General features: G+C 35.4%; 1 protein-coding gene across 1 annotated transcript; it reads right to left on the minus strand.

Annotated features, from left to right (window-relative positions):
- Positions 1-2,204: 2,204 nt before the first annotated feature.
- Positions 2,205-109,430, minus strand: EMB2813 (DNA primase, large subunit family). The gene is made up of 19 exons (XM_089819415.1): positions 109,116-109,430; positions 82,529-82,590; positions 82,287-82,390; positions 82,096-82,177; positions 81,935-81,994; positions 81,501-81,558; positions 50,130-50,149; positions 49,891-49,974; positions 49,670-49,734; positions 27,668-27,716; positions 27,497-27,544; positions 27,266-27,355; positions 27,051-27,110; positions 25,932-25,991; positions 17,293-17,367; positions 17,115-17,200; positions 16,930-17,023; positions 2,855-2,962; positions 2,205-2,689 (listed from the first exon to the last, which is right to left on the minus strand). The coding sequence occupies exons 1-19, from the start codon at positions 109,285-109,287 to the stop codon at positions 2,636-2,638; spliced, it is 1,431 nt and encodes a 476-aa protein (XP_089675541.1). The 5' UTR covers positions 109,288-109,430; the 3' UTR covers positions 2,205-2,635.
- Positions 109,431-144,179: the final 34,749 nt, after the last annotated feature.

Here is a 144,179-nt window from a genome sequence, read left to right on the forward strand (position 1 = left end):
CAATATCTGATCTGTCATTTTAGTTTCTTCTACAAAATTGATCATACAATTGTATTGCTCTGTACTAGCATCAATTTTGCATCTATATTAATCACATAAAGTGCACACTGAAACATTATATCATTACAATACAATGCCACACTTCACTCAAACTAAGTGTTCTTCCTTTACACGATAAACTCTATTATGTCGGCCTTGTTGCTTGATACTTTGCTAAATCTTTAAATTATCTTTTGCCACGTATGGTTTAACATCTAGGACAACATCCCAACATTGTCAAGTAATTGTTTTGGTAAACCAAACTATTCCTTAACCAAAATATCATTATTCTTCCTTTAACTTTGTTACATCCTAGTAACTTGTACTTGGTAAATCTAACATAATGTCTTTCATACATTAAAAAAAAATTAAGTGCTTTTATCACATTTTGTATAGAGTTCGTACTACCTTCCAGTAAGTGTGCACATTCCCAAGTGCCTCCAATGAACAATGCTAAACAAAATTAGCTAACTATACATTGTTTTTCTTTACCAGACTTAAATAATTTCTAAGTTTCAATACATCAAACTTATCCTTTCATTTTGTTATCTCAAAATAGACTATATGTTGCCGTAAATGACAACCTTGAGATATCATTTTAGCCAAATTACCAACATTATCATACCTTGTACTTACCTTTAATGATTAGATGCTTATTTTGTATGTGCAAAGCATGGTCGTCGAATAAGAATGTCTTGATGTAGTTTCACAATCATGTCTACTCTATTTTCTCCTACCCATGCTTTATTCTTTTGTTGACACTCCTACCTAATGTCATGGATTTCATTTCCTAGTCTCTACTTACTCCAATTATTGTCTTTCTTCCCTTGATTTGGAGTGGTGGAGCTGCGACTAATGTCCATATCATTAAATATTTTATATACCAGCCAAGAAAGTGTCTTACTTTGGCAAGTGGTGTTCCACTCCCATTAATTTTATATCATCTATTGCTAGTTTAAGATCATTGTGGTTCTTTATTGCAAGATAATTTCATGGATTCTTAGGGTTGACAATTTTGAAGAATGGTTCCTAAAATTTATCTTTTCTGACCATGTTTTTTTGGTGATCCTATTGTAGTTGAACAATATCTCAAAATATTCACATGCTCTTAATATTCATTATCATGTATTTTTCACTATAGCATAAGATATGTGTACCTTGTTGACGATAGTGTTCTTACGATGGCCCACTATTTCATTAATTTATTGATATTGTCTCAATCAATGCTCTTGTATTATTGACAGTAGATATTTACTGTTGTTAGTATAGTCGCCTATGAAGACTTCAAATTTTGTAATGACATGTTTCTACATATACAATGGTATAGGAAATCATTCCCATTGAATATATCATGATATAATTTTACATGTTTTCCTTGATTGTCTTTGGATTACCACTGTATAACTAGCTCAATTAGATATATGTCATCTAGTGTGATCCTTCCTTATCGTCCTCTACAACAAGTATACTATCTTATCCTCTGCAACTATATATATATATTCTATTGAGTAAATAAATTATAGAAACTTAAAAATAATATTTTAAAAAAAAATTAAACTAATATAAAATAATTTAAATAATTTAAAAACTAAAATCTAAATCAATTTTAAAAATCATAAATCACAACATGAACTAATGTGGAGATCACAACTAATAAATTTTAAAAAAAATTAATAGTTAAAAGTGAAGATAACTAATAAATATCAAAACAAGAGTTCAAACTGGAGGGAGATTAAAAAAAGGGGAAGGATTTTCAATTTTCCAGAGAACAAAAGTTGTAAGCACGCCAACTTTTTATTGACATTGATGATGTTTTTCCATAATGAAAAAGTGTACATTAATATTGAAAAGAGTTTAAAAAAACTTTCCAGGTGTTGCTTCTGTGGGCGGTATGAATGCCCATGCACAAGAATACAACATAGCTAACTTTAGTTGATAAGTTACATAACTAAGCGCTAGAAGTCAGAAATACAATCGGATATATCTATAAATAAGCCCCTACTGGTGTTCAAATGCATCATATAATACTAAATATTGTTGGCAAATACCTTGTTACAAATAGATCTCTAAAAACTAATTTCAACCAAGATAAGAAGCTGGATAAGATATTCTAGTTGGTTGAATATTAAACTAAGGACAATATTCAATGGGAAAAACATACAAGATTACTGAAAAAGGAGACTTGAATTTGAATAGATAGCATTGAGAGAAATACATTGTGGAACCAACTACACACCTTAATGTACTAGATTAAGATGTTATATAATTACAAAATGTAAGAGGATGTATATGATAACAAGGAACTACCAGAATTGCTGGCCCTGAACGACAAACAATGCCAGCAGCTTGTCCTGATTGAAGAGCTTTGGATGAAAGAAACATGCCTACGCATGTTTGAATAAAACAGGTGTTGATTATTAAACCTATACCATGCACATGAGCCCTGACAAATATCAATTCAAAAATGATAGTACTGCTCTAGGACTGCTCCATTTGCATTGAGGTTTCTCCCAATCTGGTAATCTTTCTAGGAGGAAGCTGTGGTAGTTGAAACGTAATCATCTAACATTTCTTTCACCCTAAAATCAAGGTAGTTTCAACTTTTCTGCTTTGGGGTTGATGGAGAGTCTCCTGATTCAGGCACTGGATTCTGCAGAGATAAAAGAACACATTTATTCACCAATACAATATATTACAACTTTTTTATTCCTTGTACAATGCATTTAATGTATAATCACTAGATTCCACATGGTAAAGCATCGCTTGAAAAAACAAAGGTAACCCACCAAGACAATAAAGCCACAAGATCACAAACCTTTGCTTGTAAAACTTTTTGACTCTCTCTGAAATATTGGTTTGGATGGTTGATCCCTGTGTCGCAAGAACATGCATGAACAGCTTCAAAAGTCATTGTGCATGCCAGCTGCACATCAAAACATTGCAAATACTGTCATAGAATGCTAAATTAGATATCAAGGTATAATTAGACACTTGACTAACTGTTATGTTGCTTCCTGACACCGAGCCTTAAAGATATCTCCTGCCATGGGATGTTACTGTGTGAATATTTGAAGGCAAGAGCTGCAACTAGCCTTACAAACCTACGCTGACAATATCGGTGACTATTATTAAAACAATATCCAATAAGGACACATACTCTCCCCTCTAGAGTTGTCCCAAATGTTTCAGGGTCAGCATCCTTTCATCCACCTTTTTCTGCATTTCTTCCAGTCCTGGGGATGTTTAGGATATTTATGGCATCCCCCTAGGTTTCTTATTTAGTGATGATACTTGGGGACACCCTAACATTTCTCTGCCTCCCTTATCCTTTCCACCTAAATGGTAGCCTATAAACCAAAGAATAAAAAAATGTAAAATTTAAGAAACAAATGGAAAAACATTTCAAACCGCTATTTTCATTATCGCTAATAATACAACATTCAGTTATTCATATTTACAATGTCAAATTCCTATTTTAATCAAAATAGTTTTCTGATTGATGAATCTTAGAAATTTTTAAGCAGGTCCAAGCCAGTTGAGGTTACAATAAATGAGGGCCTTTATCCCCTCCATTAACACCAGTGATCCAAAGATTCCAAACCCACAAGCTCAATCAATATTGAATTTCAAATTTTTAATCCATAGATGCTAACATTAATTCATTTGAATATAGCTCTTTAGAATGTTAATCATGTCAAAACACTATTAAATAATTCTCCATCCCAAGGAAAAAATTGCCAGCATTTTAACACATTTCCATTCAAAACCTACTGTCAACTTCATTCTGAAAACTCCGGAGTTTGAAACATAGCCCTCAGCATTGAAAAAATTAGTTTTTTTATTGAAAATGCTATTGCAATGCTTCTTCAAGATGCACAACCCAAAGCAACCAAAGATATGTTGAAGAGATAAAGGACCGTAGAAGAATGAAGATGATCAAGGAGGATTAAGTCACCAGAACACAGATTTTGCTGCATAAACAAGATTCTTGTCCTAGTCAGGACCTATGTTAATGTTGTAGCTTCAGTCAGATTGATTTCACCATGAGATATATTGATATTTACTTGTTAAGTCATTCTGATCAGTAATCATTAGACAATTACTGTATATATATATATAAAATAATTGTCTAATATGTACTAATCATAAATAAAAATAATAAATCAATGAATAGATATGTCCAATGAAGGAACATGTCTCTTCTTGTCTTAGCCACAATATAAATGTAAGAGATTGCTGTCTTCAAAAAACACATACCGTACAGGCAGTGCTATTACATTTGCAGTGATTCTTTTTTTTCAACATGGTATCAGAGTCAGGTTGCAAATGAAATAGAAAGCAAAGCACAACTCGCAAATGAAATAGAAATGAAAGCACAACAAATGAGGGCACGCATCAAGCTGTGTTTTGCATAGCCATATATATACAGAAGACGGAAGGCATATTTTATCTATGGTCAGTGTACTCATTACAAATAAATTGAACTCCTCCAGATGACCAGCACATATGATTGAATGTGCACAGGGATTCTTCAATGTCACTGGGAATTGGCTAGTCTCCTTACTATTTGTTTCATGTAACAGACCAATCATATAAGATATGGAGAAGTCAAAACAAATTAGATGTGTACACAATCCCTCAAACCTAGCACAAGACATTATGATCAGGCTTTTTCTGGTAGGGGTATGCATATCCTACATCCCTGTTCACGTCCAAGTGTGAAATGTGCTGATCCATTCTTTCAAATATTATAAGAGCTCCCTTGCCAAATCTACGTTGTGAATCCAAAATGGAGCATTGGTCTGCAAATGGAGGAATATATACTCTCTAATATTAGAGAGACAAACATTTTTGGAATACAGAAGGAAGCATATTTGTTGGAACGATGGACCTTGCTGATAGTATGAATCATTTGCCCAAAGTGCTGAGATATTTGTGTTTGATCAAATCATACGAAGTGAGAAAAAATATTTTAGGACTGAGATTATAGCAGAGAGCGATTGAATATCGCATGACCTTCGACTCATACATTGACGGGCAAAAGAATGAAAATATTGTTTCAAAAAGGGCATCGGATAATAGTTTATCCTGAACAAAGAAGACTTTGAAGTCACAAACAGAATGTGGAAAGCAAAAGTAGTGCTAAGTTTCATGACTTTTGCCAATTTTCAGCGTCTCCGACCACGTGGAAAGGAGTTATCGAACAGGTTATTGACATTTATCAAAGTCAAAGCATTTGTGTGGAGAGACCTTTTTCAGCGATCATAGTTGGAGACAAATACAAGGAATGATAGTCATTTAAGAGAGTGCAAATGTGTTATCCCATTGAATGTGAGGAGAAAAATATTTGCATATTATGGGCATAATATTAAAAGGCCAAAAATGGTAGCAAACCTGTTAAATACCTGCCATGGAGATTATCTCCCGCGGATATCTCCAAGTGGACACCGTATAGATATAATGACATGTTTGTAAACCGGCAGCTCATTACCATATGCTATTCTGGTATATTAACTTTAGAAAAGTGACGTCAGCTGACCAAAGGTGTTGAGTGGATTTACACACACACATATTGGAATGAATATTAAAATATAATTAATTAACTCTCTACAAGAATTATTACTTATATTACGAATAATCATTTATAAAGAGTATTCAAAGGGCAGATAATGGATCAATGCAAGAATTCAAAAAGTATGTGTGTATACAAAGAACTTGAGCTTCAAAGGGAGTATTGATATTAGCATGAAGAGGATGTACCAAGAACTATAAAAGATTGCATCATAGATGTCAATGCGTAGATAAGTATTTTCCTTGAGTATAACATTTGTCTATTCATTACAGTCTCTCTCTTATTTGTATTTATATACATACTATAAAAGCTATTTGCATTGATTTTTTCCTTTTCACTCCGGGTTTGTTCTTGCAGAAAGAAGACTGAGATCAGGATTTGGAGGGAGCCTGAGACTTCAGCAGAGGCAACTTTGGATGAGGAGCTCAGAAGATTGATATTCAAAGCAAGTCTGAAAATCCATGTGTGTGACTGCATAATTTTAATGGGCCTTCCCCCTGTGTACATCATGAGAAAGTGACAACTTGCAATTCATTACACTCGTATTTGTAGAAGTTATTGAAAGGTGACGATCTTTCAATAACTCAATGATTTTTCAATAACTTAATCTTCTATTATGATGATGTCTAAGCAAATCATGATAGATTATAACTTGCATGGTGGATTAAGTTCCTTAAACAAACCATGGTGTTCTATTGTGATGGACATCTTATGATGTCTAAACAGATCATGATAGATGATAACTTGCATGGTGGATTAAGTTCCATGACCTTCTATTGTGATGGACATCTTATGATGTTTGAGACAAATCATGATAAATTGTACCTTGCAAGGTGGATTAAGTTCCTTAAACAAACCATGAATGTTTCTATGGTAAGCATTATTGAGGATACATTATCTATGGACATTTTTTGAGTACTTGGTGAGTATCATGTGACTTGATATTTTGAGATCATTACTCTTGATATTATGAGATGATCTAAAAATGTTGGATATCTTCTAATCAAAGATATCCTTAAAACTTGTCATTCCTAATACTGCGTTGAGGTAAGATCTATTCATATGTTTATCCTCCCTAGCTAAAAGGGAGCTTTAATGTTATAGCTTCAGTTGGATTGATTTAACCATGAGATACATTAGTATGATTACTAGTTAAATCATTCTGATTAGTATGTGTGTGTGTGTGTACTAACCATAAATAATAAATCAATGAATAGGCATGTCCATTCTTCTCTTAGCCAAAATATAAATGTAAGAGATTGCTGCCTTTGAAAAACACATACCGTACATGCAGTGCTATTACATTTGCAGCAGTTCTTTTTCAACAACCTATTTTCCAAACAACAAGTGCTAACTCAACTTCCATGTTACTGCAGAACTTCACTTGTTTTCAGTGATTCTGAGCAGTACTGACGGTTGAAGTAGATTAAACATGAAGAATTCAGCCAATGCTTTATCTTCCTCCCGAGAGAGAGAGAGAGAGAGAGAGAGAGAGAGAGCACACATCTGCTCTCATTAATAATGTACAAAACGGGTTATTACAGTTCTAAAGCAGTTGTCAGTTATCTTCTATGTTTTCCTAATTATTTCCTATTACGTGTACTTGAATATCTGCCATGTGCACAATCAGTTTCTACATATAAGATGATTGAATTTCTTTGATTGGGTTAATAAACAAGTTCAACCCTAGACCCAAATCAATGGGATGACAGAAAAATTGCTTCACATCATTTCTGAATGATTGTAGTGGTTTCTGGGACCTCATCTCTATGTGTGTGCCAACACACACAAGGTTTAAATTCAAGAAGAGTGTGGAACTCATAAACTTTCAAGCTATCTTCTTTCACATCCTTATATGGAAGAGAAATCGTTAGCAAAACCAACTCTATAGATGTTCTAAAAAATAATAGGGGTGTGTTGCAAAGAGAGGAAGAAATATTGTAGGAATGTCATGCACATAAAGCCAATATTGTCAATCAATTCTCTCTGTTATTTGAATAGATCTGGAACCCTTCCAATTCACAAGAATTTGGTGCAGACAACATACAAGGTAAAGTCAATCTAGACATCTCTATGTATGAAGGCAAGATAGATTTGGATACCCCATATTATTAGTTTAACCTAAAACATTCATACTGTAGCTCACAAACCCTACGAGTACAAGCAGGTTTCCTAGCTGCACAAGCTTTTCCCTAAGTTGCCGATTCGGGTTCGAGGACGGATTCGGGTTCAGGGTTCGAGTTCGTGGGTTCGGGCAAAAAAAAAATTCCCCATTTGGGTTCGTGGGTGGGTTCGTGAGTATGTATATATATATATACAAAAAAAAAAAAAAAAAAAAAAAACTCACATAGTTGTAAAAGTAAAACTAAGTCATTCCATAGTATGAATATATCAATGTTACTTGATTATTGATCAATGCCAAATGTCAAAGATAAACATTAAATACTCACTCACTAATCTATGCTAATGTTGTAAATAAAATCATACATTGAATTACTAAAATGCAAAATAGAATTTCAAAACATAGACTACTTCATCAAATTGATAGATGATAAATTATGACTTAATAAAGTTTGAAACATGGTGATAAATCATAAATGACTCAATGAGTCAATGACAAATGTTTAAACATAGTTTATCAAAGATGCAAATGCCCTTCAAGGGTCAAATGGGTCATCAAAATATGAGGGATCAATGGCTTCATCCTCATCTATATCATTGACATTTTCCTCATCATTGGAATCCAAACCGGTTCCACTAGCCCCAAATGCAACCACATCCTCCTCCTCATCCTCCTCAACATCTAGCAAGGCAATTCTAGATATATCTTGGGCAGTCATATCCAAGTCAGAAGTCTCAAGTAGTACATCCCACAACTTCTTTGATCCCTTCTTATATCTTGGATCCTTGCGTAATAGGAGGCGCCAATTGTTGTGAATAAATACCAAGTCCTCTACTTTCTTCGAACCCAACCAGTTACGCTTCACTAAGTGGATAAAAGAGTTTGTACTCCAATTCGGCTCAGTAGTAGAAGAGCTCGCAACCAAGAGAGACAACCAACAAATTTTAAAAAATTAGCTAAGTAATTTTACAATACAATAGGAATTTAAGAGTGCTAATTCGACAAGCTAAGTGGCCATAAGAAAAGGAAAATAACTTAAATACATACTTGTGACAAGATCTTAATGGCAAGAGGTTGGAGGTACATGTAACTTTCCCCATGTAAGTACCACCATCCAATGGCATCCAATCTACTTTGGTCATTGATTGCATCAAGTTTTGCATTTTTGCCTGAGACAAAATCAACAAACTCTCTTCTAACATTTGATGCCACATCAGGATCACTAAAGAGCCTGTTAAGTGCCCTCTTATACCCAGCAGCAACTTCAGGATCTCTATATGGTGCCACTCTACCAAGAATAGCAAGTATCTCACTGCTATAATATCTAGGGGAAAGTGCATATGCCAGGAGGTGTAAAGGTGTGGTCATCTTGTTCCAACGATGTAGAACAATTTTCTCCACCTTACTATACAAGGTATCAAGATCCTGCTCTCTCCTCTGAATGACCTGGGATGTCAAATGATGTACATGTAAGTTATCTTGATGTAGTGTTAATAACTTAATTAAAATAAAAAATCAAAATCTCTCAATAAACAAGGATAAAGTATTGTATAAAAATTTAAACTTACTGATTTCATTCTTTCTAGCATGGAGTCCATGGCATCATATATGTTCCCCAAACAAGGCTCATCCATGTCGGCATACCGAAGCATAGACATGATGGGCTTGGTGAGTTCTAATGCATATTCCACCCTATTCCAAAAATCATCACTCAAGATCAAATTCTTTACAGTTTTGGCCTTTTCTGTATCAGCTTGCTTCTATCCACCCCATTTGTTGCTAATAACCATTTGACACAATGCCTCTTTCACCCTCACAAGTTGTCTAAAGACGATTGTGTGTGAAGCAAACCTTGTTTCAGCAACCTATTACCATGTTAATTCAAATTCTAAGTTAATATAATAAGTTGATAACACAAAATTTAAGAATATGTATTAAATTTTGTGAAATATGACACAAAAATTAAAAAGATAAATGAAGCTAAATAAAGTTTAAAATTTACCTTCAATAATTCCAAGAGGGAGAAAGTTCTTAAAATTGCTTGTGACATATGGTGGTTTGTCACAAACATTTGGATCTGCTCACCCTCCTCATACACATTTTTCATCCATTCAATTTGGCTACCCATTGCTTTCATCACCAAGTTCAAAGTGTGGACAATGCATGGCGTCCAAAAGATATGCTCATATCGTGCTTCTACCAAAGCACCTACAGCCTTACAAACTTTAGCATTGTCCGTCATTAGTTGGACAACATTGTCAGCTCCCACGGACTCTATGGATTCAATGAGAAGTTGGGCAATAAAATTTGCATCCTTTACTTGCCCTTCACAATCAACCACCTTCAAAAACATTGCCCCCTTGGGGCAAACAGCAATCACATTTATTAATGGACGGTTTTTGCAATCTTTCCATCCATCAGAGACAATGCTCACCCCCGTTTGGACCTAAGAATCTCTTATTGGTTTGAGGAGGTTTTCTACTTTCTTTCTCTCCTTATGCAATATGGTGGTTCTCAACTTTTCATATCCAAGGGATCAGTAACCATGAGGTGCATCATTTATTGCTTTCACCATCTCTCTCCAATAAAAGGATCTCACTAGATTGAATGAAACACCATTTGTAATGAGGCAACGCCCAATCTTTATGTCAGCAATTTCTCTCTTGTCATTTTCAAATGTCGTATCTAATGGACCTCTCTTGCGGGATGGGGGTGTTTCTATTTCATCTTCATCCACAAATGGGTTAGGTAGGAAGGGATGTGGTCTACTGATTGTTTAAGAGGGTAGTGTTGGTGGTTTTGCTTTGACTTATCTTTTTTTGCCTTTGACACTAACCTATCAGCCTCTTGTTGTTCTTTTAACATGCCTACTATTTGAGGAGCCGGCAACCCTTTTTTACCTCCCTCTAGGGGCCCCTCACACATGGAAATCCCTTGACCTGATGGACCTATCAAATGATGTTTTAACCCAGTAATAGGAGCTTCTATATTGGTTTTGGCAAAAATTGCATTTCCATATATACCCTCCCCCTCCAACACATTGCTCAATTCTTGTTGTATACTTCCACAAAAAAGAGCCTCTATCAATTTTAAATCTTTGGGATCCCACCCCACCCGCTGAACCCTAACTACTCATTCTTGGATTCTTGCAATCTATAAAAACAAATTTCAAAAAATATTTCAAAACTTATACAAAACTTGATAAAAATTTAGAACAATAAATATTTTTAAAAAAACTAAAAACAAACTATGAAAGAAGCAAAAGGAAGGATCAAATGCATACCTGGAACACTCAGCACTGATTATTTGAAGGATTTGAGACTCCACAAACAATCTCTACAACCTTCTCTTCAAACTTGCAAAATGGCCACACCAAAATGAAAGAGCAAAATGACAAAGCAAATGAGAGATTAGATGAATGAAATGCATCTAATAGGCCTTACTTTAAGGTTTGGCAAAAATATATATATATTTTTTTTTTTAATGCTTTTTTGGGCCACTTTTTGGGCCCACCTGTCGCAGGTCCGCCCGGATTCACCTGAGTCCGGGCAAGGTTCGGGTTTTGCCCTACAGGTCCGCCCGGATTAGGACCCGCAGGGAAAAACACGAACCCTACCCAAACCCGTCGCGGACCCGGGCTCGAATCCGGACCCGGACCCGAGCTCCAGCGTCCGAAATCGGCAACTTAGGCTTTTCCCAAAAACCCAACAAGTTATTAAGCTGAGTTTTGAGCAAAAGCCGCAATTTTTTAGCAAATACTTGGCAAGCCCTGTTAGCATGAATGCTGATGGTATTCCTTTGGGGGAGTATCCTAAGCATTGGAGAGTATTGACATGTTGCATTCATGATTGTGTTTGTCATTGATGTCAACATAGCAGTAATTCTATAAAGACTGACAGAATAGCAAACAAAGATAATACTTGTACAGACAAAGTTTTGATGTACAAGTGAAGCGCGGTTAAGGACATGTTCCATTTTGTATCCTAATGACGTGGTTAAATACACAGAGTCTAAGTTGAATATGTACGGAAGCTATAAGTAATTTACAGAGAGCAGTGTAGAGAAAAAGTGCATGGAAAGCAATTTTTGATGATCCTATTATATCTTCTAGCAGAGATATAATCTGGTGATGTGCAGTCAGCCAATGACAGAAGACAATTTGATGATGACGTCAACAAGTGTGCAAGCCCTAGTATCGCACGTTTGAAATTTTATATAGACTATGAGCTGACCATGCTATTGTAATTATGAATTAATTAATTATCTTATTATAATTAATTGGGAAAGCCTCAAGGCCTACTTAAGGAATTATTTTGAAGATAGGGTATAAAGGAAAGATGTTTTCCTTGTTTGTAAGAAAGTGTGTGATCAAGTATTGAATGCGAAGTGCGAAAAGAAACAGAGCATTTGGTGAATGTGAGTAAGCAATCCAAGGGATTATTGGATGCTAAGTTTGTGATCTAGTAACAAGATTAGAAGTATGGTTGACAAGACAGAGAAATAGGAAGGAGTACAGTACAATTCTATTATTCTGCAAGGAATAATACAAAGATCATTTGGACACTGGGTTCATTGTTCTTGCCCCTAAAGTTTTTTGGACAGTGGATCTATCTGCCTTACACAACTCCTAACAGGGTTGGAATCTCCTAACAGGAAATAATATGTACTAAATGTTGTTACAAACTCCTAACAGGGTCCATCCTCAAACAAGGAATATTTATATTAGTACATCATCTTGTGGGTACCATCCCCACGAGAGTTTTCCCTCTGATCAAGGGTTTCCCTAGTTAACATATATGGTGTTATTGTGCATGAGTATCTTGTTGTGGTTTCTAATTATATTGTTCATATGGTTAAGTTTTATTAAGGTTATTCCTTCATTACATGGTCTCTAAAAACCAAAAAGGTCATTCCTTCATTACCAAACACAAGGAAGAGAGAGAAAAGGCTTTAGAGGAGCATTTGGATTTTAAAATATAGATCAGCAAGTCGATTGGCTTTCATATATTGATTGCAAATTATTTGTGCAAGTTTGTAGCTTGCATTTACACATTGAGAGGAGCTTAAAGAAGCATTTAGAAAAGGCCTCTACAAATTTGAAGTGCAGAGCAAATTTGAAAAGGCGAGTTACAATTTTTGTTTTGTCAATTTTTTTACATTCATATTTCCATTTTGTTTACATTTGTTTTCTAGTTTTGTTTCATTTTATGTTAATGAAAATTTTGAAAAGTAAGAAGCCTTAATGTTTGATTTTCTTTATCGTATATGTTTTTTTATTATTTATGACATATTCAGCAGTGGCATAACGTCTAAGTCTGGAAGTGGTTCACCTAGGTCTCAACTCTCAACTCAACTCACATGCAAACCCTACTAGAGTTCAAAGGAATAAGGCTTGGAAACATGCCATCACCAGATCAAAAAAAAGGAGAAGTTATGTGTTGGCAAATAGCAATAAGATGTTGACAATGTTTGTGATCCAAGGTTCAAAGCCCCTAATGATGAGGTGTCAAAAGGTCCTATTCTGACCTAAAAGGTGGTTGATGTCAAATGTCGCAATTAATGAGCAATGTGAGGCACGAAGGGAGAAGGGTTACACCATCATGATTGATGGTTGGACAGATAGAAGATGTAAAACACTGCTGAACTTTCTTGTCTCCTCATCAGATAATTGTAGAGCTTGTACTTACTAGTATAAACCATTGATTTAGTGATTAAGTTTTCAAATTTTGATTGCACTAAATTGATTTTTTCCCTCAGGGACCAAAATGTTTTTGAAATCAATTGATGCTTCAAGGAAAGCAAAAAATGTTGATATCTTTGTAATGTGTCGAAGGAAATGTTAAAGGAGGTGGATGAGGAGTATGTGGTACAGATAGACATGAATAATGCAGCAAATTATTTCTTTAAGGTAAACTTCTAGTGGAGAGGCACCTCAACTTGATTTGGAACCCTTGTGTTGCTCATTGTATTGACCTCATGCAGAAGGATCTTGGCAAACTTCCTTGGATACAAATAATGTGTAGAGCAGGGAACAATTATTTGTAAATTAATGTATAAACATACTTGGGTTTTCAACCTTACGAGGGATTTCACAAATAAAAATGAGTTGGTTTGTCCAAGGGTCACCTAATTTGCAACAAATTTTATCACATTGAAATCCTTGCTTTAGTCCAATGCCAGTTTGAAAAGCATGTTTGTGATTGAGGAGTGGACTACCTCATCATATGCAAAAAGTAGTGCAAGGATTGAAACAACTGACCGGGTTTTTAATGGAGTGACTTTTGGCAACCACCCAAAGAGATTGAGGAGGTAATTTTATCTTTTGTCCTCATTTTTATTTCATTTCATCAATTTTGTCTACACTTGTTTATGTCTTACTTGTCAATTCAAGTTAGGGGTCGAATTTGGGTTCAAGAATTCGATTCATGGATTCGTGATTTTTTTCCCATTATGATTCATAAGGATTCGTGTGTGTGTTATATATAATTATAAATATATATGTGCATTATATGTCACAAATATATATACAAATATATATGCATTATATATAAAACATATCTATATGCATTATGTGTGTGTGTGTGTGTGTTTGTGTGTATTTATTCCAAGTTGGGCATGCAGGCCCTTGGGGATTCATACAAATTCACATTGAATTATCTTGAGTCCACGTAGCTTCGTGACAAATTTTTTGTTGGATTCTCCTTGGTCTGCATAGATTCATGATGGATTTGTGTTGAATTCATGCAGGGTCTTGATTCAACCCTATGGGTTGTTCGAATTTGCAAACTACAAATTTAGACGAATCTACAAGATCAAATCCAAACCCTACGTGAATCCGGCACGGACCGGTTCACAAATCTGGAGCTCGATCTGGTTCGACGGTTAGATGCGCAAATCCGATAAATAAGGTTTATGCTCATTGTTCATTTTTTAAAGTAAAACTTAAAGCTTAACATTTCAACTTTCACAATGATTGTAGTTCATAGAGTCTCTTATTGTTCTCCTACAAATTGTTGATGGAGAGAAGCCTGCAATGGGATACATTTATAAGGGCATGTACAAGGTGAAAGAGGCCATTAGATCTTTTTATACAAGGAATTAGGCTAAATATGGTCCCATATGGGGTGTCAGTGATTGATGACAGCACAATCTGCTTCACATGCCTATGCATGCAGCTACCCACTACCTTAATCAGGTATTCCAATTTAGCCCAAGTTTCAATGCCAATAATGAGGTGCAGAGACGGCTCTGTGATGTTGTACAGAAAATGTCGCCTAAGTCAAAAAGGATTAAAATTTTGATGTTAATTGGTTGGATAATGCATGAGAAAAGTTTTAATCCTTAAAAATCTTTGAATTTCTTAGATTTTTCAGTTTGTTTTGTCCGTGCTAAGATTTTGCTGAGTCTAGACATCGAGCCCAAGTCAAAAATCAGCTTGTCAAGTCCAAGGGAAGTTCGAGTCTTGTAACTATGGTTTTGATTTTAGGTTTAAGAGATAGTGTCATATTTTATCTCTCTTGGGATGTACAGATCGCGCTCCCAAGTTTCCCTGTCACTGCCAAAATGCAGGGACATCTTGGCATTCGCGGAACGGCGAGGGAGATGCACAAGCATCCCTCGACCATTCTAAAGACCTAAGGGCATTCCTAGGAGGCAGCAAATTTTAATAAGGTTTTTAAAAATTGCATCTGTTTATTTAATTTTGGGTTCCATTCAATTTGCAATTGCACACAAAATCATTAAAAATGTTGCATTTCAAAGGGAGTTCAAACACATCAATTTTGGGAGAAAAATGCTTAAAATGAAGAGTCCAAAAGCCACGCAAGAGAAAAAATGGGCTTGGCAGCAGAGGCGTTCTGCCTCATCCCCACCTTATATAACAGGAAGCGCACCGTAGGCGCTGCCCAAAAAACCCTGCATGGGACATTGCCCCTTGACCCCACTAGGCGGTGCTGCCCCAAACCCCTGCTTTCAAATCCAAAAACACAAAATGGCATTAAAATGTTAGAAAACACACAATGTATTTGAAACTTCACTCTCCCATCACCCCTCCTCAAAGGAGAGACGCGTGGGAGCCATCACTGGGTGAAACACTGGCGTCAAAAGAATCGTTAGTTTATGATGAGGAAAACTCTATTCCAAGGTTTTGTGTTGATGAATACAAAACCAGAAAATGTTTTAAAAATGCTCCTCAGTTCTGAAAGCTACGAAGAAAAAGTTAAACAGAATGCTGCTCCAGAATAACCCTCATTTTACAGCTTTGAAAGAGATTAAGCCTTTCCTTTCTTGAAAATATATATACACTGCAAGCCTATTGAGTGGTGTGGTATGGCAGACTCGTCAGTCTTAAAAAGACTTGGTTAAATATTCAAGTGAGCTCTTTAAATGATCATAAGATTTGTGCCTTGGGAGTACAAGTAGAGCCATGAGACTAAGTTAAAAGACAATAAAATCTTGAAATGTCTCCCAAATACATTTTGATATAAAGCTATTACACGGAAGTAAAGATCTTGGCACTCATACCCAAACCATGTATTTCCTGTGTCAAAAACCTTCAGAGTATGTGTTATACCTCTGTCATGTCACATGCTAATAGAGCTCAGCCTCACTTTCTCATAACTAAAATATCAATTTGAAGTTTTAAACTTATTATCAGAAGAAAGAAAATAAAACCATGATATCATGGTTGTTAAGGATTTAATCTTTAAGGGGTAATCAGAAACTATGTCACCATAGCATGAATATTTGCAGAAAACATAGAACTCGAGCTGATAACATGTAACGCTCACAAAACTCTATAGCACTATTGACATAAGACTATTGTATTAAAAAATCCAAAATGTTGTCTTGCCACAACATGGCTCAAAGTCTATTAAAGAAAAGGATAATCAGAAACTATGTCACCATAGCATGAATATTTGCAGAAAATATAGAACTCAAACCCATAACATGTAACGCTCACAAAACTCCATAGTACTACTTACATAAGACTATTGTGTTAAAAAAATCCAAAATATTGTCTTGCCACAACATGGCTCAAACTCTATAATTAATCAACAGAGTCACGTCATCTGTTTATTTGTACGCATGATTTTATATTAAACATCTAATTATTTGGAGGGATAATTTCTTGACAGTTGACTAAAAATGCATTAAATATTTCTCTGCATTTCAATTTGACAACAAATTCATATACCTGGTAATGACGTTCGCGAGCTTTGTGGATGATATCATCAACTGCCCTAGCACTGATCCCAACTTTCCCAAGCATTGCTCGCAAATTCTCCTCACTTTATTTCGAAATAAGCAACAGTTTTGAGATCAATAGCATGAAATTTCAGTTGAGATTAATTATTTAAGTATTTTAACATTGATGAATACCTGAAATGTCGATAAGGGCAACCATGATGGTCTCCTACTCCAGGTGTGGACATAATTATCTTTTGACAGGAATAAGGGCTGTAATCCTGCACCATTGAGGATAAAGATGGACTTAGCTACATAAGGTTGAGTTGCAATTGAAAATATCTGCATTAAAGATATAAAGCTCAACTCTTACCGTTCTCTTCCCCTCTTTTCCATAGTTGTGCCGAATTGAATATGCATATTCCTTATCAAATTTCTCCACACCTACCTGTTTTAAGTGAGAATTAAATGGGTATATTTATTAACATGGTAGGGTACAAATGAGCTTACTAATAGAATATGATAGAAATGAGAAGACAGAGTATGATAGAATTGCAAGCATAAAATTGCTTCTGAACAAACCTGATTAGAGTACAAATTCAGAAAACAGACAACAATACACAGGCAAGTAGCCAAGGAAAAATATGCTTACAACATGAGTATTGTAATACAAGATATGCCAAAATTATGTATGAATCATTGGTGATGTTTGGGAAACAATATCAGCTCTGAAACAAACTTCATGAATCATGATAAGACATGAAAACAAAATTTGATTTTTTCCACGCTTTACTTCTCTTGTATGAATACAAAAGCAGCTTACTGAACCAGTTCCATCCCACATAATGAAGACTCTTCAGGACTCTGCAAACTCCCGAGTCCCTGAGCTAGCTGAGTTGAATAAACTAGACTCCCATGCCAAGTCTTGGAGAGTGCTCAAACAAGTCCTCCAAGACTCTACGAGCGTAGGACTCAAAACTCTCCTGAGCTCAGACTCTTTTGTTTGGCACATAGACATAACAATCATGCTTTTTTAAGTGAAATTTCAAATTTTCATTTGTCATTTATTGTTCTCATTCAAACATTGCACCTAGTGAAGAATCAACATAGCAAGAAGACAATTTGAAAAGAGATTTTTAAGCATTCAAAGCTGATAAAATCATCAATAAAAAATAGTAAAGTACAATGAAACAGAGGAAAACTACGAAAAATTAAGTTACACTAAGAGAGGAAAGACATACAGATTGTATGTGGTTGTATTTTCATGTTAACATATCATCAAATTTAAATAGTTACAATGTTTTTATTACAATTTTGTTGTATTACGGTGTATTATTAGACTTTGAATTTGTTTAAAACTATTGAATTTTGAGAGTTTGGGGATAATACATGTAATGTTTGAAGTTTGAATTATGAATAATTGATAGTCAAATAACATTTTTATGTTATCTCGAAGCATTTTTTGTATAATTATGAGGCTAGTTTTTGTCAAGTATATTTCAAGCATTTTGTTGAAACTATGCCAAGTCCCAAGTCAAAGTCAAAATTTTGAGAGCTGCTGAGCCAAGTCCGCATCAGAGTCTTCAAACTATGATTTGTATTTCCATACAGTATGAAAATAATTTTAAAGTAGAGATCATTATCTAGTTAAAAAATCCTAATAATTGAATGCTACTTGAAAGGAGGAAGAAGAATGCAGGAGGGCAATTCTTGGTCTACTGCTAGGGCCTGCATGCCCTAGCCCGCATCCTCTCTTGCTCCCTGTGGCGTCTTGTTTGTTGTTTCATGGTTCGTGGCTTGCTACAGACTAGGTGTGTGGTGGTGTTCTGGGAGCTTGTGTCTCTTTTGGCAGTGAGTGATTGCCTACAGCTCTTTTTTTGTTATCATTGCTAAATCTTTGGTGGGAGTCCGCGGTAGTGTGGGGCTGAGGGGCTTCTGCCTCGTTTTTTCCTTGTCTGCTTGCTAAATCCAAGCTCGGGGTGAATGGGAGACCTTGGTGTCGCCTCTCCCTGACCTTCTAGTGAAGATTTGGAGATGGGTGAGCCGACTTCGAAGGTGCATGCCAGTAGTAGGGCTCTGAATGGTAAATCCCAATCGGGGGAAGGAGAATCCTCTTCAAGTGGGAAGCTCCAATTACAAAAAATTAATGGATGTTTGCAGAAAGCCAAGGTCCGGCCAATTCTGGTCATTCAACCTGAACAGGTTTCGAAGGATGTTGAGTACCGGAGTAATCATGCTCTTATCTGCAAATTTTTGGGTCTTCGTCTTTCATTGCTTGTGTTCGATTCCTGGGCCCGTCAAGTGTGGAACCCTGAAGGAGATATGGAGATTTTGTTAGCAGCTAATAATTATTTTATGGTCATCTTCTCATGCATGTCGAATAGGAATAAGACCTTTGAAGGTGGCCCTTATTTCTTTAACCAGGTGGGGCTATTCATCAAGCCTTGGCACACGGGCTTTAACTCTGCTGAGGAAATCCCCTCTCGAGTTCCAGTGTGGGTTCGCTTGTCGAGACTTCCTTTGGAATTCTAGAGGGAAGATATTCTTCATTCAATCTCTATGCTTCTGGGAAAACTTGTGGGATCGACTACACAAACTCAAGATCGAAAGGTAATTTCTTTTGCTCGTATTTGTGTTGAAGTTGATTTAAATAATCCATTGCCAAATTCTATGGAGATTTGTATGGGCTTTGTTTCCTAAATTCAGCAATTGGATTACGAGACCCTACCATTTAGATGCAGAATCTGCCATGAATATGGGCATCTTCCTCACAAATGTCCCAAGTATAAGAAACCTTCCTTAGATGTTCCAGGTCCCCTTAGGGAAGACAAGGGAAAGGCAACGGTATCTAATGGACCTGTTGCCAGTGAGGGATTTACTCAAGTTAAATCTTGTAATAAGGGCAAAGGTAAGAAGAGAACTTGGATGGATAGGTGGACTGACAACACCTTTAACAGGTTTGAGGCTCTTGGAGACATGGTCCAAGAGAAAGGCATCTCGGTCGAGCTCTCTTCTGAGGCCAAAAGTCAACATGAGATTCAAGAAGGAGATATGCAAAGAGAGGATCAAATTCTAGTTGCAGGGGACCTACAAGGCAGGCAGTTGGATATTGATTTGTCCCCTCCTATTCAGGATATCAAGGATCTTTGTGGATCACAGGGTTCGCAGGGCCCAGTCTTGGTGGCCATTGACCCTCTTAGGTCTAAGGGGACATCTGATTCTACAAAAAGTAATAAGGCTCCTCTTGTTTTAGGCATTCAACAGAAACCCTTCAAAAAGGAGCCTTTAGATAAACGGTCAAAAATTGGTAGGAAGACTGATCAGGAGAGAGTGAAGATAATGGGTGAAAATTTGGTTGAGTTTGGGTCTGTGAAACCCATTGATTCTCATTTCTCTCACCCCCATAAATGATTGTGCCATCATGGAATGTAAGGGGGTTGAATAGCATCCCCAGACAAAAGGTTGTTCGCAAATTAATTGAGTCCCAGTCTCCTGATATGGTCTTTATTCAGGAAACTAAACTTTCATTGGATGGATTGGCTAATTGTGCTGCGTATATCTGGCCCCAAGGCTCTTGGCAGGTGCTAGGTGCCTTGAATAGTTTAGGAGGGGTGGCTTGCTTCTAGGACCCAAGGAAAGTCTCCCCATTATGGTGGATCTCCAGTCGGTCATTTATTTCTTTGATTGCCACTAGCTTTGAGAATGGAGAAAGGTGCTTCTTATCCAATATTTATGCTCCTACAAACTTTCCAAGTAAATCCCAGTTATGGACCCATATTAGATTCATCCGATCCCTGGAACCTTATCTCCCATGGATAATGGTGAGAGATTTTAATGTAGTTATTAGCCTGGAGGAAAAAAGAGGAGGGTTAGCAAGGCTGGACCAATCCTCAACTCTGCTCAGAGATATGATTGGCTCATTGTTTCTCATTGATGTGAAGCCGACTAATGGTGTCTTTACTTGGAATAATTGAAGATGTGGTGGTGAGGCTATCTCGGAAAAGCTTGAAAGATTTTTGGTTTCTTGTTATTGGATGGACAACAAGTGGATCACCAGTTCTGAAATTCTTGACTGGAGGGCATCAGATCACTGGCCCGTTAAGCTTTCCATCACTTCATACAGAGTCATCAAGAATCCCTCTTTCAAATTCTAGTTGATGTGGCTCAGAGACTTGTCTTTACCTGATCTTATGATGGATTGGTGGTATGAGGGGATGCCTGATCATGGTACGGCCATATATACTTTCAGTAAAAGGCTTCAACATGTGAAATACAAGCTTAAGAGATGGAATAAACAGTGCTTCAGGTATCTACATGTTCAGAAGACTGCTGCTCAAACCAAGCTAGATAATATTACCCGCTAGATTCGAGACCATGGGTTGAACTCTGAGATGAGTGAAGCTGAGTCCCTAGCTCTTAAGGAGCTGGAAGAATGGGAGCTTCAGGAGGAGATTTTTTGGAAGCAGAAATCCTGTATTGAGTGGCTTCAGGAGGGGGATAGGAACACTGCCTTTTTTCACAACTCTGTTAAGGCACGAAGGCATGGGAACTCTCTCTCCTCTCTTGTCTTAACGGATGGAATTTAGATCTTTTCTTGTGCAAATATTTCTAGGGAAGCAGTCAATTACTTCTCTAATCTCTTTTATAGGGAGGATCCTTGTGCTGGGCCTGAAGAGCGAGATATATTGGATTGTATCCCTCACCTAGTCTCTGCAGAGATAAATGTCGCCCTCTTAAGCCCTATCTTGCTTCCAAAATTGGAGAAAATTATGTTTAATATTAAGGAAGGTAAGGCCCCTAGTCCAAACGAGTTTTCGATTGAGTTTTTCTAAGAATTTTGGGAGATAATAAAGTATGATCTCCTAGATGTGGTCCAGGAATCATACAGGAATAAACAGATGCTACAGTCTTTAAATTCTACCTTCTTGGCTCTCATACCTAAGAAGGAAGGGGCTAATCGGCTAGTTCAATTCAGGCCTATAGCATTATGTAATGTTGTCTACAAGATCATCACCAAATTGATTGCTGAGAGGCTCAAGCCATTCCTTGGTTTTTTGATCTCTGCTGAACAAGGTGGCTTTGTTGACGGAAGACAAATTTTGGATGGAATTGTGATAGCAACGGAGGCAGTCCACTATATGGCTACTTCTAAGGAGAAAGCTATGTTCATTAAACTAGACATGGCCAAGGCTTATGATCAAGTGAGTTGGGAGTTCTTACAGAAAATTCTTTTGACTTTTGGGTTTGTTGTGGAGTGGGTCGAATGGGTTCTTAGTTGTGTGACATTGCCCTCCTTAGTTCTTATTAATGGAGAACCATCAGAGTTGTTTGGTGCCTCTCAGGGACTTCGGCAAGGTGACCCTCTTTCTCCCTACTTGTTCATTATCATGGCAGAGGGTCTTGGCAGATTTTTAAAAGCTCAGCTGCGGAAGGTTTTATCCAAGGTTGGAGCTGGAATAATAACCTTCCTTTGTATTCTCATCTTCAAGTTGTGGATGATACCGGATTGATGGGCATGGCTAGAATCAGTGAGGCAATGAATATCAAGAAAGCTTTGAATATCTATTTGAAAGCCTCAGGACAGAGAATTAATGATGACAAGTCTTTTATTTATTTCTTTAACACTCCTCGGCTTATTCAGAACAAGATTGCTAGAATTCTTTGATTCCAAATTGGCTCCCTTCCTCTGATGTATCTTGGGGTCCCTTTGTTCTTGGGTGCTCAGCGAAAGGATTACTGGCAAGGGATTTTGGATAAATTCAGGAGTAAGGTTAGTCACTGGACCTACAGATGGTTATCTTCTGCTGGGAGAGTGGTTATGCTAAAGACTGTGGTGCAGTCTCTTCCCATTTATAGGTGTTGTGTTCAGGTTCCCCCATCTAATTTTGTGAGGGACTTTGATGCTTTATCTCAGCAATTCCTTTGGTCTGGTAGTCTTCTATCCTCGAAGTGAAGCCTGGTCAAGTAGGAGTATGTGTGTAGGCTGAAACATGCGGGTGGCCTTAGGCTTTGCTCGATGGCTCTTGTTGTACTGGCAACAATGCAACAATCAAGATCAAGAGTGGGCTAAGATTCTTACTCATAAGTACTTTCCTGGTGTGGATTGCTCTAAGGTGCCACGTCTTCCTTTGGTGGGTAAAGGCTCTTGTATTTGGGATACTCTTAAGAAGGGAGCCCAACTAGTTAAGGAGGGGCTCTTCTAGATTTGTAACATAGGCTTGGATACTTTGCTTTGGCAGGACTTGTGGGATGGTCATCCTCCCATTCTTTCTAGTTATCCCCAGCTTCTTCCCCTTTCCCAAACTTTCACTAATGCAAGTTGGCTTAAGGTGGAGCATTTTAAGACCGTCAAGTGCCTAGGGCAAGTTGAGATGACTTGCTAGAAGGATTCTCAAGAGTGGTCGATGGGTGGCTCTGATGAGGATCGAGCCCTTCTCTCTAGAGTTCTAGAGGATAGGTTTTGCAACTCTCTCAACGGGAGGGACAGCTTGACTTGGAGTCCTAGTCCAAAAGGTAAATTCACAGTGGCTCAAGGCTATGCTATTCTTGACAGGAACTTACACGATCTGGCTGAAGTGAACTAGTGAAAGAAGGTTTGGAGCAGCTTTTCGTGGCCCAAGTGTAACTTTTTCTTATGCCTGTTGGCTCAGAAGAAATGCCTCACTTAGGAGAATCTACGCAAAAGAGGTTTTCAAGGACCTTCTATTTGTGTTCTTTGTTTGCACAATGAGGAGTGTGTCCCCCACTGGTTTTTTCTCTGCCCTTTTTCGAGAGAGATATGGCATAGATGGTGGGAGGCTTGGTGTCATGGTTGTATTCATGCTACTTCTATTATTGATTTCTGGGAAAGCTTGGGCAGACCTCCAACGAAGACTTCTTTCTTACAAACCGCTTGGATGGTTGGTTTGATCTTCATTCTTTGGAACCTTTGGCTGGAAAGGAATCGCAGAATCTTTTATGATTCCAAATTAGGAAGCTCCCAATTGTGGAAGTTGATTCTTAATAGGCTCCAAGAGACAATCTATGCAAAGTGTTATATGTCTGTTAATATAGATCCTGGGGATCAGGTTATTGTGAGGAATCTGAACCTGAGAGATAATTGTCGGGGATGCATTCCCAGTAAAAGACCGAGCCATGGTAAGCAACGGGTGTGTCTGGATGGGAGGTGGTCTCGTCCCCCAATTGGGTTCTTGAAGATCAATACAGATGGGTCTTCTCGGGGGAACCCTGGTCATGCTGGTATTGGGGCTATTGGTAGGGGAAATGATGGTGATGTGGTTTTTCTCCTCTCTGTTTACAAGGGTTGGCATTCTAATAATTTGAAGGAGGCCCTGGCTATTAAAGTTGCTATTGAGCGTGGCTGTTCGTTAGGGTGGCGGAAGATCATCTGTGAGTCTGACTCTCAAATTGTTGTGGATATGCTGAATAACCAGAGGTTGGAAGATGTTAGTTGGCAACTTTCCTCTTTGGCCAAACAAATTCTTAGTCTCTATAGTTCCTTAGACTCTGTCTCCTTTTGTCATATCCCTCGCAAATGGAACAGAGTGGCGGATTGTCTGGCAAAGTGGGCTTCAGAGAATGTGGATAGATGGGTTATTAATGGTAGGGATGAGTTACCTTCTGAGTATTGTGAGATCATTGATCAGATGTTACTAGAGGACAGGAGTATGTAATGTTGTTTTGGGCCTTCGGACTTTGCTCTGTAACTTGGATTTGAGTGAATAAATTTTTACCCGTCTTTTTTCTCATAAAAAAAAAAAATTTAAAAAAATCCTAATAATTCTGTTGGCAGAAGTCTTTTAATGGAACAATTCTGCAATAAGATAGTATACCAGCACCCCAAAGTTCATGCTTGCAAAGCTTTTTGAAGCTTTCCCTGCACAACAAGAGTTTCTATGCATGTACATGCTTTCAAATATAGCATAATACTACTCAATTGTGAAAAATACTTTTGAGGCAGCTTTTGCAAATTCTAAGTTTGCAGGAAATTATCACTGTTGCTGTAGCAGAAATACCATCCACCTATGAAGCAAAATATTTCAGCCTCAAAAATTCACCATTTTGACCAAGACCAAAAATGTAATATCCAAATTCAAATTGTATCATTTCATTGCTTTTATTCAGTTTATCCTTTTCCTGTTCTTTTTAATCTTGTTTTCTCCCTTAAATGTACATATAAAACCAGTGTTTCTTCAAGTTTCCAGCATGGTGGGAAATGAGTACATGGCGATGGGTTTCCATAGCAAATTAGATCCAAAATTTTGGTATGGCAAGGGGATAAAATCAACAGAGAAATTCAAAATTGAACCAAAAAAAATTATTGAAAGATCTACAACTTCAAAAACTAGAATCAAAGATAAGTAGAAGTGAAATGGAGTCACTTTGATGTTGATAGTGTTACATGAGAAAAGAAGAAATACATTTGTAATCAATATCTTCACTTATTGATTAAGTTTTTTTGAACTGTGATGCAGATGCACCTTGTGTACTGACGGCAACAGCTAATTACAAAGAGATGAAGATGATTCAACTGTTTCCCCAAGTAAAAAATAAAGATTACAACGTCCATTCGGTTAAAAGGGATTATTTCTTTGGTTAAAATGGAAATATATTAAAGTTGAAAATAAGAATATTAGTTATATGCAATGAATCTAAGTCAAAAATAAAGGTGAAGGGGAAATGTTTAACAACCTCTGCAAAAGGTTTGGAAAGTAAATGATTTGTAGGTGAAAACTAAACAGTGATTAACTTCTAAAAGAAAATTTAATGTAAAATTGAACACTTCAAAAAGATTTGGTTGTATCGCATGGGGATGTCTCACAAAAATGGTGATTTGGTGGGTTATCAAAATAGCAGAAGGGACATGCAGTACTTGAAGATTCATATATTGTTTTAAATTCAAAGAATAAGCACTCCGAGATATATCAATGAGAATTGTAATCAATTAAAAGGAAAGGAGCAAAATTGAGCAACAAGAAGTAAGAAAAGCAAATAGGAGAAAATCTTACAAACCTTTTTAGAAAACTCTGCCCTCCAAAATGCAAGAGCATCCTCTAATTTCAACCCAACACCCTGCATCAAGAGACCAACTAATAAATTTGCTTTGAAAAAACTTTCTGGAGTTTGATGGATTTGGGTTAATTGAGAATTTTTAAGAGAAAATGATTCCTAAATCAATGTGAATGCAAGAAACAATGTGTATAGCACTTTGTCAACTAGATATCTAACTTAAAAGGGGATAAAACAACAAAGATTCACTTGAATTAATTGAGAATTGTTTGGGATATGATGTTTCCCAACTCAATCTGCATGCGAGTAACCATGTACATAACACTTCACCACCTAGAAATATAACTTTAAAAAGGACAATGAGCAACAAAAAATCACTTGAATTAATTGAGAATCTTTAGTAGAGAACACTCAATAATTCCACTGAATGCGCATAACAATATGCCTAGCACCTCATCAACTAGACATCTAACTTCAAAAAGAACAGGCAACATAGAACCATTTTGTATATTAATAATTCGTTATTATAATTCTAGGATACAGTAGAAATTATATATTATGCTATAATTCATCACAAGCAATTCTCTTCGGCAAGATGTAGTGTTTTTTTATGAAGAACGCATATGACACTTAGGGTGCATACAAACATCAAACAAAAAACATTTGAAAAAGCCTGCTGTAGGGTTCGATGAATGAACATAAATGTACAATATTATTTATTATTAAAAATAAAAATGTAACTTAACAAAACAAAGACTATCTAGGCTAATTGATTAAAAGCATGTGTTTCTTGTCAATCAATTTTTTTATATAGAGATGTCATGCGACTTGTAAAGGGAAATCAATAGTCAAAACAACAGAAATAAATACAGAAATTATCATCCATTTGGTGACTAATGTAGTCTTCAATGGGCATGGTCAAACTACTCAAATTAACAAAAGTTAAGAGAAAATAGGTTTACAAAGAGATCATAAACCACCAAGAAACATGATGAGATTGATAGATTGAACTTATTAGACAATATAAAACATGGAATGATTTATGCCTATGGGGCATCATTTGCTATAAAAGGAAGCTCAACCTATAAGCTAATATTTTATATATTCTATCAATGGGTGTACCTTAAGAAAAAGTCCTAATTGCATTCTTCCCCCATGCTTCAAATGATGATCCTCTTTAACCTGCCCAAGCACAAAAAAGGCACCTTAATAGTCTAGTTATTAAAATAACTACCCAGCAGCTTTAGGCAAGATATAACAAGATGAAGCTCTTACTTCCCTTAAGAAAATGAAATATTAAAAAAATTCAGCTCCCAAAAAGAGCAGATGAAAATCACCTTGAGATATAAGTGACGCATACAAAGTGGAAAGGAGTTATTGGCCAGGTTGTCCAAGTCCTTGAGCGAAATTTCAGCGTTGTCATTTGACTGCAATGAAAAAATTTGTTGTAATTATATCTAGGCTTTTAGCAAATGGAATAAATTTGACTATTACAGATCTTTATTTTGGAGCTTATTACAGTTACTCTGAAAAGCTATAAATATGAAATCTGATTTCTGGTCACCAACATGAGAATAGTCAGGTCCTAGATAGCATGTAGTTAATGTCTCTACAATCTGCATCAAAATATTCTAGCATTAGAATATACCATAAAATGATTCCAATACCATAACAGAAGAGAAACACAAAGGCCTTCAGAAAATCACAATAATAACAGGAAAACAGCAAGCTTAACGCACAGGAGTCAAGCGATGTTTCTCTTGTTCAGCAATTGATGAAGTCCACTTTCTGCACCATGGAATTTAACATTAAACACTAGAACAAAGATCAACTATATTATCAAGAAAAAAAATTCAAAATCTTAAAAGAAAGTTTAATTTATTTTAAAAAGATAACTCTGAGATTTATAACCATTAAAGTAATATTTAAATATTTTGCTTGCATGGTAATTTAAGTATTTCAGTTAGTTTTCAGTAACATTCTATTCTATAAGACAGACAGTCAGTTTTTAGTAACTTCAATTTCTGTCTTTGGTTCTCGATCATTTCCGACATGGAAAGATCTCCTGCAATTGCATATATAAGGAGCACTCCTCTCCTTTGTTTAATACAGCAATCGTCATTTCATGGTATCAGAGCATAGGTTCCTTTTTGGCGGAGTTTTTAATAGAATTCCACGGTCTTTTTAGCTAGAAATTTTGGGAAAATTTTTGAAGCCTTTAGCCCATGTTTTCAAAACAAACATTGTAGGACATTTTGGCAGATTTTTTTATATAATAAAATTTGTGGTTTCTCCTAAACATTTATGAGGAAATTTTCAGAAGATCTTTTAGGGTTTTTATTTTTAATGATCAAATTTTTGCTTCAACAAAAAATGAGATTGTTTTTGCAGTAGGTTTTCTGATCAGCTTTTGCTCCAACAAAAATTGAACTATTCTTTAGAGCAGAGGTTTTCAAGCATGAGTTTTTTCCTGAAGTACTGTGGCTACTTTATGAGCATCACATCTGCTTTCCAGGGTTTTGGACACAGCTGAAGGGGTTTACTGTCGCCATTTAACTGGATTGCGTCCTTTTAACAAGGGTCGGCATTTTCTTCTGTGGTTTTTGTGACTTCTCTGATCTAAAGTCCACACGATGGCCAAGGCTGTGGGCACCATTTTTTACAACAAAGAAAGTTTCTAGATTTTACACATGACCTGGGTTTTCTTCTTGGTTCTGTTTTCCTGAATTGCAATGACTGAAGACACAAGCTGACTGCTACATGACCCTTTGCTTGGTCCTGTCTGCAGTTCACAACATATTTTTTTCTCAAAGATACCGGATAATCCAATTTAACCCCATATCCTGATTCCGATGCAAGTCTAATTTTGATTCCTTCTGGATGCCTATCCACAATCCAGGCAGAATCTGGAGGAATCCACAGGCACCCAAAAACAGAATCCACATGCCATTGTTTTTTTTTTTTTAAATCTAAAAAGCATCTAATTCTGACCATAAGGCATGCATTTGGTCATTTGATGATCATCCATTAATCTCTCAAGTATTTTTCACCATTTTTGCTTTGATCTACAGATGTAGCATTTTTTCTATGAATAAGACATGACCAATTGATGAATTAAACAATTATATGTTTGAAGTTTAGAATCAACTATTGAAATTGTAGCATCAGTCGGATATATATTATTGGACTATGACTCAAGATGTGTTTAACAGACTAATATATGAAAGCATACATATATATGTAGATCTACATGTGTGTGTGTGTGTGTATCTATATATATATGCAAACATACATTACTCTGATCGACTGTCATATTGATTCGATCTGATTTGATCAATACTAATGTGCTGATAATCCATTACATATTTCAGATTGCATGATGTCTGAATATCCATAACGCTGATCATGTTGATGTTCAGACCACCATCATCATCGGCAGACAGATGTAATTTGGGATCAACGATTGTGATCAATATTGCATGTCTTGGTATCACCGATCAGGGCAAATGAACATGTTAATGTTGTATTGGTTAAGACACGATTAGTTAAGGGTCATTCATTGTATAGACATGACCCTACGAGCCCAAAGGGCATGTAGAGTCATGTCTATACAATCAGACATGACTCCTTCAAATACTATATATATTGAAAGAGAAGATTGATGGAAAAGCACCAAGTCAACACATATTATTACCTTCGGTCTGATATATATGCATTCACCTGATACATATAATAGAAATCAGTATTATTGCTTGAAGTTTCAGAGCGATATTGTTTGGTTGAATACTCAGAATCAAAGCCAAACATTGAAATCGGAAAAACATTACATATATATAGTGTAACACGGCGACACGTCCCCCCCTCAAAACTGGGCTGTCTCGGAGATGGGGACATCCTCGAGACGAGGGGACCACATCACCACGTTTCGGGCGGTGTCATTTAGAGTGTCGCTGCCACTGGAAACGGCAAGACATCTCCAAGACTGTGAGACATCTCCGATTGTGGGGGTGCACGGGGACGCAAAGGAATCTCTTTCATTGCAGGGGGACGCTAGGACGTCTCCCACGACAAGCAAAAGAGGCACTTTAAAATTTAAAAATTAAAGGCATTTTTATAATGTTTTAATGTTTCTATTTTTATGCTATTGGGTTGTGGGGCCCATTCCTTCCTCCTCCTTTGTTCAAAAGCCTTTTATTCTTCATTTTTATTCACATTTGCATTTCTCATTGTTTGCAACAGCAAGAAGAAGAAGAGTGAAGAGCTGAGATAAGGGTTTGTGCAAGAGTGAAGAAAGTGTTTGCAAGTGAAAAAGGAGAGACTAGGAGCAAGAAGAAAAAGATGAGGGTTTACCATCTTGTCGAAGAAGTTTTTCAAGCAAAAAGTAGGGTTTTTAACTTGTTTTCCTAATTTTCAAATGCATGTTTATAAATTATTGTCCAATACTTTTAGTTCTAAATGTGTGTTGTTTCATTTTGTTATGGTTATGATTATCATTCATTCATTGAATCATTTATAACTATTAAATAATAGATTAAGATTCTTAATGTTTCATTTTGCAAATTCTTATTTTTTACTATTTAGTTTTAAATTTTCAGGATAAAAGTTTGTAAATTCAAATTGTTAACTTTATTAAATTTCTTTTTCCATTTTGTGAAATGCAGTGTCAAAATGAGCTCCCACATTAATACTCATAGTGATGATGAGATGGAATTTCATTCAGATTGTGGCAATTAATCTGAATATGAACCTGAGCTTGAGGTTGGGGTTGAGCATGATGATGACACCGTTGAGATGGGTGAGCATAAGAGTGACATTGGGCTGGGCCAAATCAGCAATGGACCCAAACTAGTTTCACTTCCATGGGTACTGATTTTGTACTATCTGGCACTCCATCTATTGATTGCCCCTCCCCATCTTTGGCAAAGTGGGCTAGGGGTAAGTTTGATCCAAAATATTCTTCAAAACAATTTGCCACTAGAATAACAAGCGGATTAGGAACAGGAACAGGGGGCACAAGAAAGTGGAGATGCAATATTTGTGGTGATGTATGGTATGGTAGCATCACTCGAGTGAAAATGCTTTTAATTCAAATAGTTTTAATCTTGAACCCTCGGAAGCCAAGAAGTCACATCTTCTCATATATTAATGGAAGTTGTTAGTGAGAGGGGTGATCTATTTTGTAACTCCCGACTTTTTTTAAGAATCGGTTTTCTTTATCTAACCCCGACTTCTTCTTTTCTATGCACAATGTGTGTGCGGAATATATATATAACTCAGATGAAATTGCATTATGAACAGGGAGAAAGGCGGATGCATTATGTATTTCTCTGCAATATATCTATGGTTTTCATTTGTATAGACTCACGTGTAGACTGTCGCCGTGGTCTAGATTGACTACCAATTTGACTACACATCTCCTTGGGTTGCAGGCTTAACTACATACAAGTCATGCTACTGTGTTTTCCTTTATCATTTTACTTCCGATTCTAAGTCGACCCCGACTTCTATTCAGCGATTCATTCTGAGAGAAATTTAGTGTATGTTTGCTTACGTGGTACTTCAACTATTAATTGCATAGCTGAATACAGCGCAATCTTTGGCAACACATAATAGGAACGAATCATTATCATCTCATCAAGTTGATATTACTAATATAAATACTTTTTTTAAAAGCCTTTGAACCACAACTTCAATATAATCAAGCATCTGTGTTTGTTGTAGAAGTTAACTAACTACTGGCCTCTAAGTGCAGCATGATTATCCTGGTAGAATCACAGACTTCAACAAGGAATATAAGTCAAACATACGTTGTGGGTAATTTGTGATTGTAAATGAACTTTTTACATAGCAAGGTATATGTTGTCCCAGCCATTATTAAAAATATGAACACAATGTGTATGTACATTTATCGCTACGTTGATGAATTGTTGATACTATAGATTTGATTTTCTTTCTAATTTTGCCTTGCTCAAGGTAAGTGATAGCCAGGTAATCATAGTACAGATCCATAGATCATTATGCCGAAGGCTATTAGAGTTAAACATTCAATTTTGGAATTCTAAAAAAAATAATCATGTAATCACAAAATGTGAAATAATGATTGTACGTAATCTTCTTGAATAATTGATAGAGTCGTCTACTTTGAGAATTTCGAATACCTGGGACTCACCCGGCTGTGTAGCCAAGAAGATGGGTGATGAGGTGTGATAAAGGAATCATCAATAATATGAACCAGTATTAGTTATGACATTTCAATATTTATCATTTAATATGAATTAATTAATAGCTCATGCATATTCCTATTATTGTGATCTCTTGCTACCAAGTCGTATGGCGTGTTATATACCATGATGCCCAGTGGATGGTAAGATGTCTCCTGTCAATTCCAAGTAGGGAGGGCCTTTCTCATTAGAGATCATGTGGGGACAAGTTGTGGTCCGAGGTTGGGTGGTAAAGCCCCTGACAATGTTTTCACCTCTTCTTAAGAGCCAGAGGTGCATCGAACAAAGATAAGCTATGCATTGAATTGTTTAACGGAAATTGGTAAGATCACTTTTATTTATGAGGTAAGAATAAATTGAGTTATTTCATTGTTACCGTCATTTTACTTTCATTTATATGAATAACGAATATAAGTATATTTTCTAATCTTGAGTTACTGTCATAGTTAAGTAATCAGAAGGAAAGGAATCTAAATCCCTAATTGATTGAGTGACAGCTAGAACCCTACATGATACAACAATATCGGAAGCCCTAATTGAATCCGTGGTATTGGAAGCCCTAATTGAGTCCATTGTAGCGAAAGCCCTAAGTGATATAGCAGTATCAAAAGCCCTAAATGAACCGATGGCAAACGATTCCCTAATTGTTATAGTGGTATGCGATGCCCTAATTTTAAATATAGTGGTATTTGATTGTGATCATCATTTCATTTTCAGATAGCGGTTTTTAAATGATAGTCGTCATGTGAAATTGTTATAGTGTATTTGTGGACTAACCCGAGTGGTTGCAGAAGTATCCCTAATTTGATTTCGATCTCGTTTTCCCGAGGTATGTAGTTTTCAATTTCTATAGTAATTTCAATTGATGGTTTTTCAAGTTTTTAAGTTAAGAAATTTTGTCTAACTGATTTTAACGGTAAATCTTATTCACATGAACATGAATGATATAACTGTCTTCCTATGAAACGAAGTAATAACTGTATTTCTTTGAGTATGGTATTTGTTAATTAAGACCCCGAAAAACCGGATGTTACACGGTCAAGAATTTAAAAAAATGACAAACCCGTAAGAAGAGTGGCCACAAACACCATGGCCATCTGGATATATAGGCACTCGGCCTAAAAATTCAAGAGATAAGGCATGGCGGTATGCCTATGAAGCTCCAAATGATGTTGGGAAGGTTATATGCATTCCATGTGAGAGACTTATTTCAAGAGGCATAAACCGCTTCAAATACCACATTGCAGGCATAAAGAAAGATGATTCAAATCCTTGTCTCAAGGTAAGTGAAGAAGAAAAAAGATTCATCAATTCCCTACTTACAGCTGCTAAAGAAAAAAAAATTGAATAGGGAGAGGAAAAAATTAGCTATGAGGACAGCCATAGTTGAATCTCAAAGAGCTCCTTTTGATATGCAAGAACAAGAAGCACTTGAGAACATACCGAGATCTCTTTGTAGCCCATGGATCCACAAACAAAATGACTCTTTTGTCGGTTCCACTTCTTCTACATTTCCTAGTTCTTCATCACCATTTGCATCAAGGATAGGGAGTTATTTTGTGCCCAAGAACACAACTGGATCACAGCCATCATTAGAGGGCATTGGATGGTTCAAGGAGGTGCACGAGCAAACCGATATTGCAATAGCTAATTTTTGGTTTTACAACTATATCTCAATGTATGTGGTTGATAGTCCCTATTGGTTGAATTTGGTGAATGCAATTTCAATATCAGGCAAAGGATACAAGCTGCCTACTCGCAAGGATATGAGTGGAAGGTTAGTATTTTACTATTTAGTAATTGTAAATAATTGTGATTCACTTCAATTTATTGTTATATTTTAAATCTTAATTGTTATTTCCTATTTTTTACTAAAACTTTATTACACCTAAATTTTGTAGGTTGCTTGACCATGCAGTTGGTAGGGCAAGAGTATTGATAAAAGACCAAAAGAAAGAGTGGAAGAAGTATGGCTACCATTTTATCTAATGGGTGGACAGATGGAAGAAGTAGGACCATCGTTAATTTCTTGGTTGCTTGCAAAGATGATGTGGTGTTTTCGAAATCTATTGACGCCTCTAACAAAGTGAAAAATGCACACACATTGGCTTTGATTTTGGAGATTGTTGTCATAGAGGTGAGAGTAGAGGATGTGGTGCAAATAATCACAAATAATGCAGCAGCATATGTGGCAGCAGGTAAATTTAATTTTTTATGTTCAATATGAATCATGAATGTTTATGGTATTATTCAATTTAGATTTGATGTAAATATGGAAAGTTTGTAACTAATTATTGATTTTTTATTAATCTTTTAGGTAGAATTCTCCAAGAGAGGCATCCCACACTTTTTTGGTCACCTTGTGCAGCACATGTCCTTGACCTTCTTTCAGAGGACATAGGAAAACTTGATTGGGTGAGTCCAGTTGTGGAAGATGCTAAGCGAGTCACCAAATATATCTATAATCACCCATGGGTTCTCAATTTGATGAGAAAGACCACTAAAGGCAAAAATTTGGTGAGACCCACTATGACAAGGTTTGCAATGGTGTTCTTGACATTGCAAAGTATTCTTGACCACATATTGGCTCTGAAACAAATGTTTGTGTGTGTTGATTGGGTTTCTTCATCTTACTCAAAGAAGCCCGAAGGAGAGCTATGGCACAAATAGTCTTTGATGATAGTTTTTTTGCAAAGGCTAAGGAGATTGTGGAGGTAACTTCAAGAATCAAAACAATTATATTTTTAGTTGATTCAAGTTTCATTATTAATAAATAACTTACTATGTTATTAACTAATTTATATTTTTCAAATTTCAAATGTAGATGTCTATGCCCCTGGTTAGAGTCTTGCGCATATGTGATGGGCAACAATCCCCAATGCGAGGTCTTTATGAGGCCATGGATACAGCCAAAAAGGCTGTTAGAAAAATTATTATCATGCGGACAAACTCAAATTTGACCCCATTTGGGAAATAAATGATAGGAGGTCGAACAATATGCTCCACCAACCCCTTCATGCAACGGGCTACTTCCTCAACCCCAAATTTAGGTACTAAGATTGTCCTTGAAGTTGAGATTTTACTAAGACTTTATTTTACTTTACTTTTAAGATTGTGTAGTAAGACTTGATATCATTTTCTATTTGTTTTAGGGTTGATGATTCCAACTCAGATCCTAACGGAGAGGTCATGGAAGGTCTCTCTAAATGCATTGAGAGAATGATATCCAATGAAGTGGAGAGAGACCTTGTTGTGACCGAACAACAAGTCTATGTGGAATCGAGGGGTAATTTGTTCTCTTCTATGCTAGCAAAAAGACCAAGATCTACTCAAGCACAAGGTAAAGCGTCAAACTTTAAAACTTTTGCAAATTAATAAGTTGTGTTTTTTATTATCTTTCTTCATTGCTTTATAAATTTTTATATTTTTTTTTGCAAATGCTTGGTGGGCAAGTTGGGGTGACAATACCCCCAATTTAAAGAATTTTGCTCTCAGAGTCCTATGCCAACCTTGTAGCTCATCCAATTGTGAGCGCAATTAGATATCATTCTCCAATTGTACCATATGTATAGTATATACACCCCTGCTCCCTCGGCCACCTCCCTTGTCCCCCACCATCCCCCCACCATACCCAAATCAAGGCCCCTCTATCCCCCATCTCGGAAACTTGTCCCCCAATCCCCCCGTCTCCCAAGGCGGTGTAACTATGGCCATAGGGCTAGTAGGTGTTCCCTTTTCGGCTATTGATCTAGGAGACACTAATAGTTCCAACAGAGATGAGTTTCAACTTCTAGGGGATGATCATTGATCATTGTTAGGCATTTTGATTTGGACTCTTGGAGACTTGTAGTTTTTGTTTGCATTATTTACTTATTTTGCTATCATGATTCATGTCACATGATATTTATTGTAATTATCTTTATGTCATGACTCATATGATCACTGATTACCATTAGATTGTAGAATTTAGATACTCATACAATTTGATCCGAAGACTGATATGTAGAATAATATTTATTATTTGTTGATGTTCAATGTTCATTATTTGTTTGTCATTTGATCATGAATCATGATGTTCCAGTTGAACACTTCAATGCAATGTTCAATGTTTAAGTTTTTTACATCTTTGTATCTTATTTTGTATAATTATAGTACATCTTTTCATACGAGCATTTTAAGTACCATATGTATAGTATATACACCCCTGCTCCCTCTACCACCCCCCCCCTTCTCCCAGGGCGGTGTGTGTGTGTGTGTGTATATGTATGTATCTGCAACTGATTATAAAAGAAGATTTCATAAGCATCTGAATTCACAGTAAATAAATTATAAGAGCTAAAATAAAACTCTACCTCAGATCCAAGTTCCTTAACATCAATGACAAATGAACATTGAACATGTTACAAGTATGAATCTATCAATATACATATGCATACATACTAAGTTACTAATGTGGCCTCCTGGAACCTAGAAGCAAAGGTAGATGCAGACGGATGCAGGATGCATTTGAAAGCGCGTTGGATGTCGGCAAGATGCATTTGTTGAGTCCTAACTTCTGTAATATATATAGAGAGACAATTACTGCTGTCCACAACTTTACAGACTAAATCACTGCCTAGAACTCTATGACAAACATAGTAGCTGCCCCAAAATCAGCTACAGGCCTGGTATGGGCCTCAATCAGCTTGTACGACACCCTTAATGGAGTATTTCAAACTTATATGGAACTGCTTTAGCAGTACGACCCTCCAACAGGTATGAATATAGCAAAAGAAGCCTTTGAATGTGTAAAGCCCTACTCCAACCTTGGATGGCTCTCAAAAAACTGCCAACATTGCCCAAATTGCTACGCCCAGCTGATAGACAATTTGTAACAGCAGTTAACACTTGATAAACTCCCAATAGATAGACAATTATATAGTGCCTTGTGATTGCAATGTTGGGCGTTTTGTGAGAGCCAGCAGATAAACAAATATATATAATGTTTAACAATATTAGATATATATAATAATATTTAGCAATATTATATTATATAGATTATATACATACATATATATACAGACGCATCAATGCGCATCCGCATCCCTTCGAAAAAAATCACACTTCCCGCATCTGAATCGGTAACTTAGCATACATACATACATATATGTATGTATATATGTTACATCCCAAAATTTGACCTAATTTTAAAACTTGCTCGTAACCTTTGGATTTAACGGATTATTCTCTCACGATCATGTGAAATAGGTAGTTATTTATATACGTTGCATTAACTGTTAATGAAGATGGTCGTTAACCATCAACTGTTATTTGATGTTAGCAGTTGCTTAATTTTGAAATTATGATTAATAATTTGAAGTCTTTCAAAATGTTTGTATGATATTATTATAAAATTGTTATTATGGTGGAAGTGTTTTCATGGGTGATTGCAAGAGAAGATGAAGAGGGGGAAGCATTACTAAACGGGAACATCGGAATGGGATGCTCACTTAGTTCAGTCATCAGGATTGGCAAGGTATGACCTTAAACTTCTTTGGTAAGGACCCGACAACTTGAACACAGGATACATTGTGAGACCCGCATGAGCTATTAAAAAAATTATCTAAGAAAACCTAAAATAATCTAATTAAAATATAAAACGTACCTAAAGGGATTTTAATTGATCTTTCATCATATTATTATAATATATATACGTACATATAAATATAAAAATAAATTGGCACCATTATATTATAATAACTTAATAAAATGATGTCACCCCATTGATATATTTACATGAACATACATATATACATATTATAAAAATACAACCAAATTATAATGTTTCCAACTCTTTCTTCCAACCTTTTCTTTTCTTTTCTTTTATTTTCAACCGATTAAACACTTGCCAATTTGAATTGACAAATAATCTTTTATGTTACAAAAGCCAAAAAGTCACGGCTAGTTCTTTATAATGGAAGCCATGAGAGGAGTCGGGCACCATAATCCATATTCCCGATTTCATTCTACTGCTAAGTTTTCAAAATTTCTTTGGCTTTATACATCTGACTACCTTCTGCTATGTTCCAGTCTCTTGTCCGCTCTTCATACACCTGTCTTCCAATTATTTCAAGAGTTGGATTCACTATTAATACAACCAGTATTTCCATTCTTAAGCAATGTTCATTGTTATTTCACTCTGTAGTTTCTATTCACAAGCAACGCCTTAGAACCTTGTTGTGTGTGAATCGATCATCACAGAGGACTGAGTATCTCAGCATTCTTTGGATACATTCTTAGCAACTGACGGAGAGCCGGATTACCAAGTCGTTTTTGCAAATACATCAGGACAGACCCAAACTATATCAAGTCATGTGAAAAGTCATTTTAGTTCATGTTATTTCCTTAATATTTAGCTTGTTGAATGATCCCTGTCATTTATAATGGATTTTATTCTTACTTTCAAAGCTTCCAAAATCATCATAAAAGTTGTATAGTATCTCTTAAAGAAGAGTTTCTAAGTGTAATAAGAACCTGGATGAATGATACTGATCTTAAGAACATGTTTTATTTTTGTCACAATTCATTATAAAAGATTTAATCAATGATCAAGGGTAGAATGCTCATAACTCTCCAAACACTTGGGATTCACTAGCAGTATAGCCATGAAATGTTGAAGAGGTGTAAAGGGCAAAATGCTCGTAATCTTCCAAAACACCTGGGAATCATCAACTCTGTAGCCATGAATGGGGAAGAGGTGGAATAAATCTACAAGAAAGCAAAAGAGAAATTAGACATAAATAACTTAAATGAAATATACTTAATAGCTCATGCTCATCCCTGTAATGAACATGTTGTCAAGTCAAGCGGTGGTGATCGGGTCATTGAGCCCATCGGAAATCCTTGGCCAAGGTAGTTTATAGGCATATTTGCCATCTAATGATCATTTGATGTCAAAGGCGCCAATTATGCAAGCATGTTCGTTTTATAATTGTGCGAACATTCTAAACACCAGGATGCTCAGGTGGCTGGACTAAGAACATCCCAAACCTAATCCCAAGGTAGGGAGGGCCTTTCTAATTTAATAGATTGTGTAGGGATAAGTATGGTCCAAGGCTGGGAGGTTATGCCTATGTCAATGCTTTTCCTCTCACCAAAGTCAAGGCTTGCACAACCAACTAAAGATCCTCCGGATGATACTTGTATGTTTCATTCCTTCTTTTCTTGATAAGCATTTACTTTACTTGTATGTAGAAAGGATAGTTCAGTTATTTTCAGATGATCGTTAATCCAGTTATTTTCAATTGATCATTAATTTAGTTAATGCAGTTGATCATAAATACAGTTATTTTCAGTTGATCGTTAAATTAGTTATTTCAATTGATTATAAGTTGAGTTAATCGTTGATCTAGTTATTTCAGATGATCATGGATACAGCTATCTTCAATTAATCGTTAAACTAGATTATTTTCGAATGAACATTGATATGGTTATGGTTATTTCAATTAATTGTTAAAATAGTTAATGTCACATGAAAAGGACTTCAGTCGTCTGTCTATGAATATAGGGAATTCTTTATTAAACTGTTTTTGTTTTCGATATGAAATTTCGTTTATTACATATGGTATCAAAGCATTGGGTTCAACACTAAACCTAGGGCACACTACCTTCCATGTAAACCTGAAAATTCTTAGAATAATTGTACAAGATGCAAGTATGTAAAACACCCCGCAAGAAGGCTCAACATCCCATCTTTCCCTATTTAATTAAAAACATGCCAAAATTCAACTATACTTGCTGCTCCATGCCCCAAGATAACGAAACTCTAAACTAGGCATTGCAACGAATGAAGAAAGAAAGAGTCAAGTGGACTCCTGCTAGTAAAGCAGCATATAGGAACAAATTAATTCAAAACTAGAACGCTCGTCAAGGCAACTCTCTTCTGCATTTTCACAGATCCTGGATGATGCGGGATATGTACAGATCTGAGTCAAAACTGAATACTGAGAAGCAAGATTAGATTTTATGATGTAAACATCCTCAACAGAGGAAATTTTTGTAAATAAGGCTGCCATGAATGTAGCAGCAAAGTATTAAGTTAATTAAATAAATTGGTTTAATTTATGTGTTTCATGCATTCGCAAAACTCTTTTGTTGTAGGTACACTTGAAAAAAAAAATACATAGATTCAATAAATTGACACAATTTTTTTGTAAATTCATAGGTTAAACCAATAAACAAACAAAATGAACAGCAACGAGAACGCTGCAAATCATGGCATGGTCCGTGAAAACACTCAATCATCCACTGATTTGTTACTTCAGATTTTGCAAGAAACACCACTGAAGTTGGATAGTATGGAAAGAAGAATGAATGAGATGGCAGCCCAAATGGGGCATAACCATGAAGAAACACAATCATCACCTCCTCTAAGAAGAGAGACAGAAGTCTCCAAATATAATAAGAAAACCTTTTCACTCATTCAAACTGAAAAACAAAAGAAACAAGAAATAGTGGCTGATTTGTCAGCAGATATTAAAAAATCAAACCAGCCAAATTTGCTCGTTCCGAGTCCGAAGAGGATGCAGAGGCTTGGTTAACTGAAATGGAACAGTATTTTGAAATTAAGAACTTCTCAAACACCTCAAAAGCAGTTTGGGGAATACACCACTTTACTAGAGAAGCTGCAACCTGGTGGAGAAACACCAAAGTTGAGCAAAACATTAAAACCACTGAGATTACTTGGGAGAAATTTGTAACCATTTTTAGAAATTGTTGGCTACCCCAAACCTTTTATGACCAAAAACTTTTAGATTTCCAAAGCTTGAAGCAAGGATATATGACTGTACATAAGTACTAGGAGAAATTTACCCGACTATTGAAGTATGTACCACCATATCAACAAGATAAAAATCTGAAGGTGAGAAAATTCATTATGGGTTTGAATAACAGAATAGGAGGAGAAGTTAATGTTCTCACTCCTCGAACTATGGAAGAAGTTCTAGAAAAGGTTGTTAGGCAAGAATACAAAATCAAGAAGGATGACTCCATCTAGGATAATAAAAGGAAAACAAAATGGAATACGGAAGGTGCTGATACTAGATCTCAGAAAAACCAGTTTAAGGATTTCAAGTATAGCAAGCCAAAATCAAAAGGAAACAGAGTCAAGGATGTCAAAAGTAATTTTAGTACAAGTAAGAATAATAAGAGTAATGAAAGGAAGGGGCCACCTTCAGGATGTTTCACTTGTGGAGGAGATCATTATGCTAATAAATGCCCTGTCAAACCCAACTCCAATCAGCTGCAATGACCACCTCTTCCACAGCAACAACAAGTTTATCAGCAAAGGATCCATGCAGCCCTGGACAATAGACAAGTAGAACAATAAATAGGCCTGATAGAAACTCCAAGTAAGATCTACAAGAACCCTGTCCCCATTTTAATTGATACTGGAGCTTCTGAATGTTTTATATCGCTTAAACTATTAAGTAGATTTCCAAAGAGATCTAATTTTATGGCAAAACCATGGACAGTTGAAATATGCAAACCAGACAAGGGCTAAGGTAGAGCAGTGTTTGTTTGAGGCTCAGGTTGATTTTCCAAATTTCTCCACGGAATTGAACTTGTATATAGCACCTCTTGGGTCTTATGACATTATCATAGGCATTAATTGGCTCAGTGAGCATAAGGCCAAGGTGGATTGTCTTGCCAAAACTGTAAATTCTCTAGATGATCAACGTAGACCCACAAGCATTATAGGGATTAAATATGAAATTAAATCAAAACAAATATCTACCATGTAACTTAAGAAATATGGAAAAAAAAACTATGAGATCTTTGCAGTTAGAGTTGAGGACATGAGAGAACCTAAAAACACGACATATGGAGATGACTACATTTTTGAAGATGGGAAAATCAGAGAAAAGTAGGAGGAATCTTTCAAAGAAAAATATCCCTATCTAAAGAATTATCAAGATGTGTTTCCTGAAGAACTCCCCAATCTACCACCTTCCCGAGTCTTTGATTTTACCATAGATTTGATACCAAGCGCAGAACCCATTTCTTGGCCACCATATCGAATGACTACCACAGAATTAATGGAGTTGCAAATACAACTACAGGATATGTTAAACAAGAAACTAATCCGGCCCAGTGTTTCACCATGGGGAGCCCTAGTGTTGTTTGTTAGGAAGAAGGAGGGGACCATGAGATTATGCATAAATTACAGAATGCTCAGTAAGGTTACCATCAAGAACCAGTATCCACTTCCTAGAATAGATGATTTTTTTGATCAAATGAAAGGTGCAACAGTGTTTTCAAAAATTGACTTGAGGTCAGGATATCACCAACTTCGTATTAAGGATGAAGATATTCACAAAACTACATTTAGAACTAGGTATGGGCATTATGAATTTACAATGTTACCCTTCGGATTAACCAATGCTCCAACAACCTTTATGAACTTAATGAATAGCATATTCCAAGATTGTTTGGATAAGTTTGTGCTGATCTTTATAGATGATATTCTAATCTATTCAAAGAACGAGGAAAAACATCAAAAACATCTGGAAAACGTTTTGCAAAGGTTAAGAGAACATAAATTATATGGAAAATTGTATAAGTGCACTTTCTATCAAAAGAAAATTTAGTATTTAGGGCACATTATATAAGCTCAGGGAATAGCCGTAGATCCATCGAAAATCAAAGCAATTGAGGTAGGGCCCATACCTAAAAATGTGATAGGAGTTAGAAGTTTTACGGGATTGGCAAGGTTTTATAGGAAAGTTGTCAAGAACTTTTCCAAGATAGCTTACCCAATTACATCACTTTAGAGAAAGGGAAAAAAAAATGTCAATCAGCCTTTGAATACTAAAAGGAAAAGCTAACTACAGCACTCATACTAAAAGTACCTGACCCACAAAAGGAATTCCTAGTTATAACAAAAGCATCAGGAGGAGTAGGAGGTGTGTTAATGCAAGATGAACAAGTAATTGCAAATGGATCTAGGAAACTGAAAAATTATGAATAGAATTATGCACCTCATGATTTGGAATTGGCAACTATCATAGATGCTCTTCAAATGTGGAGACACTATTTGATTGGAAAACCTTTTGAACTACAATCTGACCATCACAACCTAAAATATATCTTCACTCAACCAATTCTAAATGCTAGACAAAGAAGATGGCTGAAACTTTTATCAAACAATGAATTCAACATAAGTTATATTAAGGGTAAGGAAAACAAAGTGGCAGATGTCTTAAGTAGGAGAAGAGACATTTCTACAATGGCTATTATAAACTTCACATTAAAGGACCAAATTTTACAACATCTAGAGCTTGATGAATTTTATGCAGAGATAAGCCTAGCTCTTATCAGGGACCCACAGGATTCTAGGTATTCGGAATTTAGTCTAGAAGAGGATGGGTTGTTATGATATCATAACAGGATTTATGTACCCAACAAATCTAAACTTTGAAGAATGATTCTGGAAGAATCTCATTTAGCTCCATATTCAGGACACCCTTAAGTAACTAAAATGTTATCCGATATCAAATCACTATATTTTTGGAAAGGAATGAAAAGGGAGATAACAGAATTTGTGGCAGGATGTTTAGAATGCCAAAGAGTAAATGCAGAACATCGATACCTAGTCGGCCTTTTGCACCCTAATGAAGTACCAAAATGGAAATGGCAAATAATTTCCATGGATTTTATACAAAGACTACCTATGACACGAAATTGACACAATACCATTCTGGTAGTAGTTGATAGATTGACAAAAGTTGCTCATTTTACACCAGGAAATCCAACTGATGGAGCACCAGAAATTGCTCATAAATTTTATAAAAGAAATTTTCAGATTGCATGGAATCCCAAAGAAAATTACTTCAAACAAGGATGCTAGGATAACTTCCAGATTTTGGCAAACATAATTTTTCGCACTAGGCACTTAACTAAACATCAGTTCAGCCTATCATCTTAAGACAGATGGTCAAACAGAAAGAGTAAACCAGATATTGGAAGATCTTTTGAGAGTTTACTGTATGGATCGACAATACCAATGGGAAACATATTTACCTTTGGAGGAATTTGCGTATAACAATTCTTATCAATCCACCATTAAAATGGCCCCCTTTGAGGCTCTATATGGCTGCAAATGTAGAACTCCTATGAGTTGGAATCGCTTTTTGGACTTGAAATGCTTAAGGAAATGGAAGAATAGATAATCCAGATTCGTCAAAGATTGAATGAAGCTAATGACAGATAGAAAAGTTATGCAAACGCAAAAAGGACACCTAGAGAATTCTTAGTGGGAGAAAAAGTACTAGTAAGGGTAAAACCTCAGAAGAGTACTATCAAGTTTGGTAAGAATGCCAAGTAAGCCCCAAGATATGTGGGACCCTTTGAAATATTAGAAGTTGTACTCATCATGATCATATAATTGATTGGAACCTATTACAGGTGTGAGAACCAAGGGTGATAGAAATAGAACCACTCAGAATACTTGAGGTGCGTAAGCTACGCTTAAGAAATCGAGAGGTGACACAATGCAAGGTCCAATGGGATCAGTATGCAGAGGATAATGCCACTTGGGAGCATTATCACGAAATTTTTCAAAAATACCTTTCATCTTTTCTCTAGGGCTGGAACCTGAACATTTCCTTTCTTTTCTTAAATTAAACTGATTAGGTGTTGTTTAAAGTTTTGATGTGATATTCATCAAGGACGATGAAAAATTTAGGGGGTAGGGTATGTTACATGCCAAAATTTGACCTTAATCTTAAAACTTCCTCATAACCGTTGGATTTAACAAATTATTCTTTCATGATCATGTGAAATAGGTAGTTATTTATATAGGTTGCATTAACTGTTAATGAAGATGGTTGTTAACCATCAACTGTTATTTGATGTTAGCAATTGCTTTATTTTGAAATTATGATTAATAATTTAAAGTTTTTTAAAATGTTTATATGAAATTATTATAAAATTGTTATTATGGTGGATGTGTTTTCATGGGTAATTACAGGAGAAGATGAAGAGGGGGGAAGCATTGCTAAACGAGATCATCAGAATGGGATGCTCGCTTAATTTCAATAATCAGGATTGGCAAGTATGACCTTAAACTTCTTTGGTAAGAACTCAACGACTTGAACACAGGATATATTGTGGGACCCGCATGAGCTATTAAGAAAATAATCTAAAAAAACATAAAATAATCTAATTAAAATATAAAACATACCTCAAGGGATTTTAATTGATCTTTCATCATATTATTATAATATATATATACGTACATATAAATATAAAAATGAAATGGCACCATTATATTATAATAACTTAATAAAATGATGTCACCCCATTGATATATTTACATGAACGTACATATATACATATTATAAAAATACAACCAAATTATAATTTTTCCAACTTTCTTCCAACCTTTTATTTTTTATTTTTCTTTTCTTTTCAACCAATTTAACACTTGCCAATTTGAATTGACAAATAATCTTTTATGTTACGGAAGCCAAGAAGTCATGGCTAGTTCTTTATAATGGAAGTCATGAGAGGAGTCGGGCACCATAATCCATATTCCTGATTTCATTTTGCTGCTAAGTTTTCAAAATCTCTTTGCCTTTGTACACCCGACTACCTTCTGCTACATTCTAGTCTCCTCTCTGCCCTTCATACACCCGTTTTCCAATTATTGCAAGAGTCGGGTTCACTATTAATACAACCAGTATTTCCATTCTTAAGCAGCGTTCACTATTATTTCAATCTATAGTTTCTATTCACAAGTAGCGCCTTAGAACCTTGTTGAGTGTGAATCGATCATCACAGAAGATTGAGTATCTCAACATTATTTGGATACATTCTTAGCAACTGAAGGAGAGCCAGATTACCAAGTACTCTTTGCAAATACATCAGGACAGACCCAAACTATATCAAGTCATGTGAAAAGCCATTTCAGTTCATGTTATTTCCTTAATATTTAGCTTGCTAAATGATCCTTGTTATTTATAATGGATTTTATTCTTACTTTCAAAGCTTCCAGAATCAACATAAAAGAAGTTGTATAGTATCTCTTAAAGAAGAGTTTCTAAGTGTAATAAAAACCCGGATGAATGATACTGATCTTAAGAACATGTTTTATTTTTGTCACAATTCATTGTAAAAGATTTAATCAATGATCAAGAGTAGAATGCTCATAACTCTCCAAACACCTAGGATTCACCGACAGTATAGCTATGAAATGGTGAAGAGGCGTAAAGGGCAGAATGCTCATAATCTTCCAAAACACATGTGAATCATCAGTTGTGTAGCCATGAATGGTGAAGAGGTGAAATAAATCTGCAAGAAAGCAAAAGAGAAATCAGACATGCATAACTTAAATGAAATATACTTAATAGCTCATGCTCATCCCTGTAATGAACATGTTGTCAAGTCGAGCAGTGGTGATCGGGTCATTGAGGCCATCGGAAATCCTTGGCCAAGGTAGTTCATAGGCATGTTTGCAATCTAATAATCACTTGATATCAAACGTGTCAGTTAGGCAAGCATGTCTATTTCATAACTGTGCGGACATTCTAAACACCAAGACATTCTAAGAACATTCCAAGCCCGATCTTGAGGTAGGGAAGGCCTTTCTAATTTATTAGATTGTGTGGGAATAAGCATGGTCCAAGGTTGGGAGGTTAAGCCTATGTCAATGCTTCTCCTCTCACCAAAGTCGAGGCTTGCACAACCAACTAAAGATCCTCTAGATGATACTTGTATGTTTCATTCTTTCTTTTCTTGATAAGCATTTGCTTTACTTGTATGTAGAAAGGATAGTTCAGTTATTTTCAGATGATCATTAATCTAGTTACTTTTAGTTATTTTCAGTTGATCATTAGTTTAGTTAATGCAGTTGATCATAAATACAGTTATTTTCAGTTGATCATTAAATTAGTTATTTCAGTTGATTATAAGTTCAGTTAATCGTTGATCTAGTTATTTCAAATGATTATGGATACAGTTATCTTCGATTAATCGTTAAACTAGATTATTTCCGGATGAACATTGATATGGTTATGGTTATTTCAGTTAATTATTAAAACAGTTAATGTCATATGAAAAGGACTTTAATTGGCTATCTACGAATATAGGGAATTCTTTATTAAACTGTCTTTGTTTTCGATAAGAAATTTCGTTTGTTACAATATATATATGAATTAATGAATGAACCAATTATATGTTTGAAGTTTTCAATCAAGGATGAATGAACATTGAACATGTTACATGTATGAATCAATGTATATACATACATACATACATACATACATATATATATAAATGAAAATATCTCTCTCTCTATATATACACCAATGTTACCAGAATCTACCCCAAAAACAAAAGCTTGCCAAATCCCGAAATCCAAATCCGAACCCAAAATGAGTGGTTTTTTTACATTTTTGAAGATTTTTTGGATGTGTCTTGCCCACAAGGGTTTCTAGATACTCTACTACAACTAAAACAAAGAGGTTTTTGCACATTATTTTTCCCAAAAAAAATGGTTTTCTTTACCTTCAGGTTTTCTGCTTTTTACAAATTTTCCCACAAAATAATGGATTTTTACCATTTTCGCCACAAAATTAGGGTATTTAATGTTTTTTCACAAAATCATGTCTAATTTCTACTTACAGAGTCACATCTAGGGTTTGTCGATGTTCCCACAAAATCATGGTGCTGTTTTGTAGCATCTTTTTTTTGTCATTGTTAAACAAAATTGTAGCCTTCAATTTTTTTCCATTTTACTTTCAACAAAAATTGAAGTTCTTTAGATGCTGATTTTTTTGGATTTTCATGTCTCTGGGTAGCAGGAGGGATGGCTTTGTTCCCCAACATCATGCTGGAAGGTACTCAGAGGATCAAGGGCAAGAAGTATAGTATCTAAACGCAAAGGTTGCTCACTATTTTTTATACCGGCATCTTGATCAGCTTGTAATTGATAAATCTACTCATCCCACAGCTGCAAGTAAAGACCAGAACAAGCTTGATAAGCTTAATAAGGAAGTGATTGTGCTACTTAAGTCACCTTGCTTCCAGAAATGTTGTTTGGCAAGGTTGCTCCAAAGATCTGGAGTTATCTGAAGGACCTGCACAAGACGTCAAATAAAGGAAAAGTTTGCTTCCTATAAAAATATGGTGTACTCTATTAATATGAATGACAAGATGTCCTTCGGGATCATCTCATGAAGATCAAAGACATTCATGATCAACTGGCAGGCATTGATCACAAGATGGGAAAAGAGGATATGGTAGTTATCATGTTAAGAAGCTTCAAAATTCCAATGAGCACTTAATTGAAACTCGCAACATCGCCTCTGCCGATGCTGATTTGAAGTTTAATGATCTATGCAACAAGCTCTTACAAAAATTTGGTAGCAGCAGCAATAAAACCAGCATGGCACATGCGCTTACTGCAATGGACAAAGGCGAAGGCAAGTCCACTCAGCGAAAAGGACAAAGCAACATATTGATTCCTCCAAGAATCTGTAATCGATCATATGTCATTATTGTGGTAAACTTAGTCATGTACAGAAGTTTTGAAGAAAGTAGTTGGCTGATCCAAAATCTAACAAAAGAGGGTCTCAACAATAGGTTCAGGTCGTAGACTGTTTAAGTCAGCCTTTTATGCACCCATGGCCAAAAGAATAACAAAAATTTGTATTGTCATTTGTAGGATAGCCTTAAGGAAGGATATGAAAGTTATATTGTAATATTTATCTCATAATGGTCATTTCAGTTGTTCAGTAGTTTTCAGTAACTTTTTATTCTGTCAGTCAGTCAGTTTTTAGTAGCTTTTGTTTGTCTTTAGTTCTCAATTGTTTATGATATGGAATGATCTTCTGTAATTGCTTATATAAGGAGTATTCCTCTCTTTAGTTTAATATGACAAGCAATTATCATCTCATTAACTTCAACTGAAAAAGGTCCTATCACGGCTACAGAGTTCCCACTAGCTCTCTAGTTCTCTCCACAACAAATAAATTGTCATGCTAACATGTCATCGTGATTATCATTCTTTCTAATTCTTAGCTTACAAATAATATTTATTTAGAAGTTTGAACAAAATGGCTAAATAAATAATTTATTAAAATACAAATGGTCGGTGCTTCTGTTTGAAGCAGTCACAATAGCCAACAAATTAAGCTGCTGTAGAAATATAAATCAGAAGATATCATTTTCTGTAAGTATCTCAATCACTTAGTCCCCTTCCATTTTTTTGACTTGATATACCTGTAAAAATGGAAAAAGGCATAGCAAAAACAAAATTTGGAATGAACAACTGAATTAGATAAAATCAGTTTAGAACACAAGAAGCTCTCCTTTGCTTTCCAGTGACTCCCCATCACACAGAATTCATGCTAGTGGTGTGTTTATGTGTTTTTATCAAAAAGAATTACAATACACAATCTACACTCTTTTCTTATCTATAGCGGAATCATCATCAAAGTACAATCTATCAACTTAGCACACCAAAGAATAAGTATATACCTGTTTGTTAGAACAAGTGCTTTCGATAGACGACTCCTGAACTGAGAAACCACGATTGCAACAATCTAAAATGCATAACAACTTTAGAATGATGACAAAAGTTTGCTTCAAAATGCTACTCCAGAATCCAAGTGTCAATCATAAATAGTGTTAACAGTATGTAAAAAAGTTACTGATAAATGTTGAATGATAGATCCTTCCAGATATAGCTAAAATGGTACCTGGCCCATGGGAACATATGCATGACCTCTTTGCAAGAATATTTTTCGACTGCTAACAAGCTCAGGAACCTCCTCAAAAGGAACCTGCATGTTAAAATATCAATTCAATAAGTAAACCCACCACTGCACAAGAATAAGCCCCCACACCCAAATTGTAAGATGGAATATAGCTTCAAGTGGCTAGTAATGATATGTAGCAGCATCATCAAACAATAAAATAAATTCAACAAGAAACTAACCTTGAAGAAGAAGCTTTCCGCTGCAAAATACAAAATGCTTTGTGAGTACCCAAATATACTCAAACTAGAAAAATGATAAATTTTGAAATTAATACTAGCAAACAACAATATCCTACAAATTTTGACTCTTCAAGAACATTCTTAATAATGTAATTCCTGTCCTCTCCAATTAAGGCATGTTTGTGCCTTTAAACTTTAGAATTCTCTCCAATATCCTCTATATGTTTTCTATGTCAGATGGTAGTGTCAAGGATAAAATTCGGAATGAAGTTCAACAACAATAACAAACAATAAAATAAAATAAAGGAATTAGCTCTGCAACCCTCCCAACGAAATTTCAGAATTCAAACCTGCAGATGGACGCTGACACTGGAGAGGTCTCTGACCCCAACAGCTTGACCCTCCTAACACAGAGAATGTGCCCTCTAGGACCACTATTTCGGATTATGCACTTTTGAATGGGGGTATTGTTGAATCTTCTGCAGTTATGAAAGGATTTTCTGGGGATTCATTGAATCATCATTGTTGGAAAAATAATGGCAAGTCCCCAAACCAACTGGAAAGGTGAGATGGTTAATAGAACCCATGGGAATACCTGAAATATCATGTCAAAATATTTAATAACAGAGCACAGAACAGAAACCGGTCTATCCAGTGTTGTTATGGATAGAATAGTTTCTTCCATGAACAATGCATTGATAGTAAGTTATTCTCCTTTAAACCAACTATTGACATGATCCAAAGATTGGTGTCAGCTACATGGAAATTGAAGGGTAGTGTCTCTACCTGTGCTATGTCATGAAACAATTTTTGTTCAAATTCAAGATAGAAGAGGTTCCGATAAAGATATTGTCAAGCTCCCAGGCGTATGGAAAGCCTGGCTCTGTGCAGGTGGATACCAGGTTTTGATCCTGTGACTGATCTCAACAAGATGGCTTTGGTTTGGATTCATATGCCAGGTCTTGCACTCGAATTCTGGAACAAACATATTTTCAGTTGGGTGGGAATCGCCTTTGGGCAAAATGTGATTTCACATGCTGTGACTCGGGCAAGATTCAGGTTAGTATTCACTCATTTTTGTGTAAAAGTTACTATTAATAAGACTCTTCCAAAACTTATTTACTCTGCAATCCAAATGGGGAAAGTGGACCCAAGCCCTAGTCTTATGAGAATGCAAGTATCTATTGCCAAAGATGTTCTAAACCAGGACATGTACTAGTTGACTACAATGTTATTGCGTCTATGGAGCCCAAGTTGAAAGATAAAAGCTCCTACCATCGACACATTGGGGAAGCCCAACAGGAGGCTGGGGACTGCTCAATTATCCCTTTATGGTTGGTTTGCTAAAGTTGTTGACGTCATCTAGTAGCCCCCCTATTTTGGAGCCTGTCTCACCTCAAGATGATGTAAGGACTCTAAATGAAGATAGGAGTGTATTGGACGAAAGGGAAACATTCTCTACTCCTAAGCTGGGCAAGTTTCAATCTAATCTGAATGGTGGACCCCCTTCTTCTCATACAGAGCATCATGAGAAGAAAACCCAAAAGGGATTATCAAGCAAAGGTAGACTCAATGAAGAATGCTACTGCTGAATGGATTTGGATTAGGCCATACCAAAGATAATAAGAAACTCTCATTCAAGGCTCCAGCAGAAATTCAAGATTCTGAAGAGCCCTTGGAGGATAGTAGAATATCCCACCCTCTTGTGCCTAAGGTGCAAGATGAAGTTCATACCCTTAATGAGGATGTTCATAACAAGGGAGAAACAGCCTCCACTATTTTGAGCCCAGCTGCAACACAAACCTCAACTGCTGTTGATGCTAATGGTATTATAACTAAGAATATGATTGTCGCCCCAGAAGCTAAAAAGTCATGCTTCAACCCAAAGCCTCAACTGGTAATCCTGGAAATGTAGAGAAAGAAGAATGGTTAACACAGAAAAAGAAATCTCAAGCTAAGAAGGTGGATGTGGAGCCTAAAGGCAAAGTAGGGCAACCTGAAGTAAGAATATCAAGGCAGAGGGAGATGGTCAGGGAAATTGCCACTGGAAGGCAAAAGACCCTAGATTCTAACACAAAAAATAAGAAATGAAGTTCCTTTCATGGAACATGAGAGGACTAAATAGTCCTCAAAAGCAATGTGCTTTGAAAAATTGTATCATGGAGTTAAAAAATAGATATCCTTTTGACTCCAAGAAGTGAAAATGACTACCCAGACCTTCTCTAATATTGCTGATAGAATTTGGCCAGGTTCTTCCTTTTGTATAAGTGAAGCTGCAAGAGCATCAGGGAGTGTGGTGTCCAGATGGAACCCAACAAAATTGAATGAGATGTTTTTGCGGTCCTACCTTACTGTGACTTCTGCCCCAGGGAATTGTATTTGAAGACTATTCAATGTGTATGCCCCTACCATCCACTCTGAAAGCATGTTTGGGATAAGATCTCCTCATTTATCCCTTGTGATTTGAATTTGTTATGGATGGTGGCTCCTGATTCTGATTCTTCACTACTCCATTTTGAAAAGATGGAAGGCCTAATGACTATTCTGACAACATGACAGATCTGTCAAACTTTATCTTAAGACTGATGTTTTTGACATAGAATTGTTGGGTCATCCCTTCACTTGGTCAAACAGCAGGAAAGGTAACCACTTTATCGAAGTGCAGTTGGACAGGTTTCTGGTTTCAGCTAGGTGGAACATTGGTTGTAATGCTTCTCTTAAGGCCCTCCCAGAACTGGCTTGGACCATAATCCTATACTCCTACACTAGCTTGATAGACCTCCAAGTGGTCCTCTCACATTCCAGCATAAGATCATTTGGGCCTCACACCCAGACTTTAAAGCATGTGTCCAAAGCTAGCAAACCCTATCCAAGGGTCACCTATACATAGAGCCTCGCAGAAGCTGGATATAATCAGAAAACAAGTCAAAGGCTATGATAAATCTACTTTTGGTGACATTTTCACCCAGAAGGAAGATATTAGTTCTAAGCTTGAAAATATACAGAATATGATGGTTATTGGTGACTACTCCGAATCCCTACATGAAGAAGAAGAAGAAGAATGGCAGTGGAAATGGAAAGATAATCTGAAGGAAGAGATCTACTAGAAGCAGAGATCAAGGGTGCAACGGATTAAAGAAAAGGATAGAAATTTTTCTTTCTTACATAGGTCAGGTGGCAGACATAAGAAGAGAAATAATAAAAAGAGCTTAATAGATAATGGCAACTACGAAATCACTGATGATACCCAATGTAATGTCCACATTTTAGCAGGCTCCTACAGTTGGCTAAGTCAACTTATTACGGCGACCCTTGTGAGCCGGTAGTATGCTTTGAGGGTTTTTGAGGCAGAATTGCTATTTTTAGTAAGGCTATTCTGATGTGGTTTCTATTTTTAGCAGTGCAGTAGAGGCACTGCTGGTTGATCTTCTTCAGTAGTAGACTGAGCATACTTATTGAGTTCATTTTTATTGAGTTATTTATGAGGCCTTAAATTTTTAATTATTAATAGTACTTTATTCATGTTATAATTTAAAAGTGTAATTGTAAAGCCTCTTAAGTGAAAAGAGTCTACATGAAGCTATGTGCTTAAAAGTTATTTATTTAAAAGAATTAGTTGGAAGCTTCTAATTGAATGGTGTGTTGATGAAGCAACCTTAATGAAAGGTGTATGGGAGAAGCCAAGTGCTTTATAAAGAGGCTTCATGAAGCAATTAGCTTCACCTCTTGTTTATTGCCTTCTGATAATTCTTGTGAGGGATTGATGTTGGGTTTTATGCACTCAATCCATTGGGATTTGAATTGTGCTTTTGCAAACTGAATTTTGGTAACTTCTCTTACTATTCTTATTGCGGCAGAAAAGTGATTTCTTGCTAGAAATTTTTGGAGTCTATTGAACGCCCAATTACATCTGCTGCTCGGAGTTGTTCTCATCTGCATATTGGCGTTTCTTACAGTACTTTCTGTAACTCGAAAGGCAGTTGGTGTCGAGAATTTGGTGATTGAGAATTCTGCTTCTTGAGCGCCCAGATATTCCTGCCATTGGGTGTGGTTTCTACCTACAATTTGGTGCTCCTATCTCTGCTATTTGGACACCTAGAAGCATCTGATCATGGCGTCATTATTTCTTTGCAACTTTGGCACTTGAGGGTCTGCATTTGAGTGCCAGTTATATCTGCTTGTTTGGCATTTTGCACCTCTGATTATAGGGCGAATTACATCTGCAAGATTAGACGCTTGCCACTGAATTTGGCATCTAAACTTTCTGATACTTTGGGTGTGCATTCTCTTTGCAATTCTGGGTGATCATCTGATTTGTATTTTTAAGCCTTAGTACACTGCCGCAATCTCTGTATATAGGGACTGCGATCAGTTTTCGGGAAGAAGCAAGCATTGTGTGTAAGTTTGCTATCAACCTGAGGTAGCATGCGATTATTATTCTGAAGGCTGTGTGGGTGCAAGTGACAGTACAGCCTGGCAATTATTTTGTGGTTGGAGGCCTGTCTTCCTACGCCATTATTGGCATCACACAGCAGTCACAGTGGAAGCCTGTGACAACCTATTAAGAGGCAACATTATTATCACAAGCCTGCATCTGAATGCAAGCAACTGCACATATTCCTTGGCGTGGGAATAGAGAAGCATCTCATGCTGCAAATTGTGCACTATCACCAAGATTACTAGGTTCTTATTTAATAGTTGTAACTCCCAGGATTGATGAAGCTATAGTTTATCAGGCCCTTGCATTTAATTAATTTTTCCAGAATAGTTGAAGTAATAGTTCGTGCACCATTAATTACAAGCATTGGCATTCCTACAAACATTCCAGTCCCATCCTATGTATAATTGTAATTTCTAATTTGGGAGAAATAACTTTGCAAGACTTCAATTGCAAGTAAACATACTTTGGTAGTTGGCATTGTTAGTTATAAGAAATGTGCTTTAATATTTCTGATATTTGAGTTTCGTGCTTCAAAGACAAAGGAGTTGCAAATTATAAAACTTCTGGAATACATATTGCTTCAGCGTTGATGGTGTGAGCCAGTTGGATTCTTAAACTCAGCTTGGAGAGATGGCTATTTGGTATTTTAAACAATCCAGTAGTGAGATTGGGGGCTTGAGATCTATGGCTTTAAAGGATCAGAATTTGGCTCCCATCTTTGATGAGTGAGTAAGAATTGTAGAATCAAATCAAAAATATTCTAGGTTGTTAATGTGTTGCTTTGCCAGGTGCCTACATCAGTCTTCTACTCACTGTCAAGGATGTCAACTCAGCTTTTTGGAATTCTATAATATAAAGAATGAAAAAGCAATTGGTTGGCTGGAAAGGCAAACTATTAAACAATGTTGGACAACTACAGCTTTGTGTTGCTTCCTAAAGGGTATTCCGGTTCATCTTCTTTCCCTTTTCAAAATCTGTAAAGTCTAAGATTTAGCAAGTTGCTGTAGCCAAGGTTGGTCAGATCATCATCGCAACCCTCATGTGTTGACAGTGAGATTTGAGGGTCTCAGTTGTAGACTTGCCATTATAGTAAGTCTAATTTTGGATAGTTGTTATTTTTGGCAGTACACTGGTGGCACAATTGGTTGGTCGTCATTTGTACAGGATGGAGCTATTTATTAGTGGAGTTCATATTTTATGCATTATTATGAGGGTTCTTTATAATTAATGCACTTTATCTTATTATATATTATAAAACGATTTTGTGAAGTTGAAGGTTCTTTAGTGAAAGGTGCGAGATGAAGCTAAGTTGCACAAAAGGGATTATAAATATATGCTCTCATTTGGAGAATTAATCATCCAATGAATTGTTATGTTTCTTTGATATTCGCTGAGGGTTTGGCTGTGAGTTCTGAAAGATTGTCTTTATTCAAGTTGTTCAACAATTTGTTGTTGAGGTATAGCAAATTGTTCAGACCTTTCTCCCCTGTATTCACTGTAATTGAGAAGGTCAATTTATGCAAAAGAAATCACCTGAGAGGGAGATCAAATTGTGAGGAATTAATTGGCTGTGGATACAATACATACCCCTGTGATTTCTGATTTAGGGGCTCGTCTTGCATTTTGAAAGGCTGTCATCACTGTACAAGGCAGTGGTTTATCTTCTACAGAGCTGCGATCACCTTGGGAAGGCCTGCCTTCAGAATTTAGGGGCCTGCAATATGTTTTTAGGAGGCCACGTGCATGTTTGAAGCTCACACAGCCTTCACTGGGAGCTGCATTTAGTCTGGAAAGCAGCACATGCAATCTCACCGCCTATCATGGCTATAGGAGTCAGCAACTGCATATGAGGCGTTGGGGATTGGAGCTGCTGCTGGGTGGATTGTTGCAACATTTGGCACAAGTACTTTGCTCATAATTCAGGTTCCCTTCATAAAAGCATTGAATTTATGCAAATTTCATTTCTAGTTGTCATCAATTGTGTAACAATTAGAATTGCATTTCTTAGCATTGTATTTCATTTGTCTTTGCTTCATCAGCATTTCAGCAGAAACAGTTTAAAGTCTTTACAAAATCTTTGGAAACATGGCAGAGAAACTTGAAAAATTCAACAAAGCCTTTCTTTGGACAAGTTTTGAAGAAAAGAAGAGATTAGAAGAGATTAGCTTTGTTAAATGAGATATTGTATGCAAACCAAAATGTCAAGGTAGACTTAGAAAGCTATCAGTTCTTAATAAAGCCCCTTCTCATTCGTTGGCCATATACATGTCTTCTTCGTACTCCCAGGTGGTTGACTTACTTTATTTCACCTTATATGTCCTATCATGCCAATGTGGAGTGAATAGGGTTGCTCTTGCTGACATTATCCTTTGTTTTATAATATCCCCTCACAAAACTTACTCCCTAAAGTTGGCGGTCTATATTGGTTTGACCTCAAATGAGGCCTTCCTCGTACATGGCGGTCACTCTGCGTGCTCTATCCTTGCTAGCGGAAATACGATATGTTTTTGTTTTGTAAAAATTTGAACATCACGTGTGTAGTCATGAGAAAACTTTTATATATCTCTGGACACAAATGATGGCTCAAATTCAAGGAGATGAGCTTTGTTGGCACAGTCTAAACATGCAATGGGACAAGGGATGCATTGTCTCTATGTGGCCCATGCACCTAACTTATTTCATCGTGCCTTTCTGGAATATGTTGAATTGACCCTTTATCAAAAATGTCCCTATTTTGGATCCTTATTATTGACCCAATCTCGACAATATTGACCCAATCTCGACTATCGGTGATTATAACAATGTGCGGTTCAGACGTCAAAGATATCAAACCCAACAAAGGCGGTGTTGATAATATCCAACAACCATCGTTAGTTGTTTATGGTTCATTCATGCAAACAACTCTATTTATTTCAAAGGTAGTGTGACATCTGCCAATCATCTTCATGCAAAGCACGTGATATTCATCATATGCTAGTAGGACTTCTTTTCTATTCGCATTTCCATTTTTTTTGCAAATTACATTTATAAGTTTCTATGTCCTTTCGGTGGTTACATGTCTTTGTTAGCTTTCTCCCAAATGCACATTTCTCGCATCGATATTGTCATACAATGACAACACAATCCAAGCTCGTCCATGTTTGACCCGATTTGGCTCGATGAGCCTCACTTATTTGTGCCAACAAGAACATAAGATCTTAATGGTATCACACAACTCTAATCTGACCCTTTCATTTCAGTGGTCATCTTCCCAAGCATAATTAGTTCTGAGCATGAGATTCCAATGTTGATCCAATACAATCACAGTAGCCGAGCAATTCATTTTCTGGCAATGCAGACATCCAACAACAAAACTTGGGGGCAATCTTGAGAATATACTAGCTTGTCTGGAGTGACTTCGCGGTACTAGCCCACACCCCACTTCTACATTGACTCATTCTCATTTAAACAACCTGTTGAGATTGATTTCTAAAGAATAGATCTCTCAAACTTCTTTACATCTGCAACTACAACTTGGCTCTGATACTATGTTGATTTCTTAGGACCGCTTACAAATGTAATTGCATTGCCATTTTGGTATATGTTTTTCAAATGCATCAATCTCCTCTTATATATATTACAAATGACACATGGAAAGACATGTCCTCATGAGGCATGTCTATCCACTATAATTAATAAAATAACAAATTATATAATATCTCATATATTAAATATATATAATTATTATACATGCATGTGTGTCTATATATTTATATATATATATAAATAATATCTCACACTTATATATGTAATATATGTAATATATATATATACACACACACTATAGTCTCAGAGGTTTAACCAACTGAAGCTACCAAACATCAACAATACCTTCCACCAACTTAGCCAAAATAACTATAGGAGGAACAAAGGCTTGACTTTGTTCCCTCACCCAATGAGATAAGTAGTTCACATACTCACACAAAGCCTATTCTCTCTTTCTATTTTTTGGTATTTTCCTTCCAACTTCCTTATCTTCTCCTTTATTTCTTGTGCAAAACCCTCAAATTCTTCGATGATCTACTCCTTAAAGGTATGTTCCAAATCCAAATCTATCACATTGCATTCACCTACAACAGTTGGTCCTTTGTTCTATCAACTGCAAGTACTACAATCTATAAAATATTGGATCCAAATTCACCACTATGAACTTTGCAAACTTTTTGGCCTTGCCTTTCTCTTATGGTCTATTGACTTGGTTTAAGATTTCCTGTAACTTGAATGTCAAGTCAATTTCTTTCTAATTACTTTTTTGCAGCCTTTGCCTTAACCAATCTAATATGGTTTCATGTTGACAATGGACTAACAATTGTTCTCATCATTGGACTACTCTTACTTCCATTCCTTCCTTGACAATGGGACTTTCTGTTGTTGCATGAAGAACCTCTACTTCTACAGTAGGAAATATCATCTTTGGCATAGGAACCTCTACGTCCATCACTTCTTGTTATAATATGGCCCCAAGGCTTGCCCCAACGGAAACTTCTTGATCTTTATCATTTCCTTAGTTAGATTCTTGAGAAGCGGTTATGCTCTCTCTATCTTGTATTAGCCTAGTTATATGATCTTCTCGTGGTATCCTTCTCTTGCTAATTTCAACTTCTCCCCTTGTGAAAGCATCAATCTTTTCTATGTTTGGAGTCCGACTAGGTGATGGAGTAGTCATCAACTTAGACTCTTCTATATTGGGTTTCCTTGTCATACAAGTCGGACCTAATTCTTGGTTGCACTAAGCAATACTCTTCCCTTTTCCTCGCTCAACACTTTCTTATTGGATCTCTCCTTCAATTTTGATTCATGAAAATTGCCTTGGTATATCATCTCGCAATGGTTGATGCCCCATCAATTTATAAGTAAAGCCATCCTTAGACACCCTCAGTTTGGTAATTTGACGCTCAACCCACCATTTTGTGAATTTTACTATTAATCTAGATATTAAATTGATGTCTAATATTTCACTCTTGGACCAATCATATGGTTGGATGGTCTTCTCTCTTTTCAGCTCATATATCCTGGCTAGATCACATTTCTATGCTCTTCCACTTGGTTAAGTACTTGGATGATTTTGCATGCTCTAATAATGTTGAGTGACAATCTGGAATAAATTCTCTTTTTTATCTTGTACTCATCCTCAACATTGGCCCGAAAATGACCAAGGTGCACCTTGTATTGATATTTCCAACCAGCCACCACTTTGATTATGTTAAATGTGCCATAATTCGGTCTTGCCATGAAAAGTGATAGACACTAGAAATGTAGCTTGTATGTCAATCTTTCAACTACTTGTAGAAATAGACACATTTCAATGACATCTCCTATTGTAATTGGGAATTCAAGTCCCACATCCTCTTTCTCTTTTGAATCCTATAATACATTATCAACTGTCTGGTGACTTCTAGCAGGGCCATCTTGTCAATTGGAATCCTTAGGAACATCTATGACTCTAAAGAAAATCCTTGTAACTTGATGTAGAAGAAGGTTGAGAACTGAATGAACCATGATGCATACTTCTCTATCAACTTCGTCTCTTCGCCTGACAAACTCATGTATATCTTCGTTACATTGTCCTAAAAATGTGAATGGCAAAAGTGTTATTGACTCTCACAAAGTCCATCTTAGCAAACAATTGTAACTAAGGATAGCACTCATGCACTTTCAAGCTATGTAAACCACTTCCTATAGCCCCTTTACAACTTCATCCATCATACCTCATCATCTGGGCTAGCATATATACGACATAGGAGCTCATGTATATTTCTCTTGATTGTTCTAGATTTTTAAATTGTTCATTTAAATTGTCACTAAACATTCAAACCTAGTCCATATTGGTGAATCCTTTGATAACTTGTTCAACAAAATACCAAATCCATGGTTCAGATGCGTAAGACCATGGGGCCACAAATATCCTACTCAACATCATGATCAAATCACTATACTCTCACTAGAAGTCTAACCAAACTAGTTGCTTGGGTAACTTGGAGTGGCGAGCTTTGTTTTTCCATAGCCACTTATGATTGATCACATCATCGCAATGGTCAATGTCAACATTATAAACTCTAAGTACTTGCTCCTTCGACTTCAATACCATTGTTTTGTATGTTGGGATTCCAAAAGCTTCTAAAGCCACTAGTGTAGGAAAATTTGCTAATACTTTGCTATTTGGATCTCTAATTGTTTTGTCTTTGGATTCTAATGCCTTTCTACAATCAACTCTACATGTTGGAAGGTTGGAAGAAAACTAGTTATAGCCATGACCCCCCTTTTAACAATTTGAGTAGCTAAGTATGTAGGGTCATGGTCTTTATACCTTAACATCCTCTTGTTGAATTCACCTATGTCAAGACCTCCCAAATTTGGGTCACCCACATTTTTCCACTTCGAAACATTTTTTGCCTCCATATAGAATCCCCTTTGCTCATTCTTTATCAAGGCCAACAAACGTTTTTCTCTAAGTTTTGACATTTCTCCTTGCTACAAAACAAAACAAACAACATAAGAACATTGGAAGAATAAAAAACAGATGAAATCCCTTTACTTGCAAATTTTGACTTTTTGGAGAAGAGAATTTTGAAAATTTGCTATAGTATCTCTACTCTCTCTAGAAAGAAATTTTCTCTACCCTCAAAAACAATCCATGCCTTCTCTCTAATTCCTAATGTAAATCTCTTTCCTCTTAACTTCACAATTTTCTTTTCTTGACTTTGTAGCTCAATGCAAGTCCACCTCTCTAGAAAGAGATCTTCTCTTTCCCAAATTCTCTCCTCTCTCTAGAAATATTCACGCATCTTCGAAAACTTCTTCACAAGCTCTTCAAAATCCTCATCTCTTGCTTTTGGCTATCCAAGTTAGATGTGAAAATGAAATGAGAATGCTTCTCCTGTATAGAAATCTAATCCCTAAAGCTGGTACATTGGTTGTAAGCTAGTTTTAGACAATTGTTTTTAATTTCCTTAAAAGCTTCCATTCTGGAGAAGGTTCTCTTTCAACAATTGCCACTTGTCTTCAAGTTTCTAATATTTTGAAAATATGTTATTTTGAGCATATATCTTCATCCTCAAGCTTCGTCATGGGCGCACTCTCGAATAGGCTCTAGTTTAAATATTCTGACAATCATTTCATCTCCGATGTTTTAATTGAGTATTGCACAAGAAAATTCCAGCATTTAATTACTTTCCACCATAATTCCAAATACTCAATCAATTCAAATTAAATCTATTTTTGTCATTTTCACAATAATTTCCTATGTTTTTTCATGAAATATTGGATGTTTATTCAATATTTAATTATTTTTCAAAAATCCAATATTTTCCAATTTTCAATTTTGATCTTGACTTGGATTTATTAATTAATTTAACCTAAATCCAAATTTCTCATGAACTTTAATTATTCGTTATTGTAATTAACTTTTTGAACTCGAACCAAATTTTTTATATTAACTTTTGCAATTACTTCCATGGGCACTATTTAAATAAATTTCCATCATTTAAATGAATTTACATTATTGATGTATAGGAAATTCAACCACTTACATTCACCCCCCATTCTTTTATTCTCAAGCGCATATGAAATGTTACTAAAGTATTTCATTATTTATTGCTCGAGTAAAATTCCGAGCATGAGGCTCAAGAAAACCTTGTTGAAATTCAAAAATATATATAAAAAAATCCAAAGCTTATATTCATTTATACCCAGAGTGTGTTTTCCAACCTATGGAGGAATTCACATTTTAATACCATCCTTTCTCGTGTGTTTTGCACTCATAGTACGTATGAGCTAATAGCGGATGCTTTTGAGACCTTGGAAATATTCCTTGAGCATGTGATTTTTGCAACCAAGAAGCATTTGGACTCCCCTCATGGATTTTCCTTGAATTTTGCAACCATGTAGGTTTCGCACTCTAAGTATGTTTGGAAGAGTTTGGTAGATTTTAACACTCTGAAACATTTTGTGACTCAATGTAAAATGCATTGGGAGAGCAAATAGAAACCCCTAGTACATCTTCCTCTCTCAAAGGCATTCCTTCATATGCTCAAGATTCGTTTGGAAAGCATATTAAGGTATACCATGGAATTTTTTTATTACTTAGTTTATGAAATGCTTTGCCCCCAAAGATAATAACAGTGAGTCAACACTGCAAATGAAACAAAGGGAGAGCTTTGGTTCAATTGTACAAACCCAAATACATAAACATATTGTTGCATCTCAACCACAAGGCAGGTGCGAACCTAGAACGTGGACATCAATTTATTGCAAAAGGATCGCATTGCCTCCATGAACTCGCAATAAGGGAAAATCCATAATTCCACTCTATCTAAAGACTTAAAAACTCCTTTGATTCTGTGTAGAATGCCTTCTCACAACCATCAATGTGGTCACTATATGGACGAGATAGGAAATGGTTCAATACTAGCTCTAGAAACTTTCCTCACTATTGTGCAGCCAAAATCTGGGCATTCCCTCTCTATTATTGCTCCTCATCTGAAATGGTCAAAACAAAGAAAAAAAATGTTGCCATTTCAATTGACATTCTTCGCAGTGACAATCATGGGCTTTATATAGGAACATCACAAGAAGGGTGGATCATTGCCCATTAAGAACAAATCTGACCTTCGTTATGTTTTAACCTTGGCCTTTGAGAACCAATGTGATTTCGAGCAAGACCTTTCGGCTTGGGTGTAATTGTTGTCTACTTGACCATAGATTATGGTTGTCATTTCTCCTTGATGATGGGTTTCAAGATCAGCACAATTCCTCACCAATACTTATGTTTTAACGACGACATGCATATTCCAGGTATTTCAATAAAATTTCAGTTTTTAGCATGCTTTCCTTGCTACAATATATTCAGCACTTGAGCATATACAGACTTTTGTGGGGATTCTCACATGTTCAACAACTTTCTTAACATTCTTTCACTAGAAATCATTTAGGTCTTTTGCTCCCTTGAATGCCTTTCTCAAGAGTTTCCCAAACTTAGTTATTTTCAACATGCCATCCTTGTCCTTGACCAATTGCCAAGCATCTGTTGCATTCTTGCTTTTCATGGATTTTACAAACATAGTAACATTTTAATTTCATCGCTTTTCAGTTGGACCATGAGGAACTTAGGAGACTGCGACTAGAATTACCACAAAAAACAAGTCAAATGGCCAGATGAACTGAAAAGGTAAGGGATCCCATTTCTAATGGATGATATGTGAAAAGGTCACAACTCTACCTTCCTACTCAGTGGGATAATAGAATAGTTAAGAATTAAATTTGATAACTCAAAGAGATTGGCAAGAAAGAGAACGAGATGGAAAACTCCATTGCTGATTGGTACAAGCTCAACTTCAATGGAGTTACTAAATAGGGGAATGTTGCGAGTGGAGAGGTGATAAGATGCTCCAAAGGAGAAATGGTTGCAACCTTTGCTAGCAAATGGCTAAACTAGTAACCAAGCTAAATGTATGTCCCTCTTTTTAGAGGGATCAATTTGCCCCTTCAATCGGAACTAGAACTCTTGATATAGGATATTCTAAACTTGTAATTGAAGCAACTATAGGGTTAACTAATGTTAGCTGGTATGTGGAAGGGATTATGCAAGATATCAAAACTCCTCTATTGGGTTTTGACGCCATTACTATAAGCTACATTTCCAAAGAAAGTGATAGTGTAGTAGACATTGTGGCAACTATAGACCTACCTATAGAAAATCAAACGTTGAAGAAAGGAGGAACACCTCCACACCATGTGAAGACCCTTCCTTAAGGGGGAAAATATTGATATGGTGGAAGGTGGGAATTAAGCTTAGAAACTTTTGGGGCATACTATTAAGTACAGACTTAAAACTTATTAGGGAAAGAATAGATTTTTTGAGAGAGACTAAGGGACTACAAATAAGAATTGGCCAAAGAAATTTGAATTGGGTGGCTATGCTTAACATGGTGCAAACATTGAGTGAAATGACAAATTTCCCTCCTCGTGGAGTTATGATGTGACGACGAAGGGTTCATACCATGTGACTAAAAGAAAGTGCTTGGTCATGATGAGATGGCATCATTGTTTAGCAAGTACAAATGACAATAAAAGAATTTCTGCAACTTGTCTAAAATTTTGTAATTTGGGAGCTTTAAATTCTAATCCTGGAATCAGCTATTAGGGCATTTGGGAGATCATCAATGGTACTGAGGTTGTAGAGGGTACTTTAATTTATTTTGGGTGTTTAATTCCTTTTTTGGCATTAAAAGTAATTTAGGGCTTTTATATTACCAAAATCCTACTATTTTTTAGAGTGATGCTATGGGAGGTGATAGGCTTAGAGTCGAACCAAATAAACATGACAAATACAAAAACAATGTCATTGTTTGGTATATATGCAAGGAGGGGTTCCACAATATATTGAAAATATGAATTGCCACAAGAAAAGCCTATCTACCCAATTTGCTTCCTCTTGGACTGGCAGAAGGGTTTTTGTTGCCGAAATTTTCTTTTTAGTCAATGAGAATGTGATTGTGAAGACGATGGGTCTCTCAACTAATGGGAGGAAATGGAAGAAGATAAGCAAAGTCTGAAACATGGAGAGCCTGAACAACTTCTCCCCTGAAAATGAAAATTGAGCCAAACACCCCAAAGGTTATGAGTAAGAGCAACTCCCAAAATCCTGGAACCCAGTATGTCTTATCATAATGAAGTACTTCATCCTGGAAGGAAGATTTCAGTTCTATTTTCTTTACCATAATCCCTTGCTTAATCACTTCAACAGTCACTATGTTATTTTATTTCGTTTTTATCATCTATTCCCTAGAAAATTTGGTTTCGAAAGTGGCGGCTGCTAAAAACCAACAAAAACAGTCCAACCCCCTCCATCAAGTTATCATTTTACAACTTTACCGCTTCCATTTGGCCCTCTGTCCACCTAGGCATATCATTTGCAAGAGGCCCCTAATTATAGTACCCCTTACTCCACTAGCCTATTAGACACAAAATGGCCCAAGAAAAAGAAATGCATAAAAAACCTAGGCTAAAATTCCACCATGTCACTCTCAAAGCCCATACCCATGCCAGTACTGAGGTGGATTCAAGGATAACAAGCAGAAAGCACAACCCTGACTAAGAAGAAAGAAAAGGTCCAAAATAAAGCTAAGTTTTCGATCCAAGGAAAGGTAACTTCAAGAGATAGAGCTAAGAATTTTGACTCCTCCCTTGAATCCAAGAAAAAGAAGGATACATCTAGGATTCAATGCTTAAGATGTGATAAATACAGTCACTTTGCTAGAGATTGTACTAAAAGACCCAAGCATCAAGTTGTTCCCATAAATGTTGAAAATGTTTCTCCTCGTAGAGAGTCGAGTGAAAATTCGGAAGGGTTCTTATTTATTTCTATTCTTTCTAGTAATGTTCCTACTAAAAGTGATACTTGGCTTATTAATAGCGGAGCCTCTCGCCACATTACAAGTTATCATAAGCACCTCTCTAATCTGAAAGAAAAAAAACTCACTTACTAGTTATCATTGGTGATGATGCTTGCTATTTTGTAAAGGGTGTTGGTTCTACATCTTTTCATGTAGATTTTGGAATTCCTCTTCATTAGAGTGGTGCACTATTTGTTCCTGGAATCAAGAGGAATCTGATTTTTATTTCAGCATTACAAGATAAAGGTTATCATGTAGCATTTGTTGAAGGCAAGGTCCTTGCATGGAAAGAGAACACTAGCATTAAGACAACTCTTGAGATTGGTGTCTATCATGACAGCCTATCTACATTTTCAGCTCATCCTATTCAAGTCTTAGCACATGATTCAATAAGTACGAGTAAGCAATGGCATAAAAGACTTGCTCATCGAAATTTCAGAGCTTTGTCATCCATGAAAAAGAGCTCATTCTATTCAAGCCTTAGCACATGATTCAATAAGTACAAGTAAGCTATGGCATAAAAGAATTGCTCATCGAACTTTTAGAGCATTGTCATCCATGAAAAAGATGGTAATTGGCCTTCCAAAGCTGAATTAAGATCATCAAGGAGTCTGCAAAGGGTGTGCTCTAGGTAAGAACATTAAAATTATATTTCATAGCAGTGAATGTAGAGCAAAGAATATCTTAGAGCTGATTCATTCTTACTTGTGCGGTCCTATGTATGTTGCTTCATTAAATGGCTTTTGATATTATGTTACTTTTATTGATGACTTCTCTTGTAAGTTATGGATTTATTTTCTAAAATATAGACTCTTATGAAGTGTTGTCCACATTTAAGGAATTTAAAGCTCTTCTAGAAAATTTATCCAATAAGAAGATAAAGGTTTTAAGGTCTGATAGTGGAGGTGAATATACTTCTGGTATATTTCAAAAAACTTATATTGAAGTTAGAATTAAGAGGTAGTTTTGTCCCTCATAATCCACAACAAAAAGGTGAAGTTGAAAGAAAGAACAGATCTATCATAGAGGCAGTGAAAGCCATGATTCCTGTTCAGGGCCTTCAAAAATTTGTATTGGCAGAAGCTTGCAAGACAATGGTATATGTTTAGAATTGTAGTCCACATGGAATTCTCGTCAATATGACACTTGAAGAAGCATTCACATGTTAATGAGAAGGAATGACATGTGTGCAGATTGAAAAAGGCCTTGTATGGCCTTCATGTGCATGGTATAAGAGAATTAATCATTATTCATTGAGTTTAGGCTGTGTAAAGAATGATGTTGATCCAAATTTGTATTTCAAAGTAACTGATGATAAAGGCTTAATCATAGTACTTTATGTTGATGATTTGTATCTTATTGGTGAAGATGGTCTCATTGCTAAATGGAAGGAGTCAGCTTCTAAATTCAAGATGAAAGATATCTATCATATCCACTACTTCCTTGGACATGAGGTTAGATTGTAAGTCCATGGCAACTCTTATGGAAGCAAATCTGAAAAAGTTACATGAGGTTGCAGCCAATTCAGATTTAGTTGACCCGACTATGTACAAACAATTAATTGGTTTGTTAATGTATTTGTTTAACAGTACGCCTAATATATGTTATGTTGTTAACACTCTCAAATAATTCATGTGTAACTGTGACAGATTCATCTTGTTGCAGCCAAACATATTTTGATATACATATGTGGTTCTCATTCAGACTGGGTAGGATGTGTTCCTGACAGAAAGAGCACTTCAGGATGTTGTTTCAAACTCAGTTCAACTATGATTTCCTAGTGCAGCAGGAAACAGTCATGTGTTGCTCAGAATATAGCTGAAGCCAAATATGTTGCAGCTCATGTGGCTGCAAGGGAAGCAGTGTGGCTTTGCAAACTTCTTGCATGACTATTTGGGCAGCCTTTGGAATCTACAGTGATTCTAAGCAACAACCAAAGTTGTGTGAAGCTTAAGGTTAATCATGTTTTTCATGATAGCACTAAGCATGTGGAAATCAAGTACAATTGTTTAAGAGATATGGTTCAAAGGAACATTTTCACAGGAGAGCAAATAGTGGACATTCTCACCAAGCCACTTCCCAAAGTCAAGTTTTGTTACTTTCAAAATAAGTTTGGTATTGTTTAGAATGATGCTCTTACTGAGAGAGAGTAACAGCTTCAGTGACTCTTATGCATGTTGTTATGCATTCTTCTTTGTGAGAGAAGTTTGAGGTACAAACCCTTGTTAATGCATACTTCACTGCGAGAAAAGTTTAAGGTAAAAGCTCTTGTTAATGCATTCTTCTCTGCAAGAGAAGTTTGAGGTGAAAGCCGTTGTTCCACCCTTTGGGGTAGCTATGGTGGATCCACCCTCTAGGAGTTACCATGGTGAACATCATGCTGAGATGACTATCTTGTTGAGTAACTTTATGATAAGATTTTGTTATTGATACATTTTGGGTGCAGCCTTTTGTGTCGATCTTATTGAGAGATTCCATAACATATGAATGATCTCTCTCTTGCTAAGAGGGAGTATTGAAGATCCAGTAGCTGGAACAGAGCACCTTCAAGCTTGAGTTGTTCAACAACAGTTATTGCTATGCTGATTTGTGCCCTTCATCTCTAGGTCCAAGCACACGTGTGTGTTCTGTCGTTTTGCTGTTTTACATCTTTGGGAGCTGTATTTTCTTTCTATTGTTCTTTACTCCAGTCAATCTGCATTTTTCTATTACAGTGTAATGTCTCTCTTCATGTTATCGAGTTGTTCATGTCCCTTGGTGTACTACTAGTGAAATTCATTTATCAACACCAGTCAGACAGACATTTTGTTGTATATTTGATCTTGGCTAAGTTGTTCTAATTTGTTCGCCTTCCTAATCGCTGGGATAGGATGGAATGGCACCATTGTGTATGACAAGGCTTTGTGTTTTTTTGGTTGGGTGTAAATGTCATCAATTCATGCTTCGCTTTCTTGCTGATTCAAGGAATTAATGTTACCGCAAATTTATTGAAGAACAAAAGCAGTGCTCATAACGATGGTCTTTTTATATTCCACTATGTGTATCTTTAGTTGTCATGAAGATACAAGGTCCATGTCTACGTAAAACGAAGAGGGATTTACAGTAAGTTCATTTAGTGTGGTTGATTGTGATCATCGGGTGAGTCAACGAAGATTGTTTTGCACGAATGATTGACACTTTGTCTCAAGCTAATTTTGTATTTTTGACATGTATGTGATCAATGCATATATTTTGTAAGACTACTAAGCATTGTTAGTAGCTGCAAGATACTCTTGGCTTTTTGACACTCTGTTAAAACTCTATATAAGGTGAATAAGGCTTCTTGACTGACTGTTGAAAGTTATCAATCATAAGCATGAGATTTTTGTAGTTGTTCTGAGAACTTGATAAAAGATCAATATTTAGTGGGTTGGGTTTCTCACCCTCAAGTGGAGGGTTTTCCCAGGATAAGCTTTTGTTTCATCTGTTACTTTTGTGATTTATATATCAGATCATTGTATTTATATATATTCTGGTTCAAAATTCAAGAACCCCAATCCGTGTAAGGTGGATTCAAAGAATAACAAGTGGAAAGCACAACCTTGAGTAAGAAGAAAGGAAAGGACTGTGATAAATCTAAGTTTACTAACCAAGAAATCAACTCTAATATTGAGGCTACTCAGGAAACTAGCAATCCCAAGCGGTCTACTACACTTGCCACTCATCCCACGGGCAAAGGTAAGAAGGTAAATGTGGATATGGAGTCTGCAAAAGAGGAAGATAGTGGGAGTGAAGAGAAAAAAGGAAAAGGAAATGAGGCAGAGACTGTAAATGATAAGAAGATGGAGATGGAAAATAGCTCAAAGTTTGCACATAGCTTCTCTCATGTGTCTGAAGCATAAAAATGGGCCCCATTAAACTCACAACTGAAATGATGCCAGAGGAAATCAATACTACAAAACCTATAATGGCCTCTGTCCAGGAACTGTGACAAATGTATTGCTACAACTAGTGATCTCAAAAAGATTCAGACCGGAGTTTCAAAGCTTGAAAGGAAAATTGGCAACCTTTCCAGATCAGATTTCCCTGAAGGTTTTGCATAGTTCAATGACATTCCTTTGTCTATTGCCTTGGTGAAGATGGCAGTGATGAGGGAAAAGGAACTCTTCAAGTTCCTGAAGAGGATTGGTCAGTTGCACTCCACCATGCGGCTATAAGGGAGCTCAATAGAGACCATGTCCCTTAAAACTGTTTATTTTTGTTGCTGCTAGCTGCCAATATGGGCATACTAGAAAAAATTGCTTATGTTTTTTTTATTTTAGTATAATACTATTACTAAGTGTTTTTATATTTAGTTGGATGGCCTAGGTGGCCTTATTATCAGGCTTTTAGTAGAATAATGATAAACTGGATACTACACTCAGGGACATTAACTCCTTTTTGATGGTGTGGATCATAGATCAAAATAGCACAGAGACGTCAGCGACATACCAATTTCTCGCAAGAAGTTTCACCAGGCAAGAAATTACATGTTTTTCACATCAAAATCTCGGCCGAGAAGTAGGCAATATATCGTTGAGAAGTTGCAAACTTCTCCTGAGAACTTACTGTTTTCTCTTCTTGGATTTCCTACTCAATAGGTTCTGCATTCTATTCATGAATTGGAGGAGGAATTTCCATCTCCACTTGTGGTTCATTTTCCGCAATGGATATTCTGTATTGATTCATGAAATTAATCTCCTTTATGGATAAAGTGCAAGCTGAAGAATGAGCCTAATTTGATTTCTTTTGCTCATTTACAACTTTCTTTCTTATTGATCTTGCTGAAGTTTTTGTTGTATCTTATCCTTTATACTTTCAACCTTCAGGTTTCTCAACACTATGGGTTGCTTCATCATCATTGGAAGAATGTGCTTCCATTGTAATGACCCTGCTCAAATCTGATTGAAAACTTCTGATTGAAAGCTCAAGAAATTTTGTCAAACACTTTGCATACAAGCGTCATATGACTGATATAACTTTTCAGTTTACTAAAATGACTTTTCTTCAATTTGCATCAATAAGAATGCTGGCAAGGAGACTCCAGATTGTCTAAACAATGACCTAACATGAATGTTCTACTAATTTTGGCAATATTCAATGCATATATATGATCTAAGCATGAGAAATGAACACCTACAGCCAACTGGCATTTTTACAAACAATTGGTATGCAAACTAACTAGCTGATAATAAATGATATTGAATTGCTCAAATGACACCAGCAACTATTATCTCCTTAATTGCAATGAAATTTCTAATACAATGCTCATGAAATATGGCCAAGACTCTTGCAATTTACATGGATTACAAAATATGATAATGTTGGTATAATGCACACCTACAGCTGAAACTTATAACACCTAAAATGCAATGCTAACATGAATGATAAACAAAGGAACTTGGAGAAATGATGATGCCTTAGAAAAGAGCTGATGAAAGAATCAAGTTTCAAGCAAAATGAACTTCTCTTAGGCCCAATCGATGCTTTCACATAGCCGCCCCTGGTATTGCCTGACAATACTTCAAAAAAATAAATGCAACTTCTAAGCTCCTCGAATTTGTCCTTGAAATGATTGTCTTGACGATAGAAATTGAATGCAACAATACCCAGAACCATCGGATACCTCTAAGTGAAGATATGAACAAAAATATGTTTCCAATGATGCCCCAGCAGCAATATATCAGACTTCTAAATAAATTGTAGATGCTGCAAATCACCTCCTCAATGCAAATTCATTGAAGACTATGAACTCCAAAAAGTCTCCAAAGCAAACACCAATCAATATCATACAAAACTTGGCCAAAGGCCCCAAAGTTTTAACCAATGAAGCACAAATGGAAGTCTGAAGTAACTTTCTCCCCAGCTGCAATAATTCAAGTGATATTTCACACCCTCAAAATTGCCTACCAATTGAGAATTTTCGTTCTCAATGACCAATTGTGACTACTGCAGAAACCCTAGGCTCCACAACCATCAAACATCAACATCAACAACAACAAATCTGCCTGGTGAGAATGAAGCCCAGGATGCCTATTTATTCTTTTTCTCCACGTTCTCCAAAAACTTCTAAAACATTATTTTATTTTATTTATTAAATGACTTTATAAGATATTTTATAATTCAAGTCACTTTATTAAATTAATTAAATATAAAGTTACCTTTTAATATTTATTTATTTGATAACTTTATTAATAATTAACTTAATACCACTTATTTATTTAATTAAAATAATGAATTAGTCATCCTCATAAAATATTCATTATTTTGGACAACTTAATTAATTAAAATAATTAAATCAAAATGCCCCCGAAATGGGGACATTACATCCATGTTGCGCATCAAATAATAAGGCAACATTCTTTTCCATCAGTATGTGAATTTTTTGATCTACCCACCAATTGATATACATGGTAACTAGCTTCATTAATATTGTCAAATTTGTAAGTTTCAAAACTGGACCATTTTATTGGGAGGAAGATCTTCATTTTTCTCGTCTTCGTAATATGGATGGATACAATCTCCATCATCTTATAGTTGGTCAAGTGTAGGCAAAAGTTTAAATGTCCTGATTAAGCTTACAAATATTCTTTACCACATTCTCCTCGTCTCATATTCATCTCAGCTGAATTGGCCCAAAAGTCTTTAGTTACTACTTTGTGCTTGTATTCTTTCCATTTCCCACACCAATTTGGTGATAGGGATCAAAGTTGGCTTTGGACTTGCAAAAATGGAAAGTTGGCTTTACAAAGGCAGTTTTCTATTTGTAGTTTGCTTCAGAGTTTAGAGTCTCTAACTACATCGGCATTCCACATGAGGATGCGATTTTGTTACTTATTGCATTTATATATATCTAGATCAACTTGTTTGGTTTGTTTACTGATTTACTAATCCATTAGATGTATATACTTATTGAATTTAGCAAAATAATTGCATTTTTAATTAAATTTAAGTCATTTTAAAATTCCTGCGAAGTTACCGATTTATCTCCGATATTTGCCCAAAAAACTTTTTTTTGCCTCGCCCATTAGTGGCAAAGAACGAGATTTTAAACTATGGTGTGGATGATCAATATAAGCTGATATATTTTTTAATACTAGTTAGTTAATGAGTTGTTAATGTAAATTTGCTGACCATATGCCATCTAAGCCATTGTATCTAAGGGACAGCACTATAGTTTTTTATGCTTTTAAAAAATTTAGAAAAAAAATCCCCACAAAAAAAATATATAAGAAATGAATCCACAAAATTATCAAAAAGGTTACAAGTGACTTGGAGCTTTTCATGGGTTAATTTTGATCAACTGTTCTCTCTTTCAAATAAGAAGTTAAAAATATAGAAGCAATCGAAGGCGTTGTCCATGCAGTAAAGAAACTCAATGAATGTGAAAACCAAAAACAAACACAAAATACTCAAAATCAAGCTCAGACGGCACATTGAAAACCAATGAAGTATCCTTTTATCTATGCCACAGCATTTTAGTTGTGTAAAAATGATTAACATTACTGATAGAATCGTATAAATTATCAAAAGCATTTGGATTAAGAGCCATTAATTCATTAGGAATTTCATAACCCCTAATTCCATCGATTTGAGAGTATAACTTGGCAAGTATATTTCAAGTCTCTTTAGATGTTTTAGATTTTTTAACATGAACGAAAAGATACAAAGACAAAAATGAGTAAATTCTTGGAAGCGCTACTTCACATCTATCAATCCAATCTCTCTTTTTGTTGAACACTACTAGGTGCTGAGAGGGCAGAAGTGAATCGCCACAATTAAGAACTTTAACAATTCTACCACAAATATTTATTTATCCAACTAATTATTAGCACAAAATGAAGAAATGATTTCATGCACATAGGAACACTATATTTACATGGAAATCCCAAGATGGATAAAACCACAGTGAGAAGATGTACTCATTATATGCAAATATTTGATTAAAATTTACTAGGCCAAAAACCAAGGAGCTCATTGTCCCTACCAATTTAGGCACAGTGCCAAGGATTTCAGATGAAACAATGAAGATAGAACTTGAAACGATAGTTATTGCATCAATAATGATTAATGAATGAAAAATAATATTTCCCAAATTGGTACAGTAACTTTCTAGTCTAATTCAACAATTTGTACTTTAGTTCCACAATAATATGAAAGGTGACCCAGTAGCCATTGCCTATAGATAAGTAGGGGCCATAAGCAAGGGCAGGTACATCCATAAGCGGCCTTTACATAAGTAGGGGCCATAAACAAGGCCAGGTGACCCATTTCCTGTCCTACAGGAGCCACCAGGGCCACTTCACTCAATTGCCCGTAGGAAATAATAGAATAATAGGGCTTTGAAGCACCTGTAGCCCCTACAATTCTATGGGCAGGGGAGGCAGCAGTAGTTTAAGTAGCGGTATAAGCAGTAGATCCAGTATTCTCTGCATATATACCAGCAGCAGTTCTTGTAGCAAAGGAAGGAGCAGAGCCCCTACAATAATCGTGGACCTTGATCTCCTAATTTTGTCTTTGCAATTGATTCACATAGTCTTTGACATTACCTCACACAGAGTCATCCATATCTCATTCTCTCGAACCAGAATATACAGAGATTTTTCCATTAATGACATCAGCAAGATAAACCATAAAAATATAAAGCATTATCGATACAAAGTTAGTCACCTTCAACAATATGGCTCTATGTGGTCCACCCTAGCAGATAAAGCAGACCCAAACTCACCATAAAAATTCTTCTTCAACTAATATAATCCATCCATACATATTGCAACTCCTTACAAAGTTGGACCCAAAGTTAACGTGTAAAAATACATTGAAAACAGGTTATTGGTTGGCCCAAAGCACTCTCCAAAGTGTCTATTGCAATCTAAAGCACCATACAACATGTCAAAATCATCATATGTCTCTCAGCAATTCTCTTAGCCAAAATCTGGACACATAATACTAAAATCAAGTCACCATAAAAGGCTAAATTGCACAAATGCCAACAGACAGCAAAATAGCGTATGTGGCAACAAATCTTCACTTGCGAAGCATGCCAACAGAAAATATCTGAGCTGAAACTGCACGAATCATCTAACAAGCCCACCAAACTGCATACCCTGAAATCTCATTGCAGAGCAATGCAAGCCATTCTCTAAGCCTGTCCAAACCACCTTCATAGCCATCCTTATTATTAACCAAAAAATGCATCAAATCTCTATCAAATTATGTAATGCCTACCCCTAGTGACTTTTCATATTATCTTGCCGAATTCTTTTAGGCCAGCTTTACCCTAGTGACTTTTCATATTATCTTGCTGAATTCTTTTTAGGCCAGCTTTATGGTTATGTTTGATGATTAGTGGTACTTGATTACCAGATTGTTTGGATGTTATTTCATACTCAGTTGATCTATGTGATGAGCTACTTGATACTTGGTTATTTCATATGTACATGATTATTCTTTCGATGATGATGCTTGTACACAATGATTTCAGTTATTCCATGATGATAGATGGATGATTTATACGCAGTTTCTATGGATACCTCATACTTGCATGTGTATGGTGTACATGTATGTTTTATTTTATGATTGACGTTTATGATGTGATTGAGGGAGGGAGTTGTACTCATCTGCTAGTCGGGATCTACATGATGCACCACTCTCCGCCATTGCCTATTTAGTTTAGATTATATGTATATGTACATACTCGGATTTTATGCAGATTGCAAGTACCAGGCATCAACTTCCATGAATTGCCAAGATGAGCGTGCCCTATCGCAATATCTTAATGTTAAAAGAGGGGAGATAATTCTTAAGTCCAAATCCTAACCCTAAGTGATTGTCCTAGAAAGTAAGACAAGTATCTAAGTTATTTACCCTTCCAAATTCGTAGAGAGATGTGAATTCGTGATTTTGGCACTTGAGTTTGACTTAGTACTTTGTCCTTTGTAATGGGTTTTCTTATTTAGATTTGTGAGTCTGTGGTGATTTTCAGTTACAATTGAATCAAATAAAAGATTATTAAATGATTTAATTTAATGAAAAAATTATTAAGAAAAATCAATATTTAATTATATCTAATTAATTGAGAAATTAATTAAATTTAAAAAATTTAAAAATTTAGTTGAAGTTCTAATTTTGGCGAAATTATATTTATTTAATTTAATAATAATTTGTTTAGGAGTTTCATTTTTTATAATGAACTCTAAATATTGTTATTAGTTAAATTAATAAATATTTTTATTAAAGATGTCTTGTGATAAATTTAACAAAGTTTATTTTAATTAAAATGTGAAAAAGTTTGAACATGAAATTAAAATAAAAGAAAATAATAAAGAAAAAGGTTTTGCGTGATTGCAAAACTGAAACCCTAAAAGGAGAAAGCTCTTTATTAAGAAATTAAAGCTCATTTCTCCAAACACAAGTTTGAAGCCAATTTCCAAGAAAGAGGGTTTTCGAAAGGATGGGAATTTTCTTGCGAGCTCTATACATCCAATCGTTTAGCATCAAATCAAGGTAGGATCTTGTTGAGTCTTGCTTGGTGATTTCCTCTTTGAAATCTCTTTGTCTTCTCTATGTCTGAATAGATCTATTTTCATAACTTAATTCAAGTTGAAACCCTTGTTTGAAAATTACCATTCTTGAAACCATTAGTGAAAGAATTTAAGATTGAAAACCCTTGTCTAATATATTTAAGAATTCATAATTTGATTGTTTGGATTGGGGATGAGGTTTGAAAAAGAATACCAGAATGTAGATTTACAAATTCGATAAGTTTGCATCTGTTTTCCTATCAAATCTATTATGGAAGTTTTCTTTTTTTAAATATATAATAATATAATTACCACAGTAATTACCATTATATTTTATATATATTAAAAAAAATGTATTAGTTTAGGAAGGGCATCATTTATTTTGTTTTGTTTTTTAATAAAACAAATTTCAAAAAATAAATTATTAAATAAAATAGGGAGGTAGGGCCACCACGCCCCACCCCTCCCCTTCTCTTCTCCTCGACGACTACAAAGCTGCCAGCGAGCTTTTAAAACTTGTCGCACAGCAGACTCCACTGTAAAATTTATAAAGGTAATTTATTTTTTTGTGGGGGGGGTGGTTAATTTTTTTAATATTTTAATATATGTAAATTTAAATATATGTTTTTTTTTATATTAAATATTAATAATTATTAAATTTTTTATTATTAAATATTTAATATTATAAATATTATCATTAATAATTAGTATTTTATTAATAGATTAGTAATTGTTTTATTAATGGTTTAATATAAATTATTAATAAATAAAATTATTATCATTAATAATTTAATTGATTATTGTTGAATTTTAATAATATTTAAATTGAAGACTTTTTATGATTAAGAATTTAAAATATAATTGGAAAGTAAATTTGATAATTGTAATTGGAAAAATGATTATTTTTAATAAACTCGGGTTTTGTTTGATGGTTCAATTTTGTATTAAAATATCTTCTAATACTAGGAAAATTTTATGTCTGTTGAAAGTTCGAAAACCTTAGTATTTATGACACTTGGAAAATGAAAACTTGACCTTGTTTCTAAAACAAAATCATTTGTTTTCAAAACCAAATAAAATATGAAACTACACTTGCTGTGATGTATATTTTACTTTGTGTTGGGTTTGGGGTCGACTTAGTGTGTTGACCAATTTTGGATGTTTACCAGAGGCCTGAGAGTTATTGTTTTATGATGTCATGTGATGTCATGGTTTTGTTATGTGATCTTTGAGTTATGGATCAATAGTTATATGGTGTTTTTATTGGTGAAATCTATGAGTTTCAATCAGTTATTTTTGGTGCTTTCCAATTGCTTTTATAAGGACTGAGGTGATTATTGTGACTTTCTTGCTATAACCTTTGAGTTTTCAATAGGTTATCTTTTGGTGCTTTCCAATTGCTTGTATAGGACTGAGGTGCTTATTGTGGTTGATCTTTAGGTGCTTTCCAGTTGCTTGTATAGGACTAAGGTGATTATCGTGGTTGGTCTTTAAGTTCTTTCCAGTTGCTTGTAAAGGACTGAGGTGAATACTATGTTTTATCTATAGGTGCTTTCCAGTTGCTTGTAAAGGACTAAGGTGAAAATTGTGATTTTATGAGTTGTACTTTTCATGAGCTTAGGGTAGGTAATTTATGTGTATGTTGGGAAGTGGCTTGCAATGAAGGTCGGAGCCCTACAGAGATTACCCGGGCAATCCATTGTAAGTTGTTTTAATAAGTAATAACATTTCATTAAATGAGTTTTAAATGAATTAATAAGAGTCAATACATTTCCTCGCTCATGCCTTGAGTGCTAGTACATGCTAGGATGGGAGCAGAGAGGATGCTTGGTTGCGACCTTGCTTCATTAGTATGCCTTGTTTATACAAAAGGATATTGATGCCGCATAGAGACACTAGAGGGTCAGAGTTTGAAGAGGCTACCAGGGTAACTTTAGAGTTCACTCATGCAATGACACTTGCCCACTTACATAGTAGATTTCCTACGTGTCTTTGTTGCCTCTGGGTTTAGATGTTATTTGTGTCTTGGTACCTTTGAGATAGATTGCTATCAAGTTTTCCTTGACCTAAATGTTGGTTATGATTTGTGGATTGTAATATGTATGGAGCTTGAGATTATCTTCTCAGCACAGTGGGAGTGGACCATTTAGGTCCCATGGTAGTGTTTCTTATACCATTGAGATCTGATAGCTGCATGTCATTGTTGGATGTGTTTGTACAGTTGTTCCTTTCATTTTGATCTTTTGTTTTTGTTAAATGGTTATATTATGTTGTATTGTATTTAATTATCAGAGATCTTATGAGATAATGTATTTATTCATGATGTATATTCTTTGAGCTTTTCATACCTTATGACTTGTACAGTGGATGATTATGCATTCTGGTTATGCCAAGTGGGATCTTATGTAATTGTATATTATTGGATTCATACTTGTGTTTTATCTATGATGTGGATTTGTTATTTATCAATTTAGTATTCATAGAACTTTTATATATGTGATTCAACATCATGGAATCCTTAGGAGATGTAATATGTTTATGAATTATTTTTATGTATGTGAGTTATTGCTTCTACTATGCTATCTCTTCTTGTTATTATCTTTAAAAACAATGTTTGGCAAACTTAGTGAGACTTTAGATTAATTTCTTTTGGGTTCCCTGGCGGGGCTTTACAAATTATCAATTGGGGACCTACACACATGATGGTGTAATACTTACAATAGTCAATCATTAAATCCAAAGTTGCAAGTGGTCATTAGCCCATAAAGCCTTCAAATACTCCATCCGACATTTCCTTGTCTATCATACTTTATTCCCCAAATTTTCTAAGTCAATCAATGTCTCATAAACCTCTTTAAATCTTCTTCATCAATCAATGTCTTAGCAATCTCTTCAAATCTTCTTCATCATTATTCCATATGTTTTGACAAGTTGACATTAATGTCACACTAGAGGTTGACATCAATAACAACACAAATCATAATGCCAACACTTTCCTCTATCATAAGTCAGTTGACACCCCATTTCTAATGGTATTCTTGGTATAATTCTTACACCTTAGTAGCCAATCATATTTCAACTAAGTGAGAACTCAATATAGCCTTGTCTCAAAGACAATTGTCTCATATCTTGATTTTGTACACTCCTCTACTTTGTGACAAAGGTCCATGAAGCAAAGCTTACAATCAATCTAGAAATTTGAATGCCAATCAACTGTGTATGCCAAAGCGAGAATAAACCATATTCTTGTTGACTTGTGCTTACTCATTTCTAAAGTAGCCAAACTAGTTTGAGCGCCATAACAAACCAATTAAATATCTAGAGAAGCAAATACAATATTGATCTAATATGTAGTTAGATGTCTCAAAATTTCGTTGAAACTTACTAGCAAATCATAAATCCCACATTGTCACAAATGCTACTCAAAACACATTCTACAAAAGCAAGAGATTTCAGCAACTTAAATGCAACTCTAACCATACAATATTTATAGTTTTCTTTTGGTACAAAAAAGTAATGATCAAAAAGGAGTGAAAATAATGATGACAAAGTAAATAAGCTAAAAAGAAAAGGGAACATAGGTGGACAATGAATTTCCACAGGTTTGCACATGGTCTACATAGCAAAATTGTTGACAAAATGCAAGAATGGTGGATAGGCAACACAATGAATGTTGTGCATGGTCCATACTACCTAGCCATTTTGTCAACCACTTAGAAACAAGAAAAAACAAAAGGAGGGATTATTAAGAACTCTCATGCAAAACCTTGCTCAAATACCATATTAAAAACAAGAGATTAAGTAGAGCAAAAGCTCAAACACGCAAATAAATCAATCATCTTCAACATTTTGTATTCACTACAATATGGCCTCTATAGAGCCTCTCAACTTGCTATGCAAACCACCAAACCTAACTAATATTATTAGTTACTAACCTCGATTAATAAATTAGCATTAGCATGTTAACTTATTGTTAACTATCACACATAAATACTAAAAAATATCATGCACTGATTTCTACAAATTTTCATAAAACTATCTATATGTTTACTCCAAGACCATATTACCATTATATCTGACCCAAATATTATGGTAATTTCATATATTATTATATAGTTGTAGATGGAAACTCAATATTATTCTATCTATTTATTTCTAGGCTTGGATACTCAAAAAGTCACAATCCCTCTATGAACATACTTGCTACTTTGCAGAAGTGTTTAACTAAATATGTATGTATCATATTTGCACTACCTACTAATATCCCCCCATGTCTCATCCACAAAAATCCATGAAACAATGGGCATTTCATAAATGATTGTAGTTATCACCTTTATATTACTTCTACACTTAAATCCTCAAAAAGTTTGTATTTCATTAATAAATTTGCCTACTACTTTCTTAAATAACGAGAATTGAAAAAGAAAATAAATGATAAAATATTAGAATACACCTCACAAAAGAGATGATTAAAATATAATCCACAAAGAATGATGTTGCAGTGAGGTTAATTGATGATAAGAACACATATCAACAAAATCTCATTAGAGTATTAAAGGAGAAACAAAATAAAAATAGAAGGGTTAAAAATTAAGTCAAGATACCTTCTGGTGAGAGTTATAGATGACAAGATTTGGCTTTGAAACTCAATAAAAAACAAGGATCAATTATTCTACAAATCCTCTCTAAGACTTGAAGGTTCAAAATAAGTCTCCTTCCTTTCATCTGTTTTGTCGTAAACACATTTTCAACATCTCTTTTATCTATCTAATTACTTTTTAGTAACCATAATTGGTAACTGTGACTTTCATTGCCGGGTTATTTATAAGGATTTGATGCTGAAAAAATGACAAATATCTATTACTTAAATTCATTAACTCTCTTATAACAGTTCCCTAATAGAAATTCAAAGAAAATTAACCTAACATATTATGAAAATGCTCCAAATGAGTCTTACCATTAGGCAAAGGCTGGTTAAGGGAGCGGGCAACTTGTCCCAGTTTATCTTTCACGGCCTATCAAAGCAATGAAACAAATAGTAAATAAATGACAAATACTTGGGAATGCACTCCAGCCAACATCATTCTTCTTAAATGTCATTCATCTTAACATAAAGACAACCATTCTACCTGGGTCAACTATGTAGAACCTTCCAAAAACTTACTTTTACCAAAAATAAAGTATGTCAATCAACATTTCCAAATCCATTCCCTATTCTCTAAATGATGGAAGTGGAGAAAACCCAAAATTCAAAATTGCCAATAGAATTCTACGAATAACACAAAACCAACTAAAACTTCCTAAAAGCTGGGCTTAACTTGAATAGCTATCAAGCCTACCTATTATGTTACAATAAATCAATATCAACATCAAATAACAGGTGGAATTCACCTCAAACTCTACTGTGGTAATTGCTTTGTAAGGAAGTTTGCACTCCTCCATGAACATTCTCTGTGGACAAAGCCAAACATGTAAAGTTCTTAACCAATCCTCCAAACATGAGTATCTCATATCATTGCATGACATAATTTCTATTCTGAGTATGACAGTACCTGAGCTTCTGGTGTTTCTAGACGAAACCGGTAGCGGAATAGTGTAGTCTCCATCTGAAGGAACCATCTGCGGAGCTCCTCCCTGAAATGAGGGTTCAAAACATCAGAAAAAAAGCAATTCCATAATCCTAAAATCACAAACTGTATCAAGCCAAAAATCAGAAAGTAAAATTAAAAAGACAGGTGCTTACGTCCTGCAATATACCAAGCGCAACACAAAATGTGATATTATGTCTTTATTTTTTGTGTCAGTTGCATTTGAAGTGCGCATGTATTTCCTCCACAACTCATTTACCTGATAAAAAGAAAAAGTATAATTTGCTGAATTATTTCTTTCTACTTTCACAAACTTGACATTCTAAGAATGACAAAAGGTCATAACATTGCAGAATCTTGAGCAAAAAACCATTAAAAATAAAGGTTGTATAAATACCATGCCTTCAACCTCATCATTTTTCTTTCCACGTGACAATGCTTCTTCTAGACCTTTCAGGACTGCAATTTGTGAACAATAAACTAGTGTTATCATCTGCAAGCTGCACTTATAATAGTTAAAACTTACTGCACTTATAATAGTTAAAACTTAAAAAGCTTATGACAATGTGATGTCATTCTCCCCATATATGGTTCTTTGCATAATGTCTCTAAGGATAGAACCTACCTTTCATTACATACGGATGCATCTCTAACAGGATTTTTCTATGTGCAAAATAATTTGCAGTCCAACCACTAGGCAAACAAATAGTGTGGAGAATAATTAAAACCCACTCAATGGCTAAGAGCCTAAGACAATTGACATGACATCTGTACAACCATTAACAAGAAAGGAAAATAATAAATAAATAGAGAAGTGAAAGATTCCTCACTTCCCTGACAATCATTTGATTACAAATAGCCCTTAGACATTTCTGTTTACAAAAGAAACTGATGTCATTTACTATCAAAACAAAGCTGTAAAAAATTTTAAATGCCCATATAGTCTCCCAAATTTTGCTTAAAGTGAGTTAATAGGATGAGTTTCAGCATAAGAAACCTTCTACTACAGCTTCCAATGAATATATTATAAGCAGAAAAGTCAAATTTATTCACACGAAGTAGTGCACTCAAACATTTATTCCAAAAGTATTTCAGCGGGTGACTGTAAACAAAAAATAGTGGTTTTTTGTTTGGTTTCATGGATCAATATGCCACCTGCAAAATTAATAAGTCCTAACAGTAAAAAATGAAGGATTCAAGAAAGGAAATTTTGTGTAATCATGACAGAGGCACTTATATGAACATGACCTGCATATAAATAAATCGTTGAATTGTCATCCATCCAAGCCGAAAATAAGTAAAGACAGGAAAGATAAATCCGAGGAGTTAATGCTGTCACAGTAAAGCAATCACTATAAGAGCACAACTGAGGAACAAATTCTTGTGAATGTAAGTATATGATCGATACCTCTAGTGGTCATGTGGTACAGTTATGCTATGACAAATTTAGGATGGATTCATGTGTGACCCAATGCACAAACTACTGATGTCTCACTTGGCTGGCAAATTATCCAGGGGAGATTTGGTGCACCTATGCTATAACAGTTATTAGGTGCATTCAAGCACAGATACTGTTATCACACAGTGACCCAGCTCTAACAGGTTACAATGTAATGGTAGTACGTGTTGAAAATTTTGAACCAGAAATAAGGAGAAACAAATAGAGCAATAGAAAAGAAAGACAATTACTCAACACAATGCAAATGTCCAGGGAGAAACCCTCCTCGGCGAGGGAAACAGCCCAGCCCACCAAAAAATTCTCTTTTATTGAGATCTTCAAACTAATAACAAAAGTCTCAAAACTTGATGATCATATATGATCAGACATATTGCTCTCAGTACACAGAGATGCGAAGACATATCCTTAATGAAATAAAACTGAGACTGAATACTTAAGTCTTAATAAACTTCACATGATCATAAACGTCTGTAAAACTCACGATATGTGATCTGATGCTTCAATAATAAACTAAAGAAAATAATATCAATAATTCTGCTACTATCTCCGACATATATGCAGAACCAAAACGACTGTAAATCTCTAGTAACAGTAAATCCCCTCCGCTGTTTTTCATACCTCAATGTTTCTGCCCGACACAATAATATCAAATAATCAAAAAAAAAAAAGGAATAACAAGAGAGAGTCCGAAGGTGACCGAACATCAAGCTAAGAACAGCGATATCTCAAAACTGACGTTGTCTATCTTTACTCAAACTGACAGCTCCTTCAGATGACTGATGAACCATCAGCTGCTGACTGTGATGCCATGACAACCATAATAATACAAACCAAATAATAGATGAGATGCTGACTAAGATGCCATGATAGACATACTAATACGAACCATATAAAAGAATACTAACAATGCCAAAAGAGAACAAAACAGCACACAACCATCTCAAGACTTTTGACAATATACAAGTATCTCAGGTACATCCGAAAGAGGATAAGAAGAGAACTTCCGTCATGATAAGCAGGTGAACTTAACGGCAAACCGTGACACAAAGGAGAGCAAATACAATAAATGCAAATAGCAGAAGCCATGTAACAGCAGCATCTTATGAACAAGCAAAATGGAACAAATATGCATAGAAGATCTTTGTCACTGCTACCATCTTCAACACTCCCTCTTAGCAAGAGAGGGTCATGGCAAGTGCACAAGACTGCAACCAACGATAATGTCCACACAATTCTCATAATAAACAAAATTGTTATCTCATCATAACAATAAAGAGATCGTTATATCATCATAACAATAATCCAAATTTAACCAAAAGATAATTCACCATAGCTACTCCTAGAAGGTGAAAGATAAGAATATGACAACAAGTCACACATATGACTTCCACCATGCCTAATCGCAAAAAGTGGATTCACCATGCCTACGCACAGATGGTAAAGTGAGGGTTTGCAACTCAATCTTCTCCCAAAGAAGAATGCACTTCCACAATGCCTACTCATAGAGGGTGGATAGTGGGTGGAATGAGGGCTTATACCTCAAACTTCTCGCAGAGAAGAATGCACTTCCACCATGCCTATTCACAAAGGGTGGATCCATCATGCCTACTCGCAAAGAATGGAACAAGAGATTTCAACTTGAACTTCTCTGGCAAAGAAGAACTCATAAGGAATGAAAGTGAATCACTATAGCTGAGACTCTCTCTCGTAAGAACATTATTCTCCACAGTGCCAAGCTTGTCCTAGAGGTAGCAAAACTTCACTCTTAGAAGTGGCTTGGTGAGAATGTTTGCAAACTGTTGTTCTATAGAAATATACTTAAGTTCAATAGCCCTTCTCTAAACCATATCCCTCAAATAATGAAATTTAATTTCTACATGTTTTGTCCTATCATGAAAAACTGGATTAACTTAAGGTTTTATACAACTTTAATTATCACACATTATCATAGGAGGCTCGGTAAGCTGTACTCAACACAATGCAGCCATACAAGTTGCAACATACTCCGTTTCAGTAGCGCTCTCAGCCACACAAGTTTGTTTCCTGTAGCACCAAGAAACCATTGTTGAACCCAAGCTAAAACAACCACCTAAAGTACTCTTCCTATCGGGCACATACCCCGCCCAGCCTGAATCAAAGAAGCCTTGTAGAGTTAGCTCAATATGTAATGAAAATTTTAATTCATATCCCATTGTGCCATGAACATATCTCCAAATATGTTTGGCTACAACAAGATGAAACTGCCTCGATTCACACATTAATTGACTCAATGTATTTACTGCATACAAATATTAGGCCTTGTGTTAACTAAATACATTAAGGATCCAATTTGCTGCCTATACATAGATGGACCAACCAAATCTGAAAGTGCTGCACCCTCATGTAATTTTTTCAGATTTGCTGCCATATGACTAACTTGTTGGAAGCATGAATGCTGATGACATTCCTGTATGGGGGAGTATCTATGATGGACAGAGTCATCTAAGACTCTTGATAAATGTTGTTTTGAACAGTGTCTTTGGACACTTGAAGAGACAGTTATTGCAGTGATAGATGGTTGCTAAAACCTTTGACACTGATGTCAATGGGGGAGAGATTACAGCATGAAAAACATTTTGATACATGGAGAAGTTACAGAGCACATTGAGGTATATCAATGGGGGCGAATGATCAATAAACGAGAATGGTCGATGAAGAGGATTTCAAAAGAAAGAATAACAATCTTTTACAGTTGGTATTCTTGGAACTAGATATTTTTTCATCTATGTTGCCATCAATGCCAAACGCAGAGATTGTTGGAAGCATGAATGTTGATGATATTCCTATGGGGGAGTATTGTAGAAACATGATTAGATCATTATTTTGATGATATGTGACATTCATGACTATGTTTGTCATTGATGTCAACATAGCAGATTTTTGTGGTATCTGACAAAAGAACGGCTGTAAAGATCAAGTTGGTAATGACAAATCGTTGAGTATTTTCACTTGTGAGGTTAATGGGAGATACTACTAAGTGTCTAGTATGTGCAACTAACCTCGGGTGCCAAAGATATTAAGTCTGCAAGAAGTTATGTAAATTTTGGTGAAGACTATTCTAAGATAGAGTTTAAAGAAGCATGTTTTGGTAAACTTGTTATATCTCTTAGCAGAGTTGTTATTCTAAAAAGCAAGATTAAAGGCGGGTAGAAGACATGTTGGAGATGACGTGGTTAAGCTTGCTCATCATAATATTACACATACGAAAAGTTATTCAAGTTACAAGGCGACAGATTATTGTTATGGCTAAGTATAACGTATTCTTAATAAGGTCCTATAATAATTAATTGAGAAGGTGTATTAGCTGACTCAGGGAATTGGTTTTTTGGATTCAGTATAAAGGAAGGACATTTTCCTTTGTTATGTATGAACGATTGTATGAAGCACGAAGAGCTTGATAGAAAAGAAATAAGTTGATATGCGAGGATAAGCAGAACAGAGCGAAGTTGGAGAAAACTTTGTTGCCTAGATTTTATTTTAAGATCTGAGGTTTGACATTTAGATCTGAGGTTCGTGACCTGGTCTACAAGGTCTGATAGTGATTGGTTCAGTTGACAGGACAAAGAGAAGAGGATAAAGCACAATACAAACAATTATTCTACAACGAATAGTTAAGAGATCAATTGGATAGTGAAGTTCAGTGGTCTTGCCCAGAAGTTGTTTGGATAGTGGGTCCTTCTGTCGTCTACAACTCCTAATAGGGTTGGAATCTCCTAAAAGGGATTCAAAGTCTCCTAACAGGGACTCTTACGTTATTGAATGTGTTTATAGACTCCTAACAAGGTCCATCCTCTAACAAGGAATATATATATCAATATATCTCTGTGGGCATCATTCCCACCGAGGTTTTCCCTCTGATCAAGGGTTTCCCTAGTTAACAAATCTGGTGTATTTGTGTATGTGCATATTGTTATGGTTGTTGTTTACTTTGATTGAATGGTTAAAAGTAATTAAGGTTGATAAATGTTTTAATTGGATAATTGATTCACCCCCACCTCTCAGTTATCTTGGTGGATTATTATTTCTAACATAACCATAGATTTACAATCCAACATCCCAAATCTTTTCAATATATCTATTGCATATTTACCTTGACTTAAAATAATTTCATTTGAATTTTGCCACACCTCAAGCCCAAGGAAATAATGCAATAACCCAAAATCTTTTATTTCAAATTCTAAAGTAAATTCACTCTTGCATTTAATGATAAGATTATCATCACTAGTTAGAAATAAATCACCAACATAGAGCACAGGGATCAGCACTTTTTTCCCATTTACTTAAATATACCTACATTACTCGAGGATGCATCCCCCCTCCAAAACACCATGTTTCGGAAACGGGGACATCCCAGGGAAAATGGGATGGATACGGGACGTCCCCCTACCGTACCCACTTTGCCAGAATGTCGAAGAGACATCCTGGAAACTTGGGGACGAGAAAGAGAAAAAAGAAGGATGTACGGTCGTCCTCGGGACAGTTGGCGATGCCACAAACATCCCTCGACCATCCCAAGGGCAGTTGTCCATCCCCCTTGGTTTGCACAATAACAAAAAAAAAAGTTTTTAAATGTTTTTTTTGGCACTGATAGTAACCTAAAATTTGTAATTCTGATTTTAATTTTTAAATGTTTAAAGTTCTATAATGTTTAAATGACATGCTTTGTGCTTAGTTTTATATGAATGAGATAAATATTTGCAAATTTCAATGTACATTTTAATCTCTCTCTCTCTCTCTCTCTCTCTCTCTCTCTCTCTCTCTCTCTCTCTCTCTCTCTCTCTCTCTCTCTCTCTCTCTCTATATATATATATATATAGACGTCCCCATTTGCCATCCCCCCTTGTCCCTAAAATAGGCAAAAAAACTTGGTGTCCCACAAACCTGTCCCGTCGACCTGTCTTCAAAACTTGGGGGAACCTAGCAAAATACAAATGTGAATCTGCATCATTCTTTTCAAAACCCAAACTTGGGAGATAGCTATCAATTCTCTCATACCATGCTCAAGGAGCTTGATTGAGACCATACAAGGCCTTTTTCAACTTGCATACATGTGATTCTCTATCATGAATTACAAATCCTTCAAGTTGTTCAATAAAAACTTCCTCTTCAATGACTCCATTTTAAAATAATGTTTAAATATATACTTGATGAAGATTCCAACCCTTCACTACTGCAATAGCAATGATTGTTCTAATAGAAGAATAACGTGCTACAGATGCAAAGCTTTCCTCATAATATATGCCTTTTTTTTGTGAAAAAACTCTAGCAACAAATCTAGCCTTATGTTTTCTTTATACTACCATCAGCAACATGTTTAGTTTTAAATAACCATTTAAAAGTGGTAATGGTATAATTATGTCAAATAAATTTTATTATATATATGAGATATATAAATAATATATGACATATATTATATATGGAATAATTAACTTATATTAAGAGTGCTATATATATATATATATATATATATATATATATATATATATATATATATATAGCAAATTATCTCCCATGAAAAAGACAGATTTACTGTGTAACAAATCAAGATAATCTTTTTAACTTTCCCATATTCATTCCTCCCTTTCCTCCAAACCTTGGGGTTCAACACCAAATACAAGAGAAATCTTTTCAATGTTATATAATCATTATAATATATTGAGGGTATATTACTTGTGTTATAACTATGACTAATGTAAGTTAATATATTAAAGAGACATGTCTCTTTATATCACATATATATTCATTGGTATAGTAACTTAGAAAACACGTAAAATATCCACAGTGCTATTACAAGTTACAACAATGAAAAAATTGATCATACTTTAACATCATATCAAATTAGAGTTACACTCCTAGAAGAGTTATTCTTACAAACATATCAACCATAGTTGGAACACTCGCCAATTTTTTTAACTCAGCGAGTAAACCCCAGATTAACTCACGGGACGAAAAACTCGGCACCTGGGCAAAAACTCGCCAATTACTTGACGAGTAATCAGCGAGTTCTAATCAAAAACTCATAGTTCCTGTAGCCCACGCATTGTGACAGCTTAATAGGGCAAAAAACTTCCTTTTTTTTTGCATTTTTGTTGCATTTGTGTTCTCTAGAGCCTTGAGGTGTGGAGAGAAGGTGGTTTGGAGGCATTCTTAGCTGATTGCAAGTGATTCAAGGAGGATATGAGTGGATTTTAGAGGATTCTAACCAGTTTTAAAAGACAGATATCTCTCCAGGTATGTTCTTTTTATCATAGTTTGAAAACTTTTTATAGTTTTAACAAATGTTCTATTGTTTTTTTTGTTGTTTGTAAATGATTTCAAATCATCTAAAAGCATTTTAACTCTATGTTTGAATCATTTGAAAGCCATTCAGCTCTATGTTTCACAATCTTTTTTGAAGAATATGTAAGATTTTTTAAAAACAAACCCTAGTTGTTCCAACTTTGTTTATTTATCTTTCTATAAATTTATGTTTAGGACAGAGGTTGAGCATTAAAAAATGACAAACCCGCAAAAAGAGTGGCCACAAACACCATGCCCATATGGATATATAGGCACTCAGCCTAAAAATGCAAAAGATAAGACATGGCGATATGCCTATGATGCTCCAAATGATGTTGGCAAGATTATATGCATTCCATGTGAGAGACTTATTCCTAGAGGCATAAACCACTTCAAATACCACCTTGCAGGCATAAAGAAACATGATTCAAATCTTTGTTTGAAGGTAACTAAAGAAGAAAAAAGATTCATCAATGCCCTACTTGCAGATGTTGAAGAGAAAAAATTGAATAGAGAGAGGGCAAAATTAGCTATGAGGGCAACCATAGCTGAATCTCAAGGAGCTCCTTTTGATATGCAAGAAGAAGAAGAGGCACTTGAGAATATACCAGGATCTTTTCATGGCCCACGGATCCACAAACAAAATGCCTATTTTGTCAGTTCCATTTCTTCTACATTTCCTAGTTCTTCATCACCATCCGCATCAAGGATAGGGAGTTATTTTGTGCCCAAGAACACAGTTGGATCATAACCATCATTAGAGGGCACTGGGTTCGAGGAGGTGCATGAGCAAACTGATATTGCAGCAGCTGATTTTTGGTTTTTCAACAATATCTCAATGTATGCAGCTGATAGTCCTTATTGTTTGAATTTGGTGAATGCAATTTCAATATCGGACAAAGGGTACAAGCCACCTACTTGAAAGGATGAGTGGAAGGTTAGTATTTTACTATTTAGTAATTGTAAATAATTGTGGTTCACTTCAATTCATTGTTATATTTTAAATCTTAATTGTTATTTCCTATTTTTTACTAACACTTTATTACACCTACATTTTGTAGGTTGCTTGACCATGCGGTTGGTAGGGCAAGAGTATTGATAGAAGACCAAAAGAAAGAGTGGAAGAAGTATAGCTGCACCATTTTATCTAATGGGTGGACAGATGGAAGAAGTAGAACTATTATTAATTTCTTGGTTGCTTGCAAAGATGATGTAGTGTTTTGGAAATCTATTGACGCCTCTAACAAAGTGAAAAATGCACACACATTGGCTTTGATGTTGGAGAATGTTGTCATGGAGGTGGGAGTAGAGAATGTGGTGCAAATAATCACAGATAATGCAGCAACATATGTGGCAGCAAGTAAATTTGATTTTTTATGTTCAATATGAATCTTAAATGTAATGCTATGGTATTATTCAATTTAGTTTTGATATAAATATGGAAAGTTTGTAACTAATTATTGTTTTTTTACTAATCTTTTAGGTAGAATCCTCCAGGAGAGGCATCCCACACTTTTTTGGTCACCTTATGCAGCACATGTCCTTGACCTTCTTTTGGAGGACATAGGAAAACTCGATTCGGTAAGTCCAGTTGTGGAAGATGCTAGGCGAGTCGCCAAATATATCTATAATCACCCATGGGTTCTCAGTTTGATGAGAAAGACCAAAGGCAAAAATTTGGTGAGACCCACTATGACAAGCTTTGCAACGGTGCTCTTGACATTGCAAAGTATTCTCAACCACATATTGGCTCTGAAACAAATGTTTGTGTATGCTGATTGGGTTGCTTCATCTTACTCAAAGAAGCTCGAAGGAGAGGTTGTGGCACGAATAGTCTTTGATGATAGTTTTTTCGCAAAGGCTAAGAAGATTGTGGAGGTAACTTCAAGAATCAAAATATTATATTTTTAGTTGATTCAAGTTTCATTATTAATTCATAACTTACTATATTATTAACTAATTTGTATTTTTCAAATTTCAAATGAAGATGTCTATGCCCCTGGTTAGAGTCTTGCGCATATGTGATGGGCAACAATCCCCAATGGTAGGTCTTTATGAGGCCATGGATAGGACCAAAAAGGCTGTTAGAAATTACTATCATGGGGACATACTCAGATTTGACCCCATTTGGGAAATAATTGATAGCGGTGGAACAATATGCTCCACCAACCCATTCATGCAACAGGCTACTTCCTCAACCCCAAATTCAAGTACTATGATTGTCCTTGAAGTTGAGATTTTACTAAGACTTTATTTTACTTTACTTTTTAAGGTTGTGTAATAAGACTTGATATCATTTTCTATTTGTTTTAGGGTTGATGATTCCTACTCAGATCCTAATGGAGAGGTCATGGAAGGTCTCTCTAAATGCATTGAGAGAATGATATCCAATGAAGCGAAGAGAAACCTTGTTGTGACCGAACAACAAGTCTGTGGAATCAAAGGGTAATTTGTTCTCTTCTATGCTAGCAAAGAGAACAAGATCTACTCAAGCACCAGGTAAGGCGTCAAACTTTAAAGCCTTTGCAAATTGATAAGTTGTGTTTCTGATTATCTTTTTTCATTGCTTTATAACTTTTTATATTTTGTTTTGCAGATGCTTGGTGGGCAAGTTGGGGTGGCAATACCCCCAATTTAAAGAATTTTGCTCTCAAAGTCCTATGCCAACCTTGTAGCTCATCCCATTGTGAGCGCAATTGGAGCTTATTTGAGTCCATCCACATAAAGAAAAGAAACAGAATGACTCAAAAACGGCTTAATGATCTTGTTTATGTGCACTATAATCTTAAATTGCGCATAAAAAGGGCACAGAGTTCAACACTACCTGGTCTGCTTGATTCGGAAGAGATAGATCCTTATTCTGATTGGACAGCATAGGAGCCAGGTTCATTGTTTTCACTAGATGAGATCGCTGATTTGGAGAGGCAGGCCATGGAGGGGGATGTTGGAATTGATTTTCAATTCACAATGGATGACATTGAGGGTGAAGATGATGATGCTAATGATTCAAGCTCAAAGGAGGAGGCATTACCGATGCCACATATAGGAGGAGATACATCCTCTTCCAAGACGCCGAGCCAGTCAGTAGGGATGTCAAGCGAGGAGGCACAACCACAAAGTTCACAGTCACGCAACACACACCCCATCCCAGTGCGAGGCACTTCTTCGAGGACTAGACCCCCTCGCTTTCCCGCTAGTGCAGCTAGAAAGAGGAAGATGTGATTGTATTGATGTATTTAGACTTTTAGTATTTACTTCTAGTTTGACAGGTTGAAACTATTTACTATTTTGCTTCCTGCCATGAGCATTCCGCATGAGAATGCAATTTTGTACCCACTATGCATTTATATATATCTAAACTCTACTTGTTTCTTTTGTGTTCTCTTTAATTAACTTACTAGATGCATCTTCTCATTAAATTTTGCAAAATAAATGTATTTTTAATTAAATTTCAGGCTTTTTTTAGATTCCAGAGTTTTATTTAAAAATCACTGAGTTTTTCTCGATTAAACTTTTGGAGGGCTTGGCGAGATTTTGCCTTTGGCGAGTTTTCCAACTATGATACCAACACTGATGGGATTATCTACATTCACGTGGAGTAACTAAGTTAAAGAAACCTTGTTATCATATGGGATCATAGTTGAATATGTAATCCTATGCCGCTTTACGTTGGAGGATACAACATTGAACCATCGAGCTAACAATTTAGATGACACATTAAATGTCTACAAGTATGCAAAATCATAGAGTACATAGAGAGGGTCACGATTATACATTGAGGATTGTCGACACATACCAAATTGGGAGGAAGATTGAATATTCCAATTGAAAATGCCTCGTTTGATTTGCAAGAGAGAGTCGTGGTTATAATTAAAGGAGTTACATCAAGGAATTTCCAACCCGTCATAAGCTCTACCATAAACGAAAACTCAAATTCCTATGGGGAGTTTTTGTTTCTATACTTTATGATGCCACAATCTTTGTAGTTCTTAGATGCTTCAAGTATGACTATATTTTATTTTTGTAGTGATGTCTATCTATGGTTGCGACTGTGATGTTGAATTACTGATGCAAGAATGACATGAATATTAGCAAAATGTGCATGAACTACAATCAGGCTCCCAGTCACATATTTTCAGTGCTCGACTGTTGGAGAAAATTTACAAACTTCCTTCATTGACTGGTAGCATTGAATCTTAGAGGCGTGAGAATAGATAGTAACAAGAGAAATAGTTGAGATGAACAACATTGCAAATCTATCTGCATTTAATCTTGGAGAAAATCAATTAAGTAATTTGGATATCGTTTTCGTAATCTTCATCCCCTAGAAAGTCAAAAAGTATATTCAAAGCACCTGCAAATAGGCAGATGTATAAATCATATGACAAGAGAATCTAATGAAGTCTCCAACCAAATTTAAGTTGCTCAACTAGAAAGGCAGATCTTGTTCTGATTTGTGCATGTCAAACTAGGTAAGCCAAAGTAATGAATGCTCGATGATTTGGAGGAATCATGGACTCTTTGGGATGCTCTCAGAATCGGGATGTCGAGGATCTACGTGATATTCCAAGGATATGACCAATGTTGCGATTTGGAGATAGGTAGTGCACAATATGTCTAGAGCAGATCATCTTTGATGTTGCATAGGAGAGATTTTAATGGGACAAGATAGCAATTAGCGGCCTCAACAAGTGTTTGATTACGAGTGATGTAGATAGAACCATAAGATGAGGCGAGAGTGACTGACAATTAGTATAGTCAGAACCAAAACCATCGAACAAATAATTAAAGAGGCAGAGACAAATCATATATTACGTGGTAATAACTCTCACATCTATTTCATGTGGTCATGTCATCAGAAAGAGACATAAGTATCTGTAAATATTGAGTAAGCATTGAATTGCATAGCACATAGGTACACTTTAAAAAGTTGACAAAGTCTACAATTATAAGGTATTAGAAGTAGTTGCTGCCTAAGGGCACATTGTGAATGTAAACAAAGTTATCTTCCCAGATATTGAGGCTTGAGACACAGAGAGCACTCTTGAGAAGTCGTGAACAAATTAATGGTTCATATCAAAGGAAGTTATAGTAGCTAAATGTATCTAATATATACATATTTAAATGGAGATGTGTCAAATTTAATAGGATTTGATATTATGGAATATGAGATAAGAAGGCTTATGTTCATAATATGGAATTTGATATTAGTTTTGCTCCTACCTCGGGGGTGATCATGTGGATCCCATAGGCTACTTTAGCCTCGTGGACGTCATTAAAATCTATCATATCATAATGATTTGAGTGAGAGTGTGTTTGATTTATGGACGGCCGTTGTACCTGTCCTTCAAGTTTTCCATGGGTCGGCTCACAGGAGGATCGCTTATGGATGGACAAAGAAATTGGGTTGAAATTGGAGAATAGTTATAACTTGCAGAATTTTGGCCTCTGGAATTCTTGCCTTTGTCAAGCTATGACCAAGCTGCATGCATAATTTTGTGAATTGTTGATCTCTTTACCTAGCATAAGTACTCAAATACATCAATACTATAAGGAAATTTGTGGCAGTTCAAAACTCATAATAAAAGTGTTATATTTTATCATCTAGAATATATGCTTGCTGCGATCTTAACAAAAATTTTATGGTCACAAGGATGCCAAGAAATCTCTGAATAATGAAATAAGTGAGAATTTTACATTGTCTGGGGAATAACAACATATGTTTCATTCCCACTTGAACCATCTTCAAAGGGAAGAATCAGAGAAGAGACACTTCAAAGATCCAATTTGAGTCATAATTGGTGAGGAGATGATTCAAAAGAGGAGATGTCTCTCAAACAATCTAAGAAAGCATTTTTTGATTTGAGGATATGGTTCTTCATTGAAGCAACTTGTATCAAGGACGTGCAGATAAGTATTGATTAGCCTTAAGCATTACATTTATCTTCTCATCGTATTCTCTCTCTTAATTGGATTTCTATATTGTGCTATAGGAGTTATTTACCTTGATCTTTTCCCATGTCTCTAAGGATGTTCTTGCAAGAAAAGAAGGAAGGCACATTAGGCGTGCCACCAAATATGAATACCTTTCTATAACAAAAGGGAGTTTGGCACATCTGTTAGAGAGGGAGTAGATAGATGACATGTCTCAATTTGCTTCCAAGAATCTTGATCATATTGGTTTAGAAGGAGTAGAATATGTTGAGATGATCTCTCCACTAATCAAAAAATTATCACAATTAAAGGGACTATGATTCATGGGATGAAGTTCCATGTGAACCAAGGATATCTAGACCATGACATTACTAGATGGATGGATACTTGTTGAACCAGGGAGCATAACAGTTTATTAGAAGCAACCTTGGACAAAGAGAGGGAGTAGATAAAGGATATGTTTTAGATTCAAAGGGAGTTTTGAAATCCTCCGTAATACATTCTTCTCTATGAGAGATAAGTTTGAGGTGAAAACCTTATTCTCTAATATGATCCATGGTGGATCTCATGACAACACCACATAATAGTATCAATGGTGACTTCATGTGAACTTTTGATGTCATGTGTGTATGGGCCTTTCCCCTATGTATATCATGAGGAAGTGACGACTTCCAAATGATTATCACTTGTATTTGGAGAAGTTATTGAAAGGTGACAACCTTACAATAACTTGTATAATGATATACATTTTGTGCAAATGTTGAAATAAATCATGAAAGGCTTTATCTTATAAATCAACAACTAGGTGCTAGATGTCATTAATTTCACTATCTACAAGTTGTTTGTATAGATATATTTTAGGCACTTGGTGAATATCTTGTCTTGATATTCTGATAAGCCATTACCACACTAAGTACTTGGTGAATATCATTTAGTTGATGCTCTGATAGGACATTACTCAAAGCACTTGGTGAATATCATTTACATTTAATTGATGTTTTGATAGGCGACTACTCATGTTACCTAATATGATATCAAATAGTAATTGGTGAATATTATGTGTTGATATTCTGATAGGCCAATACTTATATGACATCATATACTGGAAAGATTTCCAATATGTATTATTTTTGAAATATTACCTACGGTGTAATATCTATATGTTTTATCCTTCTTCATTAAGAGGGAGTGTGAATGTTATAATTTTGTCAGATAAATTATATTATATATATGAGATATGTAAATAATATATGACAAATATTATATATGGAATAATTAACTTATATTAAGAGTGTTATTTATATAATCATTATAATATATTGAGGGTATATTACTTGTGTTATAACTATAACTAATGTAAGTTATAATATTAAAGAGATGTGTCTCTTCAAGAGACATGCCTCTTTGTATCACGTATATATTCATTCGTATAGCAACTTGGAAAACACATAAAATATCCACAGTGCTATTACAAGTTACAGCAATGAAAAAATTGATCGTACTTTAACAAAAAGAAACCACAGATTTACCTTTTGCTCTAGGAACAACCCAAACATCGTTTGAAGAATACACTGATACTTTTTCATCATTGCATTCTTCCATACTTGTTGATTAGAGGCCTCTTCAACACTAGAAGGTTCTAATGCAGCTATGTGACTCATTAATGCAACATAACCAGCAAACTTTTGAGATCTCTTACTTTCTCTAAAAGTACCACAAGGAGCTGCATAGTTTTCAGCTTCTTCAATAATGTTTCTAGCCCATAGAGGTCTTTTCTTTTTGGTTGAAGCAGCACTAGGACATGCTGAAGAATCAATGGGATCAGATGGATTAGATGGATCAGCCTGAAAATCTGAATCTGCAATCTCCCTCTAAATCTTTGAAGGTGATTCTAGATCAGCCATTACAAAATCTTGAGAATTCTCAACATTTTCTCCCTCATTTTCAAAGTTTGAATCTTTGGATAACTTGCAAGGTATGATTTCATCAAACATGGCATCCCTACTTATCTCAATTTGTTTTTAACCTAAAACATAAATTCTATATACTTTTGAAAAATCAATACAGGCAACAAATACCCCTTTCTTTCCTAAAGGTTCCAACTTTGTTCTTTTCTCTTTAAGAATATGAATATATACTGGGCAACAAAAAATTCTAAAATAACTGATGTCTGGTTTCATACCTAAGAAAGCTTCTCCTAGACTCATGTTGTCAAGAATCTAATGTGGACAACTATTCTGAATGTGAATTGTTGTCCTGCAAGCTTCGGGCCATAGAGTTGTAGGACGACTGATCATAAATCATTGTCTTTGTTGCCTCGATAACTATCGTAATCCCTCTTAATCCCAACTCCAACACAAAAAATATGGAAGATTTCGGATACATACTCTCCACCATTATCAGATCTTACAATCTTAATTCTTTTGTTAGATGATTTTTTAACCAAGGTTTTGACTTCTTTAAAATGAGACAACACTTCATCAAATTCCTTAGACTTGAGAAAATAGATCCAACACTAACAAGAGAAATCATCAATAAAGGAGAGATATACCAATATCCACTAAGAGATGCAACAGACATGAGAACACATAAATCTAATGTGTTAGTTCTAGATTAGCTACTATGAAAGGTGCTCTTAATATTCTTACCTAGAGCGCATCCCTTGCATACTCCTTCATGAGCCTGATTTAGTTTAGGAAGACCAACAATAGCTTTTTCCATAGAAGCTTAAGTGTTGAGATCTAAATGCCCGAAGAGATGCAACAGACATGAGACGACATAAATCTTAATGTATTAGTTCTAGATTTACTACTATGAAAGGTGCTCTTAATATCCTTGCCTAGAGCAAATCCCTTGCATCCTCTTTATGACCCTGATGAAGCTAAAGTGTTGAGATCTAAATGCCCAAACCTCTTGTCCCATAATTGACTTGAATCAAAAGAATTTAGAGCAAAAGTATGAAGTGGACGAGCTGAAAGTTCATAGAGGTTGTCACCGATGAGCTCCAATTTTGCAAGTTGTTTTAAAATCAGAAATTTTTTCCATGCTCCATTATATCCTTTGTCCTCTAAGGTTGATATAGAAATCAGATTTCTTTTTATACCCAGAACAAATAACACATCACTTAAGTGAAGAGGAATACCAAAATCCAATTTAAAAAATCATCACCAATGATTACTTGTAAATGAGAGTCATTTTCATTTACATCAGAAAAATGTCCTTTATATCCAATAATGTGACAAGAAGAGTTGGTTGTCAATCAACCTCATTCACTATTTGTAGGAAGATTACTAGAAAGTGCAGAAATAAAAAGAAAACCTTAAGAATCATTGCTAGACTCCTTTTGAGGAGAAGAATTCTCCACATCTGCAACGGCAGCTCCATGATGAGGTTTTGGTCTCATATTGCAATCTCTTGCAAAGTGACCAAATTTATCAAGCCTAATACATTGAACTCAAGACAGATCTCTTTTCTTTTTCTTGAAAACAGGAGCTGAATCAAGGCTTTTGTCTTTGAATCTTTTGAAGTTTTCTTTGTTCCCTTTTCTTTTAGAGGTATGAGCTGCAAAAACATGATCATCTTCATGATGACTTCTTAGGCTACTTCCTCTTGCTTCCAACCTATATTCTTCTTAAATGCAATCTACCCTTAACTGATCAAACTTTGGATGTTCATCTCTTCCACTAATGCCTTCATGAATGACTTCCACGAATAAGGAAGACCGTTCATTGCCAGCATAACATGATCTTCATCAGCAAAAGATTAACCACAAGATCTTTTAGTTCTGTAATTTTCATGAAATAAGAGAACACATATCCTCCTCTCAACATCTTTACATGCAGCAATTGACGCCCAAGTGTAAGAGCTCTATTGGTGAAATTCATATAAATTCTTTCGAGTGTTGAACATCTCCTTAACTGATTCCAATCTTGAAATTACTGGTATCAAATGATCTTTGATAAAGTCAATTGTGATCTTTTTGGAAATCACTTTATTCTTCTTCTACTAAGACTTTCTTACATTATCAGATAGCTCTGCAACATCAATATTTACATAGTCTAAAAGATCATTTTCCTCAAAAGAAATCAAAACTCTTGATATTTGAGAAGCAAAATTTGATGATCCCTCTAACTTATCCTCAACTTTTAATCCATTCACCATCTTCACACATTGAAGATGAAGATTAAAATAATCACGAAGACAAAAGAAAAGCTAGTTGATAAAACTTCTAGTTCGAGATCAAAGTACACTTCAAACTTGCTCTAATGCCATGTTAAAACTTTTGAACCAGAAATAAGAAAACACAATAGTAACATGGGGACGTGTCCCCCCCATTTTGCCCTACACACTGGAGATGGGGACTCATCAAAGATTTGGGGACTCCATTCCTCCGTCCCCAATGGTGCCACCAGATTCCACCACCTCCACCAAGGATGGGGGGACGTCCTGGTGTTAACTATTTTCTGATTTGACTATTTATGTTCAATGTTCAAGTATTTAGTCTTCCATCTTTCTATCTTATATTACAATACATCTTTTCATAACTAGCATTTTTAAGTACCATATGTATAGTATATATAGCCTCATCAGTCCCTTGTCGTCGTCCCCTTGTTGTCCCCAAAAATAAGGCCCCTTTATCCCCTCGTCCTAGAAACTTGTCCCCTCATTCCGTCATCCCCCCATCCCCCAGGGCGTTGTAAATATGGAGAAAACAAATCAAGCCATAAAAATGCAAGACAATTACTCAACACAATGCAAATATCCTAGGGAAACCCCCCCAGTGAGCATAACAACCAAACTCAACAAAAATTCCTTTTATTGAGATCTTCAAACCAATTGCAAGCCTTTGCAAAATGAATCTTCAAAAGTTGATGATCATATATGATCAAAAATATTGCTTCCAGTACACAAAGACGCGAGAAACATTCAAAATGAAATAAAACTGAGACTAAACATTTAAGTCTTAATAAAGTTCACACAATTATACAAGTCTCTAAAACTCACAATATGTGATATGATGCTTCAATAATAATCTACAAAAAATAATATCAATAATTTTGCTACTATCCCCAACATATATGCAAAACAAAAACAACTTTAAAACTCTGCAAAGAGTAAATCCTCGTCATTGTTTTTCATACCACACTGTTTTTGCCCAACACAATAATATCAAGTAATCAAAAAAAAGAATGACAAGAGGGAGTCCAAAGGTGAACAAACATCAAGCCAAGAATTGCGATATCTCAAAACTAACATTGTCTATCTTTATTCAAACCAATAGCTCTTCAAATGACCATGAAACATCAAGTGTTGACTAGGATGCCACGACAACCATAATAATACTAACCAAATAATAGATGAGTTGTTGACAAAGATGCCACAGTAGCCATAATAATACAAACCATATCAAAGAATAAATTGTTCCAAAAGAGAACAAAACGGCACACAACCATCACAAGACTTTTAATGATATGCAAGTATCTCACAATACATCTGAAGGAGTGTAATGTCCCTTTTTTAGCATTCATAGCATGATGTTGTCGTTAGCCTATTTCCCCACGGTCCTGTAGGCTAACCAGGACATTAAAGGGACTTAGAAGCCATTTGGCCTAGATAGTCTCAGTTGCAGGTCTTTCTGAGGGGTTTTGAGGCAACTTTGGGCATACTTACTATTTATAGTAAGTCATCTTGGGCATGGGCGGACATCCAGTGGCAACGATATGTCGATGGTAATTGTTTAAAATCGACAAGAAGACTTGTTTATCACTGATAAGATTTGTTATGCATTGATAAAACTATTTTATAAAGTTAAATTAAAATATTTAACTTTATTAATGCATAGACTATAGTTTGTGAGAAATATTTAAATTAAAAGAGTCCTCTTTATTTTATAACACATTGGAGACATAAGTTACATAAAGGGAGTTATGTTTTATCCCACATTGAGAAAACGAAGGATGAAGCTCTTGTGAGAACACTATAAAAGAAATGGAAGAGCTTCTTTTATGCATGGTTGGAAATATCAAAAAAATTGGAGAATTTTCTGGAGGTTATGTCTCAATAGTTTGAAGGATGAAATCCCTTCAAGCTAAAAATCTTGACGCCATTGAAAGATATGGTCTTGAGATTCAACAGGGTAGCAATCCGAATAAGCAAAAACGAAAAAGCAGTCCGAAAAAGCGGAACTGAAAAAGCAGGGGGAAAAAGCGAAATCGAAAAAGCAAGCGAAAAAAACGGAATCGAAAAAGCAAGTGGAAAAAGTAGAACTGAAAAAGCAGGCAGAAAAAGCGGAATCAAAAAAGCAAGCCGAAAAAGCGGAATCGAAAAAGCAAGCAAAAAAAGCGGAACCGTAAAAGCAGGCCGAAAAAGCAGTTCGAAAAAGTAAAGCAAAAGGGGCAGCATTGAAGGAAAATTATTACAGCCATCTACAACTAGGTTCCTTTGTTAATATTGTTTTTTTTAGGGTATTATAAGTTTCAGCTGTAAATGTGCATTATACCAACATTGTCATTTTGTAATCCATGTAAATGCCAAAGTCTTGGCCATATTTCATGAGCATTGTATTAAAAATTTGATTGCAATCAAAAAGATAATAGTTGCTGGTGTCATTTAAGCAATTCAATCTCATTATTTATCAGCTAGATAGTTTGCATACCAACTGTTTGCAAAAATGCCAGTTGGCTGTAGGTGTTCTTCTCTCATGCTCAGATCATAATATATGCACTGAATATTGTCAAAATTAGGAGCACACTGATGTTAGGTCATTGTGTAGTCCATTTTGAGTCTTCTAGCACAAGTTTCTCATTAATGCAAATTGAAAATAAGTCATTTAAAGCAAGCTGAAATACTATATCAATCATATGTCTCTTGCATGTGAATTGTTTGACAAAATTCTTTGAGCCTTCAATCAGCTTCTTTGAGAGCAGATTTGAGGAGGGTTATTACAGTGGTATCAGAGCTTGCTTGCAAAGTGTTTGACAAAATGTCAAACAACTGAAGTATAAAGATTTTTGGTGTTTGAAGAAGTTATAACCTGTTGGGGTTATTACAATGGTATCAGAGCTATAAGTCCTGCCATCCTGTGGAGGTCTTATAGGGACTTTGGATTAGCCAGAGAGAGAAAAAATGTTTGACAAAATGAATGCCGGTCCAGATCAGGGAAAGGAAAGATTCTTACAATTATTAGACACCTTAGCACAGGGACAGCAAGTAGCAGAGCAAAGAGCACAGGAACAGAGTCAGAGATTTGAGCTTATGATGCAGATGATGGCTTGTCAAATGGGGTTGAATGCTAATGTGGGTGGAGGAAATAATCAGAATGGTAATAACCAGAGTGGTAATAATCAGGATGGGACACATAATGGAGGCGAACAAGTTGGGAACAATTTCGGTCATGCACCCTAGCAAACTAGGATAGTGAATTCGAAGCCCATTATTCCCACATTTCCTCCTAGAGCTCCAAATCAGCCCGTACCAGAGCCCCAGATCACTGATATACAGGACCAGCTGAGGAGAGATTGGAAAGCCGGAGGTCCAGATTTTATTGCTGCAATCACCTTTAGGGAGTATATAGATGTGCGGATGAAGCATATGCCACGTGGACATGACAGGAACCAGAGCTATGAGCTACAAAAGAAAGTAAGTAAACTTCAGTTACCATATTATGATGGCTCGAGGAAGTCTATAGCAAGAGCTTGGGTTCAAAAGCTTGACACATACTTTCAAATGAACCCTATGCTTGAGAAAGAAGCTATTAAGTATGCAGCAATTCACCTGGATGGGTTAGCACACAAGTGGTGGCATCATGGTATGGTCACTATGGGTCATGCACACATTACCTCATATGTGGAGTTTTCAGAGAGACTGATTGAACTCTTTGATAGGCCTAAGGATCATACCTTCCCTATGATAGGCAGAAACTTGTATGAGGAGTTTAACAAACATGCAGATTCGATACAGGGAGACTTCAGCACATCTTCAGGTAATGGTTTATCTGCATCATCTTCACAGGCAGAAGGGGTTACAAATGTTGTGCAAGTTGAGCCAGTTGCATCAGAAGGTGATATCACAGGCACACCGGATTGTGTGATTGACACAGATAGTGATTCCACTACAGTTGGGCTGGATGAAGTTACAGCAGTTGAGGATACTGTCATGTTTGAGGATAGTACAGTTGATCAGAAAGTGAGCATTCAGTACTTTGCAGAAAATGAGTATCAAGCACAGTTGGATGCTTCTTCACATGAGATAGAGGCTAGTAGCTCTTCACTTGGTTTGGCAAGCCAGCTGAAGACAAGGGACAAGAATATTGTCACGGCTTTATCTCATCATGACAGGATACATGGATTGATTGAGAATCACATTTGGATGATTCAACTGCAGGAGAGACAGAAAGGAGTCACAACAGGTTCTTCACGTGACGACTTACAATAGAGCAAGGAAGATGCAGTGAAGAAGGAGAAGGAGGTATACCGGTTTTTTCATGAGCTGGAGGATACTCGAAATTCCTTGGTGTGTACTCGATTGGCTCTCCAGGATTCTGAGAGACACGTGGACGAGCTTTGTCTTGAAGTGAGTTCAGTTCGGGAGTTAGCGCGTATAGCAGGGACTCAGTTTTCTTTTACAGTCGGGTCACATGATGATGATATGAGTATGTCTAGCATTCACACTCCGAACTCAAAGATAGTAGACAGGTGCGTGAAGTCAGTTGGTATTGTTCACATTACTCAGGTGAGAAGTTTACTTGAATTGCCAGCTGGTTTCCGTTCATGGATTAGATGTTGGGATCCTAATCTTAGTACTTGGGATCGTTTTGACCAGAGATATCTATCATTCCTTGGTAGTAGTATCTATTGCACCATCATGGACTTGATTAGTAGTTTGCCAGGTGTAGTTCTCATCCATGCCAGCAACTTGTTTGATGCTGGAATTAGTTTTTACACACTTGCGTTGGGCATTGTTCGTATATCTAGTCGACCATTCTTGTTGGAATGGGTTGATGATCTCTCAGATATGACAGAGTTTACAGAAGAGTCCCAAGATCTGAGTATTACAGATGATAGCTATTCCGAGGTTACTCCTTTGGACAGTGTACCAGGGATAGAGTATAGGAGTTCGACCAATCGGAACAATCATGTGTCTAGTCAGCTGAGAGTTGGCGAGCGAGACATTTCTATCGCTTGCGAGCATTTCGATGCTGCTCGTCAGTTGTTAGCAGTTTATAGATGGGGTTCTCCTACTAGTGACGAGCAAGGAGGCAATTATCTTTCCTTGACAGAGATCCACTCTTTATGGAAGGCTATCCGGATTCTGAGACAAAATTATATGCAGTTGGTAGTCGACAGAGATTATCTTATGGAGTGGGGGAGTACAGCATACGATGCATTATTGGCCAAGGAAGATGAAGTGAGTGAGCTTACTCAGCAGCTCGAGGTGACTCCTGAGATTCTTGAGAGTACACAGTTGGCTTTCGAGGAGTTACAATTTCATTTGGCTAAGGTGACCATGGAGTTAGAGCGACTTCAGTCTTTACCAAATTCTGTACAATCACGGACCGTGATGTCTGGTGATTCGCGGATGTCCATGGTCAAGGTTGATAGAGGTAGTGGAGATGAGGATATATCTGTCCACGACACTACTATTGGCATATTTGGTCCATTTCCACTGGAGGCAGGTTCAACTGAGTTGGGCGCTGCAGCTGAGCATTGTGATATGTTTGACTTGGAGGGCACAAAGACTAGTGATGTTGTTGTTGATTCTGCACTCTTGGCTATATCATCCTCTGACTTAGCTGATGATCAGTCACAGTTGGTCATATCACGTCTGCAGGATGAGTCTTTGACTCAGATTGGTTCTTTTTACCGACATTATACTAAAGGATATGTTCATCGGTTTGCTTTTGATCCATGCGTTGAGGAGTTGATGGCAGACAGGTTTGGACTGGGCTCTCATTTTTGCTATCTACCGTGTAATGACTATTCACCATCAGCAGTGCATGGGTGTTATGGTTATGAGACAGTGGCCGGTAATCTGCAAAGTTGTGTTAACTGCAGCAGATGTACAGTGTGTGGATTCTCTGTATTTGGTGCAGTTTCATGTGGGAGTGGTCACTATTGTAGCAGAGTTGGAGTGTGCATTCCACATAACATGGTGGGTTGTGTGGATGGTGTTTATTATGTTGACAGTTGGGGTGATCTACTCTACTTGGGGTCTAATATTTTGAGAGTTTGTGCCTCGTGGGTTCCTGACTGTAGCAGTAGTGGATTTGGAGTTCAATTGCATCATGATTCACGATTCATTTATGGATTCCTCTTGGTTAATTTTCACAAGTTGTTGCAAGAGCCTATGTTGACTGACAGCAGTATAGTTCATGACTACATTTGGGATCCAGGTGGATTGATTGGGTTGTTGTTCGGCCATTGCTTGGGGACAAGCAATTTTGGGAAGGGCGGACTATAATGTCCCTTTTTTAGCATTCATAGCATGATGTTGTCGTTAGCCTATTTCCCTACGGTCCTGTAGGCTAACCAGGACATTAAAAGGACTTAGAAGCCATTTGGCCTAGATAGTTTCAGTTGCAGGTCTTTCTGAGGGGTTTTGAGGCAACTTTGGGCATACTTACTATTTATAGTAAGTCATCTTGGGCATGGGCCGACATCCAGTGGCAATGATATGTCGATGGTAATTGTTTAAAATCGACAAGAAGACTTGTTTATCACTGATAAGATTTGTTATGCATTGATAAAACCATTTTATAAAGTTAAATTAAAATATTTAACTTTATTAATGCATAGACTATAGTTTGTGAGAAATATTTAAATTAAAAGAGTCCTCTTTATTTTATAACACATTGGAGACATAAGTTACATAAAGGGAGTTATGTTTTATCCCACATTGAGAAAACGAAGGATGAAGCTCTTGTGAGAACACTATAAAAGAAATGGAAGAGCTTCTTTTATGCATGGTTGGAAATATCAAAGAAATTGGAGAATTTTCTGGAGGTTATGTCTCAATAGTTTGAAGGACGAAATCTCTTCAAGCTGAAAATTTTGACGCCATTGAAAGATATGGTCTTGAGATTCAACAAAGTAGCAATCCGAAAAAGCAGAAACGAAAAAGCAGTCCGAAAAAACGGAACTGAAAAAGCAAGCGGAAAAAACGGAATCGAAAAAGCAAGCGGAAAAGTGGAACCGAAAAAGCAGGCGAAAAAAGCGGAATCGAAAAAACAAGCGGAAAAAGCGAAATCGAAAAAGCAAGCGGAAAAAGCGGAACCATAAAAGCAGACCGAAAAAGCAGTTCGAAAAAGTAAAGCAAAAGGGGCAGCATTGAAAGAAAATTATTACAGCCATCTACAACCAGGTTCCTTTGTTAGTATTGTTTTTTATAGGGTATTATAAGTTTTAGCTATAAGTGTGCATTATACCAGCATTGTCATTTTGTAATCCATGTAAATGCCAAAGTCTTGGCCATATTTCATGAGCATTGTATTAGAAATTTGATTGCAATCAAAAAAATAATAGTTGTTGGTGTCATTTAAGCAATTCAATCTCATTATTTATCAGCTAGATAGTTTGCATACCAACTGTTTGCAAAAATGCCAATTGGCTGTAGGTGTTCTTTTTTCATGCTTAGATCATAATATATGCACTGAATATTGTCAAAATTAGGAGCAAACTCATGTTACGTCATTGTGTAGTCCATTTTGAGTCTTCTAGCACAAGTTTCTCATTAATGCAAATTGAAAATAAGTCATTTAAAGCAAGCTGAAATACTATATGAGTCATATATCTCTTGCATGTGAATTGTTTGACAAAATTCTTTGAGCCTTCAATCAGCTTCTTTGAGAGCAGATTTGAGGAGGGTTATTACAGTGGTATCAGAGCTTGCTTGCAAAGTGTTTGACGAAATGTCAAACAACTGAAGTATAAAGATTTTTGGTGTTTGAAGAAGTTATAACCTGTTGGGGTTATTACAAGGAGGATAAGAAAAAAATTTCCGTCATGATAAACAGTTGAACTTAGCAGCAAACCATGACATAGAAGAGAGCAAGAACAATAAATGCAATTAGCACAAGCCATCAGGAACATAACAGCAGCATCTTATGAACAAGCAAAATGGAACAGGCATGCATAGAACATCTTTGTCGCTGCTACCATCTTCAACAGCATGATCCAAGTGCAAATGGTTCTCGCCAACATAAAGAGCCTACAACTTTGATTGATATGAAAAGCGGTTGTATCCTATCAATTATGTGGATCATTCAAGCACAATCCATCTTTAATTGGGCTACTTCAGGAAGTGATCAAGTTTTCCAAACCTTAAGAATGTCACTGGAGAGTATTCAATTTAAAATGCAGACCAAGTATGTCACACATTTGAATGCAATCTCAGGTTACCAAACTATAATAGTGTGATCTGCTAATATCTATTATGGAGAGTATTAAGCAAACCCATGCTGCTTGAAATGTATTTCCCTGATCAAATTTACATTGATAAGTAGGAGATTTTTCCACAATAAATCAAATTGTGATATTGCTATCAGAATTCAACTGTGTAATTTTCAAATCAAACTCGTTGATACGTGTTTGCATTCCTTAATGATCAAGCTCAAGCTTCCCACGCCCTCTAGCATTCAATCCAAGATCATACCACACCCTATCAAGGCAGCTAATCCTGACCCAAGATTTAAGGTTTTTTTGTACTGCTAGCAGGGCCACTGGTAAGACCATGACTATGGTACAAACGCTAGTTCCCCGTAAAAATCTAAACCATAACTCCAGCGGATGAGACGTTGGGTCTTTCAGAATAAGTTTAACTGGACAGCGAAAACATACCAATATCAAATTTTAAATGCACGTGCAAATTAAATGCCCAACAGTCAATAGAAAAATGTTCCCCGAACATCATTTTTTGTAAAACCCAGCAATAATTATTTTAAATTAAACCAAGATTAGGAAACTACGTATAATGCTAAAAAGGTTGAGACATCATCTGTTAATCAGAAAAATTTATCCCAATACCCAGTATCATTTTATTCAGTTACCCATTCAAAGAGAAAACCCAACATCAAGAGATCCAAAAGGCTAGTAACAAAAACGCTGGACATCAGTTCTTATCTAAACCTAGATGTACGATAGGAGGAAAAAACAGCATAATGAAATTTACATAGTCAAACAGTGCTTCAAGAAAACACCCAACATCAAATTTTCAAAATGCCAAATAGTCGTAACTTATGCCGCGAACTTTAGGAAAAAATTAGGAGTGTCTTCTTTACCTCTGAGACGATCCACAGCAAAAAGTTCAAAGTCTTCAAGACATACTTCCAGGTGGGGAGCTGTCTGGTAGAAAGATAGATTTGGCCAAGTTCTAGACCCGTGTTTTGTAGCGCTGCCTACAGGGGATTCCTCCACTGGGAAAGCCCTTCGATTAGTACTCAGTATCTCCATCTTCGAAAACAATTCAACCCCTGGTTCTTTTCGCAAAATATTTATTCAAAATAAGCTGCATACACTACGAAGAAGCTGCACAGACAATGGAGTGCAAAACCGCGGGAAATTTGTGGAGTTTATATCGTTGGATTTTCGTCACAATTTAATAAAATTAAGTGGTCTTTATATCGTTTGATTTTCGTCACGATTTTTTTTTTTCAAATTAAGTTTTGTGACTTTTGTATGCACAAATGCTGGATGGAGGGCTTAAATTTCATGGGTAGAGGCTAATTTCCAATAAATATATACATATATATATATATATCAAAGACAAGATAAAGTCAAACTTTTTCTTTTAGATTTACAAAAATGCAGTGATTATTTTATATTTTTGTTATTTTTAACTATAGACTACGCAAATCATGAAGATCAAATGCTGAAATTTAAAAAAAAAACCATGATGTTTTCGATCTTTTGAAAATTGGTCAGCTGTACATTTTTTGTGGGAGGATAGCCACGTCCAATAAATTCATTGTATATCCTTGTTCTTTTAAGATTTCCAATATTATATTTAAGGGAGGTTTTTTTATGGAATTACTAATCAGATTATATTAACTAAATTATCAATATTGCATGAGGATTTGAAAAAAAATGGTAGTAGAAGTCACTAGTCGTTTACAAAGGCCCAAAGTCATATGGGCTAAGCTTGGAAGCAAAGTGATGAAAGCACATGGGCAAAGTTGGGAAAACACTAAGAAAAGTCACATGGACCACAAAGAAGAGTTGACAATAAAAAGAATCATTGTGTATTTTTATTAGCTTTTATTTAATGGAAGATTTTATAACATTTATAAGATTGATAAGTGGGAGATATTTTCCATAGAAAGTCAAATTGTGATATTGCTATCAAGATTTAACTATGTAGTTTTTTAGTCAAACTCATTGACTCATGTTTCATGAGTTTCACACAAATCCATCTCTCATGACAATAAATGGAACACTTCGCACTGATTGGTATAGATTTGTATGGGTTGTTTATGGTGTGAAAGTTATATGGTTGAATGATAAATTGAATAACCTTTCATCTGAAACTATTTGGGGAGATTTTGAAAGAGTTTATTAAAAGTTATAGTCATTTTTGTGAAGAATGGTATGAAACCCTCTCTCAACAAGGATTTTGATAACAAATTGTTATTTAGGGAACTTAAAACCATGATAAAAAAATCTATAACCCTAGGTAATGTTGTATTTTTAAGTTCTCTTGAAGATATGGGTGGTTTTACAATAGGAAGATAGTATTTGGTAGACGAAACTTGATGCCCTAAGTAGATTACTTGTACATTTTGTCCTTCTAGCAACAGTACCAATCATTATTTGGGTCATATGTTGTAAAAATATTACCCTTGAATTTTATACATGTTGTGAGAACCCCAAATGGGTACTTTAAAATGGTCTTATATATTGTATAGTTTAGTTCTAGTTAAAAAGTTATGGGCAAAAAACATCATTTGATATTCTTATAGGCCCAACTTGGTAATAGATGAATAATCCATTTCAAAATATATTGATCAAAAGTAACCCAAGTTGATTTTAAGACATGTTTTATAAATATTGAATGGGTGTATAAAACCCTATTTTGTTTGTGGTATTGAGTTATTGATGAGAAGTTATGCATAATTTTGTCACTGGTAATGTCTATAATGGATATAGTTGATTTTATGACGGCGACAACAATTAAGAAAACTTTCGTGTTTGAGTCAATTAAGCCAAATTAACACATATGTGATGTAAGATGTCTCATTTTAAGGTCAAAGTGTCCAAATGTCACGATCGACAAAATTTTGCAAAAGTTGTTTTCACAACATTTGCATTAAAAGTTGTCAAAGTGAGTTTAATCATTCAACCAACCTTGGAATTAGTTGAATTCTGTTACAGACTGATATATACCCTCTTCTAATCCATAGTCATCATGATACAACATATTGAAGGAAGTAGTTGGAGTTTTAGGATTAAAAAAACAATGAGTATAATGTAAAATTCTGAAGTTTCCTACGTGTTTTGTTGTTGTAGAAGTTTGTACAATCACGTACAACACTTTAATGATGCAATACCACATGTGATGGATGGTTTTATAGTTATACTTCCTTTTTTCTCCATTCATTATTATAGATTTTGGTGTAATTTATGTTAATTTTAGTGACTAAAACTTTCCAAATTTTCCTATAATAGTCATGTTACAACAAATGGTACATATTTGTATGGGTGTTTTATGGTATGAAAATTATACGATTGGTTAGTGTATTGAATAAGTTTTCATTTGAAACTAGTTTGGGGTATTTTCATCGAGTTTATCAAAGGATGTGACTGTTTTTATGAAGACATGTCATAAACCTTCCCTCAACAAAGGCTTTGATGAGAAATTATTCTTTGGGGCACTTGAAACCATGAGACAAATCTACAACCTTGGGTAATGTTATATTGTTAAGTCCTCTTGAAGATATGGGTAGTTTTAGTGTGGGAATAGAGTGTTTGGTAGATGAAACTTGATGTCATGGGTGGATTACTTGTGTATTTTCCTTGTAGCAATAACCCTAGTCATTATTTGAACCATATATTGTGAGAAAACACTCTTGAATTCTATATATGTTATGCAAAGACCAAATAGGTACTAAAAATGGTCTTACATATTGTATACTAGTTTTGGTTTAAAAATAATGGGTAAAATACATCATTTGTTTTACACATAGTAATTTTGTAGTTGACTGTTCCAATCGTGTAGGATAATTTTATCTCAAAGCTATTGTATTCCTACTCACATTCTCTTTTCACTTGATTTTCTATCGTATACATGGTATATTAGAATTATCTTTAGCCCAAACCAGTTAATCTTACAACATAAGATAAGTTTTCTCAATCTATTCTCAAAGCTTTATCTAGTTTTGTTTTTTTAAATGCCAGGGACTATCCCTTCTAGTGAAACTTTGTAGTATGAGAAATTTTTTTATGGTGGAGATTACTATTTTGTTTTATCTAGTTGTGTATGTTAAAAAGTAAAGTCCACCAAGATAACTCTCAATATCCTCATTAATTCCAAAACATGTAAACAATAGATGAAACAACCATAGAAATATCAATGTACATGATTACACTAGATATGTTAACTAAGGAAACTCTTAATCAGAGGGGAAACTCTTATGGGGACGGTACCCACAAAATGATGTACTAATATAAATGTCCCTTGTAAGAGGATGAACCCTATTAGGATTCAATGAAATACATTCAGTGAATATTAGTCCCTATTAGGATACTTTGAATCCTTGTTAAGAGATTCCAACCCTATTAGGAGTTGTTAAGGAAGACAGATGGACCCATCATCCAAACAGCTCATGGGTAGGATCACCAAACTCATCATCCAACTGGCCTTAGTACTATCCTTCTTAGAAAAATACAACTATACAAGTGTCTAACAACAACTTCTTGCCAAATACAATCTCTTTGTCCTCTCATTGTACCTTGTTGCACCAAACACTTCTATGATCAAAAGACATTTGCTATCAAGTTTACTAGATCTCACATACAAGTTTCCATACTCGCTTTACACAGATATCCACACTGGATTATTTCAACCAAGGAAATCATCCTTCATTTATATGAAGTCCAAAAGCAAATTATTGAGTTCTCCTCGCAGCTTTCCCAATTTACATGTTACATTATATCTTTACATTTCTCACTATTACAAATAATTGTCAGCTCAGAGTCTTCATAACTCTTCACTCAATGCTCATCAGGATGTGCGCGTTTAACCACATCGTCTTCATTGTGTCTTCTACCCCAATCGAAGTCTACATGAAGAGATTTTATCTTTGTTAGGAGATACAATCCAAACAATAGTAACTACCAAATAAAAACTCTATCTAAATGGTTCCTTCATTAAATCTTTAATAACTCTGTATTATTTTTGTTATGTATGTGCTCTTACCTGTATCATCAAAACACTATGTAGAACATATCCTCAACTACGCATAAGCTCAACTTCATTCCTCAAACCTCGTGAATCTAAACTATGTCTACTGCATTACCAGTCTTTACAAGATAACCAATATGTTGACATCAATGACAAACTCTATCATGAATGCAACACACAACCTTTGTATCATGTCTTCAACAATGTTAGAATACTCCCCCATAGGAATATCATCAACATTCATGCTTAACTATCTCCCTCTTTGGCATTGATGACAAAATAGATGAAAAACATCTAAGTTCCATGAATACCAAACATCTATGTTGCAATTGCTCCCCCATTCATGTTGTCCATGAATGTTCATTTTACTGTAAACATGTATAAGAAGGTGTTAATCTCCCCCATACATCAACATCTTTTCAAATCCTCCTCATCAATCAAATATTCAAATCCTCTTCATCAATCTTTTCAAATCCTTTGGAACTATTGGCATAAATCAATATACAAAGGTATTTCATGTATTATTCTCCCCAACATACATACCAAATACTAGGATATTTTGTGTAATACTCTCCTCCGTTAATAATAATTAATATGAAAGGATGTTTTCCATGTTTTACTCTTCTCTCTCATTTACATCAATGACAAAGATATCATTATGTCAATTCACTTCATAGGATATGTGATAAGCTCAAGCATCCAAAGACATTGTTAAATACTAGTGCCAAGAGTCCTTAACAACTTAGCTAAAACATGGATACTCCCCCGTAAGAGAAGAAGCAAGCATCTAGTCTAGATAAAAGAAACAATTATTCGTCACCATTGGACTGGTGCAATCTCTACATCAACTACTCAAAAGTAGACTCAAGCATAACCCAAGCATACCTCTCAAGTATCCTTCAGAAAAGGTTTTGTAAATATGTTTGATATCTTCTCCTTTGTGCTAATATACTCTAATCTGATCTCTTTCTCTATAACGTTCTCTCTCAAAAAGTGGTACTTAATAGATACGTGCTTTTTCTCTGAATGTAAAATTGGATTCTTTAACATTCTCACTATACTTGCGCTATCACCATGTATGATAACAAACTTTTTAAACTCGATCTCAATATATTATATTATTTTTTTCATCTGTATCATGTGATCACAACTATTTTTTGTTTCTACATACTCATCTTCTATTAACTTTATGGAATACTGTCTTATTTATTGCTTAGCCATGAAACCAATCTTCCTCCTGCGAAGAATGTTCCACCACTAGTACTTTTTTTGTCATCAATGCCTTGTCTAATTTGTGCTATGTTCATAGTACACACTATTGTATTCACTGATTCTCTCCAAATAATCTTAGATACATTATTCTCAAGCATCATTACTCATGTTGCTTCTATCACTATTATATTCCTCCTCTCTGCTATCCCATTTTATTCAGGTGTCTCAGGGGTTGAAAGGTTCCTTTTAATGTCATTTTTCTTCACAAAAATTGTTAAACTCATTTGAAGTAAACTCTCCACCTCTATCATATCTTAAAAATTTAATATTCAAACCAGATTCACTTTCAACGCTACTCTTAATTATCTTAAACTTCTCAAAAGCTTCAAATTTATCTTTAAGAGATTGTATGCACATCATTCTAGTGAAATCATCAACAAGAATCATAAAATACCTTTCACCATAGAATGATTTTGTCTTATTAGAACCACTCAAATCTGTGTGCACAATATCCAACTTCACATATGTAGTAAATTTCTTGCTTATATATAAACTTTTGTTTTGTTTTGTCATCACACATTCTTTAAACATTGTGTTGGCTAGCTTCACAATTTTGGGAAAATCTCTAACAATGAATGTAGTACTTACCTTTACAATGTTATCAAAGTTGATATAATAAAATATCTTATGCCACAACCAACTATCGTCCACTTTAGCAACTAAGCATGTCATCTTAGTAGGATTCAATTGATATACATTACCTATTGTCTGTGTACCAATACCAATCAGTGTATCATCTTTATCTTTGATAATGTAAGTTTTCTTTGTAAATTACAATTGAAATCCCTTGTCCACTAGTCGTCCAACACTCAAAATATTAATGTTTCAAACCATCAAAATTACTCTTTCCATCAAGTGTAATAGATCATTTTCCTTTTATATGACGAGTTGCATTATTTCCAACTCTAACAATCCCTCCATCATAGCTATTGAATTCAACAAACTTATTCATATCTACAGTCATGTGATGGAAAAAACCATTGTTAATAATCCAATATGATTTCTTCTTTTCAACTTGAGATGCTAATGTTTTTTCTTCTCTAACATATTTTTTTCAGGGCTTTCTTCCTTAATAGCAATAAATCATGTTTCTGTTACAAGCTAGATTTGTCGTTGCACCAAAAGATCGACTTGTTAATGCTCGATACAACCACTAGATTTACATAACACAAGAGGCAGTTAAGCCATGTCACAAATCTCGAAGGGGAACGTTGGCAGTTAATCCAACAATCCCGCCTTAGCATTACCAAAGAGATTTGAACCTGTGACCAAGCTCTGATACCACTTGTTACAAGCTAGAGTTGTTGCTGCACCAAAAGATCGACCTGTTAATGCTCGATACAACAACTAGACTTATAGAACACAGGAGGCAGTTAAGCCATGTCACGAATCTTGAAGGGGAACATTAGCGGTTAGTCCAACAATTTCATCATCACTTTCACTTAAAATTTCTTCTACATTACCATTTAATTCCTCCTCATCATTTGCAAAAAGACATTCCTTAAGTTTCTTAATTTGAAGTGATTTCTAGTCTTTCTTACTCTCTTAGGACACTTAGAGGAATAACAACCATATTCATTAGAAGTCTAACATTTAAAGATTTTGTCACCTTTAGGTTCTCTATTCATAAATAGGGCAAGTCATTCCTCAATATGCTTTTCTTCTTCCACTCTTGTTCATTTGCTAATAGCATAATCTCCACTTGTACTTGTACTTCTTGATAACATGGGTTGAACATTCAATGCATTGAAAGCAATTTCAACATTAGAGGATTCTCCACTCTGTCTCATCCACATTTCTACTAATTGCAATCTCTCAAGAAGAGTCTCTCTTGTAATTTTGGTGTTAAGGGAATAACTTGTTCAATCATTTGTGTTGTATTTTTGGATGCAAGTGTCAAAGTCTTCAATATCTTCTATATAACCCCATCTTCAGATTCAAATCCTCCACAAGTCTTAATTCCTTTAATAATTTATGTTATTCAACCAAACTAACTTCTTATAGATTCATCTTCCATCATTTTAGCATCTTGAAATAGACATATCTAATTTTGTAATCCAACCTCTTGATCATGATCATTGCCTTCAAATGTACTTTGCAAAGTAATCTAAATTTCATGAGTTAGTCTTCAAGTTATTTTTAGTGTAAGTTTAGTTTTTGGAAGAGTTGGCAACAATGCTTATGTAGCAAGCATATTTAGCATTAATACATCTCTTTGAGCTTTAGTACAAGTTTCACAATTTTTTTCTTCGGTTACATCCTTCTTACTTTTAATAATAAACCAATAACACAAACACATGCATAGAAAGTGTCTTCATCTTTTTCTTCCATCTGTCACAATTAACTCCATGAAAATTTAAATATATTTTCCTAAACTATGCATAGACTCCTTAAGTTGTTAAGCTTTTCCTTCAAGGACTTGATGCACTAGTACCAATTGTTAGAAAGTAAAGTCCACCAAGATAACTAAAAGGGGGAGGTGGGGTGAGTCAGTTATTAAACAACTCTAAATACCTTATTCATTCGAAAACATGTAAATAGTAGATGCAACAATCGTAGAAAGATCACTGTACAAAATTACACCATATATGTTAACCAAGGAAACCCTTGATCAGAGGAAAAATCAGTGGGAATGGTGCCCAAAAAATTGTGTACCACTATACATGTTTTGTGCAAGAGGATGGGCCCCATTAGGAGTTAGTGAAATATATTCAACACATATCAATACTTGTTAGGATACTTTGAATCCCTGTTAGGAGATTCCAACAATATTAGGAGCTGTGCCAATCCTGTTAGGAGTTGTTAAGGAAGATAGATGGACCCATTGTCCAAACAACTTCTGGGCAAGACTATTTAACTTGTTGTCTAACTGGCCTCAATACTATATATCCTTCTCATTCTAATAAAAGTATATAACTATCCAACAAAAAATTCTTTCCAAATATAGTCTCTTGGCCCACTCACTATGCCTCACTACACCAAACACTTCTATGATTAAAATACATTCGTTATCAAGTTCATTGGATCTCACATACAATTTTGTTAGAAAGTAAATTCCACCAAGATAACTAAGAGGGGGGGAGGGAGTGGTAAATCAATTATCCAACTATTAAAACATTTATCAACCTTGTTAATCCTTGACCATGTGAGAAAAATAATTGACAACCATAAGAAGATACTCATACACAATAACACCATATATGTTAACTAGGGGAACCCTTGATCAGAGGAAAAATCCCAGTGGGGATGGTACCCAAAAAATGACGTACTAATATAAAAGTTCCTTGTAAGAGGATGGACTCTATTAGGAGCCAATGAATTGCATTCACTACATATCAGTCCTTTTTAGGAGACTTTGAATCCCTATTAGGAGTTGTGTCAACCTTGTTAGGAGTTGTAGAAGGCATAAGGAACCACTACCCAAACAGCTCCAGGGGCAAGACCACCAAACTCAATGTCTAATTGGTCTCTATATTATTCCTAATAAAATAATAGAAATGAATAACTCAAGCTCCTTTGTCCTTTCAACTAGACCAATCCTCTTATGATCTCGATACCAAATCACCAACTTCGCATCCAAATAATCCCTTGGACTACTTACTCGCATTTACCAAACATTTTACATTCCACACTTGAAAACATACATTACAACAAGGAAAGTAACTTTCCTTTACACCAAGTCCTTAAAATAATTCCTTGAGTTGGCCTTGAGGCTTTCCTAATTAATTATAATAGGAGCTCATTAAAATATTATGAAAACTTTACAACTTTTCGCAGTTACAAATTATTGTCAGCTCATCATCTTTACAACTTCTCAGATGTATGACTTCTAACCTTGTGCACTCATTCACATCATCGTCACGCTATCTACTATCATAGTCTAATTGTGCTCATCTCGATTATATCTCAGTTAAGAGATGTAATACCCCAAAATTGGCTCATTGCCATTATACCAATTCTGGTCTATTTGGATCAATTCTAAGTCCTATTTCACTAGGCAAATTCTTATTCTGATTTTTGCTACTTGACTTAATTGTCAAATGCTTAAAACCCTAATCTGCATTCATCATACTCATTATTTAATCCCTATAGTATGCACTCATATTAGCCATGTTAAACCTATTTGATTTCAATTTAATTTAATCTAAAGCATTCATACTTTTATTAAATTAAATTATCTCCTAAGGCTAATGTACTACGAAATCAAATTTATTTAATTTAATAAATATGCCTATTTTAATTAATTAAATGAAATTATTTAATTAAATAGAAAAGCTATTTCTAATTAATTAAGCAAAGTTATTTAATTAAATAGGAACCATTCCTAATTAATTAAATGAAGTTATTTAATTAAATAAGAAAAGTGTTTGTAATTAATTAAATTAAATTATTTAATTAAATAGAAAAGGTATTTATGAGAGCATATCTCATTTTATTAAATTAAATATTCTTTCTAATTCTTCTCTTTTGTTCAAAAATGGAAATTCCCAGTTCACTGTTGATCAAATTAGAAGTGACCCAGATCACTTGCTTTCATGCTAAAGTCTATTTGAGTTGACTGACTCTTACACTTAGATCTGAGTTAGTTAACTCCCTTTAATTTGGGAATCTTCCACCTTAACTGAACCTCATCTTTAATCCTGACCATTGATTGAAATCGATCTCAACCGTTGATGGATTCTAAGAAAGTCTATTTAAGAAACCCTCAATTCTTCATTTTGAGGAGGATGAATTGAATTGCTATCGAAGTGCTGTTGAAATTCATACTCACGTTTGCTCACATTTTTCATACACTCGCATCCTTAGTTTAATTTCATTTAGTATAACATGCATATGATTAATCTAATTTCCTTTACTTGTTCTCAGATTAAATGCATATCTCATCATAGATTAGTTGCATATCAAATCCTTCATTCTTAGAGGGTATGGTTGCTTGCACCTTGATTCTGAGGATATTAACAAGCAAAATCCCTTTAGATAGAAGGCAACTGGTCGCTTTGCAGGGCAAATCTTGGGTGAACAATCTCATGTTCATTCCATGATGAATCCGCATACAATGACCGTGTTGAAGTGTGTGTGTTAACAAAGGCCACATTTCCACGCATACAAGAGATACAATATAATCATCATAAACCACTTATTATGTACTTTGTCTGCTTACTATCTTCTAAAAATTAGGAATATCTTCTGCATGTCTTCATCTTTCTTTATGTGCACTTATCCAAGTCATCAAGACATAATGTAGAATATATCCTTAACTGCACTTGACCTGATTATCAAAACACAATCCCTATGACCTTGTCTTTTGTCTATTACTCTTTCAATCTTCACAAAAACAATACTATGTTGACATCAATGACAAACACAATCATGAATGCAAAATGTCAATCATAAATAGTCTCTCCAATGCTTAGGATACTCCCCAGAGGAATACTATCAACATTTGTGCTAACAATCTCCCCCTTTGGCTTTGATGACAACATAAATGAAAAATATCTAAGTTCAAGGAATACCAAATCAAACTTTCTTGCTGATGTTGTTCTCTTCTTTTCAAATCCTCTCATCAATCAAATATGAAACTCACTGGAACATTTCTTTGTTTGTGCTTCGTCATTCTTGGGATCGACATTAGTTGTTCACACTCTAACTCATAGAAATAACTTGCATGGATGAAAATCAATTGTTCACAACTTCTCCACCATTGATATAACTTAATGTTGCTCCATAATGCCATCAGTAAATACATGAACAAATCTCCCCCATACATACATCTTCCACATACTACCAAAAGATGTTATCATGTACTCTCTCTCCCCTATTGTGATGGAGGATGTTTTTTACGAATGCTTCTCCCCCATTGACATCAACGACATAGGCTTCATCATGTCAATCATCTGCTTAATTTTTTTAATTAGCTCAAGTATACACAGACACTTTTCTATTACAAATACCAAGGGTCCTTGATGACTCTGCTCATCAAGATACTCCCCCATATAGGAAGCATCAACATTCAATCTAGACAAATAATAGTGCTCTGTACCACTGGACTGATGCACTTTCTACATCATTTACTTGGAATTAGGTAGGGGCATAACCCCAAGCATACCTCAAAAATACTCAAATGTATCTTTAGGAAAAGGATTTGTAAAGATATCTACAATATTCTCTTTTTTACTTATATACTCTAATCTGATCTCTTGCTCTGCAACTTGCTCTCTCAAAACATGACACCTAATGGATACATGCTTAGTCTTAGAATACAACACAAGATTCTCAAACATACTTATTGTACTCATGTTATCACAATGTATGATAACATGTTCTGAAATTCTATCCCAGTGTCCTTCAACATCTTCTTCATCCATATAATCTGATTGCATTTGTTTTTTGTTGCTACATACTTTGCTTCTATTGTACTTTGTAAATACAATCATGTTTCTTGCTTGGCCAACAAACCAATCTTCCTCCAAGGAACAATGTTCCACCAATAGTCTTCTTTCTGGCATCCACACTACCTACCCAATCCACATTAGTATAAGTACACAAAGTAAAATCACTTGATCTATCATACCATTAACAAAATTAGGTGTACCCTTTAAATATATGAATATTCTTTGTATTCATGATAATGTGATTCCTTAGGATCAACTCGAAATATTATAGATCTATACTTCTTTTTCTCAACTATAGGTATCTCATTTTTGCTAAACAACTTGTGAATAGTTGTCATAGGTGTACCAATAGGCTTATAATTGTTCAAAAAAAAAAATTTCAGCAAGTATTTTAAGTACTTAGCTTGTGATAAGAAAATACCATCACTGTTATGTATAATCTGTAAACCCAAGAAAAACTTCATCTCACAAATCATACTCATCTCAAACTCATTCTTCATTTCATCAGCAAATTTATCACTCACTTCATTATTGCCTCCAAAGATTATGTCATCAACAAATATTACAATGATTAACAATCGACTCTCAGTTTCTTTCAAATATAAGTTACTATTTTTGTACCTTTACCAAATCCCAATTTTGCCAAATATTTGTCCAATCTTGTATACCAGGTTCCAGGTGCTTGTTGTGGACCATACAATGCTTTATTTATTCTACATACCATATCTTTTTCTTCTGACAAAGGAAAACCTTCAGGGTGCTCAATGTAGACTTCTTCTTCAAGTTCCCCATCTAGAAATGCTAATTTGGCATCCATTTGATATACTTTGAACTTCTTACTTGTTCCATAAGCCAGGAACATTCTCACTACTTCAAGTCTGACAACGGGAGAAAATGTTTCCTCATAGTCCATGCCTTCTTGCTGTGAACATCCTATGCATACCAATATTTCCTTATTCCTCACAACTTCACCTTGTTCACTCATCTTATTTCTAAATACTCGTTTAGTTCCTATAACATTCTTGTCTTTAGGTCTAGGAACCAATTCCCATGTCTCATTCTTCACAATCTGATCAAGTGTACCCTTTAAATATATGAATATTCTTTTTATTCATGTGTAATGTGATTCCTTAGGATCAACTTGAAATATTATAGATCTATACTTCTTTTTTTCAACTGTAAGTATCTCATTTTTGCTAGACAACTTGTGATTAGTTGTCATAGGTGTACCAACAGGCTTATAATTTTTCAAACCAAATCTTTTCAATGAGTCTTTCAAGTACTTAGCTTGTAATAAGAAAATACCATCACTATTATGTACAATCTATAAACCCAAGAAAAACTTCTTCTCACAAATCAGACTCATCTCAAACTCATTCTTCATTTCATTAGCAAATCTATCACTCGCTTCATTATTGCCTTCAAAGATTATGTCATCAACAAATATTACAATGAACAACAATCCATTCTCAGTTTCTTTCAAATATAAGTTACCATCTTTTGTACCTTTATCAAATCCCAATTTTGCCAAATATTTGTCCAATCCTGTATACCAGGTACTAGGTGCTTGCTTTAGACCATACAATGCTTTGATTATTCTACATACCATATCTTTTTCTTCTGACAAAGGAAAACCTTAAGGATGCTCAACGTAGACTTCTTCTTCAAGTTCCCCATCTAGAAATGCTAACTTTGCATCCATCTGATATGCTTTGAACTTCTTACTTGTTACATAAGCTAGGAACATTCTCACTACTTCAAGTCTGACAACAAGAGAAAATGTTTCCTCATAGTCTATGCCTTCTTGTTGTGAACATCCTATGCATACCAATATTTCCTTATTCCTCACAACTTCACCTTTGTTCACCCATCTTATTTCTAAATACCCATTTAGTTCCTATAACATTATTGTCTTTAGGTCTAGGAACCAATTCCCGTGTCTCATTCTTCACAATATGATCTACTTCTTCCTTCATTGATTGAGTCCAATGACAATCCTTGCATGTGTTATTTGCATTCTTTTGTTCAACTTGTGAAATCAAACATAATTCCTCATGTATCGTGTTTCTTATCATAACTTCTTTGTCTTTGCTTCCAAAAATTTGTTTTCCAGGGTGGTTCTTTGTCAAATTCCTACTTGTTGTAGGAGTTGTTGCTTCAATTCTTATTTCTTCTCTCAATTTTGATCTTTGTTCTTCTCTTTGTTCAACAATTTGAACATCATTCTACAAATCATAGTTAGTCTCAAAGAAAACTTCAATATTCTCTCTAATAGGTTTAGAATTGTCTCCTTCTTGATCAAAAATATAATCCAACATTCTTTCTTTTAACTCCAAACTTTTCATCTACCTTCACATTTGCACACTCAACAATTGTCTTAGTTCTTCGATGGAAACATCTATAAGCTTTTATTTTCAATGAATAACAAAGGAATATTCGTCACTTCTTGCATTAAACTTACCAATATCATCATCTCTCTTTATGTCACACTTACTTCCAAAAATTCTAAAATATTTTACTGAAGATGGATGTCCAAACCATAATTCATAAGGAGTCTTGTCTCTACCTTTTATGATATGCACTTTGTTTATGGTGTATACTGTTGTGTTGACTACTTCTCTCCAAAATGTCTTTGATACATCATTCTAAAACATCATTTCTCTTTTTACTTTTGTTATTGACCTATTTCTTCGTTCAACAATCCCATTTTGCACATGAGCCTTAGGTGTTAATAGTTGTCTCTTAATACCATTTTATTCACAAAAGGTATTGAACTCACTTGAAGTAAATTCTCTACCTCTATCTGATCTTAAACATTTTATCTTTACACTAGATTCATTCTCAACTCTATTCTTGAACAATGTAAACTTTTCAAATTTTTCAAACTTTTCTTTAAGAAATTCTACCCACATCATTGTAGTGAAATCATTGACAAAAATCATAAAGTACCTTTCACCATAGAGTCCTCTTGTTTTGGTAGGACCACTCAAATTTGTATGGACAATCTCCAATTTTGTTGTGGTAGTGAACTTTTTGCTAGGAAAAGAAACTTTCTTCTGCTTAGCCATAACATTAGTAGATTTCATGATTCTATGTAGAACTCTAAAATAAAATGTACTACTAGCCTTCACAATGCTGTCAAAGTTTATATGACAAAATCTTCTATGCCATAACCAATTGTTATCCACCTTTACAACCAAACAAGTAATTTCTATAAGGTTCAATTGGAAAAAAATTACCTCTGGATCTTGTACCAATTCCAATCAACTTACCATCTTTATTCTTGATAATGCACGTCTTCTCTGTGAATTGTAATTGATAACCTTTATCAACCAATTGTCCAACACTCAATAGGTTATTCTTTAATCCATCAACAAAATAGACATCGTCAATGTTAGTCTTTCTATCAAGAGTAATAGATCCCATCCCCTTGATATGACAAGTTGCATTGTTTCCAACTCTAACAATTCCTCCATCGTGATTTCTAAACTTAATATTCTTATTCATATCTCTAGTCATATGGTGTGAGCACCCACTATCTATAATCCAATCAAATTTATTCTAAACCTTTGAAACTAGCGATTTTTCTTCTCTAATTATTTTTTTAGGATTTTCTTCTTTATATAGCCACAAATCCTAATTCATCCTCACTTTCACTATGAACTCTTTTTTCAGACTCATCGTCTTCATTTGTGTACAAATAATCCATAAGTATTCTATATTTGAAATTCCTCCTATACTTTTTCTCTCTATGAGAGAACTTAGAAGCATAATGAACAATTTCATTGCAAGTCCAACATGTAAAAATTCTCTTACCATCTAGTTCTCTTCTTACAAGCAAGGCAATTCCTTCTTCAATTCTTCTATCCTCCTCGTATCTGGATCTATTGTTACTAGCATAGTCTCCACTAGTTTTATCACTTCTAGATAAATAAGGGTTAACACTTAATGTGCTAAAGGTTGTCTCTACTCCAGGAAAATCTTAAAATTGCTTTAAGCTTTATTTTGTTGCTTCCAATCTTCCAAGTAGTGTCTCGTTGGTAAACTTCTCAGTGCAGGGTATCAATAACTCAATCATCTATGATGTTTGCTTGAATGGTGGTGTCAAAGTTTTTAAGATCTTCCAGATAACCCCATCTTCTATTTTGGATCCATTGTAAGACCTAATACCTGCAACAATTTCTAGTATTCTACCAATATAGCTTCTTATAGATTCATATTCCATCATTCTAGCATCTTTAAACAAACATATTCAATTTTGTATTTTGATTCATTGAGCATGTGCGCCACCTTCAAACATAGTTTCTAAAGCTTTCCAAATTCCATGGGATGTTTCTAAGGATTTTACCCAATTTTATTCATTATCGGGAAGAGCTAACAATAATACTTTTTTGGCAAGCATATTGCACATAAACAAATCTCTTTTAGCTTCACTTCATTACTCAAGTTTGCTTTCTTCCACAATCTTCTTTTTAGTCTTTGTCATCAGCCAATATCCTGGACCCATACATAGAAAATGAGTCTTCGTATTTTCTGTCCAGCTATCATATGTTAAGATTTTTCTTCAAGGACCTAATGCTCTGATACCAATTGTTAGAAAGTAAAGTCCACCAAGATAACTAAGAGGGGTGGGGGGGGTGAATCAATCATCTAACTATAAAAACATTTATCAACCTTACTAATCCTTAACCATGTGAGCAAAATAATCAACAATCATAAGAAGATACTCATACACAATAACACCAGATATGTTAACTAGGGAAATGATGGGTAACTTCCTCACTTCAGAGATTTTTTTCTCTTCCAATGTTACTCCTAGCCCACTCAAGGTTACTATCCCAAACCCTAACCTAGAGGACTTCTTCCCAATCCCCTTTCACTAAGAAACTCACCCAACAATTCAAGTTTCCATCCTCTACCTTCAACTTGTATGCCTAAAATGTGAGCACAGTTCTATGAGTCATTATATCCAAGATTGCTGAAGAATGAGGTCTCGAATAGCAGTTCATAACTCTCTATTCATGGAGTGCAAGGGTTTGTAATAAAGGCCCTCAGTTTGACCTAGTTTGTGCCCATGCAAGTACACCATAAAATGAGATATTCGAAGACCAAAATATGCATGCAAATGAAGATGAAAGCTAATCTAAATGATAACAATACAAAGCAATGCAAGAAAGGAAATCTAATCTATGAAAGGAAATAATAATGCAATATTAATCTATGAAAGCAAATATGGATCTAAGCTAATATGAAAAGGCAAGGATGGATCATTATGATGGAAGACATGGATGCATGAGAGAAGAAGAAAATAAGATTGAAGTTCTTCACAAAAAGCTTTAATGCTCAAACTCCTTCTCCAAAAATTGCTCTCTAAACTTACAACATAACAATAGCATAATCATGGATGTCAAAAATGAGGAGAGGGTTCTCCCTTATAAAGAAGAATGGATGATTAAGATTAAGAGGCGATAAGATTTAATCAAGGGTGGACAAAGAATGATCTGCGTGAGATAAAATTCCACCAATGAGAAAAGAGGAGGAAAATTAAATGGAATCCCACTTAGAAATATGTGCATTAAAGTGTAGAGGAAATAATAATTTATTTAATTCCCTTTTTCAAGTGGGATTTTATTTAATTAAAAGGAAGCAAGTTCTTTTAATTAAATAGGAAATATTTAATTAAATTAAAAGAGGAGTTTTTTACTTAATTAATTAAATGTGGATTAATTATTTAATTAAAAGAGAGGTTTTCTTTTAATTGAATAAGACTTAGGATAAAATGATCAAACCTTGGGAAATGTCAAAATAATTGAATTAATTATAATTTGATCAAAGAAATTTATTTGAATTGATTTAATAAAATATTGCAAACCATTGATTCAAGAAATTTGATAAATTGAAGAATGGGGGCCCATAGCCTAGGCGACCATTTTAGGGTGCATACATTTGCCCCTCTTTGACTAATGTTTGTTCAATTTGGGAACACACGTAGTCAAAGAAAGAAATTGAAGTGTGAGATCGATTTGGGATCACAAAACAACTGAGATGTGTGGTCGATTCAAGAACACATTAGGACAAAGAATATAAATAAATTTTTACTCTAAAAAGTCGAGGATAAAATTGATAAAACTAAATCAAGGATTGAAGTTGATAGGTATTGCCCCCTTGTGATTAAAATCAAAATAAGATAGAGGAGAAACAACAAATAGATAAATTTGATCAAATCGAACAAAAGATAAAGTTCCTGATGCAAGATGAAAGATATAAGAATCACAGAACCAAGGTAGATCATCAAGCATGAAATATTATGCCCCAAAGGTGAATTAGAAGAAAAGAAGTGGGGTGAAAGTGAATGGAAGGTAGAAATTTGGAAGATATGGAAAGAAACAAAAAGAAGAAAAAAAAAAATTTCATAAGAAATAGAATGCCCCAAAATCAATCAACTATTTAAGATAGAAATTTCAATTGAGATCACAAAAGAATATAAGGAAATGAAGATCAAAAAAAGACCATAGTTGATTAAAAGTCCACAAGAATGATAAGAGAAAACCCTCTCAAACTCATAATACAACCTAAAAATGCAAACTAACATGAAATCTAATAATGCAAGCTACATGATAAGGCAAAGGTGTACTTGCAATAGAGAAACTGTAACATAGGATTTTATGTTCATCATTCATTAGAGAATGTAAAAGAACTTATTTTCATCATTGGGCCATTATTAACAGACATCGAAAAATCACACAATTATCACTAGTCACAAGCACAACTCTAAAGATATGAATGTGATTTATATCAGATTTGAATGTGGAAAGATTCTAACATAAGCATCAAAGACTTTAATGTCAAGATGAATCTGATGTTAGCTTACCCAATTTAATGTAGCAAAACCATGCTCGCATCAAGGCATAAAGGCTAGGATGACCATAAGAACAATTGTGCAAAAATAGTCAAGGATGATGCCTCAAATCTTTGAAGTGTTTCAAGGGGACAACAAGAGACACTCTAGAGTTTCAAGACCACACCCACAAGTAGAAAACAAATAAAAACATGCCCCATGCCCCAAGTCCTCTAGCTATGCATCCCAAAGAGACTTATTAAACAAGGGCACTCAACAAAAATCAATAATAGTTAGCACACAAAGAAAAGATCATGACATTGGTCAAGCATTAAGTGTTTGTGTTTAAAAATTTAAGTGTGTTAACTAATATTGAGTTTTGAGGATAAGGATCAAATGCTTGCAAGTAGGTAAGATCACATGACAAAACTGGGTAAGACCAAACCAATAAGTGTTGAAAAACACTCGATGTCAGGGGTTGTATTAAAAAATACAGTTGGGGTGGTGTTGAAAAACATCATTTGTGAGGTGTCCTAGAGACTAACACATCCAAGAGACCAAAGCTAACACATTTATGCCCCATACCAATTCTAAACCAAGGAAATAAGGACAAGGAATGATGGAGAAATGCTAAGTGTCAAGGACACACTAAGAAACAAGGGTGCAAAGGCCTTAATTAGCACCCATTTCTAGGTTTGCACCACTTGGATTATTATTATTATTTATTTTTGGAATATATAATTTTTTTGGAGATACATCAAAGCACTTATTACTAAGATGGTCATTTTTTCATGACATTTTCCAATTTTTAGAATTTTGACAGTATATCATTTTTTTGGATTTTTGAAATATGTCATTTTTTGTATTTTTCTAGGATCAATAAATATGTACAAAGATGTCCCCAAATAGAATAGGCATCATGAATAGAACTACTTTAAGTGCATGACATTAATAGGATCAAGGAGCTGCTCTCCCTCTGTTGTAGACCGTTAATAGGCACTAGACCCAAAAGTTGTTGTGATAATGTAAGGTCCAAGCCAGTTAGGTTCAAATTTACCCTTTTGATCTCTATTCTATTGATTCTTAGGATTTTCACATAGGACACGATCTCCCACCTATAACTCTCTAGGGTGAACATTTTTGTTGAATGCTTTTGACATGAGCTTTTGATAAACCCTCATATGGTCAAATGATGCTTGGCATTTCTCATCTAGAAGTTCTAAATCTTGAAGTCTCATAGCGTAGTATTCTTCATTTGTAACTAGACCTTTGAGGGAAACTCTAAGTGAAGGAATCTCAACCTCTAAAGGTAACACTATTTCAACACCATATGTAAGGACAAAAAGAGTAGCCCCAGTAGGAGTACAAATTCTCATTCTATAGGCCCACAAAGCCAAATTTATTTGTAAGTGCCACTCTCTACCATTCTTATGAACTATTCTATGTAATATTTTAAGAATGGTTTTATTTGATGCTTATGCTTGACCATTTTCTTGCGGGAAGTAAATGGAGGACAAATGTTGTTTTATCTTGAATTTCTTACAGATTTATTTAAGGTCCTTATTTTTAAACTAGCCTCTATTGTCAGTGATAATCTACGGATAATATGATTTAGAATAAATAGAGAAACTATCTTGCTTGAGGCAATAGAAAGTGGGACAACTTCTACCCATTTAGTGAAGTAATCAGTAGCAGTAATAATAAACTTGTGTCCATATGATGAGTTGGGATGAATCTACCCAACAAGATCAAAGGACCAATGCTGAAATGACCAATGGAGATAGAAGGAATGAGTTCCCTGCCTGGATCATGTATCAGGTTACCATGTTTTTGACACTTTTCACATGACTTTACAAAAGCTACTACATCAATTTGCATCGTGGGCCAATAGTACTCCACCCTAAGCAACCTTCAAGCCATAAAAAGACCATTAGAATGTCCCCCACAGATGCCCTCATGGATGTCAACTAATACTTGATCACATTTTTCCTTTTCTAAGAATCTAAGAAGTGTTCCATCTAGACCCATCCTATACAAATCACCAGAGATAAGGGAATGGTGAGAGGTGTTTCAAATAAGGTTCCTGCATTTAGATCAATTAAAGGTTTAAGGTATAATGCCATCACGAAGGTATGAATAAATGGTACCATAACAGGATGACTCACGACCAACAAGGGTACAAATAACATGACTTTCTTGGGAATCATAGATAGGGTGATGTATCTCTTCCACCAAAAATTCAAATCTTGATTCATGTTGCTCTAATTGAAGAAGTGAAGCAAGTGTAGCCATAGCATCAACTACTTTATTTTTTGCTCGAGGGATTTGCTGAAATGAGACAAATGTGAAGTAGTGTCTCAAGGAATCAACCATTTGCTTGTAAGGTACCAATTTCTCATTTTTTGTTAAATAATCATCATTGACTTGGTTGATTATTTGCTATGAATCCCCATAGATGTGCAACTTTGTAATTCTCCATTCTATATCCATCTTAAGTCCATTTGTTAAAGCTTCGTACGTACCCAAATTGATTGCTTCTGTTGGATCAATAAGCATCGAAGATCTATCTTGAAAATAACTAGGGAGATGATCAAGTAGCTCATCCTTAAGAACCTCAGAGAGGTTTTCACCCTCGGATATGTCCTTTCATTTTACTTTTTTTTGGTTTTGACACTGCCACATAGTGGTTTTTGCCATCATAACTTCTATTATTTTTATTTTATTTTATTTTTATTTTGTGACTAAGGTACTTGATGTCTAGCTCTATTATGTTGGTAGTCGGTTCACTAGTGGAAGAGACTATAGGTTTAGTGACATTCAAATAACAAGATATCTCATATTCATTTTGAAACATTAAAAGCTTAGGTTCATGATTACATTGGGACCAATCAATCAAATAAGGATGAACAAGGGGTAAATCAATGTCCGGTTCAAGGTTATAAACATAAATGATATCTCTAGTGATCGAACAATTAGAGTTCATCAAGTAACTTCCTAAACTACCCAAATCAGGATTCGTCCTAACAAGTGAAGAATCATCCATTAATGTAACATGTGAGTTTAAATAATCTAATCTTACACGTGAATTATTGACTAACTCGGGTTGAGAACTATATGTATGAACAACATCAATTCCATATCAACTATAGAAGGCTCCGAGAGGGAGTCCCATTCATACTCATTGGAATCAGTCTTTGAATCTTGACTAGGATGCTTACACCATGAAGGCTTGGGACACCTAGATGTGCAAGCCTCAATATCATCAAGGGCTAGACTCTCTTGTTCTAAATTTGCAACTATCTCATGAGATACTGGACTATCTAAATCTCCCCGAAGGAGATTAGTAGAAAGGACCCAATCTTCACACATATCTTGTTGATTTTCCAAATTAGGTATGTACTCTTGTTCTTCTTCACATTCAACTTATAAAGGATAGAAGCAAAATTCTTATTGTGATTCGCATATCCCAGGCTAACTGGCTTCTTAGACTTACATCCAAAAAGACCATGATCAAGGGGTTCGGCTCTAGCATCCAATCTATTACTAAGAGGGCCATGTCCAGGATAACCCATCTTATTGACAAAAGTATACCCTCTTCCATAAGCTTTAGGAGAGGGAGTGAAGTTCTCATTATGCATATAGTTCTCTTCTCTATAAATCCAATCTCTAACATCCACATATTCTTTCTCATCTTGAATGGACATTGAAAACTGACAAATGTGTCAAATAATGTCATAGTTGAAGAGGAAGGTTTAATCTCTTGTGAAGGTTTACCATAAGACCTAGGTGAAACTAGTAATGCTACGAGGGAGTTGAGTTGATATCCCCCCATGCCAAGGTTTATGGATTTGAACTTGTCTTTACATTCAACTAAAGTTGCATCAAAATCATCTACTCCTTTGTTGAGGGGAACACGAGTACTTTTTGAAATTGAGTTAATAAACAAAGTATACAAATCTTTGTTCCATTGCAAGGGAACTTAACACATTGTTGATAGGTAAATGACACTGCTTGCATATCATGAATCCATGGTCTACCAAGTAAAATATTGTATGCAAGGGGTCCCACATCAACTATTTGGAATAAAATATCTTTTTCAATAGGACCAATCCTAACGGAAAGGATGACCAACCCCTTTGAACTTCTCTTTGCCTCATCGTAGGCTTTGATAGTAATCTTCCTTTTGGTATCAATAACTTGTTTAGAATAACCTAATGTCTTCAAAAGACTCAAAGAAAAAATATTAAGCCCAACACCCCCATCTATCAACACATGCCTAACATAGGTTCTATGGATCATGACCTCAATATGAAGGGCAAGATTGTGCAGATGGCTCAAAGATTTAACATCTTCCTTCGAATAGGAAAGGTAATTAGGGCTAGCAATATGATTAACCATGTTCTAGAATTGATCGACATCTAAATTGTTTGGGATTTTCACCATGTGCAAACCATCCTTAAGGACTTGCTTGTGTCTTGAAGACAACTCTAAAAGCTCAAAGATCAAAATTTGAGAAGGGGGTTCTTTGCAATTGATCAACAAGATTATAATTTGACCTAGGATTAACCACTGGTTTTGAAGGAACATACTTGGATTGCACTTGTTTTAGCTTACTTGGTTGGTTTGAACTAGGTCCTTTGACGATAGGCAGACCTTGACTTTGCGTAACAACATTGAGACTTTGGGAAGACACCTGCTTAGGTTTACTTAACTAGTTTGAATTGGGTCCTCTAATGATAATGGGACCTTGAGATGAATCTATAGAGTAAGCACCCCTTAGCACTAAAATAGGTTTTTTCACCAAGGATAGGAGAGCTCAAATTTAAATCATAACCACTGGGATCTTTATCTTCCATCATGTTGACACTTTCTTCTATAACCTCAAGCATATTGACAACATTTTCTCCATTTGCATAAGTGTAATTGGTTGTAGCCTTGCCATTATTAGGTTGGGAAGATTCCCCTTTTTCATGCTTGGGAAAAGACTCTTTGAATGTTGTGTGATCAACATTGGTATTTAATCCATCTATTTCAAGTTTTCTATTCTCAATAAGATCTTAAACAATATGCTATCTCCCACAATTTTTAATATCGTGTCCAATGCCATTGTGAAATTTGCAATAGGCCTTCTCATCTCACGACCATGGCTTAACTTCAGATATTTGGAACTTTGTGGCATCATAAGGGTGCACAAGATTACAAGCAAGGAGCTTTGTGAATATCTCTTCATATGACTCACCCAATTATGTAAAGTTGTGTTTCTCTCCTTTAAGCCTTTCTTGATATCTTGGCTTGTTACTTTTTTAATTGGCACTAGCCAAATAGAGAACAACTTGGTCTTTAAGCTTAGAGGAATCCACAGCTCCATCATTAACCACTTGTTTGTTCTTATTCCAGTATGTGTTCTTTTCTTTATTCTTGTTATTGTTGTTGTTTCCATTTTTTATCAAAATACCTTGATCTCTCAAAATATCCTTAATTCTAAATGCAGCTTCAACCATGGTATCAAAGGACTCAAAAACCATCTTCTTAACTTCATAGTTCATCTTAGGAACCATGTTATTAATGAGGATTTCAATATTTTCTTTCTCAAGAATAGTCCTAAAATAGTGAGAGCACTATCGTCTTCATCTTTGCAAGAAAGTAACAAAGGATTCTCCTTGATTTTGTTTTGTGTGATATAAGTCTAATAGTGAGATAGATCATGAAAGATTGTATGCAAAGTATTGAACAAATCTCCAAACTAACTTAGGGAATATCTTAAAAGTAGGAGTTATATTGGTAAACCATTCCATTGCTTGACCCTTAAAACTCCTCGAAAATAATCTCATAAGGTACAAGTCCTCATGATGAAACTCAAAACTCATAGTACAGAACTGACACACATGATCATTTGGATCCCCATTTCCATCATATTTGTCATACTGGGGGATTTCAAATTTTCTAGGAAAATATTTCATGTTAACACTCTTATCAAAAGGATTAGGACAAACTGAATCAAGTGAAAAATAACTCTTGGATGTTGATATTTGCTTCAGTTGTTTCTTCAATTGGTCAATTTCTTCTTTTATAGAGGGGTCATGCTTTTGAATCTTTTTGTCTACATCAAAGTTGTAAGGGACCTTAGCACCCTTGTTGGTAAATTTTGAAAGCATGCATCTTATTTTTATTCCATACATGCTTCCATATGTTGTTGAAAATGTGGGTCTTGTTGCATAGCCATGAAATCATAAGAATTACGATCAAATTTTGAGCTACCACCTCTATATTGTGAACCATGATGAGCATGTTTTGAAGGTTATCTTGAAACTCTAGGAGGTGTTGGTTTCCTATAATCATCATGTCTTGAAGCTCTCCTTCCTCTAGGACTAGGAGATGGTGAAGGTGTTCTCCAATGTTTTCCATTTCATAGAGTCTCAGGAGGAATGAGTGGAGGAGAGTTCTTTCTATTGGAAATAATCAAGACTAGCTAGGTTACTGAGAGGGGAGGGTTGAATCAATAACCTCAAAAACTTTAAATTAATTCAACACTTAGTCATCATAATCCCTTCACCACTAATTCATCTAATCTACTACATGCATGAGAGACTGAAAGATAAACATTCATGACACATGAACACAATATTTGGTGACTAGGAAACCTTCCAAATAGAAAGCAAAATTGGGGTGGGGATGATACTCAAAAAACTTCAATACTGCAGCATAAAGTTGGCCTGTTAAGGCTTACATTGACCACTTCTAATGATTTTCCTTGTTAAGAGCAATTTGGATTGCTATATCCACCTTGTTAGAAGTTTTACAAACATACAATAAAGTATGCACTTTGTTAAGAGATTTAAAGAAAGACTGTTAAGTCTACCCTATTAAAGGATTTAGAAACTAATTTACTTGTTAGGATGAAATAGTAGATCTAACTTACAACTTGATTTCTGATTAGATCCTTGAAGTACAGATCACCTCTTGTGATAGTTATAACTTTACTACTCCTTGTAGACCTTGTTGAATACTCTGCTTTTTTTGTTGATTCGCATTCACTCTTCTCAAAACATTACATATCCATGATACATTGGTATGATACAATACATCACATATACATATACCTTCCAAATATTTACAATTACAAGGTTAGCTAAAACACAAGTAAGCAAAATATTACTAAGTCAGCCAAATAGTAGAAACTTGGGTTTTGTAAGCTGACTTGGTGAACTTTTAATACTCGATGTCCACTACATTACTCAACATCATCATGCAGTGAATATAAGTAGAGGCTCAATCCATACTAATCACACAACGTAGCTTCAAACTCAGTGACCATTGGAGACTCGGTAGATATAGTGTCACTTAGTAGATACTGAATACTTTGTTTACCTTGCTTGCACTCGGTAAACACTGTTCATCCCATCACTTGGTAGACACTGGCTTCTAATGACTCGATAAATACTATGAAGCTTAGTGACCACTATCTTCCTGGTGATAACTACTGGATTGCACACTTTCTGTATTCACTTGGTAGCTTTTGGAATGCTCGGTGTGAATTGTGAAACATGGTTATCACTAGTTTGCTCGACAAACATTGGAGACTGAATGATGAGCCAGGTAACCATACAAAATTGAATAAGTGTTGTCACTAATGACAAATATAAAATAATGCCAACAATCTCCCCCTTTGGAATTAGTGACAAAAACACTTATAAGCCAAGATTTATGTATACTGATTTTTTATTTTTCAAAATTTATCTTTGTAAAGCTGATGTATATACAATTGTACATATCTCCCCCATACAGAAGACACAATATATACATAGTCTTTCTCCCTTTTATTCTATACATATATCAATCTATTTTCTCCCCCTTTGTCTCCACATATTTCTTACTCCCCCTTTTTGACAATAATGCCAAAGAGTTAGACAATATGTTCAAATAGAGACACCAAAATGTGAGAGAAACTCGGAATGTACCTTGAGAATAAGAGCTAGTGCCTTATCCAGTTCTCTTGCAAAATTTTGTAGGTATGAAGAGCTAATTGAACTTCTACTAAGAGTTCAATCATATGGTCTGCAATACAAAAATTGTTATTCTGGACCAATGACTTTGAATATGCAATATGTTTCTGCATTTTTTCCATGATTGGAAGGATCATGTTTTGGATATCTATCAATGTGGGTTTGATCCTTTCTTCTTCTCTCAACAATTTTACCTACATATCTAACAAAAATCTCACCTTAATGTGATGAGCTAAGCTTGAGCTAGGGTCAAGCTGAAACCTTTGAGCACTGCCCTTCATATCTTCATCAATCTTATTCAATTTTACCTTTATTTCCTTGGTGAATTTGGCAACATCATAAAGTTTGCCAAAAAGAGATGTTACATTGGTAAAAGAATGTTCAACCTTACTCAAAATTGAAGATAGCTCTACCTGGTTTATGGCAATGTGCTCAAGCTCCTTATTATCAAACTTTTTCTCTGCCTTTTCTATTAACTTCTCTTGACCAAATGTGTCCTCATTAAACTTATTAATTGCTTCTTTCGACTGTAGCAAAATATGTTGATTAGAGTCAACATCCACACCTATAGCTTCAATCAAAATGTTCTTTGCACTCTCAATTATTCTAAATTCTCAGTCTCTTTCCTCTCTGAGCTATTTCTACCTGGCTTTCTATTCCAAAAGTTGGCTGACCAATCTCATTTCATCAACTGTAGCAATATCAAGATCCAACTTAGGAATTACAATTTCTTTGTCCAAATCAATATCATCATCAATTTCTTTCCCAGTAAGTAGAAGTTTTAGGGGTGTCCTTGGTTCTACTTCTGACATTATTGCCTTAGACTTAGAAACATAAACAATTCTAGAAATAGTGGGGCTTGCTGTGAAAACTTGAATAGGGCCCATTGGAGGAAAATCGAGAGGAGTGCTAATAGAATCCAAAACTAAAATACTTCCCAAAATTGAAGTAACAATAGGTGGAACACTGACTGGAGCACATATAATAGGAGCACTAGTAGAAATATTTACAAATGATGTACTTACAGGAGCATGCAAAATTGAAGTTGACAAAATTGTAGAACTGGATGCTATAGATACTACTAATGTTGTTGACTCAGGAGTTGATGAATAGGAGGGTTGCAGCTCAGTAGATGAAGTGGTAGACACTTCCATTATTGATACTTGGAGCTGAGAGGTAGCAAATAGTGACTGAACAGATGATGTGTCTGTTGAGGTTGCGATCACATTTGCTGAAGCTATCTCCAACCCAGATGATGTAGCAGTCTTTGGTGGAGAGTGAGGAAGGGAGGCTAAAAATTGTGCAACTATTCTTACTGGATCATTCTCTTCATCTCCTTCCTTATCTTCCTCATCAACTTCTTCATCTTTCTCTTCTTCACCATCCTTCATCACCGCCTCATAATCCTTAGCATCAATGGTAACACATGGTGTGTTATCTTCTTCATCATTATCACTGTCATTGTCATCATCCTTGATCTCTACTGGATATTCACTTGGATTATGTAAATGATAAATGTTTTTCCACATGTTTGTAGCATCCCTAACTACATACTCAATGTCTTTGATCAAAATTAAACATGTATGAAATCTTATCATCATTTTCCCTTCATTGTCTTTCATAGCTACCTTAACCTCTGCATTTGTGAGACTCAGTAGCAACTATCTCAATGATTGCTCATATATACCTTTTGTTGTTTGTACAACTGATTCCCACCTTGGTTTCAATCTTGCCAATAATTCATTTGAAATATGAGGGGCAATTTGATCTTGGGAATATTTCCATTTTCCCATCTTATTGAGTACTAGCTCCTTAATCTACATTTTCTCAGCATCTGTTCTAGTTTCAAATTTTAAGGCTTTGAAGTTTGTGATGCCTACACCTTCTTCCATTTGCTTCAGCCTTTCTTGGAAGGTGAGTGGGGACTTACTGAACACAACTTCACTACCACCTTTCTTCTTTGATATTCTTGTAAATACAACTATGGAGGCTTTGGGTGGCTTGGTAATAATTACCCTACCTTTCTTTTTCACAGGCTCTATCTCCTTTTTAGATTCCTGCTCTTCTTCTTCAGATTCTTCAATGTCTTCTCCTTTTCCCTCCATAAGCATGAGAGGGGCACTTGCAGTTTGCAACTTTGTTAGCTTCCTCTTACCTTTGTTTATTGCCTGAGGTAGCTAGATTTCAAGCTCTCTTCTAGCCTTAGCATCATCATATGTTCCAAAGATAGGTAGCCTTGGATCTACTGGTTCATTGACTAGGGCTTCAATAATGTCTTTTGTTTCATCAATGTTAACCTCATATGGAAGAGGTTTTACCCATGCAACTCTAGGCCTAACTACCTGGATATACATTTTATCACAATCAACCATGAAACATACATCATCTTTATAATCTTCTATTATTTTAGGAGGAATCTGGAACCTGTTTTTCATCTTCTCCTTGAGAGCTTCAAAATAATTATCCATAATACTTTCAAAATTTTCACCCATTTATGGAATGAATTCATTAATCTGATACAAAATGGGAGTATCTTTCCTCCATACAACTGAACCTTTTGATGGGAAAAACTTTTGAACATAAAAGAAAAGACAAGTTAGCAAAGAACCAAATTTACAGGGGTTTTTCTTTGATGTCATGATGCTATCCATGTTCTTGTTTAACTGCTTCAACAATAAATCTAATAGATCAAATTCTAGATTCCTCTTCACAACCTTGTATGCCAAATCAACAGCCTCACACGACACACTATTCAATCGATTGGAGCTATATATCTTATGTGCAATGATGTGAATTCCAAACCTTAGTTCCATGTCAGATACATTGCTAATCTTTAGACCTTGGCTAGGGTTTTCTTTTGAAGCTCTTCCCGACCTAGGGTTTTGGTTGTTTTAGCTTTGGTGAGCATAGGTAGACCAGTGATCTTATGAATCATTTTCTTCATGATCAACATAGGTTGTTCTAACCATAATTGACCATTATGCACATGACTTAGAATATACCTAATCCACTTCACTTTGAAACTCCTCGACAGATGTGGGATATGGGTTAATCCTTTGATCGCTAAATGCTTATGCCTAGGTTTCAAAGATCCACCAACACACATTTCTCCTAGGGCACTGTCCATCTCTAGGGTTCTAATTTCTTGCACAAAAGACTTAAAATGAGTATGAATATCATTAATAAGGAGTACCTTTGGAGGAATTTGCGATTGAGCTCCATTTGGGTCGAGTGACTCCACAACTGCTGGTACCAACTTGAAATTTGGTGCTTTCCATTCCACGCCTTCCACCAACATTTATGAACCTCTTTTTTCCTTGCTACTGCTAGTGCTTCTGGATGCCATGGTTGCTCGATAAATGATAATTTTTTTTGAACAAATCTTTGCTGCAATTTTGCTCGAGATTGCTTGGATGCACCAAAAATAACTCTACTCTGGGTATACTAAATTCGCAGTGAAAAATGAACTCGAATTCTGCCCTTTTTGATGAAAATTTTCCATTAATGCTTGGTGCCATAATGACATAGTGCGCAACAGACTATCATCCACTCACTGTGCTCGGTAGAAGCTTGTGACTTGACGATTGAACAAAACTTTTATTACTCCCATCCTAGCTCGGTAGAGTCTATGACCAACCTTGCTTGGTATGACCTGATTTCTTGTGATCCCTCTATATCTAAAATAATGATTCAGATCTTTTATTTTCTTTCATTCGAACTGCTCAAGATATGACTTGAAAATATAGTTCCAGTTCTTCCTTAAGAGCTTAACTGGAAATGGTGGAGTCACCCACTTTTTAAGTGACATGACCATCATTCAGACTAGCTTGCTTGGTAGATTTGGGAATCCACTACTCGCTTATTTGCTTCCTGATGTTATCAGCTTTAGCTTTCTTTTCATCTTCAACTCTACCTATATTCGTGCAATTCTTAGCTATATGAGCAAGTTCAGTGCATGTATAACATCTTATTGTCGTATCCTTCTTTCTCAAGTGATGCCTTGCACAATTTATGCCAATGTGTCCATATTCTCCACAATAATGACATCTACACCAAATATTGTAGTCTAAACCAAATATTTCTTTTACAAGTTTTTTAGTTGGATTGAATGGTTTAGATCTGCATTTAGATGCCTTATGACCTTGTTTCTTGCATTTGTGACATTTACCTTCAAACTTTGGTTTCTCCTTGCATTCATTAGCTTTATGACCATGCTAACTGCAATTATAACATTTTCCATTGAAATTTTCCTTTCCATTGCTCCAACATTTGTTTGATGTATGACCTAACTTACCACAGTGATTGCAAGTAGGTCTTTGATTCATTTGAGCACCTTGTTTGGAAGATTCACCTTCTTCTTTGTACCCAGGTCTTGCTTTACCTTTTTGCCTATATAGATTCTGCTCACTTTGCTAATTCAATTGATCTATGTCTGCTTGGGATTTCATTATTCTTTCATTGAGTTGCTTTTTAGAATTCAGATCAACTTTCAATTTTTCATTGATTTGTCTTTTAGTGATTAAGTCATTTCTTAACCTTTCATTCTCAAATCTCAGACTCCTGATTTCCTCATTAGCATTGGAGAGTTGATTGATAAGACTTTCTTATTGAAAGGATTGATTTTGAGTTTCATTATTCCTTGCCTCCAAGTCTTCACTTGCCTTATTCCTTTGTTCCAAGATTTCACACAATCTTATTGACTAAATTTCTTGTTCTCTTTTCAATTTTCTTACCTCTTCTTGCAGAAAGCCATTCTTTTCTAGAAGTTCTTTGATTGCCTCATTTGCTTCATCTAAACTACTTGAGGGGAAAAAGTCTTCAATCTTTTCTTCAACATATTGGTGGTCATTCATCTATTTTGCAAGTTCCTTCCTTATTTTTAGGGATTGGGAAGATCCTCTTTTGCTTCCTTGAGTTGAGCTATGGCCATCTCCAGATCCAACTTTTCATTGTCAACAACTTTGTCAAGTCTGAATACCTCCATTGTCCTTGATCTTTTCTCAAGTTGTTAAACTTTATCCTGAGAACCACAAAGCTCTGATACCAATTGTTGGAAATAATCAAGACTAGCTAGGTTACTGAGAGGGGAGGGGTGAATCAGTAACCTCAAAAAATTTAAATTAATTTAGCACTTAATCAACATAATCCATTCACCACTAATTCATCTAATCTACTGCATGCATGAGAAACTGAAAGATAAACATTCATGACACATGAACACTATATTTGGTGACCCAGAAACCTTCAAAATAGAAAGTGAAACTGGGGTAGGGATGATACCCATAAAACTTCAATACTGCAGCATAAAGTTGGCCTATTAAGGCTTACATTGACCACTTTTGATATCTCCCTATTAAGAGCAATTTGGACTACTAGATCCACCTTGTTAGAGGTTTTACAAACATACAATAAAGTATGCACTCTATTAAGAGATTCAAAGAAAGACTGTTAAGTCTACCCTGTTAAAGGATTTAGAAATTGATTCACTTGTTTGGATGAAATAGTAGATCTGACTTATAACTTGATTGCTGATTAGATCCTTGAAATACAGATCACCTCTTGTGATAGTTATAACTTTATTGCTCCTTGTAGACCTTATTGAATACTCTACTCTGATGTTGATTCACATTCACTCTTCTCAAAACATTATATATCCATGATACATTGGTATGATACAATACATCACATATATATACCATCCCACTATTTACAATTACAAGGTCAGTAAAAACACAAGTAAGCAAAATATTACCGAGTCAACCAAATAGTAGAAAATTGGGTTCTGTAAGCTGACTTGGTGAACTTCTGATACTAGACATCCATTGAATTACTTGGCATCATCATACACTCAGTAGAAGTAGAGGCACAGTCAATAATAATCACACAATTTAGCTTCGAGGTCGGTGACCATTGGAGACTCGGTAGATATAGTGTCACTCGGTAGATATTGAATACTTTGTTTACCTTGCTTGCACTTAGTAAATATTGCTCATCCCATCACTCAGTAGATACTGGCTTTTGATGACTCAGTAAATATTGTTAAGCTCTTTGACCACTATTTTCTTAATGATAACTGCTAGACTGCACACTGTCTATATTCACTCAGTAGCTTCTGGAATGCTCGGTGTGAACTGTGAAACTTGGTTATCACTAGTTTGCTTGGCAAACACTGGAGACTGAATGATGAGCTCGGTAACCATAAAAAATTGAATAAGTGTTGTCACAAATGACAAATATAACATAATGCCAATAATTTCCACCACCAATTTGAAGGTCTTGTGCTTCTTGATGGGCTTTCCTTTCTATCTCAATCATAACTTGCCTTTCTTCCTCTATGTGTCTAAATATTCTTCCTTCTTAACTTGTTCCCCTAGAAGGGCTTTTCCCTCATGCTCAAGTACTTTGAGTCTGTCACTCGCATAACCTAGAGGTATCATGAGTGGTGTACACGATCTTGATTGTCTAAACTGGTTACCTATAAATGTTGCATCCACATGAATGCTAGAATGCTCACTAATTTGATCATCATATTGAGATTTCTCTTCTTGATAGGTATAATGCTTGCCTATCTCATCCCTTTGGTGTGCATCCAAATATCTATCCTTAATATGGTGTGAGGTTGGGATATTTTCATGAGTGAGACCACCACTCAAAAGGTCAACATAGAATTCACCACTTTGATTCTTCTTTTGTGGACCCATTGTAAAATTCACATCCATATCCGAGTAAGGTGATGCTAAGGGTGTACTCAACTCAATAAGGTCACTACTAGGGTCAAACATAGCTTCTAGAATATTCTTAGGTGATTGAACAAACACAGGTTCTTTTCCCTTACGTCTTTGATGAGTTTGAACTAAAGGTAATTATTTAAAGATGACTCAAGGTCACTTTCCTTGATCTAATTGATATCTTGTTTTAACCAACATGAAAGAAGAGGTACTATGTGATAGGATAACCCTAAGAAATGTTGGTGCCAAACTAGGATAGTAAAGCACTCACTTGTCTAAAAGTGTGATAAGATAGAATTTTGCAATAGGCATAAACCAACATTGCCACAGAGGTGCCCACAACTTTGGGTGAATACCCTAGCACATATGAACTAGGAGGATGATTTACTCAAATTATAAGTAATTAAAATTGATTTTTTATGAAAGTGGATGGACAAGAGATTACTAAGACTCTCCAAGTATTATATCAAAGAATCCAAAGGTATATCTTTCTCAACAAGGATTGTCTCTAACTCAGTGACTCCAAACAAGGTCACTTGTGAAATCAAAGATCACTAATTTAAGAGGTCAAAGCACAATAACCCAAGGTGAAAACAAGCTTCTAATAATAGGTTAAGTAGCCTAATCTAAATAGGATCAACTTAGGGAGACTGGAAATAACAAGATAACAAAGCAGTTTGATTATAAAGTCTCGATTCAGGAACTCAGGTTTTATGTTTTAAATATCCAACTAGGTGTGATAAATTTTGAATCATGAACTAGGAACACAAGACAATAATAAGAAATTTTAAGCAAACAAATTCAAACAATGAGCAAGGGACAAAGAAACCTTGCATATGGACAACAATAGTGTCATAGCATCAGTCTAATCCCTAGAATCACCACTGTGTATGTTCTCAAAATGCTTTCCAATTATGCATATAGTCCTAGAAAAAAAAATTTGGAAGCACTATGGTTCTTAATAATGTTCAACTCTGCAGCTTTTGCAATCTAGAGTGGGTGAAATCCAATCCCGATGCACTAGGGTTTTGACATATTTTGAGAATTTAATCAATCAGAGATATTGAGGAAATCCAACCACCCAACAAAAGACTACACCCATGAGGATTTCCCCCACAAGGATATTTATATAGTTGTTGCTACTACCATATCAAAAATAGCTATTACCACTTGAGGTTCCATCTAGGTGGTTGACCCAAAAAAGGGAATGTCCAACTATAATTAACTCTCTCTAATAAATGAAGACTCACAGAGTTGTACCACATGGGAACTTGGTTTGGATTCAAGAGTTCCAAGTTTTTGATGTGCCCAAAAGGGAACAAAGCATACTCCTCTAGTCTCTTCACCTTACACAAATGTAGCAAACACGATTCTTTGACATGTTAATTCAAAATCATCTCACCAAATTTTTGGAAAAGCCAATAACAAACACCACCAATCTCAAAAGAGAAAGTATTAATGGATGTTGAGGACAAACCTAAGTGAAATAATGAGATAATAACAAATATCTTTTGCTACCTACAAGGGGATCTATCGTTGAGAAGAGCTTCACATGTAAGCCAAGCGAATGAAGCACATTACCTCAAGAACTCCATAAATAGTGTTCATAGGACCTAATTACTATGTGAAACACATATGCGTGAAAGTAAATCTAGATCCAATTCTAGAGCACCAAATGAAGTGCGAATCTATGAAAGCATGTAAAAGCACTCG

This window comes from Cupressus sempervirens, chromosome 3 (assembly GCF_028749045.1).
Source record: "Cupressus sempervirens isolate cs-2001-9-10 chromosome 3, ASM2874904v1, whole genome shotgun sequence".
Lineage (NCBI taxonomy): Eukaryota > Viridiplantae > Streptophyta > Pinopsida > Cupressales > Cupressaceae > Cupressus > Cupressus sempervirens.

Excerpts from the sequence above, each read along its gene's own strand:
- EMB2813 (XM_089819415.1), bottom strand. The coding sequence starts at position 109,287 with ATGGAGATACTGAGTACTAATCGAAGGGCTTTCCCAGTGGAGGAATCC. Across the intron at positions 81,559-81,934 it reads TTACCACAGTAGAGTTTGAG|GCCGTGAAAGATAAACTGGG; the intron begins GTGAATTCCACC and ends TTGCTTTGATAG. Across the intron at positions 49,975-50,129 it reads CGGAAAGCTTCTTCTTCAAG|GTTCCTTTTGAGGAGGTTCC; the intron begins GTTAGTTTCTTG and ends TTTAACATGCAG.